The 142,642-nt window shown below is 35.1% G+C and overlaps 14 protein-coding genes, 1 non-coding gene and 2 pseudogenes across 19 annotated transcripts; 12 read left to right on the top strand and 5 right to left on the bottom strand.

Moving 5' to 3' along the window:
- The first annotated feature begins 6,339 nt into the window (after window positions 1-6,339).
- Window positions 6,340-11,782, top strand: LOC110672525 (E3 ubiquitin-protein ligase RGLG2). 4 transcript variants are annotated; one of them, XM_058139494.1, is made up of 13 exons: window positions 6,343-6,534; window positions 6,662-6,807; window positions 7,585-7,829; window positions 8,692-8,776; window positions 8,855-8,995; window positions 9,077-9,190; window positions 9,290-9,387; window positions 10,082-10,161; window positions 10,240-10,345; window positions 10,439-10,566; window positions 10,692-10,899; window positions 11,081-11,137; window positions 11,219-11,782. In XM_058139494.1, the coding sequence occupies exons 3-13, from the start codon at window positions 7,608-7,610 to the stop codon at window positions 11,297-11,299; spliced, it is 1,320 nt and encodes a 439-aa protein (XP_057995477.1). In that variant the 5' UTR covers window positions 6,343-6,534; window positions 6,662-6,807; window positions 7,585-7,607; the 3' UTR covers window positions 11,300-11,782. The 4 variants fall into 4 exon arrangements, with proteins under 4 accessions (XP_057995475.1, XP_057995477.1, XP_021691016.1 ...); XM_021835324.2 differs by lacking the exon at window positions 6,662-6,807; XM_058139492.1 differs by lacking the exon at window positions 6,662-6,807 and having other exon boundaries at window positions 6,340-6,534; window positions 9,077-9,387.
- An 18,088-nt stretch (window positions 11,783-29,870) lies between these two features.
- On the top strand, window positions 29,871-33,989 carry LOC110672496 (probable galactinol--sucrose galactosyltransferase 2). The gene is made up of 14 exons (XM_021835286.2): window positions 29,871-30,324; window positions 30,491-30,753; window positions 30,833-30,923; window positions 31,007-31,055; window positions 31,138-31,229; window positions 31,312-31,419; window positions 31,514-31,633; window positions 31,745-32,155; window positions 32,251-32,392; window positions 32,683-32,750; window positions 32,879-33,013; window positions 33,110-33,336; window positions 33,435-33,523; window positions 33,612-33,989. The coding sequence occupies exons 1-14, from the start codon at window positions 30,146-30,148 to the stop codon at window positions 33,894-33,896; spliced, it is 2,259 nt and encodes a 752-aa protein (XP_021690978.2). The 5' UTR covers window positions 29,871-30,145; the 3' UTR covers window positions 33,897-33,989.
- An 899-nt stretch (window positions 33,990-34,888) lies between these two features.
- On the top strand, window positions 34,889-37,600 carry LOC110672501 (28 kDa ribonucleoprotein, chloroplastic). Its single transcript, XM_058139549.1, has 4 exons — window positions 34,889-35,607; window positions 35,711-35,812; window positions 36,736-37,017; window positions 37,282-37,600. The coding sequence occupies exons 1-4, from the start codon at window positions 35,053-35,055 to the stop codon at window positions 37,345-37,347; spliced, it is 1,005 nt and encodes a 334-aa protein (XP_057995532.1). The 5' UTR covers window positions 34,889-35,052; the 3' UTR covers window positions 37,348-37,600.
- Window positions 37,601-37,663: 63 nt separating this feature from the next.
- On the bottom strand, window positions 37,664-39,527 carry LOC110672502 (protein-L-isoaspartate O-methyltransferase 1-like; annotated as a pseudogene).
- Window positions 39,528-73,661: 34,134 nt separating this feature from the next.
- On the top strand, window positions 73,662-75,939 carry LOC110672531 (leucine-rich repeat receptor-like serine/threonine/tyrosine-protein kinase SOBIR1). The gene has a single exon (XM_021835334.2). The coding sequence runs from the start codon at window positions 73,735-73,737 to the stop codon at window positions 75,637-75,639; it is 1,905 nt and encodes a 634-aa protein (XP_021691026.2). The 5' UTR covers window positions 73,662-73,734; the 3' UTR covers window positions 75,640-75,939.
- A 2,027-nt stretch (window positions 75,940-77,966) lies between these two features.
- On the top strand, window positions 77,967-78,038 carry TRNAT-UGU (transfer RNA threonine (anticodon UGU)). Its single transcript has one exon. It is a non-coding gene; the product is annotated as a tRNA-Thr (tRNA).
- Window positions 78,039-78,100: 62 nt separating this feature from the next.
- LOC110672516 (uncharacterized) lies at window positions 78,101-78,753 on the top strand. Its single transcript, XM_021835313.2, has one exon. It carries the CDS (start codon window positions 78,165-78,167, stop codon window positions 78,576-78,578), a length of 414 nt encoding a protein of 137 aa, XP_021691005.1. The 5' UTR covers window positions 78,101-78,164; the 3' UTR covers window positions 78,579-78,753.
- Window positions 78,754-83,948: 5,195 nt separating this feature from the next.
- Window positions 83,949-85,226, bottom strand: LOC110672513 (protein JINGUBANG-like). Its single transcript, XM_021835311.2, has one exon. The coding sequence runs from the start codon at window positions 85,184-85,186 to the stop codon at window positions 84,110-84,112; it is 1,077 nt and encodes a 358-aa protein (XP_021691003.2). The 5' UTR covers window positions 85,187-85,226; the 3' UTR covers window positions 83,949-84,109.
- Window positions 85,227-88,348: 3,122 nt separating this feature from the next.
- LOC110672514 (uncharacterized) lies at window positions 88,349-91,922 on the top strand. The gene is made up of 5 exons (XM_021835312.2): window positions 88,349-88,903; window positions 90,244-90,280; window positions 90,368-90,604; window positions 90,711-90,758; window positions 91,208-91,922. Exons 1-5 carry the CDS (start codon window positions 88,602-88,604, stop codon window positions 91,697-91,699), a joined length of 1,116 nt encoding a protein of 371 aa, XP_021691004.2. The 5' UTR covers window positions 88,349-88,601; the 3' UTR covers window positions 91,700-91,922.
- Window positions 91,923-92,321: 399 nt separating this feature from the next.
- On the top strand, window positions 92,322-95,965 carry LOC110672512 (autophagy-related protein 16). Of its 2 annotated transcripts, none has more exons than XM_021835309.2 (5): window positions 92,322-92,656; window positions 92,885-93,011; window positions 93,432-93,613; window positions 93,705-93,900; window positions 94,533-95,965. In XM_021835309.2, coding segments are annotated over exons 1-5 (1,530 nt in total). In that variant the 5' UTR covers window positions 92,322-92,654; the 3' UTR covers window positions 95,556-95,965. The 2 variants fall into 2 exon arrangements, with proteins under 2 accessions (XP_021691001.2, XP_057995564.1); XM_058139581.1 differs by having other exon boundaries at window positions 92,351-92,510; window positions 93,268-93,613.
- A 357-nt stretch (window positions 95,966-96,322) lies between these two features.
- LOC110672517 (uncharacterized) lies at window positions 96,323-98,035 on the top strand. Its single transcript, XM_021835314.2, has 2 exons — window positions 96,323-96,502; window positions 97,763-98,035. Exons 1-2 carry the CDS (start codon window positions 96,398-96,400, stop codon window positions 97,847-97,849), a joined length of 192 nt encoding a protein of 63 aa, XP_021691006.2. The 5' UTR covers window positions 96,323-96,397; the 3' UTR covers window positions 97,850-98,035.
- Window positions 98,036-99,955: 1,920 nt separating this feature from the next.
- Window positions 99,956-102,076, top strand: LOC110672526 (vignain). Its single transcript, XM_021835328.2, has 4 exons — window positions 99,956-100,621; window positions 100,979-101,214; window positions 101,357-101,497; window positions 101,660-102,076. Exons 1-4 carry the CDS (start codon window positions 100,021-100,023, stop codon window positions 101,921-101,923), a joined length of 1,242 nt encoding a protein of 413 aa, XP_021691020.2. The 5' UTR covers window positions 99,956-100,020; the 3' UTR covers window positions 101,924-102,076.
- Window positions 102,077-102,151: 75 nt separating this feature from the next.
- On the bottom strand, window positions 102,152-103,371 carry LOC110672527 (peptide methionine sulfoxide reductase). The gene is made up of 2 exons (XM_021835329.2): window positions 102,792-103,371; window positions 102,152-102,609 (listed from the first exon to the last, which is right to left on the bottom strand). The coding sequence occupies exons 1-2, from the start codon at window positions 103,107-103,109 to the stop codon at window positions 102,355-102,357; spliced, it is 573 nt and encodes a 190-aa protein (XP_021691021.2). The 5' UTR covers window positions 103,110-103,371; the 3' UTR covers window positions 102,152-102,354.
- A 2,356-nt stretch (window positions 103,372-105,727) lies between these two features.
- LOC110672528 (BTB/POZ and TAZ domain-containing protein 1) lies at window positions 105,728-108,831 on the bottom strand. The gene is given in 6 exon segments (XM_021835330.2): window positions 105,728-106,024; window positions 106,027-106,141; window positions 107,357-107,673; window positions 107,777-108,080; window positions 108,367-108,500; window positions 108,601-108,831. Coding segments are annotated over 6 exon segments (1,119 nt in total). The 5' UTR covers window positions 108,805-108,831; the 3' UTR covers window positions 105,728-105,979.
- Window positions 108,832-112,681: 3,850 nt separating this feature from the next.
- On the bottom strand, window positions 112,682-114,724 carry LOC110672529 (probable pectate lyase 5). Its single transcript, XM_021835331.2, has 4 exons — window positions 114,455-114,724; window positions 113,574-114,314; window positions 113,342-113,480; window positions 112,682-113,247 (listed from the first exon to the last, which is right to left on the bottom strand). The coding sequence occupies exons 1-4, from the start codon at window positions 114,556-114,558 to the stop codon at window positions 113,026-113,028; spliced, it is 1,206 nt and encodes a 401-aa protein (XP_021691023.2). The 5' UTR covers window positions 114,559-114,724; the 3' UTR covers window positions 112,682-113,025.
- Window positions 114,725-127,523: 12,799 nt separating this feature from the next.
- On the top strand, window positions 127,524-135,701 carry LOC110642623 (probable Ufm1-specific protease; annotated as a pseudogene).
- Window positions 135,702-135,875: 174 nt separating this feature from the next.
- Window positions 135,876-142,321, top strand: LOC110672505 (MA3 DOMAIN-CONTAINING TRANSLATION REGULATORY FACTOR 1). Its single transcript, XM_021835299.2, has 4 exons — window positions 135,876-136,149; window positions 136,575-136,853; window positions 139,683-139,777; window positions 140,079-142,321. Exons 2-4 carry the CDS (start codon window positions 136,613-136,615, stop codon window positions 141,894-141,896), a joined length of 2,154 nt encoding a protein of 717 aa, XP_021690991.2. The 5' UTR covers window positions 135,876-136,149; window positions 136,575-136,612; the 3' UTR covers window positions 141,897-142,321.
- The last annotated feature ends 321 nt before the right edge of the window (window positions 142,322-142,642 follow it).

Below are 142,642 nucleotides of genomic sequence, written 5' to 3'. Positions count from 1 at the left end.
CAAGAACACACCAAAGTTGCAATGGCAACCCCTAAATTGGCTTCTTAAGCCTTGTCAATCAATTTTGAGATGGGGTTTATGCTTTGTGAAGGTTGCATGAATGTATTGAAAGTTAGAAACACTTTATAATAATTTTAATTCAAGACGAAATCAAAGTTTTTCCTTTGAATCAATTGAGAAATTGAAGAGGAGAGAGAGACACCATGTTGTCATCCAACTTGAGAGAAAAGAGAGAGGGGTGATTTTTTCTTTATTACTTTTCTTTATATACTTGAGTCACACCCTCATTAACTCTCTTGCCACATGTCATCACAAGATCCCATCTTGTTATTGTTTGATTTAATCATATAAAGCCAAGTGTCAAGCTTCATTTAAATCATAACATGTGGTCTTCCATCATAAGAAGACAAGTGGCAAGATCATATGGTACCATGTGTCACCATCTCATGGTGCCACATGTAACCATGTGAAAAGACTAATTTCCTCTTACTTTTTTTTAATTTGAGTTCTCAACCCAAAATTATAATTTATCCTCTTTAAATCAATTTATATCAAATATAAATAAATAAATTAATTAATCTTTATTAATTAATTTCTCATAATTAAATTCATATTTAATCAAATAAAATATAAATTTAATTTATACTACACATCCAATAACCTATATTTGATTTCAAGTCATGCTAGAGACTTTGCAATCTTATTGCAAATCAAACCTCTTTAATTAATTAATTAAATTCTTCAATTAATCAATTAAATCACATTTAAAATGGTGATTAGCTTGCATAGAGGTGTGACTTATTAGGCTCATTACTTATTGGCAATGAGAAATGATATTAACTCTTAATATCATTAGAACTCTTTCTTATAGTAAATGATTTCTCTAAATCATTTCAGGCATCTCATAGACCATGGTTGACACCTAGCATAGTATGCCATTGTCACCTAATTAGTAATAAGGAATACCTTAAATGAACATTTAATTATATATTACCATGCACTAGAATATCTCCGTTACAAAATCTCTATTCGAGCTGGAGTCATGGTTAATGTCAAACTCCATTTGCTATAAACATTATGTTATCTTTTAATTCTAGTTATTGATTAATTAGATTTTCTTGTCAGAAACTCTTTTGTGACTAAATCTGTCTGTCCTGGCCAAGAACTTGAAACATCAAGAACAATTAAATGAACATAGGATTTTATCCCTATTTACTTAGGGTAACGGATTCCATTTTGATCAATACCTATTTCCATATATAACTAGTAGAAGCCAACACATGCCCATATACCCATACACAGTGTAAGTATGAAAGCAGTATCAAACTCAAACCACCTATATACTAGATAACTGTGTTATCTCAGGTCTAAAGATTATATGCACTGATATGATATATGACAATGCATTGATAAGAGTAAACTCCATGTGCTTGTCATATGAGTCACTGGTTTGGCCTACTTATCGTGTATAAGTGCTTTTCATGTTTGTTATGTGGTATGAGACTCACCATTCTAACTTATTAATATCTTATATTAATACTTTGGGAACAAATATGATTACAATCTTTCTGGATAAGTCATGTCCTTTGTGAAGTATTATCAATTGTGAACCGGTTTATGATACTTTGTGCTAGAAATACTGTCACTCATTTTTTTAACAACTTAAGAATAGAATTTCTAATAAAATATTAATAGACCTTTTCAATTACACATAAATAGTTTATGTAAACAAAAAAGTGAAAATACATTTTTATTATTAAAATTGTATACAAAATATATATAAAATAATATGCTCTATGGCATACTACTAACAATCTCCCACTAGCACTAGAGCCATTCATTACAATATCTCAGACCCATCTTATCAAAATGTCAGTCTAACTGAGCTTGTGACATAAGAGTAAACTCCATGTGCTTGTCATATGCGTCACTGGTTCGGCCTATTTATCGTGTATGAATGCTTATCATGTTTTATTATGTGGCATGAGACTCACCATTTTAACTTATTAATATCTCATATTAATACATTGGAAACAAATATGATTACAATCTTTCTGGATAAGTCATGTCCTTTGTGAAGTATCCTCGATTGTGAACCAGTTTATGATACTTTGTGCTAGAAATACTCACTCATATTCTTAACAACTTAATAATAGAATTTCTAACAAAATATCAACGGACCTTTTCAATTACACATAAATAGTTTATGTAAACAGAAAAGTGAAAATGTCTTTTTATTAATAAAATTATATACAAGATACAAATAAAAATGATATGCTTTATGGCATACAACTAACAAAAATTGTTTACAATAGTTAAAACTATGGAACAAAAATTTTTATAATGGTAAAAATTTAAGGACGAAATTATTTATCGCTAATGGAAAAAATTGAAAGAGATAGATAAAGAAATAAAAATATATGATAAAATCTAAAATTATGAACTAACTAATATATTTTTTAAAATATAAATACTAAATTATTAATTTTATTATTTATTTATTTCAAGAAAAATAACTTGTTTATAAAAAGGAAAACTTAAAAAAAATTATTTTTTCTCATTAACAGCACTTTAATAATGATAAGTTTTCTACAATTTAATTTGATATAAAAAGATATACAATGTCTATAAATCAATAAATGTATATAATTTATGTTTATTGTCAAGTTAAACCATCATTCATTCATAAAGAGATGATAAAAAAAGTCAAATGTTATAAACAATATTAAAATTTTACGTATTTTTATAATTATAATTATTTTTTTTATTTTAATATAATTTGAAAGTTTACTATTTATTATGATCCGATTAAAATTAGGGATTTAAGCGCATTGATGTGAAAAAAAATCACTTTTTAATATGTTTGTTAATGACGTAATAAGTAATATATAGAGGTGTGCAAACGATCGGTTCAGTTCCGAACCTAATCGAACCAATAAAATCGAAAATCAAAAATAAAAAACTTTAAAAATCGAACCAAACTGATTAATAAGAGAAAATCGAACCGAATCAAACCGATAAATATCGGTTTGGTTCGGTTCGATTTTAAACCTATCAAACCAAAATTTATAAAATTTCATATTTTTAACATTAAATATAAATAATAAAAAACATAAAAACAAAAAAAAATTAGAAATCAAAACTCAAAAATCTTAAGGTTCGATTCGATTTTCTTTGATTTTGATTTGGTTTGATTTCAATTCGATTTAATTCAGTTTGATTTTCTTTGATTTCCTATATATATTAATAATTTCTGATCGGTTCGTTTTTTTTATTTTTTTGGAAATAACCGAACCGAATCGATTAATCGAAATTATCAAAATTATAAACCAAACCGAACCTATTGAATTTTAAAACTGAACCGATTGAACTGAATTGAATCGATTCGTTTCGATTTTTCGGTTTAAACCGAAAACTGCTCTTCCCTAGTAATATAGTAGAAACTTTTATATTTTTACTGACATAGTAAAAATATTATTATTTTACATATCGTTGTCGCTGATGTGATATAACTTTAATAATTAAAAAAATTTAAAATTTTTCAATTTTTATTAATTATAGGTAATTTTATAAATTTATTTCATTTATAATTAATTGACTAATTTTAATTTAATTTAGTCAAAAATTAATATTTTATTATCTAATAAATTTATATAAAAAATAAATATTTATGCTACTTAATATAATAAAAAAAAAATTTTCCTCTCTCTCCCCTCTTGTATTATTTATTTATTTAAAAATTAAAAATTCATGTAAAAAAATATCAATAATAATAATATTTATCATTTTGGCAGCAATAATAATAATATTTATCATTTTGGCAGCAATAATAATAATAATAATAATAATAATAATTTTATTCTATTATGAGAGCAAGTTTACAACACATCTTTAAAATTTAATATAAATAGTATTTAAATTAATAATAAAAACTTAAAAATTGATTAAAAAAATTGCATAAAAAGAATCATATAACTAATCATTGACATTAGGTAAAAATAACTCAATAAGCTAGTATATTCTCAACATACTTTCGGCTTATGATATTTATATTATATTAACTGATTGGAGTTAATTAATATTAGAGTTGAAAATTTAAATTTAAAATTTTAATAAATATTAGGTTATTGTTAGCATTCAATAGGGATAAAATATTATATTATCCATTCATGGTAAAACATTACAAGAAAAAAAACAAAGGTAGGCCAAATATAAAGGGACAAACAGCTACGTAGTTAGGCAAAAATGATTTCACGGAAGTTACTTTCCCTTAATTGGAAAAATGTTTTCGTTTTAAAAAAATTTTATTATACTCTTAAATAATAGAAATTGCGAAAGATATTTCTGAAAGACAATTTTCTGCAAAATAAATATAAGCTAAAATAATAATTTTTTTCCAAACAAATTCGTAAAAAGAATGAACAAGTGGGTCTACGCCGTACGGGCGTCAGTAAACGAAGAAAAGCCTACGCTTTCCACAAGAGAAAGTTCCGAGAACCAGCCAAGGTCATTTCCACTTTCACTTGCTACCCAACAAACATCTCTATCTCACTCCGCTAATGGACTTCTCCGCCCACTGATTCCACGCTTATGTATCACTCAGCATAGAAGAAATGTTAATGAAATTCGGCTCTTGCTAAGGTAGGTATGGTTATTTTCTTGGCGCTAATAAATTGCTGCGGAGGATTTGATTTATTCTTCTTAACTTGTAATTTAACTCTCTACAAGAAAATTCAATCAAAAGTAATAACACAGGGCTTTATCAAGCCTACAATATTAATTATAATATCTATTCAGGACCTACAAAAAATTTAATATAGATCTAACATTTTAAATTCCAGCTCAAGTTTTTAATTTCTCTGTAGTCTAATTAATTATTTTTAATACTTTAAACATTATAAAAATATTCTTAGAGTTCCTCTATGTCGTAATTATATTAATTAAAGTCATTTTACTTAATTTTATTAAGTTAGGAATATTTTACGAATTTAACTTGTTAGTTTAAATCCGGACACAAACTACACAACTTGAGTTAGGAACTACCTTTACAAATTTTGCCACTTGAAACGCATCCGGAACGTCTGAAAACACTTGAAAAGATTGCAAATACTATAAATTCATAAATCATTAATAATTATATTTAATTTATGTACATCTAGATTGTTCGATGATCGCCTTTTTCAAATGATGTCCGATAGAGTGAGCTTGGTCTCATCTTAAAGGTTTCGTTGCTCTGAATTCATTGGTGGTCTCTGATTGTCGATCTGACAGTCGGATTGGCAGAAATCAGCTCCAAAATTTTTGCTTCTCTCTCCTAGATTCGCTGAATTACGATGACAATAGAGAGCGGGGTTGGTTGGATCTGGTAGCCTAGAGGAAAAGGAGTTGAACGTCAGTGATTTGGCTCTGATTCGATGTCGAAATCGCCAGAAAAATAGTGAAAAACTTTTTGCCCTCCTCTTGCGTGTTTCACCAAAAAAATGCGCTAATCGCCACTGCTCACTGCCCGATGAGCCTACGCCGATATTGCTGATGATCACCGAAGCTTCATCGGCAGTCACCAGCAGCTGGTCTGGCCGTAGGGACAGTGAACGGAGAGAGAGAGGGAGAGATGCGGGGGGGAAGAGAGAGAGATGCTTGAGAGGGGAAGGGGGGGGGGGGAGTTGCTACTGCATTTTTTCAAAATTCATTTTTTTTTTCTAGGGTATTACACGTGGCATAATTTTAATAATTAAAAATTATAGCTAATTTTATAAGTTTTAGTTATAGTCAATTGACTAATTTTAATATAATTTGATCAAAAATTAATATTTTATTACCTAATAAAATTATTAAAAATGAATATTTATGTTACTTAATATAATAAAAATATTATCAAAATACTTTTAGTTTATGGCACTTATAACTGGTTGGAGTTAGGTCTCTGTTATTAATTTAAGTTTTTAGTATGGTGATAGATACTCAATTCTATAATTAGTATTAGAGCTGAGAATTTAAATTTAAATTCCTAATAGGTATTAGGTGATTGTTAGCGTTAAAAAGAGATAAAACATTGTATATTATCCATTCAAAGTAAAACATTACATATTAAAAGATAAGAAAAAAAAAAGTTAGGTCAAATGTAAAGGGGCAAACAGCTACGTAGTTAGGCAAAAATGATCTCACCCTTAATTGGAAAAATGTTTTCGCTATAAAAATTTTTTTGTTCTCTTAAATAATAGAAATGGCGAAAGATATCTCTGAAAGATAATTTTCTGCAAAATAAATATAAGCTAAAGTAATAATTTTTTCCAAACAAATACGTAAAAAGAATGAACAAGTGGGTCTACGCCGTAATTGTGTCAGTAAACGAAGAAAAGCTTACGCTTTCCACAAGAGAAAGTTCCAAGAACCAGCCAAGGTCATATCCACTTTCACTTGCTACCCAACAAACATCTCCATCTCACTCCGCTAGTGGACTTCTCCGCCCACTGATTCCGCTTTATCTATCACTCTGCATCGAAGAAAAGTTAATGAAACTCGGCTCTTGCTAAGGTACGTATGGTTAATTTCTTGGCCCTAATAAATGCTGCAGAGGATTTGATTTATTCTTCTTAACTTGCAGTCTAAAAATGTAGTTTTTCAAGTATATGGAGTGAGTTCTGATGTGGAATTTGTACAGTTACAGGTCTTTTAGCTGGAAAAGTGAGAAATGTCCCCCCTTGAGCTGCGAATTTTTTCAGTTTAATTGTTGCCATTTTCCAGAACAACAGGAAAATGAAAAAAAAAAAAGTTTATAAATATCTGATGTCAGGCTTTTTTTTTAAGGTCAGAATTTTTTTAAAGTTTATTCATTGCCTGCCGACGCAAATATGAAATTACAGGGAGCTAACTTTAATTTCATCGAATATCCTAATCCTTCTGAAATTCTCTAACTTCGGGGGAGATTTTGAAATGACATTTGAAGTTATATGTTATGACATCTGATAACTATGAAAAATTGACAAAAAATGGCAAAATGTCGATTGACAACACGTAGAGTATTTTGGGTAGCCGATCCGACTTGGGACAGATTTGGATTAAAAAAAAAAAACAAAAATCTGAATAGAGTTTGTGATGGGTTGGGACGTTGAAAAAACATTTCGGGTTGGGTTTTGTGATTTTCGTGGGTTTGCTTATTTTCAACCCCGTATTCTTCAATTGTGTCCATTTCTTGTATGTAAATTCGTTGTTAATTCATGCACTCATGAAGTCATATTTGAATTGTGTTATTCATGTACTTTCTTAGAACTTCCCAAAGCCTATGGTATCGCCCATATTTTCTTTCTAACACCAATTTTTTTTTTCTTTCCCAAAGTAAAATAAATAAATAAATAAAACTTAAAAATTAAAAATTAAAAACTAAAATTTCAGTTGCTTCTTCAATAAATCAGTACTTCATTAGGCTTTACCATCCTATCTGCATTCAAGTTGTTAATTTGAGGGGGCACTGTGTGGTTAAGATTGTAGTTCACATGGTTGGCTTGGGTTATCATGGTGTTGATTGTACTTCCATTTGCTTCTGTTTGATGTACTGAATTGTTTCATATTCAATGGTTATGGCAGAGCATCTTTAGATTGTGGAATTGATGGGTGGAATACTTTCAAAACGAGCAAGTTCACGTCAGGCGTCAAGTTCACATTCATGGAGCTATCCACAGTCATCATATGTGCAACCAAATCAAGAATTTATACCATGCCAACAGTATACATATGCACCTCCAAGTTATGGTGGTCGAGCCCCAGATTCTGGGAGGAGGTTGGATAGAAAGTACTCAAAGATAGATGATAATTACAATAGTCTGGAGCAGGTGAATTGTTGATGCCAAAGAAGTTGCCATAGGAAAATTTAGTTTGTGTTTTGATCAATGAGCACTCTTATCAGGAGTCAGGGATTTTATGGGCTAGTTAAAAATGAGAATGGACTGTACTTTTGAGAAACCAGCCGAAATTTGAGATCAAATATAGAACCAAAATAGATAAACCTAGCTTGAAGCTAGGGTTCTTTTGAATAATGACCAGGTGTTTTTCGGTATCACACCAAAGAAAAGGATGCATCATACATACGCTTAAGTAGGGTTTCTCACCCTGCGTGAGTCTATGGTTAGGTTATTTGAGGGTTTTATATGAAAGGGTTACGCCAAACTGCTTAGTAGATAACTGAAGTACTTTAGAGTTGAGTACACTTAGGAACTAACTTCCTTCCCATTAGAAAGGCTGCTGAATCAGCAGCTTAGTAATTCTCTAAGAACAAAACAAACCTTATCCAACGAAATTCTACCTTCAGTTAGTCAAGCTTTTAATCAAACTTTCCTTTAAAATTAAGTCAACATTCCATTTGTCTTCTTGCTTCTACATTAGATTTAGATATTGATTGTTATTTCTCTGTACATCAAATGGTATAGTTGCAGAGGACCAGAATGGAGCCAATTTTGTTGAAAAGTGCTTTAGGATTTGATTCAATTGGAAGAAACATTTTGTTGTTTTGGATTTTGAAGCTTTTGTGACGTTTTTATGCTTTCTAAATGGAGGAGAAACTCTAGTTGAGCCATAAATGTTACAGTTTTCTTGAAAATAATCAAATATGTAGGTGATAATGTGGAAAATTAACAGGGATCACTTCCTTTTTTACCATAAACAAAGCTTTGTCTTATATTCAATTTTTCATCACAGGTTACTAATGCCCTGGCACAGTCAGGTTTGGAGTCTTCAAATCTCATTGTGGGTATTGATTTCACAAAGAGCAATGAGTGGACAGGTTTGGCCTTATCTGGATGTATATTTGTTGTTCACTCCAGGAATATACTTAAGCTTTCTTAACCTGCTTCAATATTAGGTGCAAGGTCATTTAACCGAAGAAGCCTGCATCATATTGGAGATGATCAGAATCCTTATGAACAAGCAATATCTATCATAGGAAAAACATTGTCTTCTTTTGATGAGGATAACTTAATTCCCTGTTTTGGATTTGGAGATGGTATTTCTCTGAACAGGTGCTGTATTGCCATTTTAAAATTTTATTTTTGACTGCATATTAATGTGATATATAAATTGGCAGCCTCAACACATGATCAAGAAGTTTTCAGTTTTTATCCGGATGAGAGCTTTTGTAATGGATTTGAGGAAGTGTTAAGACGATATAGAGAATTGGTTCCTCATCTACGACTTGCAGGTTCCAATTTGAATCAATCTTTCTTTTTCTTGTTTGTTTTTTTTTTTTCCTCAGTTGTTCTTCTCCTAATTGATTTTTCACCCCCATCTTTCTTTCCAGGGCCAACATCATTTGCTCCTATCATTGAAATGGCCATTACTATTGTTGAGCAAAGTGGTGGACAATACCATGTTTTGGTGATAATAGCTGATGGGCAGGTAATTTTTCTGCTCTATATACAATCAACTAATGTGATTTTGCCTTCTAGCGGTCCAAATAGTTGGACGGTTTTTGAATGATGAAAGCATGATAACTTTAGACAATTTTAAAATCTTTTGAAGTTTTTTGTTTCAATTTCATTGCATTTTCAAATTGTAGAAAAGCAATCAGTTTAGTTCTAGTGGCTATTAAAGCTAGATAGAAACACTGAATTCAGAATTTTGCCTAAATACATCACTTTGCTGAACTTGAATTTTCCTGCAAAATGCAATTTTTAACGCAAGTTGTGTTTGAAATTATGTTGTGATGCAGTAATCTTGCTACTGATCAAACATACTGAAGTAAATTAAATAAATGAAAATGTGGTTGAAATAACAATCCAGAGTTTCTTGGCCAGTTGAGTTCTGGATGTCTGATTATTTGTTGACTTGCGCAGATAGTGCTGCTGCTGGTCTGACAAAAAATCCTATGAACATATTAGTAACTCAACAGAGTTTTCATGATTGAAGAAATATTGGTATTTCAAGCAAAATTAGAAAGAAAATTGAGATCTCTCATAATTACTTGCTTGGATAGCTGGAACTACTACAAAGACTACTGATAATTTGTTCTAAACTCCATTATTTATTGCAAAATATTGGTACAACAATGGAAAATTACTGTCATAGTTTAAGCAATCGTGGGTTGTCATAGGTGACTAGAAGTGTTGATACTCAGTATGGCCAACTAAGCCCACAGGAAAAGAGAACTGTTGAAGCAATTGTTAAAGCAAGGTAAAATGTTTTATGCTTGTTTCAAAAAGCAATATTTTCTCTGCTAAAACAATTTTCGATGTGTTTGTCAATTTGCAGTGAGTACCCTCTGTCAATTATATTAGTTGGGGTTGGAGATGGACCATGGGATATGATGAAGGAATTTGATGACAACATCCCTGCTCGTGCATTTGACAATTTCCAGGCAAGTGGGTTTTATCTTTTCATTTACTTGGGACTAGCATGGTTCGATATCTTGTTTTAGGTTGATGCTAAGTTCAGAAATGTACCTTTGTAGTTCGTGAATTTTACGGAAATAATGTCAAAGAACATGGACCGTTCTAGAAAAGAAGCAGAGTTTGCCCTTGCAGCCTTGATGGAGATACCTTCTCAGTATAAAGCAACAATAGAGCTCAATCTATTGGGGTAATGATTTAACTTCCTGATATGGATCACAAGGTTTTACCATTTGCTGACAGATACTGTTAAAAATATTGATCACGAGGTTTCTCCCTGTCTTTTTTACTTCTTATTTTGTCTTTTTTCCCCAGTTCTACTAGAGGGAAGGCTATAGATAGGGTTTCCCTTCCCCCTCCTCAGTATGGTGCAGCTTCATTCAGCAACTCGAAACCTTCACAATCTAGCAGTTTTCACTCAAAACCTTCACGATCAAGCAGTTTTCATTCAAATGCACCATCTTCTGGTAGATATGATGCAGCCAGTACAGCACCTCCTGCAAACTCTGCTTCTGATAGTCATGTACTTCACAGCTTTCTACTTCTTGCTGCTGAATTACATATTTTTCTTTTTGTTCCTAACTTTTTTTTCTTCACTGGTTATAGTCCTAATGTAGTTAATTTGTCTTGAGAGAAGAGTAAACTATAGTAATCTCTGGTCAGCATAACGAATTTTGTAATTTTCTTTGATATGCCTTCAACAGCTTTGTCCTATTTGCCTTGCCAATGCAAAGGATATGGCCTTTGGTTGCGGACATCAGGTAATGTAGTCATACACAATTGTTCATTCTCTCAGCATGAATGTAGGAATTATGCCTATATTAAACATTATTCAATTGCAGACATGCTGTGAATGTGGACAAGACCTCCAGTTATGCCCTATCTGCCGAAGCATCATTCACACCAGGATAAAGCTCTATTAAAATGTGTGCGCATTCATCGTAGAAATAAAGAGCATCAATCAGATGCACCACACTGGCTTAGTGTTGAATTAAAGACGGCAAATCTTTGATCTTTTCAGACAGAAGGGTCTAATAAAGTCATATGATTGCCTTTATCCTAGAAATAATGAGCATCAATCAGTGGTGCCGCACTGGCTTGTTCCTGGATCAAAGGTAACAAGTCTTTGATCTCTCCAGATGGAAGGGTACTCACCCAGATCTTGTTGTATAAAGTGATTATCATCACACATTATTAAATATGGAATATATGGAAGGACAGGGTATGCTACTGGTACTGGCTTCCATCAATGGCGCAATACTGGCGTTAACAGTAGATTCAGCGTTTGTTGCTGTTCAGTGTTTGCATTTGCTCGGTCAATTTTCTGTGAATGTATGTCTATATATATGGTTTCTTGCTTGTAACTGTTCTACATGCTTGTTAATGCACGTGTCTTGCGTGGACTAGTTGCTTATTGTGTTCTTGAAACTGCAGATAACTCGGGTCACACGTTAGAGCAAAATGATTGAGAATGTTCTCGAGTAAAATTTGTCTAGCAATAGGATTAATTGGGTTATATTGTGATCATTAGAAGTAATGCATATTTTACATGTGGATTGGGAAATTGAATTCCATGGAAGAAAAAGGAATCAAGTATGGAGAAAGCAGAGCCGCTCGCATTATGATTGGAAGAGATATTTAGTCGATGTTGTCAACATTACCACCATTAACAATCGTACCAAACAATTCCAGCTCTTAAGTACAATATGCTAGTTTTTAGTACACTTGTCGCTTCCATTAAAAAGCGAAAAAGAAAGAAATTGCAAGACCAACTCCGTGAACATAAAGAAAAGCAAATCCACCATATTTTTTTCATAAGCCCATTTCTACTTAATTTCTTTCATGCACCCCCCTCTGATATCATGGCAGCTGCCAGATTTTCATATCACAAACTGAGGCGTGGAGGATTCTTGGAAGATGAGGACGCTCATGAGGAAGAGAGAGCTTTTAGAAGGATAAGAAACTTTTCCAGGCTCGGGGTCAGGGGTTTCAGCATTAACAGGAGGCGTGTGAAGCTTCGAATCCCAGGGCTGAGGAGGTTCTTGAGGAAAAGATCAAGGTTTATATCAAGGGTTAAAGTATCTTGGGATAAAGCTTTGGAGAGGCTGAAGAGTGGCCAAGCTCACATGCACGATCTTTTTAGAGGAAATTTTCTTGTCATGCAGGTCTGTCCTACTCCTTTCAAATGTGGTGATCAGAGACCTTACCCTCATAGCTTGCCTGCTTCAAGATGTACTCTGGGAAGATTTGCTTGATCTAAACTTATGTCTTGCAGTAGTTCCATTGTTATGCCTGGGAGCATAATCAAGAAGCTAAGCCAAGGAAAAAGAAGCTAGAAAGAAGCTAGAGATGTTGATTAGTTGCATTAGTTAGTTTGCTTCTCAATATCAGTTACTCATATAGCTGATAAATAAGAGAATTGAATTGTAATTGAGGTAATCAAGATTAATGAATTCTCACTCTCTCCCTATCTCTCTCTCTCTCTCTCTCTCTCTCTCTCTCTCTCTCTCTCTCTCCTTCTACTTTTTCCTTTTCTCCTTCTTCCCTTTATTTTTTTTTCTCCCCCAAGGGCTGAGCATGGTAAAGACCCTGGAGGGCCATATAATATATTATAATATTATATAATTATTTTTAATATATTCTTACTTATTTTTTTGAAATATATATTCTTACTGATTGGCCCTCTAAAATAAGTAAAAGAAAATATTATTATTGTGACTTAGTAGCCTGTGTTTAAATTTTTATTTTTAATATTTCTATTATTACATAATATGTGGAAATAATATAAAAATTACAATTGAAATGAATGCACTCTATTTGATTATAAAATTAAAATTTTCTAAGAGATTAGTAATATTTTGATTTTTTTATTAATTAATTTAAACTTTATTCATTAGAAAATTTGTAAATTCTTTATTGTAATAGAATTATATGTACAATAAAATTTTGCATATCACTATAATTATATTATATTTCTTATTTAGCTCCTTTAAACATAATATTTTAGCTTTATATATTATGTATTGAGCTCATAATAACTAAGTTTTTTTATTAAATAAATGTTTTTTTTTTTTTTTTAAATGAAAGGAGGTTGAAAAGTACCATAGTTGAACCTTAACTCAGTTATTACACGCAAGAAGTTTGCCTGCTAACAGAAAAAGCATAAGGATGCCTTGTTGGATATGAACATGTACTTGTATTAATTATGGTTAGCTACAAGTGGAGCTACGTGAACTAGAGGAGGTCATGGCTTCCAACAACTTGCTTAGGAAGAAGTTTTTGGAAGTAAGAAATAATTTTTTAAAATATTATATTTATTTGGAAAGATTTTTTTTTTTTAAAGAAAATAAAGTTTTTGTAAGTTTACATTTAAAATTCTTATTTTTTTAATTTATTAATGTCACGACCCAACCTATGGGCCGGACCGGCACTAGGACCTGGGCCAGCCTAAAGCCCCCGAGGCCCGTAGTAAGCCTAACTGTTCATTTACCCAATTCTAAGGCCCATTTGGGCCCAATTTCAAGAAAACAAGCGATGAGTCCGGCCATAAAAATGGACTTTCCAACGGGGAGTTTTCGACTCACCCGACCTGTAAACACAATAAATTCTCAAATGGGGAGCTCAGCTCACCCTCCACATACTCATCAACATAATAACAAATAGGAGCTCAGCTCCCTTATACAATCCATCAAAACAGACATAGAATATTAAGTTTACAGGTCCAACATGATAATAATATTACAGACCAAATTCAAATAATTACTGCTAACACATGCGGAAATTCTAGAAGTAAATAAAATTACACAAATATTGATAAACAACCTGCGAAGTAGAAAAGCAGGTTAACCCAGAATAAAATATCCTCCTGTGGCCTGTAAAAATTTTTGAACAGGAGTGGCGTTCGACTCGAGAGTAAAATATCAATTTTAACCATAATCTCTATAACTATCTAAAACTAATGCACCCTGTAGAGTGAAATGCAACATCAACATCATTTTCATATCATAACATCAAAAAGGTAATTTGGAGCACTCACGCACCCTGTAGCATCAATCATAACATATGGGAGCTGATCCCCTATACAGCTCTCTTAAATCCAACCTGGTGCCAGCGAATTACTCAAGCTCGGACTTCCACTTAATAACCAAATCGAGGTCCCAATTACTCAAGCCGTGACTACCCCTCGAAGGATCGGGTCCCGGCCAATTACTCAAGCGTGACTACCCGTCCTATCCATAGTCCACACCACATAACACGCACGCGCCGCATACGCTGCTGCTCCAAATTACCGCAACAACATCCATGGCACATCAACAGTTATGAATGCAACATAAATCGTGCCTAGAGTTTAACTACATAAATATATGCATATAAGTGATGCATGGGCATGCTTGAACATATAATAATATCGAAATTACGATTAAAATTAATATTCTACTCACAGACTTGACGATGGTCACCGTATGGGCGGAGGAAGAAAGGCATCGCTCACGACAATTTTATTACAATCATTTAATAAATTTGACTCAATACAAACAAAGAAAAAGACCAATACGTCCTAAGTCGTGCGCAAAATCCGTGAGTCTCCCTATACCTAGGACCTACCCAACTTTGCAAAATGGCTCAAAACACACTTCTATATTCACAATCCATATATCCACAGTTCAATCATATCACACAGCCCCTCCTGGGCCCATCAAATCAGTCATCCATCACAATACGCAAAATTTCAATTTAGTCCTTGTTATTGATCATTTTTGCAAAAACTGCCCAAACAAGCTCTAAAAATTATAAAACTTTGCCCCGCGGTCCTTAGCAATATTACTAAGCTATTGCAAAAAGAATCGTAATTTTCTAAGCTACCACGAATATTTTATGGAATTTTAATCCTATTTAAGCACTAGAAAATTACGAAAAAGCAAGGTTTGGGTTTACCTTTGCCGATTCCGACTTCGGGGATGCACTCGGGACGTCTGACAATGGGGGGCTAGCCAAAACCTCGGTTCAATTCGGAGACTTTTTGATGCAGTGCATGCGGCGAATTTTGCGAACCGGTCAAGCGTAATTTCCGCGAATCGAGGATACCTACACGAAGCCCATAACACGGGGGTTAGTACATAAATTTTTCAGAATTTTCTAAGCTCATTTAATGCTCGGAAAAACACTGCGAAGTTCCGTGGGACCCATCGAAAAACGGTGTCGAAAAAATTCGAAATTTATGTCGTTGCGAAGCTCTCGACGAATGGAGCGTGCTGGTAGCCTCGGTTTTCTCGTGGGATTTACGGTTTTCGAGAAATCTAGCCCAAAAGTCGAAATGGGCTAAAATCTTCCCGAGCAAAAATCGGACAAACCGCTCGATGGATTTCGGCGTTCTCGGTGTCTACGGAAAGCTCTCACCGAGTAGATGATTTTAGACACAAGACTCGGTCCAATTGGTGGCCGAATCGGCCGAATTTGGCCGGGGAAGCTGAATCGACACGCGCGCAGGGGGGGCATTTCGCGCGCATTTTCGCCGTTTAGCGCGGCTCTGGCCGGGAGAGGGTTTGGCGGCGCCGATCGGGTGAGTGGGCGGTGGTGGCCGTGGTGAGGGTGGGGAGGAGAGAGAAAACGCAAGGAAGAGAGAAGGAGGAAGGAACGCGCGCGGGAGGAAGAAAAAGAGAAGAAGACCGGTCCGATTCGATCGGTCCGATCCGGTCCGGTTCTATTCGGCCGGTTCGATTCGAAATACAAAATTTTGAATTTTTACTCTGCCTCGGGACCGAAAACGAGGTCCAAAAATTCCGAAAAAATTCCATAAAACTCAGAAAAATACGTAGACTCCAAATATATTTTTAGTTTTGCCACGTGGTCTTTAAATTAATTTTTAAAAATCATCAAAGTTTATATTTTCGAAAAATCGAACCCGATTTTTAAAATCCGAAAAATCTCAAAAAAATTTCTAAAATTTAAATAAAATTAAAATACCAAAAATGCTCATAAATTTAAAATTTTGGGGTGTTACATTCTTCCCCCTTTACAGAAAATTCGTCCTCGAATTTTTTACACAAGGTAGAATAAAGCACATGATTATACATTGAACAGATAAGGGTACTTGCTACGCATGTCCCGTTCTGACTCCCAGGTGCACTCTTCTACTGACTGACTCCTCCACAAAACCTTAACCATAAGGATCTGTTTTGATCTCAGCTGTCTCACTTGGTAGTCCACTATGGTTACAGGCTGCTCCTCAAATGTCAAGTTCTCTTTTAGCTCTATCACATCCGGCTGCAGTACATGAGAAGGATCGGGAATGTATCTCCTGAGCATGGAGATGTGAAATACGGGATGAACGTGAGAGAGGTTGGGTGGTAGCTCCAACCGGTGAGCTCTTTGCTCCAACTCTATCGGAACCTCAAAAGGTCCGATATACCGAGGTGCCAACTTGCCCTTCTTTCCAAATCTCATGACTCCCTTCATTGGAGAAACCTTCAGAATACATAGTCGCCCTTGCAAACTCCACATCCCTCCCGTGCAGTGCATAACTCTTACGTCTCTTGAAAGCTATCCTCGATCGTTCCACGATTAAAGGAACTACCTCAAGTGTCTTGCACTAGGTCTACATCATGCACCTTCGCTTCCCCATTTCTGTCCAACAGAGAGACCTACACTTTCTTCCATATAATGCCTCATAGGGTGCCATCCCTATCTTTGGAGTGGTAACTGTTGTTGTAGGCAAACTCCACCAAAGCTAGCTGCTCATCCCATTGACCTTCAAAATCTAAGACACTCATGCGAAGCATGTCTTCCAGTGTTTGGATTGTCCTTTCGGACTGTCCGTCTGTCTGAGGGTGGAAAGGCATCTTGAAGTTCAATCGTGTGCCAAGTGCCTCCTGCAACTTTCTCCAAAACCAGAAGTGAATCGGGGCCTCTGTCGGATATTATGGGCGGAACTCCATGCAATCGACTATTTCTCGAATGTAGAGCGGGCATCTTGTGCCCGCAGTATGTAGTCTTCTGAGTAAGAAGTGAGCTGATTTGGTCAAGCGGTCTACAATTACCCATATCGAATCATATCCTCGCGTGGTACGAGGCAACCCAGTCACAAAATCCATAGTGATCATTTCCACTTCCATTGCAGGATAGGGAGCTCTTGCGGCTTCACGATGGTCTCGGTGTTCAAACTTCACCTTCGACAAGTCAAGCACTTGGACACAAAGTCTGCTATGTCTCTCTTCATGCCATTCCACCAATAGCTATCTTTCACATCATGGTACATCTTGGTGGAACCTGGGTGGACACTGTACAGTGTGTAGTGTGCCTCTCGCATGATTTCATTCCTGAGGTTGTCTACATCGGGCACACATATCCTAGAACCTTGTACTAGGGCACCATCAATGGCAAATCCAAACTCACCACATGCACCTTGCTGTACTCTTTCTATGATCTTCATCAATTGTTGGTCTCTGTGCTGGGAAACTCTAACTCTGTCCCTCAAGTCCGCCTCAGAAAAGTGAGCCAACAAAACCCCCTCATCAGAAAGATAAAGGATTAAACCTTGATCCATCAACTCAAGTACCTCTGAATCAATGGTCTCTTCTCTCTTTGAAATGTGCGCCAAGCGCGGAAGATTTTTACGCTCAAGGCATCTGCCACAACATTGGCCTTTCCAGGGTGGTACTGGATGGTGCAATCATAGTCTTTCAGAAGCTCCATCCATCTCCTCTGTCTCAAGTTCAAGTCCCTCTGTTGGAAGATGTACTTCAAGCTCTTGTGGTCGGTGTATATCTCGCACACTTCACCATACAGATAGTGTCTCCAGATTTTTAGTGCAAAGATTACAGCCGCCATTTCCAAATCATGGGTGGGGTAGTTCTGCTCATGCCTCTTCAGCTGTCTTGAAGCATAAGCCACTACCTTTCCATTCTGCATCAAGACACACCCTAGGCCAACTCTGGAGGCGTCACAATACACGGTGTATCCTTCACCACTCACAGGTAGTGTCAACACGAGGCGTGGTTAGACACTCCTTAAGCTCGGAAACTCACCTCACAGTCATCTGTCCAAATGAATGGAACATTCTTCCTGGTCAACTTAGTTAGGGGAGCCGCTATCCTGGAGAAATCTTGTACAAAATGCCTATAGTAGCCAGCTAAACCCAGAAAACTTCGCACCTCAGTGACTGTTGTAGGCCTAAGCCAATCAGTTACAGCTTCAATTTTCTTGGGATCCACTTGAATGCCGTCACTAGAAACCACGTGTCCCAAGAATGAGATGCTTTCTAGCCAAAATTCACATTTTGAAAATTTGGCATATAGCTGGTGCTCCCTCAACGTCTGCAACACCATCCTCAAGTGCCACACGTGTTCTTCCTCGGTCCGAGAGTATACCAGAATGTCATCTATGAATACGATGACAAAACGGTCCAAAAATGGCTTGAACACCCTGTTCATCAAGTCCATGAAGGCTGCTGGTGCATTAGTGAGTCCAAAAGACATCACCAAGAACTCATAATGACCATATCTTGTCCTGAAAGCCGTTTTGGACACGTCCTCATTCCTGATTCTCAACTGATGGTAGCCTGATCGTAGGTCTATCTTGGAAAAGAATCTAGCTCCTTGGAGCTGATCAAACAGATCATCGATCCGAGGAAGTGGATACTTGTTCTCCACTGTCACCTTGTTCAGCTGTCTGTAGTTAATGCACAACCTCAATGACCCATCCTTCTTTCTTACAAATAGCACAGGAGCGCCCCAGGGTGAAGTGCTCGGGCGTATGAAACCCTTGTCCAAAAGCTCCTGTAGTTGCTCCTTTAACTCTTTCAATTCTGCTGGTGCCATCCTGTAAGGTGGCATGGATATGGGGTTTGTACCCGGAACAACATCAATACAAAACTCTATTTCCCTTCCTGGTGGCAACCACAGAAGCTCCTGCAGGAAGACATCCATAAATTCTCTGACAACAGGAACATTTCCCATGCTGACACCTTCTACAGATGTATCTCTCACCAATGCCAAATACCCTTGGCATCCACGCCTCAACATTTTTCTGGCACTAATTGCTGACACCAAGTTATATGGAGCTACGCTCCTGTCACCATCAAAGCTAAACTCTTCCACACCAGGTATGTGGAAATACACCTTTTTGTTCCTGCAGTCTAAAGTGGCATAGTGAGTTGCCAACCAATCCATCCCCAAAATTACATCAAAGTCCATTACTGGTAGAGGAACCAAGTCTGCTGGGAGGATCTTTCCATCCACTACTACTGGGCTACCCGGAAAAACCATATCTACATCTATGTTGTCACTAAGTGGGGTAGCTACTGATAAAGGGCACTCTAAAGTTGTAGGGTTTCTACCCAACCTCATGGCAAACACAGGGGAGACAAATGAGTGCGTAGCACCCGGATCTATCAAAACACGAGCCTCATAAGAACCGGAAGAATACACCAGCCACAACTGCATTTGAAGCTTGAGCATCCTGGTGGGTCAGGGTGAAAACTCGAGCTTGACCCCTACCCTGAGTGGCAGAACCCTGATACTGACTTCTACCTCCTGATCTGCCTCCAAATCCACGTCCCCCTTGTCCTCGGCCCTGTTGGCCACTGAACTGACTGCCTGCCATGTTGGAAGCACCCGGATACAATTGTCGAGGAACATTCGCAACAGAAACTTGTGACCCCATCTGTGGCTCACTGAACATGGGGCATTCTCTAGCAAAGTGACCTGGTTGGCCACACCGGAAGCATACTCCTGATCCCATCAAACAAGGTCCTGAATGTCCTCTTCCACACTATGCACAAGGTGCCAAGGAGGATCCTGAACTAGACCAGGCTGCTGTACCCAGGCGTGACCCGCTTTGGATCCGTGCCCGCTCAATCCTCGTGGTCTGTGTCTAAAACCACTTCTCTTGCTCCTACCCTTTCCTCTGTAATTACTCTGGCCACCACTATCCGGAGTACCCATTTGGGGAACACCTGAAGAACCCTCTGCTCTGTTTTTCTTTGCTCTTCCGCTGTCATCAACAGCATAGCTAATCTCAATCTGTCTGGCTCGATCAACCACCACATCAAAAGACTGATCAGACATCATGGCCAGGTTCGCATACCTCCTGTCAAGCCCCTTTAGGAATCTTTTCACCTTCATAGTCTCTGTAGATACTGCTGTAGGGGCATATCTGCTCAATTCCAGAAATTCTGTAGCATATTCATCTACAGACCTGCCATTCTGTCTTAAGGCCTCAAAGGCCCACTGTTTCTGATCTCTGAAGCTTTCTGGCACAAACCGATTAATGAACAGTTCCACAAACTGAGCCCATGTCAAACCCTCCATCCGGGGTAACACGTAGTCATTCATCCATTGTCTAGGCATAGGCCCCATGACATGCTGCATACACTCTATCAGTCTTCTATCAGTCAACTGTAATTACATTCTGCTGTCTCGCCGAGAATCCAAAAACCGATATGCATCGTCTGACACATCATAAGTACCAGGCACCAACTTCTTAAAATTTATGATCTGTTTGTAAGGTTCCCCTCTTGGTGCGGTGGACTGCTGCTGCTGTGGAGGGTGGACCATATACTGCGCCATCATGTCGATGGTTCTCTGCAGACCAGCTAGAGTAGCTGCCATGGGGTCCATGGGACCCTGTGCCATGAAAGACTGTTCCTGAACTGTGGGTAGCTGCTCTTCTACTTGAGCAGCTCTAGGCCTCCTACCCCGCCTCGTCGGGGTAGGCGCCTCATCCTGTGCCGACACCTCGTCAGGCACATCTGGTTCTGGTGTAGTGACAGCTCTCCTGCTTCTACGCATTTTCCTGAAATTCAGCAGCATTAGCCCACAAAATTCAAAACTGCACATTGCACAGCTCTATAGACTCATATTTACACACAATATATGAAGCAGAAACTAGAACCAAAGACGACAATGCAAGACGAATATGGACCCTATTTTTCCGCATGTGACTCCTATTAGACTTTTCCCAACACTTTAGACAACATTCCCTAAGAATCTGGAGCCTAAGCTCTGATACCACATCTGTCACGACCCAACCTATGGGCCGGACCTGCACTAGGACCTGGGCCAGCCTAAAGCCCCCGAGGCCCGTAGTAAGCCTAACTGTTCATTTACCCAATTCTAAGGCCCATTTGGGCCCAATTTCAAGAAAACAAACGGACAGAGTCCGGCCATAAAAATGGACTTTCCAACGGGGAGTTTTCGACTCACCCGACCTGTAAACACAATAAATTCTCAAATGGGGAGCTCAGCTCACCCTCCACATACTCATCAACATAATAACAAATGGGAGCTCAGCTCCCTCATACAATCCATCAAAACAGACATAGAATATTAAGTTTACAGGTCCAACATGATAATAATATTACAGACCAAATTCAAATAATTACTGCTAACACATGCGGAAATTCTAGAAGTAAATAAAATTACACAAATATTGATAAACAACCTGCGAAGTAGAAAAGCAGGTTAACCCAGAATAAAATATCCTCCTGTGGCCTGTAAAAATTTTTGAACAGGAGTGAGCGTTCGACTCAGAGAGTAAAATATCAATTTTAACCATAATCTCTATAACTATCTAAAACTAATGCACCCTGTAGAGTGAAATGCAACATCAACATCATTTTCATATCATAACATCAAAAAGGTAATTTGGAGCACTCACGCACCCTGTAGCATCAATCATAACATATGGGGCCGATCCCTATCGACTCTCTTAAATCCAACCCGTGCCGTAATTACTCAAGCTCGGACTTCCACTTAATAACCAAATCGAGGGTCCCAGCGAATTACTCAAGCCGTGACTACCCCTCGAAGGATCGGGTCCCAGCGAATTACTCAAGCCGTGACTACCCCGTTCTATCCATAGTCCACACCACAAAACACGCACGCCAACGCACGCACACTACTCCAAATTACCGCAACAACATCCATGGCACATCAACAGTTATGAATGCAACATAAATCGTGCCTAGAGTTTAACTACATAAATATATGCATATAAGTGATGCATGGGCATGCTTGAACATATAATAATATCGAAATTACGATTAAAATTAATATTCTACTCACAGACTTGGACGATGGTCACCGAGGCGGTGGCGGAGGAAGAAGGCTGTCCCGGCTTACCTGACAATTTTATTACAATCATTTAATAAATTTGACTCAATACAAACAAAGAAAAAGACCAATACGTCCTAAGTCGTGCCGAAAATCCGGCATAGTCTCCCCTATACCTAGGACTTACCCAACCTGCAAAATGGCTCAAAACACACTTCTATATTCACAATCCATATATCCACAGTTCAATCATATCACACAGCCCTCCCGCCCATCAAATCAGTCATCCATCACAATACGCAAAATTTTAATTTAGTCCTTGTTATTGATCATTTTTGCAAAAACTGTCCAAACAAGCTCTAAAAATTATAAAACTTTGCCCGGCGGTCCTTAGCAATATTACTAAGCTATTGCAAAAAGAATCGTAATTTTCTAAGCTACCACGAATATTTTATGGAATTTTAATCCTATTTAAGCACTAGAAAATTACGAAAAAGCAAGGTTCGGGTTTACCTTTGCCAATTCCGATTTCTGGGGCCTTTCGACGTCGACAATGGGGTTAGCCAAAACCTCGGTTCAATTCGAGACTTTTACGTAGCAGTGCATGCAGTCGAATTTTGCGCACCGGTCAATCGCCGAATTTCCGCGAATCGAGGATACCTACACGAAGCCCATAACACGGGGGTTAGTACATAAATTTTTCAGAATTTTCTAAGCTCATTTAATGCTCGGAAAAACACTGCGAAGTTCCGTGGGACCCATCGAAAAACGGTGTCGAAAAAATTCGAAATTTATGTCGTTGCGAAGCTCTCGACGAATGGAGCGTGCTGGTAGCCTCGGTTTTCTCGTGGGATTCACGGTTTTCGAGAAATCTAGCCCAAAAGTCAAAATGGGCTAAAATCTTCCTGAGCAAAAATCGGACAAACCGCTCGATGGATTTCGGCGTTCTTGGTGTCTACAGAAAGCTCTCGCCGAGTAGATGATTTTAGACACAAGACCCGGTCCAATTGGTGGCCGGATCGGCCGGATTTGGCCGGGGAAGCTGAATCGACGCGCGCGCAGGGGGGGCGTTTCGCGCGCGTTTTTCCGGCCGTTTGGGCGGCCGGGAGGGTCAGGAGGCTGGCGCGGTCTTGTCGGGGGCTAAGCGGTGGTGGCCGTGGTGGGGGTGGGGAGGAGAGAGAAAACGCGAGGAAGAGAGAAGGAGGAAGGAACGCGCGCGGGAGGAAGAAAAAGAGAAGAAGACCGGTCTGATTCGACCGGTCCGATCCGATCCGGTTCAAATCGGCCGGTTCGATTCGAAATACAAAATTTTGAATTTTTACTCTGTCTCGGGACCGAAAACGAGGTCCAAAAATTTCGAAAATATTTCATAAAACTCAGAAAAATACGTAGACTCCAAATATATTTTTAGTTTTGCCACGTGGTCTTTAAATTAATTTTTAAAAATCATGAAAGTTTATATTTTCGGAAAATCGAACCCGATTTTTAAAATCCGAAAAATCTCAAAAAAATTCCTAAAATTTAAATAAAATTAAAATACCAAAAATGCTCATAAATTTAAAATTTTGGGGTGTTACAATTAATTTAATAGATAAAGAAAATTTTATAATTTATCTTACTTTACTTTACGAAATTTTCATACCTTCCATTCAAACATGCTCTAAGTTTTATGCATTCCCATAATTAAATTTTTTAATTGAAAATTTTTGAAAATTATATTAAAATTATTAATATTTATATGATATAAAATTTATTTATTAATAATTGTAAATTCAGTTAGTAAATATAAATATAAATTAAATTAAATTAATAACTTAGTGAATTTATTGTTACTTTTTTAAGTGTAATCATTTAGAATGAATATATATATATATATATATATATATATATAATAAATTATTTTATAATTTTGTTTGATTTCTCTAAATATTTTCTATCAAGTTTCGCCATTGATTCGCTTTATTTGTTTAGTTAAATAAAAAAAAATTAAAACCACGATGGAAATACATTATGGAAATTAATCCATACCAATGTGAGATTAATCATTAAATGGATTTTTACTTTTAGTCAAACTAGCTATAATGCCACTAAAAAAAATATTTAATTATTAGCAAACTTTTTAATTTTAATATGAATAATACATTTTTAAATTAATTACGAAATAAATATAAATAAAAAAAAAAATAAAATAAAAATCCACCGTAGCATCGTTATTAAAATAAATAAATTTTATATATTTTTATTTTAAATATATGATATATATAATGGATCGAGTGTATATTGAAATTTCTTTATATTAAAATGTCTCGCACGGCATTAATTGCCTGTTATAAATGCGTTAATAATTGATGGGCTTGCAAAACTAGAAAATTCTTGCACAGTGTATGGTCCATGCTTGATATATTTTCTTCTAAATGTATTGCTGGGAGCTTTAACACAAGTTTGAGAGAGCATTTAATGCAGAGTCTTAATTGATTAATTGATAATTTTTAATATTTTAAGAAAACAATACTATTAAATTTTATTTTTCTAAAAAAATTACTATTAATTTTCTTTTTCTATTGCTGATGTTGTTTATATTTATAAATTTTAAAAAAAAAAGCAAATTTAACTGAAATATTCCCGTAAAAAATTGATTATAAATAAAATGGATTGATAAAAAAAAAAAAGGATAAGACCTCCTAACCCTTTCCTTCCTACACCTGAACCTGCTTATTCCCCTTTTGGACCTTTTAACTATTTATATGAACCACCTCCAACTTATCACCCAAATGGGGATGGATATAATTAATTTACTTTTAGGAGAGCATTCGGTCGGTTCAATTTTAAACCGAATCGAACTCTAAAAATTAAAAAATTAAAAAATTAAATCACCTAAAAAAGTAAATCGAACCAAACTGATTATTTAAAAATAATCGAATTGAACCAAATTAAAAAATAATAGTTCGATTCGGTTCGATTTCTTTTTGTTGCATTAAATAAAAAATATTTTAGGTTAATTTTTATTCTTTGAGTTAGGCTTGAATGGATAATTGGACTAGATAAGGGCTTTAAGACTTATACATTTTAGACTGAAAAATTACTTAGGCCATTTTACTATTCAGTTTAATCAGTTTTATTAAATAAAAAATCGAACCGAATAGAAAACAGAATATACTAAGAGTTTCAAACCGAACCATACCAATATAACTAAAAAACTAAACCAATAAAATCAAAATGATTCAATTTAATTTTTTAATTTACACCAAAAACTGAGCAGGCCTATTTGTTTTAACATGGCGCAATTTATGGTCATATATTTGCGAAGAAACCGTATTCCTGAACGTTGTTGACAATTAAGCGGACTGCGGAAGCTGTGGCTGTCACTGCAAATAGTGAAGAGACGATGACGTTGAACCAATGCCACAACGTCTTTATTCTACCTGTCTTTCTCTTCACCTGTTGTTTCCATTAATTAATTACAAATTAATTAAAGCAAACTTACATACATGTATACAACCTAATGAAGTTATTAATTAACTAAAGCATTATTGTCTATTCTTGTGGGGCTGTACTTAATAAACTAAAATTTATTACAGCACCATGTCTATATAAGAAAGCAATGGATACCTACCATCTTTAACTGATACATTGAGAAGGAGGATAAAATGTCTATTGTTTTAGGCATTTCTTATAATGTAAAGAGTATATTTCACATGGTTAGTAAATCTATACAGGAAACATCAAATAATATCTCCATTTATATGAATATATTATTAAAATTTATTTCTTTTTAGATATAAATTATACGTGATTGATTTATATATATTTCAAAATGTCATATAACACAAATAATATTTTAATGTATGTATATGTTGTCAAATTAACATGAAATTAATAATGATGTGGTCTATACTTAATTATTCATATATTAAATCAGATTAGCAATTATTGGCCGACAGGAATACGCTTTTTTATTTTTGTTAGGTGGATGTTTCCCTTGCAAAATTAGTGGTCACCTAATTATTTCTAACTGGGGTCTTAGTAAGGACCTAGCCTCATCATTGTGCCTAATTCATAGTGTGTTGTGAAGGATGAAGCGCCTAAAACCATTGGTGCTGTGAAGGGTGAAGCTCAAATAGGTTAGCATAAAAGTGTAAAAGTAGCTCACAGAGTCAGTCACAGAACCGGGTTTTTTTAGCAAATGAGTGTAATAAAAATAAATATATATCAGAAAAAAAGATAGGTTTCAATTTAATTATAAAACGGAGTGAATTATGTTGAGGTGAAACAAATAAGAGCGGGACATTAATTATAATAGCGTTTTGAGTTTTAGACGCTATTTATAATAGCGTTCAAGTTTTAAAAACAAAAAGAAAGCTGGAGTCTAGCTTTTGTTTTTATTTTTTTTAATATTTTATTTTATATTTTAAATAAAATATAAATATTATTTTAATAAATAATATTATAATAATTAATATTATATATTATAATATTTTTATTATAAAAAATTATTTTTTTAATTTTAAATTAAATTTTAATTAAATAAAAAATTTAAAATATTATTACCATAAAATAATTAAAAAAATTAAATTAAAAATTGAACACTATTAGCTATTATAAATAGCGTTCAGATGTTCATTTAATTTTTTAATTATTTTATTTTATATTTTAAATAAAATATAAATATTATTTTAATAAATAATATTATAATAATTAATATTGTATATTATAATTTTTTATTATAAAAAATTTATTTTTTAATTTAAAATTAAATTAAATTTTAATTAAATTAAAATTTCACATTTTAAATAACATTTAATAACATTTTATATAAATTTTTTTATTTTAACAAATTATTTTTTATAATAAAAATGTTATAATATATAATATTAATTATTATAATATTATTTATTAAAATAATATTCATATTTTATTTAAAATAAAAAATAAAATATTAAAAAAAATAAAAACAAAAGCTAAATGCTATATAAGTAGGTCAAGCTTTCTTTTTATTTTTAAAACTTGGACACTATTATAAATAGTATTCAGAGCTTAAAACATTATTATAATTAACGTCTCGCACTCATTTCTTTCATCTCAACATAATTCATCCACCTCATTTTGATAATTAAATTGAAATTTATCTTTTTCTTATATATATTTATTTTTATTACACTGCTTTGATAAAAAAAAAACTCCACAGAACCAGCTGACCTGATTTCTAATGTGTAAAAGAACTGTCACCCACACTTGTAATTATGAATTTCACGTAAGAAACAAAAATATGGGGAACAAGGAAATTGAATCTGAAGTTATTCTAAACTACAAATCATTCTATTCTATGATATAGGAAATTTTCGTTCAATCTCGCGGCGTATTTGCTTAGGATTACGATTTGCCGTATTTCCAGAAATTGAATTGCAGAGCGTGAATTAGCGTCACAAGAATATTAATTTTTTTTCCCTTAAAAAGTTGGATACAAAGTGTTTGCATGTTGAATGGTTTTGACGTCATTAAATATGTCAAAAAGTTATTCGAACTTTTTTTCATGTGTGAATGAATCACAGAGTTGGGTGTCAAATTTTGTCTCTATTTTGCAGAGAGAGACTTCTCTATCTCTATTTCCATGTCTGTTACCTAAGACTCAAGGCTTTCTCCTCTGCCGCTAGTCAATCATTTCCTACCCCTCCTGGCAGGGGAAGGTCTTTTTCCCACTAACCTGGTCTTGGGTGGCGCCTTCTTCTCCACCTGGTTGGGAATGTAGATATGATTTTGTTTCAACAGTGGTAAGGGCTTGGTCGGGCTACCTGTTGTTGTCTCTTCCTTCTTGCTATGTTTGTATGTTGCAGGTGCTTTGGGAGAAGCAAAAGGCAAGAAACGGTCATTGTTGGCGAGAGGAAGTAACTTTGCTGAGGATGATGTCTCGTTGGGATTCCTCAGGCTTTTTTTTTTTTTTAACTTTTGTGATGTCTTGTTGTTTGCTTGTTCTTGAGGCCTGGGTTGACTGCTTGAAGCTGGAGATGATGGCTGGCTTCGGGTTCTGTTGATCTTCGAATCTGAATAGTTAGGAATCCTCTATTTTGCTTCCTGGAATGGCTTCTTGTCTTTGACGAACTGGTGGGAACGTGCCTCAGCTTGCTGGGCCATGATACCAGGTTGGATTCAAGTATATCTAGGTTTTTTCTCAGAGGTTTGGGCTATATCTTTAGTAGACTAGTGTTGGCCCTTTTTTAAAATATGCATTTGGATCTCGTCTCTATATGGGCCTAAGGCCCTATTTTGCTTATCAATAGTATGGAAAAAAAAATACAAAAATGTTAAAATTTTAATATAAATTAAATGTTGAATGCACGTCTCAAACTTTTAATTATAGCAATATAATGAGAAATAAATGATTCAATGTTATTAGATTCCTTGACTTTATACGTGTTTTATCAAGCCTTATTATTTTTTCTAATAATAAAAATATTAATTATTCACGCGATGAAAAATAAATTATTTATTTTTAAAAAATAAATTATTATAGATAAAAATTAAATGATTTCAAAGAAAAAGTAAATTATTATTATTTTTTTTTAAAAGGAGCATATCAGTTTCAGAAAATGTAAATTATTTGTAAGAAACTAAATTATTGCACTTGAAGATACAAATCTTTTGTATTAAAGAATTGTATGTTATTTATAAGAACTGTAAATGACAATATTTGAAAATGTAAATTATTTGTAAGAAACTAAATTATTGCACTTGAAGATACAAATCTTTTGTACTAAAGAATTGTATGTTATTTATAAGAACTGTAAATGACAATATTTGAAAATGTAAATTTTATGTACTCAAAATAGAAAGCAAATGATAAAACTTTTTTTTTTTTGTATCTCTATAAAAAAAGAATGAAAGAATTTAGATTTTTAAGAAAAGATTTTATTTTATATTAAAATAATAAATTTAATAATTTTTTAAAAAAATAATAAAAAAATAAATAAAAAAAAAATAAAAAAAAAAAAATTTTCCCCTCCCTCCTCTCCTACTTTAAAAAAAAAATAAGATTTTGAGTTATAAGAGAGAGATTACTTACCTTTACTTTTTCCTTTTTATTTTACATATTTTACCTTATTATTTACCCTTATTTTCCACTCTTTCCATCAAGAAAACAGAAACTAGAAATCAACAAATAAAGAGATGAATCAAATTCTAATCTGGAAAGAAAAGATGAATGCAACTCATAACTTGAAGAAAAGAAAGAATAATGGCAATTCCAAAATATGATTTGGTCTTCATTGACAAATTGATGAAAGCCAAGTCAAAACAACGAAAATGATGAATATAACCCAACTCAGTGACACGTCAATTAGATCAACTTGGAAGTCCCACAGGTAATTTGTGAGCTTTATTTTCTTGCCATTATTATTATTATTATTATTATTTTTTGCATGTGAGTCTGGATTCTGGAAAGATCCAGCCATATCAAAGAATGATTAACTCATCTCCCCGTCCTTGTCCAGGAAAGAAAATGCTTGCTCATATTCAACTTCCAACTATTTTAGTATTTTACCTTTTTTATTTTATTTAAAAATTGCATATAAATAGCTGACCTGGTTTTGTAAACCTGTCCACGAATAGTCTTTTGATCGTTACCATTAATCTTTTCTCTTGGCGTTGGTTAATTTTGATCTTACAGAATTTAGTGTATTGGTCTTGTCTTGTTTCCAAAAGCATTGCTTACATTGATCGATAAAGATGACTATCACTGCCGCGCCTGGCATCAAGGATGGCTGCCTTATGGTCAGAGACAAGGTGCTGCTTGCCCAAGTTCCGGAAAACGTCGTCATTTCTGCCGCCACCTGCGACTCTGCTTTCGTCGGTGCCACTTCTTCGACTCCCAGTTCTCGTCATGTCTTTAGCCTTGGAGTTCTTGAGTAGGTTTCTGGGTTCTGTTCTGTCCCTAAAAATTTTCATTTAATGTACTTTCTATGTTAGTTTCATTCTGTTCAATTCTAATATATATCCGTTTCTGAAGATACTTGTTACTATTTTCAAGCGTTTTTCTCCAATAATTCATTTGAATCTATTCTGCCACTGCAGGAGATACAGGTTCTTATGCCTTTTTAGAGCCAAAATCTGGTGGATGATACCTCGTGTGGGAAAATCTGGTAGCGAAATCCCCATGGAAACTCAAATGCTGTTGCTGGAAGCAACAGAGAACCCTGCCCTGCATGATGAGCTTTCTTCTGAGACGTCAACTGGCGACACCTTCTATATTCTCTTGTTGCCCGCGTTGGACGGACAATTTCGAACCAGCTTGCAGGGGACTTCTGCAAATGAGCTCCAGTTCTGCATTGAAAGTGGTTAGCTCCACATAAGCCCACCAAAAGACTCTACTTAATGAAATACCATGTATTGATTTTCTTCTGTGTAATTCTTTAGGAGACGCTAATGTTCAGACCTCCCAAGCATTCGAAGCAGTATTTATAAACTCAGGGGACAATCCTTTTGAGCTCATCAAGAATTCTATCAAGTATGTTTGGTCAAGATCAGAAATAGGTTTTATTTAATTAGCAGATGTTGAATGATGCCCTTTATGCATGTTCATTCATGCAGGATATTGGAGAAGCACAAGGGAACATTTGGCCGTATCCAAAACAAGAAGGTAACTTACTAAAAACCTTTAAACTTTAGATGATGACTAACTTTTCATTTCAATCAACTGATTTTATCTGTTTAATTTCTAGATCCCAGCACATTTAGACTGGTTTGGATGGTGTACTTGGGATGCTTTTTATTCTAAAGTTAATCCACAAGGAATCAAAGATGGTCTTCAAAGGTACAATGACATTCATTGAAACCTTCATTCTTGAGGATTATAAGCAATACAGATCTGTGTATCTAATAAGAGTATATAACAGATTCTTGGAAGGCGGTTGTTCACCAAAATTTCTTATTATTGACGATGGATGGCAAGAGACAGTAAATGAGTTTTGCAAAGAAGGTGAAGCACCTATTGAAGGGACACAGTAAGTACTATCTTTTAGCATGATTTTTTTGTTTGTCCTTTGAATTAATCTTGGCTTATCAATCATGTATTCATAACATTTCTAATTTGTATAGGTTTGCAGCTAGATTGGTTGACATCAAAGAAAATAGCAAGTTCAAGAGTTCAGGCTCAGATGATATCTGCACCGATCTCCGCGAGTTTATTGATAAAATCAAAGAAAAATATGGACTAAAGTGAGTTTTCAGTATGGATGTCCAATCTCTCAATTTCATTTCTTTAAAGATTTTTCTGTTGTTAGTACTTAATAGTATAATTAACCATAGAATACGTTTCAATTAATGCAGATTTGTTTATGTGTGGCATGCTTTAGCTGGGTATTGGGGAGGCGTCATGCCATCATCTGAAACAATGAAAAAATACAACCCAAAGCTTGTATATCCGATTCAGTCCCCTGGTAACATAGGGAATCAAAGAGACATTGCCATGGACAGCATGGAAAAGTATGGAGTTGGAATCATTGATCCCTGCAAGATCTTTGACTTTTATAATGATCTCCATAGCTATCTAGTAAGCAGCAATATAGATGGAGTCAAGGTGGATGTTCAGAATTTGATTGAAACTTTAGGTACTGGGTATGGAGGACGTGTTACATTGACTAGAAAGTATCAGGAAGCACTTGAGCAATCTATTGCAAGAAACTTTAAAGGCAATAACCTAATCTGCTGCATGAGTCACAACTCAGACTCAATTTATAGGTTTGCTCACTCTTTTCATTTCTAAGAACATCTTACCAATTAACTGTCAGCACTGGGTTGTAATTCTCAGTTGAGTCAATATTGTTGATTGACAGTTCAAGGAAAAGTGCGGTTGCAAGAGCATCAGAGGATTTCATGCCGAGAGAATCAACATTTCAGACCTTACATATCGCCTCTGTGGCTTTTAACAGCCTTCTTCTTGGGGAGATTGTGGTTCCAGACTGGGACATGTTCCATGTAAGTTATCTTTGCATATTGTTAGTTTTCTTTCCACATGCTCTTTATGTCTTGCTGAACGAGTGTGGTTATGATAGATAAATTTTATGATCCAAAATAAGTACGACCTACAAGTTACAACTAGCTACTACTTGGCACAAAATAGACAGCGTTGCTTATTTTATTACAGCATAGAGAGCCAAACCTGCATACATAAGGAAGTAAATTCTAATCATTCAGGTGATGCTGTTACGTAGTTGAAGTTTAATGCTACAGGAATCTAAGATATATCCTTTCTTGCTATTTCTCAGAGCAAACATAAGACGGCTGAGTTCCATGGTGCTGCAAGAGCAGTGGGTGGATGTGCAGTATATGTAAGGTGAGCTAAAATTACTATTTTTTTTCCTTCTTTATTTTATCTCTTGAAGAAAATTCTAGCCGGTGCTTAATTATTTCTTTTCCAATGTGAGACTTAAGTCTATGGAAATCTTTTTGGTATGCTTATAGTGACAAGCCAGGCAATCATGATTTTAAACTCCTGAAGAAGCTTGTACTGCCTGATGGGTCTATTCTGAGAGCTAGACATGCTGGCCGTCCTACTAGAGATTGTTTATTTGTAGATCCTGTCACGGATGGAAAAAGGTAAACTTGTAATCCCAGATTATTTCCTCTAACTAGAATACCAATAACCTAAATCCAATCTTTTTACTAATTGCTGCAGTCTGACTTTTTCTATAGTTTGTTGAAAATATGGAACTTGAACAAGCTATCTGGGGTCATTGGCATTTTCAATTGCCAAGGAGCAGGAAGTTGGCCTATGAAACAAGCAGCTGAAGAAATGCCGAATGTACCATTCACGCCTTTAACCCTTTCAGGCAATGTGAGGCCTACTGATGTTGAATTTCTCAGAGAGGTTGCAGGTGAAGATTGGAACGAGGAAAGTGCAGTCTATGCCTTTAATTCAGGTTAACTCTGCATTTCCTTGTTTTACATTTAATTAGATGGCTTCTAAATGACACCAACTTATGAAGAAGTACTGTTAAATTATTTAATATTTTTGCAGGATCTCTTTCTGTACTGCCAAAGAATGGAAGTCTTGAAGTGTGCTTAGCCACCCTCGAAGGCGAAATATATACCATCTCCCCAATCAGGGTTAGAAAAAGTGTAGACTTTTCTGTCTCTTCAGAATTTTCTTTGTATCATGTCTTACACAAAACCTTGCCAATCCTATGCATGACAGGTTTTTGGTCAGGATATTCATTTCGCCCCGATTGGATTGCTGGATATGTACAACTCTGGAGGTGCAGTTGAAGCTGTAAACTGCAGGATTACGGATTCTTCAGAATGCAGAATCAAAATAAAAGGGCGAGGATGTGGCAGATTTGGAGCCTACTCGAGCACTAAGCCTAAGCATTGTATGGTGGAGAATAGGGAAGAGGATTTCACATATAGTGCAGTAGATGGATTACTGGCGATTAAGCTACAAGGCAAATGCAATTTGAGAGAGATTGAATTTGTATATTAAGGCCTCTCTTTCATTTGATTTTCTTCCTATGATAGATTTCATGTCTTGTGGGCATAGAGTTAATTTTTGCATAATTGCAGAACATGTAAAATATCGAATGTCCCCAAAGGGTTAATACAATTTTATATTGTGAGTGAGCATAAAAATTTAGTAATACAATTTTTTACACATCGTTCAATGTAGGATTAATTCTCAAAATATCACACTCATACATGATACTAGAGTTCAAAATTAATTGTTGAATTAGAATTGAGCATTCGATTCAAATCGAATCGAATCAAATTAAATTGTCAAAATCAAATTAATTGAATTATCATATTTTAAAAATAAAATTGAATTGAAATGAATGAAAAATCAAATTGAACCATTTTAATTTGGTTTGGATTTATTTGAATCAATCAGTTTTAAGTTTGGATGGTTTTTTTATTTATACTTGATTTTCAAATTATTTATTTAGATTTTGATCCTGATTTGAACTTAATAACCATTAATCAATTAAATTAAAAAATTTATATATGTAAAATACATATAATACATAAATTCTTTATAAAGTTAAAGCAATTTAAAAATTAATAAATTAATTCAATTTGATTCGATTTAATTAATTTTTTTTTAAAAATCAAATCAAATTGAAATAATTAAAATTTTTAAAATTTAAAATTGAATCAAATCGAATTACTTAAAAATTAAATTAAATTATTAAATTAAAATAATTCAATTCAATTTATTTGATTCAAATCGAACAGTACTCCATCTGTTTATGATTAGCAGATAAAAGTTTCAGAGAAAAAATATTAAATTTTATTTTATTTTATAATGTTTAAATTTTCTGGTGATATTGTTCCATTTTCCATTTGAGATTTCAAATTATTTCTATTTGTGAAGGTGTTTAATAATATTAAGAGGAAGTGAGATTATTAATGGGCCCTCAAAGATATCTTCACAAGCCCATTAGCTAAAGCAAATGGTTGCAGGCCATTTGGGACCATTCACCGAGTCTTACAATGTGCAATTCTGTATTCATTCGCTTGATATTATACCCTCTCTGTATGTAACCCTGCTTGTTTCTCTCTCTCTCTCTCTCTCTCTCTCTCTCTTTCTGCAGTCTGCCCCTTATCCTCAGCCCTCCTCTAAACCCCTATCATCCTCCGTAAAAATGTCTGCCACAGCAACTTATACCTTCAAGCCTCTATCAAGGGCAGACTCATGCCTTCTGTCACTCCCTTCCATTTTTACTTCAAAACCTCCCTACCAATGTCTCTCAGTTCCACACAGACCCATTAAGCTCCGCCTTTCATACTCCTCTTACTCCCTATCATCTCTTTCTCTCAAACCCAAAACCCATTTTTGTTCCTTTATTACCTTTGTAGCCCAGACCTCTGATTGGACCCAGCGAGAAGAGGAAGGCGACTCTACAATCACTCTAACAGAATCAGAACAAGAAGAACCGACATGGGAAAATAAAGCAAGTGATGGCGCTGAAGCCCAAGTTTCTGATTGGGAGGCTGACGGAGAAGATGCAGTGGTGGAGGCGGTCGGGAGTGATGGAGAGAGTGTCAAAGAAGGGGGTTTTGAGGAAGCTGACACAGAGGAGGGCTTTGTGGAGCCACCTGAGGATGCGAAGATTTTTGTGGGGAATTTGCCTTATGATGTCGATAGTCAGAAGTTGGCTATGCTATTTGAGCAGGCTGGAACTGTTGAGATTGCTGAGGTAAAAATCTTTCTCTGTATTTCATTTTGGATGTTTGTATCTTTTGAGGTTTTATGGAGGTTTTCATGTCTGTCCCTTTTTTTAAAAAAAATTTTGGTTTTAGGTTATTTACAACAGGGAAACTGATTCAAGTCGTGGATTTGGGTTTGTGACTATGAGTGTCGTAGAGGAAGCAGAGAAGGCTGTGGAGATGTTTCATCGCTACGTAAATTTCTTTCTTTTCTTTCCCTATCCCACTAGCTTTGTGCAATTTAAGCATTTATCTGAACTAGTTATGAAAGAAATGAATATCAGGGAAAGTGAATAGGCAGTGTTTGAGATAATGATGCTTTGATATACTACTTACCATGCAGAAGTTCCCTGCACTCAGCTAGCTCTTCTGTGCCACCGGCTCTTTAACATTAAATATGCATAGATATATGATATTAGAAATATTGGATAATAATCTAGTCATTCCTTATTGCCGTAGTTTTGTCTTACAATATGCCTAGAGGTGTTTTGCTGTATTAATGTAGCTCTGTTGTTCAATTTCATCCTACATTCTGTTGGAACTTATCAGCTGAATGTTGTGGATTGAAAAGTTTTTACTATTATTACCACTTCAATGTCGTCTTTCCTTACTACAACGTTGTGATTTGACTGGAAAGGGATGAGAACTTGTTGATCAAGTAAAATAAGCTGTCTAATTTTGGTTAATATTCTGTGGAAACTAGTTGTTAATAACATCAATAGTAAATGGCTAGTGTTTGGATGAGAATTAGTCATCAACTCGTATCTTTCTCCTCTTGCAAAAAAATGTTTTCCGTGTTGGCTGATTCTATATATATCTGTTTGGAGGTGGCAAAACATTTTTGCCCGTAATTGGTTGTCATAAGCTTCTCTTTGGCATGCTAATCTAAGTAGCACTATGTTCATGGAATCTTTCATTTAGCTGGCATAGCAGATAGTGCTTCACCCTTCCTCATTTAAAATTGGCAAATACCATAAGAATGTTAGACATAAAATTTCCTTTGTTGATCATGTCACAACGGATGACTCAGATCTTGCATGCTTTGTCATGCATTGTCTCCAGTTTATTTATTTTTTCCTCTAACAAGGTTGCTTTCTGCTATATTTTTATTTGAACAGGATTTAAATGGAAGACTCTTGACCGTCAACAAGGCTGCTCCTCGAGGATCAAGGCCTGAACGCCCCCCTCGTGTGTATGAACCAGCTTTTAGGATCTATGTGGGTAACTTGCCATGGGATTTAGATAATGCTCGCTTGGAGCAAGTTTTTAGTGAACATGGTAAGGTGGTGGATGCTCGAGTAGTTTATGACAGGGAAACTGGCCGTTCACGTGGTTTTGGCTTTGTAACCATGTCCACTGAGATTGAGTTGAATGATGCTATAGCGGCACTTGATGGACAGGTATGTGAAAGTACACTTTTCATGGAACTTGGTCATTCTTTATAATTTTCATACGGAAAGCAATTGATAGCAACATAGATTTATAATTGGCAACTTCTTTTCTCAAGTTACCAACAACCACCAGATTGGTCATATGAACTTGGAATTTAGAAAAGAAATGGATGTGAATTTTTCTATTAATAGTTATTTCATTATTTGTTAGTGCAAAGACTACTAATATCATATGGTTTCTTTTTTATCATTTGTGGTGGTGTGGTTTTGCAGACTCTTGATGGAAGGGCAATCAGAGTAAATGTTGCTGAAGAAAGACCAAGACGCAACTCCTTTTGATGTGATATGGTTTAGATACAAGTTTCTTGGTGGTGTTTTCTGCTCTTTTTCCTCTGTATTTTTTTGAACGGGTGAGTTCTATAGCATCATTTTTTTTTGTTAGCTAGTTGTATGGTTGATTTCCACCGGTTATAAAGGTACCCAAAAATTGCTTCACGTTTTAAAATTTGTTGCTCAAGTTGACAGTACAGTATAAGTTATGAGAGAACTCTTTGTAATTTTCTCTCAAGTAAAATTTATGACGCTGAGACAATGTTTGAGATGGTCCCTTGATGAAACTCTCCTGGAGGTCGAGTTCGTTCTTGTGTACTGCCCCTCATGACCAACAACCCGAGCTGCTTTGTGTGTTTTCACCTGACGCTCGTCTTGGTATTGGCATAGGTGGAAGGAACCTTGACTGCGAATGTTTCGGAAATGAGTTGCGTTGTCCTTGTTGAGCGCATGTTACAACGGTAACATTTGAAACACAATTAATTATATTGGAGCTCATGTTACAACTGAAAAATCAAAAGTAATTCTGTTCCATGAGCGTACGAGATTTTATCAAAGAATTGTTCAGAGAGAAAGATCGAGCTTGAAAGACGCTGATACGCAAAGATCTTGATTAAAACACCATTTTGTTATTTACAAGTCCACCAAAGCAAAGCCCTCCCTCCCATCATGAAGGTACTGAGATCAAAACTTACAACATTAGCAAGGGGCTTTCCTATTCAACCATGCAATAACTTAGAAGGACCAAAATGCGTCTCCTGCATATAGAACTATTTCCCTTTATAGACCTCCGGACGAAAACATCCCAGGCTCAATAACTCCGTAATTGGGCATCTTGACTTGATGAGGGAACATAAAAAACAGGAGTTGAGCTGTGGACGCTAATGGAACCATCCTAGTTCTTGTCGATGACTTTCAAATCCTGGAAATTGTTACCAACTGGTCAATAAGAGCCCGTGGGATTTCTGGTGCAGCTGCACCAACGTTTATGGCATCATAAGGTGCAAACTCTGGCCAACCTTGTCTTCCATCAAACACCATTAACACAGACATCAAAGCTAGTTAATATATTAGAAAAAGATGATTCCTAATCATATACCCTTCAATGCAACTGGATTTTTTTCAACGAGCAAGATAGATTTATCACATAAAACAAAAAACATTGAAGGCATTGATAATAAATGGATTAAAATTTCCAACACATATCAGCAGTCATACTATTAGAATTGCTAGCAAGTTAAACCTGGCAAAAAGAACCTTTGAGGTGGGGCAACTATAAGCAAGCATGTGATATAACCGTTTGGTGAAGAAATTGGCATTTCCACCCTATTTTGTTAAGTTACACAAAGGGGGAAAAATGGTCCTGTGGAAAAGAACCATTTTCAAGTTTCAAGACCATAGCACCAACATGCATTGAGAGAGAACCTTCCTTCAATAACGGAGCTGCCGCACTTTTTTCAATATCCTTGATTGAATAAATAACCAGCTCTGGAATATGTTCCACACTAACAGCACGACCTTGTGGTCCAACGATCATGCCAAAGCATGCTGTCAAATACCCAGTACCTAATAAAAGGGCAACACTTTTGTTAGAAGTAAAGATAGATTAAGAGAATACTGTGGCATAACCTAGAAAAATCACAGGAAGTCAATAACAATAAATGGCGCTATATTCCCAGTGATGATTAACCAAGCTGCAATCAAGATTTTGAGTAAATTAACCTCCCCTCTACACTGGTCAGGAAACAGAATCTCTCCCTCTCAACTTCCGTACCACCAAAATAACCAAAGGAGGGAGAGAGAGAGAGAGAGAGATTCGATCATCATCATCCTAAAGGTTCAAAAGCTAAGCAAATATAACCATCAACTCGTTCAATGATTAATTTTACAGGAACTTGATGGATAGTAAGGAAAAAAACCTGAGCCAACATCTAAAGCACGCATGCCAGGTTTTAAATGCTCCTCCAACCACTGAAGGCATGTTGCATGCATATGACGAGCAGAAATAGTGGCATTGTACCTATATCCATGGGGCTGTCAACATAAGCTGCAGTTCCATCTGGTACAAATAAAGCCCTATCAATAGTTGCCATAACTTCGGCCACCTTTTTTGAGCTGATCACTCCATAATGCTGCAAATGCTCTACCATGGATTTATTCTTATTGATGCCACTTCCAGCTCAGAATTGCTGTAAATCGTCAAAGGAACAACTTCAATTCAAAGATTGCAAAAAAAAAAAGAACAATAAAGCTCAGTCCAACTACAATAGAATGAAGAAACATAATATAATGCAATAAAATTTAACCAAAAAATAAAAAAGGGAAAATGAAACACTAAGTGTGAGAAAACGAGAAAATGAACTGAATAAAGTTTTTCTTGTATTGATCAACTGCAATAAGAAGGGTATTTATACAAGTAATATTTATGCCAGCTAGCAAAGTTAAATAAACTAACTAATCTCTACAGCCCCCCCTCAAGTTGGATCTGGTGGAAGGATGTCCACTAGAGACAACTTGGAAATTAAACGAGAATGAGCAGGAGTACACAAAGGCTTAGTAAACACATCAGCCAGCTGAGTGACTAAAGAAACATAAGATGGAATCACAAAGCCCTTTTGTAATTGATCTCAGACAATATGGCAATCTATCTCCAAATGGTTGGTGCGCTCATGGAAGACTGGATTACTAGCAATGTGTAATGCTGCCTTATTGTCACAGTAGAGAGGGATGGGAAGCGTAACAGAAACTTGAAGATCACGAAGCACATAAGTGATCCACAAGAGCTCACACACAATAGCAGCCATGGCGCAATACTCCACCTCAGCAGATGATTTGGAAACGGTGGCCTACTTCTTAGTTTTCCAAGAAATAAGAGCACCCCCAAAGAATACACAATAGCCAGTTAATGACTTTCTACTAAATGTGCAAGAAGCCCAATCCGCATCACAAAAAGCGGACAATTGAAGATCATTAAAGACAGGAAAAAATAAACCTTTAGAGGGACAAGACTTTAGGTATTTGACAACATGAAGAGCTGCTATCCAATGAGGCATTCGAGGAGCAGACATAAACTTACTAAGGTGTTGAACCGCATAGCTGATATCTAGCCTGGTAAGATTAACATACAATAGGCGTCCCACCAATCTTCTATACTGATTCGGATCAGGCAAAAGATCCCCTGTGTCAGGAGAAAGATGCAAGGCAGTAGGCAAAGGACTAGTAACAGCTTTGGCATTAGACAAACCGGTGTCTTGAATTAGATCCAAAATAATTTTTTTTTTACTGACAATAGTGCCTGTATCTGAACGCGCCACTTCAAGACCAAGGAAATACTTAAGGGGACCAAGATCTTTAATTATGAACTTCTCATGAAGTGCCTTTTTGACAGAAGTAATAGCAGTTATGGAAGTGCCTGTAACTATCACATCATCAACATATATGAGTAAAGCCAAAAATTCTTCATCCACAAATCTTGTAAATAAACAATGATCATGTTGAGATTGAATAAATCCCAATGAATGAAGAAAAGCTATAAATTTAATGTTCCAATGCCGAGATGCTTGCTTGAGACCATAAAGGGACCGCTTGAGTAAGCAAACCTGACCAGGTAAGGCTTTATCATAGCCTGGAGGTGGTGACATATACACCTCTTCATCCAAGAAACCATGCAAAAATGCATTATTAATGTCAAGTTGAAAAATAGGCCAACACTTAGCAGTAGCAAGAGCTATAAAAATTCTGAAAGTACCCATTTTTGCAATTGGAGAAAATCTGTCCTTATAATCAACACCCTCAATTTGATTATACCCCTTAGCTACTAACCTGGCTTTCAGTCTGTCCACTTCACCAGAGGGCTTAAATTTAACCTTGTACACCCACTTTGATCCAATTGGTTTTTTTTCCTTTAGGAAGCTTAGTCAACACCCAAGTCTCATTTTTTTCAAGGGCTTGCAATTCTTGTTGCATAGCTTCTACCCACCTAGCATCAGTAGATGCTTGAAAATATGTGGTTGGTTTAAATACATTTGACACATTATGTACAAAGGATTTATAAGCTGGGTTAAAAGCAATGGGTGAAAAAAATATACCTGAGGTGGACTGATCTGATGTAGCAGTAGAAAAGGAGTGTGTCACTGCCATATGCACAAAATCATTTAGCCAAAAAGGTTCTAGTGGATTTCCTTTGAGGAAGAAAAGGTATGACAGGTGGAGAAACAACAAGGGAAGAAGGATGTGAAGAAGAAGGAATAGTGGTAGAAAGAGACACATCAGGAGAATTAGAAGTGTTATCTGCATGAGGTGCAAAGTCCTGAGATGGCAAGGAAGACTCTAATATAAGAATAGGAAGAGAAAGAGAATCGATAGAAGAAAAAAAACTCAAAAGGAAAAACATTCTCATAGAACAAAACATCTCTACTGACAAAAAAGGAATTCGCTTCTAAATCATACAACTTATAAGCTTTATTGGTCAAAGAATAACCCATGAACAAAGCTTTGATGGATCTTTGGGAAAACTTACTCTTAGAGGGTGACAAATTTGTTGCAAAATACAAGCAACCAAAGGTTCTCAAGGAATCATATGCTGGTGGCTTATGGTGTATGATTTCATAAGGTGTTTTACCTCTTAACTTCTTGACAAGAAGTCTATTAACAATGTATGTGGCAATTAAGATCCACTCTGACCAAAACTCATCAGGAATATAGGCTTGAAGTTTCATAGCTCTAGCTATATCCAACAAATGCCTATCTTATGTTTTACAACTCCATTTTGTTGAGGAGTGTATGGACAAGTAAGTTGATGGTCAATCCCTTTAAGAGCAAAAAATTCTTTAAACTGAGTATTGACAAACTCTTCCCCATTATCAGTCCTAATGACTTTAACATATGTATTATATTGAGTTTCAACATATTGGACAAACTGTTTGAGAGTGCTAAAGGTTTGACTTTTGGAATGTAACATGTAGGTCCAAGTTGCTTTGCTATGATCATCCACAATAGTTAGGAAATAATTGGCCCCTGTTACTAATGTAGTTCTATATGGTCCCCAAACATCAATATGCAACAAATCAAAAAGATGTTTTGCATAAGAAAGACTATCTAGAAAAGGCATGCGATGGTGCTTAGCTAGTGGACAAATCAAGCAGTCATGTTTAGAGAAAGGATAACCAGTAATTTGTTTGATTTTATTGATAGAAGTATGCCCTAATCTGGCATGTAACAGAGAGTAATCACTTTGAGAAAATTGACAAGAATGAGATTGAACATGATTGCCATTATTCAAAGGAATCATAGTATTGACAAGGGAAATACTAGACAAACATTGTTTTATTATAGAAGATAAAAAACTAGATGAATCCAAAGTATAAAGGCCTTGTGTCACTCTCCCCACAACTACTACCTTATCAGTCCTCAGGTCCTGAAAAATACAACAGGAATCGGTAAATAAAATTGTCATTTTTATCATGGAGAGTAATTTTGGAACAGATAACAAATTATAATGAAAGTTGGGAACAAACAAAGTATCATATAAAGTAAGAGAGGACGAAACACAAACAATTCCAAACTTGTTAACTTGACATGAATTGCCATTAGGTAATTGAACTAAAATTGGGGAATCAAGGAAGGTAAAGGTTGTAAAAAATGTGTGATGTGGTGTCATATGATCAGTGGCACCTGTGTCAATGATCCAAACACAATTCACATATTTACTTGCATTACATCTACTAGAATAGCTAGAGTTACCAGTAAAGTGAGTATCATGATGCCCTGAATAATTCCCTGTGTATTGATTCACATGCTGCTGAGAAACAACTGAAGCAACTATCGGAGCTTTGCCCTTCATCATTCTTTGAACTTCCTGCTGCAATTACCAAGCATGGCACTTATCTCTCCAACCTTATCAGAGTTATCAGGCATTACCAAAACTTGTCTGTCAATAGGAGTCATAGCTACATAAGCAGCAGCATGTTTAGCAGATGGGTTATAGGGATACTTTGACTGCTAAAAATTACTAGCAGAAATGCCTATATGCTTTTTGTTTTTGTACCAATCAGGGTACCCAATTAGTTTGAAACATGTGCCTCGATCATGTCCATCTTGTTGACAGTAGTCACAATGACCCTTCCTCCTGTCATTTCTTCTCAGATCTTTCTTAAAAACTTGTGATTGTGCTTATAAAGCCACAGATTCAATTGGCGCAATGTAAGAACTCATAACTTGTTTATGTGTCTCTACTTTCAACATCGTAGAATATGCTTTGTTGATTGAAGGTAAAGTATCCGATAGTAAAATCTAGTTTCTAGCTTGATCAAAATCATCATTCAAACCCATCAAAAATTGCATTAACTTCCCTCTATTATCAATCTCGACAATTTCTTTAGAAGCACCACATGTACATGCTAGAAGTGGCTCTACACTAGCTAATTCATCCCAAAGCTTCTTCAATTTTGTGAAATAGACAGAAACTGACATATTCTCTTGTACCATAGAACTAATTTTCTTCTGAATCTGAAAGATGAGAGGACTATTTCTCTATCTATATCTTTCCCCAATTTCATCCCACAACTCTTTGGCAGATGTTGTGTATATAAAGGCCTCAACCAACTCCTTGGATAAGGAATTCAATATCCAAGAAGTCACCATAAAATCACACTTCCTCCAAATCTCGTACTCATTCGTATTTTCATCAAGAACCCTAACTGTAACACCCTCACTTAGCAATTCTGTATGTTCTACTGTTTCGATGATCGGTGTCTGTCCGGACAGCTAAAACATCTGAAAAAATATTTAGACTAGAGTGAAAAGTCATAAATAACTCAAATAATAATAAGAAAAATGTAGAAAAAATTTTAGAAATAAAATACAACCAATTTAAATGAGCCAGTGCCCTAGCGATGGGTAACCTAGTGGGAAGTTACGATTTTCGCAGCTAGGAGCCCTAAACCCGGGAAAAAAATTTATAAAATAATTTTTGGAACTCCAGAGAAGAGTCATTGAGGTTTCGATGGCATTAGAATGTCAAGAAAATACTTAGAAAAATTTTTAAATCGGTACAGACAATTTTAGTATTTTAAGCAAAACGAAGGGTATTTTGGTCATTTCACCTTCAGAGACGATTTTTGACCAACTTGTCCAGTCGAGTAAGTGAAATTTATGACATGAAATATGAATTAATATTGGTAAGAAACTAATTAAAAATGAGTAAAAGAAATGAGAAAAGAAAATTGAAATATTACATCAATAATGACATCATAATGCATAAAAGAAAATTTTCAACAATTATAAATTCCAACCAATGGGAGTTTGACAAGTATTTTAAGAGTGATAAAAACTAAATAAAATGGGATAAAAATTAAAAAGAAACCAGCCTTTCATCTTCAAATTTCCGCAACCTCACTTTCTCCATCCACCATTGATAGAGCTCTCTTCTCTCTCTTGCCAAACTTCAATTTTTCCACCATAAAACCCTAGACTCTCTTCATTAAAACTCTTCCTTGCACCTTGAATGACATCTAGACAGCAAAAAAAAGAGAAGAAAAGGAAGATTTAGAAATTTGGAAGAGTGATCAATTGAGGTTAGTGTCCAACCACTTTCTTTTTCCTTTAATTCATGTTTATGGGGTTGAGTTAAATTGATAATTGTAAGAAATTTGGAAGGAAAACCCCTTGTATGCCTCACCCTAATTTCAGCAGCCATGGTGTTTTTAGGGTTGTGATGATTTTCTTTGATTTAAATAAGTGTATAAGCTGCCCTTGACATGAATTTAACCCTTAAAACATTAAATTGTGAGTTTAGTGCAAGAATTAGAAAATAGAAAATTTAGGGTTAGGGTTTGGGCACCAAAAATTGGATTTTGTTTATGTATTAATGAAAAGAAGTTGTAATGGTCAATTAGTGACCATTTGGTCATGTTTGAGTAGGGAATTGAGTGAATGGTGCCAAGGGAATTTAGGTTGGGTGTGCTTAGGGGTGTGCAGTTTTCGGTTTTAACCGAAAAACCGAACCGATTAATTCAATCGGTTAAAATTTAAATTTGTCGGTTCGTTCGGTTTATAATTTTGATAATTTCGGTTCAATCGATTCGTTCGTTATTTTCATAAAAAAAAAAAAAAACCGAACAAATTATTAATATATATAAAATAAAAAAATCGAATCGAACCGAATCGAACCAAACCAAAAAAAAAAAAAAAACGAACCTAAAGATTTTTTTTTTGATTTCCAATTTTTTTGTTTTTATGTTTTTATTATTTAGATTTAATGTTAAAAATATGAAATTTTATAAATTTCGGTTTGATCGGTTTAAAACCGAACCGAACCGAAATTTATCGGTTCGATTCGGTTCGATTTTCTCTTATCAATCGGTTCGGTTCGGTTTTTAAAATTTTCAATTTTCTGTTTTCGGTTTTTTCGGTTCGGTTCGGAACCGAACCGACCGTTTGCACACCCCTAGGTGTGCTGCCTTGAGTTCCTGCAAGTCTAAATGTGAGTTCAGCATGTTTGGGCAGCTATAACTTGAGTTGTGTAGGTTCAATTGGTGCAAGGCCAATTGGACATGAAATTAGACACATAATGGCATAATTTTGATGAAGGAACCCTGTCTAGAAAACAAACTTAGGATGCCCTAAAAATTGACCAAATCCGGGTAACACACATCCTGCCTGGGCTAAATGACCAAATGAACAGTATTCATTCATTTGGTCATAACTCAGTGTAAAAAGGTCCAATTAACCTAAAATTTATGTCAATTAAAGCTTAGACAATTTAGAATAACTTTTATGTTGAACACAAACTCTAATTTTGGACTTAACCAAATAAAATTGTTGGCCAAAGTTGAACTACCAAATCTGGCAGAATGGTATTCTGCCCAGAATTTTTGGGTACATACCAATCCGGCCAGCCTTGCTCAAAGTGGTATATCTTGAGCTAGAAAACTCCAAATAGAGTGATTCAAAAATGGAATTAAAGAAGACACATAAAGGAACAACTTTCATGAAGACAATATTGCCAAATTCTTACTAAAAAATTGACCAATAGAACAATAAACCAAGTATTTGAAATCTGAAAATTTTAAATAACCAACCTAAGCTTTGAAATGTAATTGGCAACCAATACTGACAACTTTAGAATGCAAAAAGTGGTATGTTGGTAATATTAGAACCAATATACTTATTGTCTATAAAAAAAGTCAACAATTTAGTTGACTGATAAAATGAATAGTAGCCATAAAATTTCAATTTCAAAGAATTACATAAATTAAAAGTGTTAAATGCCCTAGTAGGTCTAGTGTGATTGGTTTGGATAGGTTGGCATGCCAATAGGGTTCTGATAGCAGTACTGCGTATAGCTTCACGCCATTCTATGATATGATAGCGTATGGCTATACTGCTGATGATGTTACACTTAGCTTTATGCCTTATTACTTTTATGGCTTATTAGCCATTCTGTCTACACACCGGGAGACACATTGTGACCGATGGTGTGACGGCCCGAGGTACCTGGTACCAGTGCTAGTTTACCCGTTTATCCAGTCCGGTCAATTTGTATAGGTTACTTGGGCATGAAAAAGTATTAATAAAATTAAATTAAGATTAAAGGCAACAACTTGATGAAATATTAAGTTAAGAAACAAGAATGATTCCAATAAAAATAAATATTCTTAACAGTCAGAAAATGAAGATAAATAAATATATGAGGCTTAAAATTATTATGAGATCGATTAATAACATGCTAGGAAGAGTTAATATCATAAGATTTAATTAGCCTTAAACAAAACAAAAATTTAGAAATTATTTATTATTCTTATAAGCACAATAACTAAGAAATTATTATTTTTATTTACATTTTATATTTTCTTGTATTATTGGCACCACTAAGCTTTATGCTTAGCGTGTCGCTTTTACAATGCGTAGGTACTGAAGATTTGGATAGAGAGCCCAGTAGACCACAGACTGGGTAAGGCCATTCACAGTTCTGCATAGTGTTCGTGTCACCTCACAGGCTACAGTGCATTGGTAGGACACTAGATCCCATTTTGATATTTTATATTGTTTGTACTGTTTATAATCAAACTTTTATTTTCTCATGTATAAATTGAAACTCATGTAATAAATTTTAGTATTAATGCAAATATTTATAATTTGTGTTTATAAATGAAATTTTAGTATTTATTGATGATTTGTACATGATTATCATGTGAAATGAATGAATGTCAAATAGAAGAAGTTGTGAGAATATTGAGATTATGTTAATACAAATGAAGTTTGAGAATGATTGGAGATGTATTGGAAGTGTTTTTGTCACACCTTACCCCTCTGTAAGGTATAACATGATCCCGTAGAATACCTAATGAACTACCGAACTTCACCTACCGATAACTTATTACGTACCCTACAAGGGATTTTAAAACAATTTTCTTATTTTTGATAAGTGGTGAGCATTTTTCAATAGGTATTTAAAACATATGATTAAAAGTAAATCTAGTTAATATTTTTAATCCATTTTGTTTTTACGCAAATTTTATAAAAATTTTGACAGAGTTCCCTTTGTATTTTGAGAAACTAGTTCTTCAAATACCTAAAATAAAAACACTTCCAATAATTTTCTAACCACTGCTTCAAATTCATACTCAATCTCAACCAATTTCTCAAGTTCAAAATTCAATAATCCTCAAAATACTAACAATACATTTCATTCAAATTAAATAAAATAGTTCCATTCATATTTCATTAGAAATAAAACAATTTAGATACAACATTACAAAATTTACATTAAGAGAATTTCAAACTACAATATATATTACAACTTTATACAAATTTTATACAAACTGCTCAAGACACATTTTTACATGTCCATACATTTATGTGCAATATATACATCAAAAGAAATATTTACAATTAGGGTATAAATTATACCCGAAGACTTTAAGCTGATAGCTCCTCACACCTCAGCAGCTCAGTCTGCTGCTCCTCTAGTCTCTGTATCTGTGACAGCAATAGAAGCTATCGCTGAGTACTAGGACTCAGTGGTGCACAAATTAATAATTTAAAACTTAATACAATTTATGCTTGTCAATTCATAACTAATAGAATTTTAAAATTTCCAAATTCTTCAAAATCCATGACCTTCAGAAATCAACATTTTCATTCATGCAAATTATTCATTCGAATAACATTTTGATCAAATAGTAACTATCTATTTACATTTCCTTTAATTTCCGAGACAATGCAAAAATTTTTGAATCATTGACAAATTATTTATTTCAATCACAATTTATCAAATCATGCATAATTTAAAGGGCGTTGCCAACAATACACACAGTCGAACCCATGACCCAAAATTCGAATAAATGTCGTGTTGTACACCACGACATTTCACATACTCCCAATAACCGAGGCTAAAAGGGAGAAACAAAGACTAGCTAGTATATATGAGTACTCATTCACATCATTCCCCAACTGGCAAGCCAGAGAGGAAGAAACTCGTCCCATCAAGTGGAGGAGTTATCTCACTAGACAAGCTAATGAGAATTCACAACATATTTTGTCATGTCAATTGTGGTTTCAAATCATATTCAAAACAATTTCTATTTACAAAGCATTTACAAATCAACATTTTTAATCATCATAAATTCATGCTCAAGGTTGGCAACACATCAAACTTAAAATTTACAATTCTCAAAACAATGCAATAATTCCTTAAATGCATAAGAAAATTTGTATTCAAATTATACAATTTCATTCAATAAGTTAAAATTCTCAACACAACAAAAATCATAAATCATACAATAAATTTATTTCAAATCAATTTGGAATTGAAAAATAACAAAAGAGTTAGTTGTGCACAAACCTCAAGCGAGTCGCCTGTTGTCCTTGACTCGACTCCTCGGGTTCTGTCCTGGTATTCTTTTCCACTGAAACACACAATTTTATAGTGTTTCAGTATCATAATTTAACATAAATCTAAAAATAAATTTAACTTCACTTTTACCTAGCTCTAACGTGCTAATTTCGACGTTCTTGAAATTTTTGTGTTTCGGGTTACTATTCACTGCACTATTCAAGTCAAATAGTTGACTTTCTAAGGCTTAATAGGTATGGGAACTCCAACTTCACCCACATACCACATTTTGGTCATTAAACTTGTTAGTTTTGGTCATTTTCTCTAAGCTTAAGTCATTTTGGCAAAATTGCCAATTTTCGGTTTTGGTGCTCCGAAGTTACACTGTTCCATTGGTCAATCTACTGTTGGAATTTGGCAAAACTTCCTTCATAGAAAATGTTCCTTATTGTCTTAAGTGTATTCTCATTTTTGAATCACCCCAATCAGAGTTTTGTAACTCAAGTTATAGCCAAAATACATTTACTGTTCACGTGCAATGTTCATACTGGTATTTTGGTTCTGGCAGATTTTTTGTCCAATTTTGTTCAGTAATTTGATTAAGTTAAGTTCATAATTTGGTCTAACTTTCTTCATATGAAATGTTCTACTATGTCTTAGGTTTCCATCGGTTCAAGAATCACCTAAATCCGAGTTTCCTAGAGAGAGTTATAGCCCTTCAAACATTACTGCTCAAATGGAATTCTGCAGAATCGCAGGTACAGTAACTCAACTTTGCTCAATAATTTGAATGGGTTAATGGCATAATTTGGGGTGGTGTTCTTCATGAAAGTTTTAGATCTATGTCCTATCTAATTGCTGGTAAAATTTCAGGTCAATTGTTTCACTAAGTTTTGGTCAGTTTTTGGGCATGGTTCCTTAATGAAAATTGTGCCCTTTTATGTCTATTTTCATCCCCAATTGGTGGTATATCAATTGGACTTGTAAAATTTCCATTTTGGTCCTTCAAAGTAGGTTTGGTCATGCTGCCAGCAGCATGACCAATTGACCTATGAATTTGTCTTCCATTCTAACAATTCCCATACATTTCCCTTGGTCATTATTGACCATTTTTCACTTCACAATAGGTCAAAATCATCATTTATGTATTTCTCCAAAATTTGCCTCAAAACCCTAGGCATCCAAACCCTATCTCACTAAATTATTTCATTTAACCAATTCAATGCCTATATACATGCTTACACCTTTAAGTCCATCAAATTCATGCACACACATCAAACCCTAGCTAGCCTAAATTCAGCTTTGATCCCTCACAATTATTTTTGTTTCATTTTAAGTTACTTTCTAAGTTAATTAAACTAAGAACATAGAAATTTAGTAAAAGAATTCAAATTTATATACTAACCTTTGTTTGATTTTCCAATCACTAATTTTCTTCTCTTTTTTCTTCTTTCTTGCTTTCAATCTCCTCTTCTAGTAGCCCAACCAAAGCTTAATCACAATTTAGTAGAATTTTTGGGGAGTTTATGGGGTTGATTCAAGCTTTGAAAGCTTGAATTTCATGGCTATGGAGGAAACTAAGGAGAAAAGAGAGAGAGAGAGGAGAGATGCACGTTTTTGAAGAAGAAGAATGATTTTTTTTTCTTTTCTTTTATGTTTTTATCCTTATGGAAGACAACAATTAATCCATTTAATTAATTTATTAATTATGAGATTTATGGCATCATGCATGATGTCATGCATGATGTCATTTCCCTACACCTTTTTCATTTTCCTTCTTTTTTCTTTTTTTTTTTTCTATTAGTTCTTTAATTTAATTTTCGATTCCGAAATTTTCTTTTCTCCGATTTTATTTGACATTTATGTCAGTAGTCACCAATCGGGGTCAATTGACCAAATTTCCCCTCGCCGGTTCATCCCGGTTTGCAAATAATCCAATATTTCTTTCGGCTCCATGACCTAATTATTTGACTGGCTTAATAGTTCTTTTTCGTGATTTTCTCTTTTCCACTGTGTTCATAAGGGCCCTAAGGACCGCAGCGTCACTTTTTACGGTTCGAAATTTGAGTTTAAAACGACTTCGCAGTCGTTCCCGAGGAGGTCACTCATCACTGTGACTCTCGGCTCGTTTAACCTCTTATGTTCTGTTTTTCTTATTTATAGTTAACTAATTACACATTACTAATTGTTTGTGTTTATGGCTTCTCAAGTTGTCTTAAGTGTGGTTCTAATCCCCTTAATTGTCCGGACCGACACCGGTCACCGGAACAGTGAAATCTACCAGGCTATGCAAACGGGGGTGTTACAGTTTTTCATAGGTTCTGAAGAACTGTTTTATCCAGTTTTAGTCGGTACTCCACCGGATTTTCTATAAAATTTTCGGAACCCCAAATAAATTTATAATTTCAATAAATGACTTAAATGAGTTAAATTTCACAAATTGCACTTCATATCCATGAAGAAATAAATTAAGAAAGGATAAAAATGATTGGAATAAAATATGGTGTTCCGGTACACTGTGTGTAACACCCCCATTTGCATAGCCTGATAGATTTCACTGTTCCGGTGACCGGTGTCGGTCCGGACAATTAAGGGGATTAGAACTACACTTAAGACAATTAGATAAGGCACAAATACAAATAATTAGTAATGTTCAATTAGTTAAGTATAAATAAGAAAAACAGAACAGAAGAAGTTAAACGAGCCGAGAATCACAGCGATGGGTAACATTCTCGGGAATGACTGCGAAGTCGTTTTAAACTCAAATTTCGAACCGTAAAAAGTGACGCTGCGGTCCTTAGAACCCTTATGAACACAATGGAAAAGAGAAAATCATGAAAAAAAACTGTTAAGCCAGTCAAATAATTAGGTCAGGGAGCCGAAAGAAATATGGAATTAATTGCAAATCGAGATGAACCGGCGAGGGACAATTTGGTCAATTAACCCCGAGAGCTAACTCCTGACTTAACTGTCAAATAAAATCGAAGAAAAGAAAATTTCAGAGTCGAGAATTAAATTAAAGAAGTAATAGAAAAATAAATAGAAAAAAAAGAAAATGGAAAAGTCAAAAGGTGATGACATCATGCATGACCTCATGCATGATGCCATAAAAAAAAAAACTTAAAATATTTATTTAATTGGGATTTTTGAGTCTTCCATAAGGATAAATAAAAGAAAAGAAAAGAAAAAAAAATCAAAAGTCCTTCTTCTTCTCAAAGGACGTCTCCCATTTCTCTCTCCCTCTCCATTGTTAAAACTCCACAGAAGCTTATTCTCAAGCTTCATACACCACAATTTAACCATAAATTTCCCTAAAGTCCTTAAGTAAATCTTACCCCTAGACCTAAATAAACACTTTGGGAGCAAGAAGGAAAAGAAAACTTGGAGAATTGAAGAATTAGGAAATCTACAAATTGAGGTAAGTGCAATTTCAAGTTTAGATTTTTATTGAATTCATGAATTTAAGTTTATGTGTGATGAAATTGCATTAGAAATAAAGGAAATCATGCTTAAATAAGGGAAGAGAGAATGAGGCAGCCATGGAACCTTAAGGTTTTGATGGTAATTAGTTAGGTTAAACATGAAATCTTGGTGAGTAGATGTTAGATATGTGAATTGTATAATTAGATTACATGAATTGTGAAGATTGGACAAACTTAGGATTTTGGACATTAGGGTTTGGAGACCAAAAATGTGAGAAACTTGTAAATGGTGTTTTTGACCTAATGTAAAGTGAGAAATGGTCATTTGTGACCTAATTAAATGTGTTAGAAGTGTTGGAATCAAAAGCCAATTCGGATTGGCTATGAAACATGACCAAAAATCAACTTTGAGAGACCAAAAATGAAATTTTACAAGTCCAATTGGTATGGGACCAATTGAGACTGAAAATAGGCACTAAATGACACAATTTTCATTTAGGAAGCATGCCCAAAAAGTGACCAAAACCTAGTGAATAAACTGCCCAAACTTGAAAATCTGCAGTATGAACAGTACACATGAACAGTAATCGTGTTTGGGTCATAACTCGAGCTAGGAAGGTCAAAATGACCTGAAATTTTACCAGTAGTTAGATGAGATATAGACCTAAAACTTTCATGAAGAACACAAACCCAAATTATGCCATTTACCCAATCAAATTATTGAGCAAAGTTGAGTTATTGAATCTGCAAAACTGCAGAATTGCATATGAGCAATAAAGTTTCAATGGCTATAACTCTCTCTAGAAAACTCCGATTTAGGTGATTCTTGAACCGATGGAAACCTAAGGTATAGTAGAACATTTCATATGAAGAAAGTCAGATTAAATTATGGACTTAACTTAATCAAATTGTTGAACGAAGTTGGGATCAATAATCTGCCAGAACAAAACTCTGTAGCATGAACAGTAACCGTAATTTGGGCATAACTTGAGCTAAAAAACTCCAATTGGAGTGATTCAAAAAGGAGAATAAACTTAAGACAATAAGGAACATTTTCTATGAAGAAAGTTTTGTCAAATTCCAACAGTAAACTGACCAATGAAACAGTACAAGTAGGGACACCAAAACTGAAAATTTGGTAATTTTGCCTAAAAGACCTAAGTTTTGAAAAAATGACCAAAACCAACAAGTTTAGTGACCAAAATATGGTATGTGGGTAAAGTTGGAATTCTCATACCTATTAAGCCTTAGAAAGTCAATAATTTGACTTGAATAGTGCAGTGAATAGTAACCCGAAACACAAAATTTCAAGAACGTCGAATTTAGCACGTTAGAGCTAGGTAAAAGTGAAGTTAAATTTATTTTTGGATTTATGCTAAGTTATGGTACTGAAACACTGTGAAATTGTGTGTTTCAGTGGAAAGGAATACCGGGACAGAACCCGAGGAGTCAAATCAAGGCCAACAGGCGACTCGTTTGAGGTTTGTGCACAACGTATACTTTTTGTAATCATCTTTTGCATACTGTTTTGAATAATGTGAAATATTGGATTATGGCATTCTTATGATGTTTTAATTTAAATTGTTGAAAGTTATTATGTATATTGAAATGACAATGTTTAGCAATTTGTTAAGATAAGTTTTGAAACCACAGTGTCATGACCAGATATTTGAACACCTCACTAGCACGACTAGTGGGGGTAATTAGTTTCGAATTTTGATTCCTTCTCTGGAGAAGTGTTGAGGTGTGCCAGTAGAAGAGGATGTGAATGGATATCCATATATTTGAGCTAGCTAGCCTTGTGATGTGATTTCTCTTTAGCCTCTGGCTATTGAGATTCTATTTGTTTCGAATGGCATGATCTAACGGTGGGTTTTATGAAATGTGTTTTGATACTTTGAAATGAACTTGGTTTGCATTTAAAATCTCACAATGCATGATTTGTACTTAATTCTCATGTTCAGCCAAATTTTTGAATAAATGTGATTTAAGTTTTGCATAAAGATTATTTTAGTATGTTGTACACCACTGAGTCCTAGTACTCAGCGATAGCTTCTATTGCTGTCGCAGATACAGAGACTAGAGGAGCAACAGACTGAGCTGCTGAGGTGTGAGGAGCTATCAGCTTAAAGTCTTTGGGTATAATTTATACCCTAACTGTAAATATTTCTTTTGATGTATATATTGCACATAAATATATGGACATGTAAAAATGGGTCTTGAGCAGTTTGTATAAAAATTGTATAAAGTTGTAATATATATTGTAGTTTAAAATTCTTTTAATGTAATTTTGTAATGATGTATCTAAATTGTTTTGTTTCTAATTAAATATGAATGGAACTATTTTACTTAATTTGAATGAAATGGATTGCTAGTATTTTGATGATCATTGGATAGTGGATTTGAAATTTGAAAGTTGATAAATGTGTTGAGAAATTGATTGAGATTGAGTATGAAACTGAAGCAGTTGTTGAGAAAAATTTTTAGAAGTGCTTTTTACAGGTATTTGAAGAACTGGTTTCTCAAAATACAAACAGAACTCTGTCAAAATTTTTATAAAATTTGCGAAAAAATAAAATGGGCCAAAATTTCCAACTAGCTTTCCACTTAATTACATGTTTTAAATACTTATTAGAAACGCTCACCACTTATCAAAAATAAGAAAATTGTTTTAAAATCCCTTGTAGGGTACTTAATGAGTTATCGGTAGGTGAAGTTCGGTAGTTCATTAGGTATTCTACGGGATCATGTTATGCCTTACAGAGGGGTAAGGTGTGACGCTGTGTGACATATCTTGCTTGGCTACACTGTAGACGGGTAAGGGGTGTCACATTTAGTGGTATCAGAGCACGGTTTAAGCGTTTCTGGGTCTAGATAGAGTCCATACCATGCATTACATTTGTAAGAGTCGAGGTGACACTAATGCAGATCTGTTTGTCTTTCTTATTTGATTAGGATATGGACCCCACGTCACAGAGAGCAGTAGATGAGGAAGTGGAGAGTCGTGCTCCACCTGCAGCTGAGACTGGAGGCCAGGGAGAACCTGCTCCACCAGCACTAGCAGTGCCTGGATAGCCTCCGCCGGCTATGTTTCAGCAAATGGCTGAATTCTTTAGACAGATGGCTGAGGTTATGCCACCACCACCACCTCCACAGCAGAAATCCCATCTGGAAAAACTAAGAAAATTTGAAGCTATGGATTCATGGGTAAGAAAGAAGATGACTCGGTGGCTGCTGAGAATTGGCTAGATTGCACCATAAGGGTATTGAAGCAACTGCATTGCACCCCGGAGCAGAACTTGGAGGGTGCTGTGTCCCTACTTTAAGATGATGCCTATCAGTGGTGGGACACTATATCAAGTGAAGTCCAGCCAGGACTGGTAACTTGAGATTTCTTCCTCGCTGAATTTAAGAAGAAGTATGTGGGAAGTGTGTACCTAGAAGACAGAAGAAGAGAGTTTATTAGTCTGAGGCAGAGGCAACTATCAGTAGCGGAGTATGAGAAGGAGTTTGTCAGACTAAGCCGCTACGGAAGGGAGATAGTCCCCACTGAAGCAGAAAGATGTAGAAGGTTTGAAGAAGGGCTCAATGATAACATTAAGATAATGATTACTGCCTTGGACATTATGGACTTCACAAAATTAGTTGAAGCCGCACTGAAAGTGGAAAGGGTCAGAGTAAGTGAACAGAATAGGAAAGATAGGCAGCATAAGAGGGAATGTGGACCAGGGCAATCAAGTATACCAACTGATAGTAAGAAGCTTAAGGGTTTTGGTTCACAAGATCAGACATAGGGCCAGAGAGGCCAGACTGGGATATCTATAGCTAGCTCCCCAGGCACAGTAAGAAGGGGATCAACCCCAGTGCCTGAATGTATGCACTGTGGTAGGAGACATAGAGGGGAGTGTCGACTGTTAACTGGAGCGTGTTTCAAGTGTGGGGCTACGGATCATTTCATAAGAGATTGCCCTCAGAGGAGTAGTTCAATATCTCCAGTACAAGTTGATAGACCTGCCCCTATAGATCAAAGGGGTAAAAGATCGGGTAGAGCAAAGATGGCTGACATTTCACAGAAGATTATTTCTGAGACAGTAGAAAGGCCCGAAGTCAGGGTGGCACCACGAGTATATGCTATGGAAGCTTAGGAGGAGCCGAACCCAAACATTGATGAGGTGATAAAAGGAAGTGAAGAAGCAAGGAGGTAGCAACTCCACGATTACTTAAGTCAGGTAAATTTCGAGGACGAAATTTAAATTAGAGGGGAAGAGTTGTAACACTCTCACTGTAGCAATTTCGTATATTCTACTGTTCTAGTGATCAGTGTTGGTTCGGACAGCTAGAACGTCTGGAAAAATATTTAGACTAGAGTGAAAAGTCATAAATAACTCAAATAATAATAAGAAAAATGTAGAAAAAATTTTAGAAATAAAATACAACCAAGTTAAATGAGTCGGTGTCCTAGCGATGGGTAACCTAGTGGGAAGTTACGGTCTTCGCAATTAGGAGCCCTAAACCCGGGAGAAAATTCATAAAATAATTTTTGGGACTCCAGAGAAGAGTCATTGAGGTTTCGATGGCATTAGAATGCCAAGAAAATGCTTAGAAAAATTTTTAAATCGGTACAGACAATTTTAGTATGTTAAGCAAAACGAAGGGCATTTTGGTCATTTCGCCTTCAGAGACGATTTTTGACCAACTTGTCCAGTCGAGTAAGTGAAATTTATGACATGAAATATGAATTAATATTGGTGAGAAAATAATTAAAAATGAGTAAAAGAAATGAGAAAAGAAAATTGAAATATTACATCAATAATGACATCATAATGCATAAAAGAAAATTTTCAACAATTATAAATTCCAACCAATGGGAGTTTGACAAGTATTTTAAGAGGATAAAAACTAAATAAAATGGGATAAAAATTAAAAAGAAACCAGCCTTTCATCTTCAAATTTCCGCAGCCTCACTTTCTCCATCCACCATTGATAGAGCTCTCTTCTCTCTCTTGCCAAACTTCAATTTTTCCACCATAAAACCCTAGACTCCCTTCACTAAAACTCTTCCTTGCACCTTGAATGACCTCTAGACAGCAAAAAGAAGAGAAGAAAAGGAAGATTTAGAAATTTAGAATAGTGATCAATTGAGGTTAGTGTCCAACCACTTTCTTTTTCATTTAATTCATGTTTATGGGGTTGAGTTAAATTGATAATTGTAAGAAATTTGGAAGGAAAACCCCTTGTATGCCTCATCCTAATTTCGACAGTCATGGTCTTTTTAGGGTTGTGATTATTTTCTTTGATTTAAATAAGTGTATAAGCTGCCCTTGACATGAATTTAACCCTTAAAACATTAAATTGTGAGTTTAGTGCAAGAATTGGAAAATAGAAAATTTAGGGCTGGGGTTTGGGCACCAAAAATTGGATTTTGTTTATGTATTGATGAAAAGAAGTAGTAGTGTTCAATTAGTGACCATTTGGTCATGTTTGAGTAGGGAATTGAGTGAATGGTGCCAAGGGAATTTAGGTTGGGTGTGCTGCCTTGAGTGCCCTGCAAGTCTGTATGTGAGTCTAGCATGTTTGGGCAGCTATAACTTGAGTTGTGTAGGTTCAATTGGTGCTAGGCCAATTGGACATGAAATTAAACACATAATAGCACAAATTTGATGAAGGAATCCTGTCTAAAAAATAAACTTAGGATGCCCTAAAAATTGACTAAATCCAGGTAACACACATCCTGCCTAGGCTAAATGACCAAATGAACAGTATTCATTCATTTGGTCATAACTCAGTGTAGAAAGGTCTAATTAACCTGAAATTTATGTCAATTAAAGCTTAGACAATTTAGAACAACTTTTATGTTGAACACAAACTCTAATTCTGGACTTAACCAAATGAAATTGTTGGCCAAAGTTGGACTACCAAATCTGGCAGAATGATATTCTGCCCAGAATTTCTGGGTAGATACCAATCCGGCCAGACTTGTTCAAAGTGGCATATCTTGAGTTAGAAAACTCCAAATGGAGTAATTCAAAAAAGGAATTAAAGAAGACACATAAAGGAACAACTTTCATGAAGACAATATTGCCAAATTCTTACTAAAAAATTGACCAATGGAACAGTAAACTAAGTATTTGAAATCTGAAAATTTTAAATAACCAACCCTAAGCTTTGAAATGTAATTGGCAACCAATACCAACAACTTTAGAATGCAAAATGTGGTATGTTGGTAATATTAGAACCAATATACCTATTGTCTATAAAAAAGTCAATAATTTAGTTGACTAATGAAATGAATAGTAGCCATAAAATTTCAATTTTAAAGAATTACATAAATTAAAAGTGTTAAATGCCCTAGTAGGCCTAGTGTGATTGGTTTGGATAGGTTGGCATGCCAATAGGGTTCTAATAGCAGTACTGTGTATGGCTTCATGCCATTCTGTGATATGATAGCGTATGGCTATACTGATGATAATGTTACACTTGGCTTTATGCCTTATTACTTTTATGGCTTATTAGCCATTCTGTCTGCACACCGGGAGATACATTGTGACCGATGGTGTGACGACCCAAGGTACCCGGTACCCAGTGCTAGTTTACCCGTTTATCCAGTCTGGTCAATTTGTATAGGTTACTTGGGCATAGAAAAGCATTAATAAAATTAAATTAAGATTAAAGGCAATAACTTGATGAAATATTAAGTTAAGAAACAAGAATGATTCCAATAAAAATAAATATTCTTAAGGGTTAGAAAATGAAGATAAATAAATATATGAGACTTAAAATCATTATGAGATCGATTAATAACATGCTAGGAAGAGTTAATATCATAAGATTTAATTAGCCTTAAACAAAACAAAAATTTAGAAATTATTTAATATTCTTATAAGCACAATAACTAAGAAATTATTATTTTTATTTGCATATAATATTTTCTTACATTATTGGCACCACTAAGCTTTATGCTTAGCGCGTCGCTTTTGCAACGCGTAGGTACTGAAGATTTGGACAGAGAGCCCAGTAGACTACAGACTGGGTAAGGCCGTTCACAGTTCTGTATAGTGTTCGTGTTACCTCACAAGCTACAGTGCATTTGTAGGACATTAGGTCCCATTTTGATATTTTATATTGTTTGTATTGTTTATAATCAAACTTTTATTTTCTCATGTACAAATTGAAACTCATGTAATAAATTTTAGTATTAATGCAAATATTTGTAATTTGTGTTTATAAATGAAATTTTATTATTTGTTGATGATTTGAACATGATTATCATGTGAAATGAATGAATGTCATTAGAAGAAGTTGTGAGCATATTGAAATTATGTTAATACAAATGGAGTTTAAGAATGATTGGAAATGTATTGGAAGTATTTTTCACAGGTTCTGAAGAATTGTTTTATCCATTTTTAGTCGGTACTCCACCGGATTTTCTATAAAATTTTCGGAACCCCAAACGAATTTATAATTTCAATAAATGAGTTAAATTTCACAGATTGCACTTCATATCCATGAAGAAATAAATTAAGGAAGGATAAAAATGATTGGAATAAAATATGGTGTTTCGATACACTGTGTAGCATATTTTGCTCGGCTACACTATAGACGGATAAGGGGTGTCACACTAACACTTCCATCTATAAATCCCAATTTCTGTTTAGCACCTATAGCAATTCTCATTGCCCTATTCCTGGGTTATCTGAATTCTGCAGACTCATAGAATCAGAACCAGTACTTTGAATCACCAATCCATTTCATTCTAGAGTTGCATTTATCGGATTTCTTGATCACAAAAGTTTACTTCTCTGGAAGTTCAAAGAAAAAAAAAGAAAAAAAATAGAAATAACCGTCACATATCTGGGAGTTCTCCATATCTATTTTTCCGCTCTGATACCATGTGAGAAAACGAAAAAATGAACTGAATAAAGTTTTTCTTATATTGATCGACTGCACTAAGAAGGGTATTTATATAAGTAATATACATGCCAGTTGGTAGAGTTAAATAAACTAACTAATCTCTACACTAAGCACTCTACTGTTGAAACACTATTTACTACAAGCAATACTACATTGAAGGATCTATAACCATAAGACAAATCTTCTACAAGGAAAGATCACAGAAATGCATTGAGCTGTGTCTGAAAACATGGAATTGAAATCTTCAAGGTAGGCATGTCCTCCTGCATGACCTCCACAGTACAGGCAACTACGGGTTGAGTTTAATTATTTATTTATATAAGCTGACTTACGTAAAATAAATTATAAAAACCTCTCCTAATAGGATTCCATGGATTGAGTAGATCAGCTACAATCCCTATATGTACCCGCTACTTTAAAATTCCGTATCTTTACCTCCGAAAACTTCCTACGAAACAAATTGTTGTATACTCGACTAACGTTGTTAAGTAGAGATCTTTAGATGAGCGGTTAAATTTCCCATAGGCATCAATATCCCAATATTATTCCCTTGCCTATGTATTAGGATTCAAATTATGAGAAATTCCACAACTAAGACATCATAATAACTCGAGTTCCTATTTAATACTCAAAAAACAGTTTACTGAAGTGAACAGAAAGTAAAGAAACAAAAGAGTACTAGATTCACTTGCTTTGCATCTGGTTTCTCAGCAACAAAGATGATGATGATAACAGATTCAAACAACATATGAAATCAAAATACAAATACGACATCGGTTCCCTAAAGGTAGAGAAAGCCACAGAGAGAGAGAGAGAGAAAGAGAGTGAGGGTATGTGGTTACCTCCATGTGGAAGAAGAGAGAGGTACCCGTTAGGAAACAGTTGAGTTTTTTAGGGAGATGGAAAGAAGAGAGTGTGGAAAATTGAGTGTTGAAATTCCGACTGCTGCTGCCAAGAAAAATAAGAAGACGGTAATGAAGAACATGACGATGAGAATGGAGGGAGTAGGCTAAGAGGTGCTTAACAGGAGCAACACAGTTGCGGCACGGCAAGCATACGCTATTACCGAGGATAGAGGCATAGGCGGTAGGCACAGGCATTTTCTTTCTCTAAGCTTTGGCTTCTCGTTTATTCTATCAGTTTCCTTCTTTCTCGCCGCTTCCCCACGGTTGCATGGAATAATTTTCCATGCCGACACATAATTTATTATGGGCTCCGTTGGACTCTTAATGGACCTAACTGTCAATCAGTTCATTGTTGACTTGACGGCCTACGCCCAAACAAACCAGCAACAGGACTAGAAGAATGAATCAACCGAAACCCTGTTTGACTAACGTGTATTAAATTTTATTATCTAAAATTTTCATAATTAAACTCAACTCAACTCAACTCAACTAAGCCTTTATCCAAAAAATTTGGGGTCGGCTATATGGATTCGCTTTCTCCATTCTGAACGATTTTGGGTTAAATCCTCAGAAATGTGTAATGCTTCTAGGTCATGTTGTACTACTCTCCTCCAAGTCAATTTAGGTCTACCCCTTTTTTTCTTTCTATCCTCTAACCTAATGTGCTCTACTTGTCTAACTGGAGCCTCCGTATGTCTACGCTTCATGATGTCCCAAAATATGTCCAAGAGGGGGGTGAATTGGACTTTAAAATCAATTTTCGGTTCTTGCTCAAAACTTTTGAAAATTGCAGTTAGGTTCAACTAAATTGACTAATGTGAAAAATGAACAATATAGCTCTATTGACAAGTTGACTCAAGGTTAAGCTATATGCAATCAGTATACTGATATAACAGACTATATTAGCATTCAGTAAATATATCAGTAATCTGGATAGATTTTTAACACGAGAACTGAGTAGAATACGGATATACTAAGCGGCAGATTTAAACAACAAGCAGATTATATCAGATATCAGCAGATTTAGTAGTAAACTGTTTTTCTCAGATAGCAGCAAGATTAACAGCAAACAATATCAACTTTCATATCAGCAAAAGCATATCAATCATAAAGTTAAATTGCATAAATGTAAAGAGCAAGGGTTGAGAAAATAAACACTGAAATTTTTATAGTGGTTCGGCTTCAACTAGCCTACATCCACTCTCTCAAAGATCCCACTTTGAGTCTTCTCTCCACTATTCTTCTCTTTTGAAGGCAAGAGACAAAGCCCTTTACAAATCTTCTCACCAAAGCTTTTACAAGTAGCTTCACACTTCTACCAAGTGTTATCCCAAACACTTTTCACAACCAAGCTTCAATAGGTGCTTGAATGACCTCTCACAAATGATAATAATGTGTTTAAAACTCACTCTCACTCAATACAACAGAATCTATAAAGAAGAGTTGAGTAAATAAGCCAATGATGAGCAATAAAACACTTTGAGCACTTTGAATGAAAGCTTTTATGATTTTGAACAGTAGAGGGACTTTCATTTAGTGCAAAATGGCCAAAGGAAGGTGTATTTATAGCTTTGGAATGTTTTTTACCGTTGCAGAACTCATTTGAACGTTACAGATACGAATTTCAAGAAAATAGCCTTTATTTTGTCGTTTTCTGCGATGTTGTGCAGAGTTGAGACAGTTAGCATAATAGCAAACTAGTTAGCATACTAAAATCAGTAGCAAACCAGTTAGCATACCAGGAAAACTTTTCTGCATAACTTTCAAAACTATAAAACTTTACACCAAATCATAGTCAAACACTTTTTAGGCCAATAATGATGTTTAAATGAAAAATCTTTTGACGGATTGAAAATAAGTATCATTGACTTTTACTCCTCAATTCTTTTCACAAGAAATCCTAAAAAATAAAATTGACTTCTATACTATATGTACCTTCAATTCTGATTTTCAATGTAGCCTTGGAAGGTAACATTTTCTTCTTTGATCTCCTTTGATTCGTCCTGTGTTATCCTTAGAATGTCATATTTTATTCAAAAGCACGAATCCATCATGAAATCCTTTTGTCCTTTTTCTTTGAGATACACAACACTTAAAAACAATGTTAGTTTGATTCTAGTTGAGTTTTGGTATCATCAAAATCTATGCTCCTTTGAGCTTATGGGGTCAACACTTCACATGACCAAACCACCTCAATCTCCCTTCTCTCAACTTATCTTCAATTGGCACCACTCCTACCTTTTCTCTAATACTCTCATTACGGACTTTATCTAGTCTAGTATGGCCACTCATCCACCTTAACATTCTCATCTCTGCAACTCTTATCTTAGATGCATACGACTCTTTCAGTGCCCAACACTCACTACCATATAACATAGCAGGTCGTATGGCTTTACGGTAAAATTTTCCTTTCAATTTATTGGGAATCTTACAATCACATAAAACTCCCGTGGCACGTCTCCACTTCAACCATCCGGCTTTAATCCTATAACTAACATCCTCCTCACATCCCCCATCTACTTGAAGAACTGAGCCTAGATATTTAAAGTGATTACTTTGGGGCAGTATCACTCCATTCAAACTAACTCCTTCCCTATCACCAGTTTGGCCTTCACTGAACTTGCAATGCATGTATTCTGTCTTTGTTCTACTTAACTTAAAACCCTTTAACTCTAGAGTACTTCTCCAAAGTTCTAGCTTTCTATTGACTCCTTCTCGTGTCTCATCTATCAGAACAATATCATCCGCAAACATCATGCACCAAGGAATACTCTCTTGTATATGTTTCGTCAGTTCATCTAAAACTAATGTAAAAAGGTAAAGGCTTATGGCTGATCCTTGGTGTAATTCAATTGAGATTGAAAAATCTCTTGTGTCCCCTCCCACTGTGCGCACAATAGTAGTTGCTCCTTCATACATATCTTTCAATACTTGTATGTACCTAATAGATACCCTCTTTTGTTCTAACACATTCCATAAGACCTCTCTTGGAACACTATCATAAGCCTTCTCCAAATCAATAAAAACCATATGTAGATCTTTCTTCGCATCTCTATATTTCTCCATCAAGCTTCTAATGAGAAAGATCGCTTCCATAGTTGAACGACCGGACATAAAACCAAATTGATTGAGAGAGATAGAAGTATCATGACATAGTCGATGCTCCACAACTCTCTCCCACAACTTCATAGTATGGCTCATGAGTTTAATTCCCCTATAGTTTGAGCAACTCTGTATGTCTTCCTTATTTTTAAAAATAGGTACTAAAATACTCTTCCTCCATTCATCAGGCATTTTCTTTGAGTTTAGAATCTTATTAAATAATTTAGTTAACCATGCTACTCCCATATCTCCCAAATACTTTCACACTTCAATTGGTATTTCATTGGGTCCATAGGCTTTACCCACTTTCATTCTCTTAAGTGCTTCCTTTACTTCTAAAGATCTAATCCTTCTAGTATAATTCACATTCTTTTCTATTGTTCTATAATCTATATTCACGCTATTACCATTTTGACTATTATTAAAGATATCATTAAAATAATTTCTCCATCTTTCTTTAATGTCCTCATCTTTCACCAACACTTTTCCTTCTTTATCCTTAATGCACCTAACTTGATTGAGATCTTGACATTTCCTTTCTCTGCTCCTTGCTAATTTATAAATATCTTTCTCCCCTTCTTTAGTTCCAAGTTTCTCATATAACTTTTCAAAGGCCTGTGCTCTTGCTTGACTAACTGCCTTTTTTGCCTCTTTCTTTGCTATCTTGTACTGTTCATATGCCTCATTATTATCATATTTAGGTAATTTTTTATACCATTCCCTTTTTCTCTTCACTGCCTTTGTACTTCCTTATTCCACCACCATCTCTCTTTTGAGGGTGGTCCATGTCCTTTAGACTCTCCAAGTACTTTTCTAGCTACTTCTCTAATCTTTGATGCCATCTGTATCCATATATCATTGGCCTCCATATCCAGCTTCCATACTTCGGACTCGAGAAGCTCATTTTTGAACTTCACTTGCTTTACTCCTTTGAACTCCCACCACTTTGTTCGAGCTACAATATTTCTTCTGACCCTACTTGAATTGTTCCTAAACTTGACATCCAAGACTACCAACCGATGTTGACTTGTTAAAGCCTCTCCTGGAATGACCTTGCAATCCTTGCATAGAGCTCTATTTGTCTTCCTAGTTAAGAGGAAGTCGATTTGGCTTCTATGTTGTCCACTTTTGAAAGTCACTAAATGTGACTCTCTTTTTATAAAATAGGTATTTGCTAGTATTAGGTCGTATGCCATAGCAAAATCCAGGATGCTTTTTCCCTCCTCATTTCGACTGCCAAAACCAAAACCTCCATGAACATTCTCATAACCTTGTCTATCTCTTCCTACATGCCCATTCAAATCTCCACCAATGAAAACATTCTCTTCATTCGGTATGCTTTGCATTAAATCATCCATATCTTCCCAAAACCTTTGTTTACTCTCACTGTCTAGTCCTATTTGTGGGGCATAAGCACTAACTATATTTATTGTTTCTCCTTCTAGTACTAGCTTTACTAGTATAATTCTATCTCCTACTCTTTTCACAGCTATTACTGCGTCTTTCAATGTCCTGTCTATGATTATGCCCACTCCGTTCTTATTTATCTCCTTTCCGGTAAACTACAGTTTGTACCCTGAATTACCCACTTCCTTACTTTTCTCTCCTACCCATTTAGTCTCTTGAATGCAAGCAATATTCACCCTTCTCCTTTCCAAGGTATCCACAAGCTCCATTAATTTTCCTGTAAGTGATCCAACATTCCAAGTACCAACCCTGATCCTCCTCCTATCCTGCTCCTTCCTAATTGGTCTCCTTCTATGATATCTTCTATTGTTTTCTATGTCTATCTTGTGTTCTGTTCCATTATTTATTCTACTATCTGTCCTATGGATTAACTTCTTTACCCACACCCGTCCATGATGTGGGAACCCTTGCTCACTTAACACCACACCCGGGCGCCGGCATGGCACGTCACTTTCGGTGAACGCCCTACACCCTTGCATATTTCTCACTACACCCGGGCTCCGATGTAGCGCGTCGTTAGTAGAGGACGCCCCAACGTTTATATCATTTGAATCCATATTATAGGGTGTGACGAAATTTTTACGCTAGTTGTCACCTACCGCAACCCTCCTCCTTTATCCGGGCTTGGGACCGGCTAAGCGCAAAATATTTAGGCGGAATTAAAATTTTCATAATTAAAATATGTTAAATTTAATTTGAAATATTTTATAATTAATATATTTAATAACGTACTCTCAATAATATCAAATACACCCTGAATTGAATTCAATTGTGTTATTCAACTCCATATATTGCGGCCGGTTGATTTTTCATTTGCTTGTATTATATATAAAAATAAATTCAATCCATGCTTCGGCGGCCACAGATGATTGGCCTACAGAGTCGTTGTAAAAAAAAAATTTGTGGTAGCTCATACATTCAACAGGTGTCTCTTCTTGCATACATTCCTAGATAATTTGACCAAATAATGGAACACAATAAAAAAAAAAATCAGATATTACAACTTAGACCAACAGCAGTCATTAATATTTCTCACGTCAACTATTATCATCTTCAAATTCTAAATCGCAATCTTTGCTTACATAAGCCATTTTTAATTAATCCATCTCCAACTAAATTACCTGACTACAACTCTAATTATTATATTAAAGTTGAATGTTGAAGCCTTGTAAGTGGCTTGGAATGTATAGGACAAGTGCTTGAGGCTTTGATAGTAAAAGGCCAACTGGTCTCTGGATTACAAGGACCAGTTGGGGTTTAAATTAAAATTTGAATATTGAAACTCTGAGCCGAAGGTAGCCAATTAATCCTTTAGAATGAAGGGTTAATGTTAATGAATACTATATAAACAACTCGTAAATAAAAGTTTCCTTGGACCTTGGAGTATGTATAACAATGGATAGGGTACTTGAAAATTTTATTTTATTTAAATTTGAATTTAATTAATATTAGTTTCAAACTCGATTAAAATTTATTTTTAATTATTCAAATTTATTACAAATTCGATTTTTATTACCTGAAAAATATTCGAATCTATTTAATTTTATATATTTTAATTTATTAATAATTTATATTTTAAAAATTAATAATTTCATAAAATATTTCAATTTTATTCTATGTAAAATAAAACATATAAAAATTTATAAATATTATTATAAAAAATATACATTTTATATTTAATTAAATATTTATATAGACGGATTCAAGTAAAGAATAACCAACACGTAAAATCTGAATCTGACTTGAATTCATTCTCAATCTAATTATATGCTACTCAAATCTGTCTTATTAAATAGAAAGTAGTCTCCCGTTTGGATGAGGTGAAGGAAGATTAAGTAATAAAAGGGTAAGATAGGGTAAGGAAAGGAAAAGGTAAAGAGAGTTACAATAAAAAAAAATCTCATGTTTGAGAAGAAGTGAATTAATAGAAAGGTAAGGAGATGTAATGTATATTCTTTATGTTTGGAAAGAGGTGAAGGAAGGGTAAATTTAAGGGGTGTAAAAATGAAAATATTCATAATTATCCTCTCTTCCCCCTTACGCCTCAATTTGGGGTGTAAACAAAAATGGAGATTTTAGGGGTAAGGGAGGGTAAAGTTTACCATTACTTACCCTTACCTCCATTAATTCACTTACTTTTCAAATAGAGATAAAATAATTACTTACCCCTCCTTACATTTATTTACCTCTCTCTTACTCTCATCCAAGTAGACCCAAAGGTTTTTAAAGAGGAAAATTTATTTCTCCTCCACATTTCTCGCGAGAGCTTTTCCTCAGTTCTTGTTTGGGTTCTCGCGGCCAACCTCTGCCCAAAATGGGCAAGGGTCAGCTTTCGTTGATATTTGTTCTTCAAGAAAGGGATTTTTGAACCTACTGTGTTTTATTTTTCTTCTTTATTCTATTTGTGCCATGCTTCTATGCTCGTCCTTGCTTTGTTTGGATTTGATTTGCAGGTTTTTTGGGAAGTTCAAATCTTTGGTTCATCTGTTGTCTATGTACGGAAAAGAGGGTGTCAATTACTTGTGTTGGTGGTAGGGGTGGCCACGGTTCAGGAACCGCCGGTTACGGTTCCTGAACCGCCGGTTCAGATTCAATAAAATCATGAACCTGAACCAAACCGTCATGGGACGGTTTGGAAGACGGTTCTTAAACCGCCGGTTCCGGTTCGAGCCCCGGTTTAAAACGGTTTAGAGGACGGTTCGAAAAATAACAATTCAAGACGGTTTGAAAGCGGTTTAGGGGGGGTTTAAGAGCAACTTAAAGGAAAAAAATTAGAGGAAAATTTTATTAATTTAGAATTTAAGTTATATTTGTAAAAATATTTTAATTTTTCTTAGAAATCTTTCAATCAAAATAAAATAAGAAAAATAAGAATAAAAATAACTTATTTTTAAGAAAAATTTAATAAGCAAAGACTTGAACTTATTAAAAAACTAGAGATAAAATTAATTTAAAAAAAATTAGAAAAAGGTGCATGAACTTAATTTTGCCTATGTATCACTTTAGGATTTAGAGAAATCAAAATTTTCAGTTATAAGTTGAGAGAAGGGAGATTGAGGTGATTTGGTCATGTGAAGCATAGACATAGGAAAGCTCCAATTAGACAAGTAGAGAATATTGGGTTGAGGATAGAATGAAAATAATAGGTAGACCTAAACTGAGTTGGAGGAGAATAGTATAACATGACCTAGAAGCATTACACATTTTCAAGGATTTAACCCAAAATCGTTTAGAGTGGAGAAAAAGAATCCATATAGTCGACCCCAATAAATTTTTGGGATAAAAGCTTAGTTGAGTTGAGTATTATTTGCCATTTTTTAAAAAATTATATGATAATTGATAATTAAAAAAAATATAAAAGAAAAAAAATCAAAATAGAGGGTATTGAAAATTTTATTGAAGCTATAAAATAATAACAGAGTAATTGAGATTGTATTAAAAATTTCAGTGAGTATAAAAGTAATAAAGTAGGAGAATTGTAAAAGTACTGAGAATTAAAAGAAGTGTAAAAAATAATTATTTAGAAAATTTGAGAAAATTTGAAAGAGTATTAAGAATTAAAGAGAATGTAGAGAATAATTGTGTAGATAATTAATAATATATATATATAAATGAATTAGGAGTAGAGTGAAGTATTTATTAAATTTTTTTGTATTTAAATCGCCGGTTTGGTCCGGTTCGGAATCATCGGTTCAATCCGGTTCGGAACCGCCGGTTCACGGTTTCTAAAAATTATGAACCTGAACCAAACCGTAGAAGGACGGTTTCGGTCCGGTTTGAAGCCGGTTCCGATTTTGACCGGTTTCGGTTCGGTTTTGACCGAACCGGTTCCGGTTCGGTTCCGGTTCGAAACCGAACCGTGGCCACCCCTAGTTGGTGGTATCTCGCTAGGTCCAAGAGTATGGCTGTCCCGAGAGGCACAAATGAGTCTCCAAAGAGCCATACCACCTCCTCCCTCTGCTCTTAATATGTCAATCTGCCGCTTCCCCCTCAATAGTTATGTTGTTCTTCTTTTGGGACATGTCTAATCTTTAGTTTCATTGTGGTGAGCCTTTTCTTGGAACAATGATTTGTTCGTTTAGCTTGCTATGTGGATCTTTATCTAGGGATAGTAACGGGTAGGATGCCCGCAAAATCACTATCTCTGAATCGGAACCCGATTAATATTATTAAAACTTGAAATTGCCCCAAACGCGATTAAAATTTATTTTTAACTACCCAAACCCGTCCGAGGCTTGATTATTATTACTGAAAAAAAAAAAATTGAACCCTTTTAATTTTATATATTTTAATTAATATTTTGCATAAAAAATTATTTTATTAATAATTTATATTTTAAAATTTTAATAATTTCATAAAATATTTAAATTCCATTTTATATAAAATAAAAGTGTAACACCCTAGGCAAATCCCACATCGACAAAACACGGGAGAGATGCTGGGTTTATAAGTTGGTAGTTCGTAACCCCTAGTGACGCGTTTTAAAACCGTGAGGGCTTCGGCCTAGAGCGGACAATATCACTAGTGGGCCAGGCCATTACATTTGTGGTATCAGAGTCGCTCCGCGTGCAACCTTGAACGGTGGTGAGGAAAATCTCAGCGAGGACGCTGAGTCCCATAAGGGGGGTGGATTGTAACACCCTAGGCAAATCCCACATCGGCAAAACACGAGAGAGATGCTGGGTTTATAAGTTGATGGTTCGTAACCCCTAGTAACGCATTTTAAAACCGTAAGGGCTTCAGCCCAGAGCGTACAATATCACTAGTGGGCCGGGCCATTAGCGGAGCGGCTTTGATACCACAAATGTAATGGCCCGGCCCACTAGTGATATTGTCCGCTCTGGGCCGAAGCCCTCACGGTTTTAAAAACGCGTCAATAAGGCTTACAAACCACTAACTTATATACCCAGTATCTCTCCCGTGTTTTGTCGATGTGGGATTTGCCTAGGGTGTTACAATCCACCCCCCTTATGGGACTCAGCGTCCTCGCTGAGGTTTGCCCCATCATCGTTCAAGGTTGCACGCGGAGTGGCTCTGATACCACAAATGTAATGGCCCGGCCCACTAGTGATATTGTCCGCTTTAGGCCGAAGCCCGCACGGTTTTAAAATGCGTCACTAGGGGTTACGAGCCACCAAGTTATAAACCCAGCATCTCTCCCGTGTTTTGTCGATGTGGGATTTGCCTAGGGTGTTACAAAAAGACATAAAAATTTATAAATATTATTATAAAAATATATATTTTATATTTAATTAAATATAAGATTTAGATAACGAATACCCAACATATAAAATATGAATTTGATCCGAACTCATCACGAACATTATTTTTTAAACTCAAATCTGCTCTAAATCTAATTATATAATATCTAAATTTATTCTATTATGATTTAATTAAATTAAATACCCATGAAAATTCGATCGTTGCTATCCCTATCTTTTATCAATGGTGGTGGTGTGCTCTCTTAAGTTGGTGAATCTTCAAATAGGTTGAATCCTAGCTAGGGTATTTTGATAGGCTGTGGGCTTTTTTAGCTTGGACTTGAGTTAAACTTAGATGGGGCTCAATTTTTTTAAACCATGGTTGTATACGTTGGCTTTGGATCCTTGACTGGATTATGTAGTTTGTAATGGCCTAGTCTTTTAATTTCTATTTATGATTTTTACCTTTTTAACAAATAAAAAAATAATATTATTAAGATTTAATTAAATCGAATACCAACAAAATCGACCGATTGCAATCCCACATTAAAGCTCCATGGGTCTCCAATCTCAGACAAGTTGCCTATACTTATTCATTAACTGACAATATATATCTGCATTTCGTTTTAGTGGAGACCCAATTATGATAGTTACGTAATAATACAATTAATGCCGTCTAGTAAGCTACCAGGGTGAACCATTAATACAATTAATGATTTGATTTTTATTAAATTTAATTATTAAAAATTTTTTAAAAGTTGTTTTATTTTAAATGAGTTTAATATGAAAATAAATCAAATTAAATTGATTGATTTCAATTAATTCGAATTTGATTTTAATTAATTTATTTTTAATTTCAATTTTCCACAAAACCATGGGATATTGGCGTGAGAAATAAGCTTATCAGAAATGGCATACGTGTTAAATTATGGTACAAGTCCAAGTAAACGCTCCAGTCATTGGGGTTTCGCTTTCTGGAATGGAAAGGCTAAAGCATTTTGCAAGGAGAAGACTCACATCGAGCCCGTTGGAGACGGGTTGATCCGGCACTCAAAATCAACCCAATTGACCAATAAATAAATAATTGTTTTATTATAGCTTCGTTTCAAATAAATCATTTACAATAAAAAAATTAATTAAATTTATATAAAATTACATTTAATTTTTATTTTTTTGAAAATTAATTTTTTTTATTTAAAAAATTTAAATTTTTTTATTTTAAATATAATAATTAAATAAAAAATTAATTAAATTAAACTCTGAACTAAACAAAGGGTATTGATTTAAGGGTAGTCATATTATATAATTTTGCTGCACCATTCTTCAAGTTATATTAAAACATGCTTGCTCAAAGTCAAAAGCCGTCCTTTTTATTTAATGAGGTAGTCGTGAAACATATGTTTCTCTATCTGCTCTTAATAAAATATTGGCTGCGATTAGCAAAATATAAACTAATATTTTAATAAACCGGTATTAAGAAATAAATAATTAAAAGTGATGAGGCAAATGATATATATGAAAAGGGGAAGGAAAGACTTGGAGTTGGGAATGTCTGAACGTGAATGTCTAAAGAGGTTAATAGCCGATGATCAACCATTTGATCCAACGTCTGAAAGTAGACTGAAGACTTTTCACACTCGCTGTTGACTTGACTGGCTCAAAACTGATATCCTTATTGATGTTGACTTGAGACTTGGGGAAGTTTCTCTCCCAGTTCCGATTAACTTAGCCCCGCCGTGTGGGTTACGTTCACAGATAGTCCTGATGAAAACTGCAACACAAGACAATCATGGAAGTTTATTTTACTTTGTTTGAGAAATTAAAGGAATGGGGTGGAAATTAAATAGCTTCATTTTTCTTCCTCACTCTCTCTTATTGACTCATTCCAAACGTAGTGTTTAAAGTTTAAATAAATTTATTATTTTATTTTAAAAATTATCTTATATATGAAAATATTATATATATTGAAAATACAATAATAAAGAAAATATCCACATTGTTATTCTATTTAGAATTGGATAAATAAAAATCATATCTTTATATATTATTATTATCACTCTGTTTGAATATTTGAATAATATGAGAAAAGAAATATAAGTTAAAAGTAAAAAATTGGATATGATATACATTAAAATTATAATATTTAAATATAAAAAATAGATTAATTTTAAAAATTATAATATATTATAATTCAATCCAGTTATGGAAATTCAGGATAAGAAAAGGATATCTTTATCCTCGCTTACATAATATTAAAATGGAGACGAGATTGGAGAAAATTAATCTTATGGAAGATAAATCGAGTTGGATTGGAACAACTGCTATCCTTATGCGTGCGAAAATGAACTTATTTTAAAGGGCTATATTAAAAAATAAAACAAAATAAAGAGATTTACAAATCAAGTTTAGTGGAATCCTGGGTCTACTGTCCCATATTTTCCACACGGTTTATGCTTATAAAAAACCATGACCAGTGTGACAAATATAAAACTGTGGTACAAACTCCAATGTTGTAAAAAAAAAAACTCCCAGGCCAGCTCCCCCCATCAGAAATGGCTTTCACTCCTCCTAAACCCTCTCTGTCCCTCCTTACTTTCCTCTCCCTCCTCCTCTTCACTTATGCAAGAGTGAATCTCGATCACTCAGACCTCAAAGCCTTCTCCATCATCCACAATGAATTGGGCATCAATGGTCAACGCAGCCCCTCCACCACCCCTTGCAACAATCCAGGTGTCTTCTGCGAGAGGAGGCTCTCTAACAACAACACCTATGTACTCAAAATCACTAGACTCATCTTTAAGTCCCAACGCCTCACTGGGTTCTTGTCTCCTGCGGTTGGCCACCTCTCGGAGCTCAAAGAACTCTCTCTTCCAAACAATCAACTAGTTGATCAACTCCCTCCCCAGATTGTTGACTGCAAGAAACTGGAAATTCTTGACCTTGGAAACAATCAGTTTTGCGGTGAGGTTCCCTTTGAATTATCGAAACTTTTACGTCTGCGAATTCTTGATCTCTCCAACAATAAATTCTCTGGCAATTTGAGTTTCTTGAAGCAATTCCCCAACTTGGAACGTCTCTCTCTTGCAAACAATCTCTTTACGGGGATAGTTCCTAAATCTATACGTTCATTTCGTAATCTCCAATTCTTCGACTTCTCTGGGAATAGCTTTCTTGAGGGACCTGTGCCGCTGATGAGCAAAGCTGGATCCACGGAGTCTCAATACCCAAAACGTTACATATTAGAGGAGAATAATAATATAACCAAAGGACACAGAAATATTTCTTCTGCAGCAGGGCCAACTGCAGCTTCTGCTCAAGCTCCTAGCCCATCGTCAACAGAAGGTAAACATCACAAGGGCAAAAATGGCAGAAGGAAGCTAAGTGGTTGGATCCTAGGATTTCTCGCCGGAGCAGTTGCCGGAAGTATATCCGGGTTTGTGTTTTCGGTGATGTTCAAGCTAGCATTGGCAGCGATAAGAGGTGGAGGAAGAGACTCAGGGCCAGCAATCTTTAGTCCTCACGTGATAAAGAAAGCAGAGCATTTGGCTTTCTTGGAGAAAGAAGACGGGCTTGCTAATTTAGAAGTCATTGGTAGAGGTGGGTGTGGAGAAGTGTACAAAGCTGAGTTGCCTGGAAGTAATGGAAAAATGATTGCAATAAAGAAGATCATCCAACCTCCAAGGGACGCTACAGAACTAACTGAAGAAGACAGTAAGCTTTTGAACAAGAAAATGAGGCAAATTCGATCAGAGATAAACACAGTGGGTCAAATTCGACACAGGAACCTTCTTCCTCTTCTGGCACATGTGTCTCGGCCCGATTGCCATTACCTTGTGTATGAATTCATGAAGAATGGTAGTTTGCAAGACGTTTTGAATCAGGTTTCAGATGGCACTAGAGAATTGGATTGGCTTGCCAGGCATAAAATTGCGTTAGGAGTAGCATCAGGGCTTGAATACCTTCACATGAATCATAGTCCACGCATTATTCACAGAGATTTAAAGCCAGCAAACATCCTTCTTGATGATGACATGGAAGCTCGAATTGCAGATTTTGGACTTGCGAAGGCAATGCCAGATGCGAATACACATATCACAACTTCCAATGTTGCAGGAACCGTGGGATACATAGCACCAGAATATCATCAAACACTCAAGTTTACAGACAGGTGTGACATCTACAGCTTTGGCGTGCTGCTTGGGGTTCTGGTGATAGGAAAGCTTCCATCTGATGAGTTCTTCCAAACCACCCGCGAAATGAGTCTGGTCAAGTGGATGAGGAATGTCATGACATCCGAAAGTCCAATGCAAGCAATAGATCCGAAGCTGATGGGAAAAGGGTACGAGGAGCAAATGCTGCTGGTCCTGAAAATTGCTTGCTTTTGCACTCTGGATGACCCAAAACAAAGGCCTAACAGCAAGGATATAAGGTGTATGCTGTCTCAAATCAAGCACTAGTCAAGCATGCAAGAAGTTCGATAAGCCTTTAGGAATAATGAAGCATGTAAAAAAAAATGCTTACTTTCAAACTTTGATTTTGTGTATTTAGCAATCTATGCAAGTTCTAGCAAGGAAATGTGTTGTAATATGTTGTTTTGCATTATAGCAATTTGTATAATTACAGAATTTGAGCGTATTCATATAGAAAGCGCCTATTAAAAAATGTATTCAGATCCTCATAAGCTTGAGAAATTGTTAAATTTTGTATACTCAACTCAATTAAGCTTTATCCTAAAAATCTGAGGTCGGTTATATGGATTCGCTTTCTCCACTCTAAACGATTTTGGGTTAAATTTCTTCCACTTTGTTTCTGAGATACTACGCTAGTGGGGAGTTGGAACAGGAAGGCTGCTGCAGCCATACTACCAACCTATTTTCAATTCTTCTGGAAGGAAAAGTAGAGGATAGACATGAAAATACCCTTTTGACAATAATGATGAGTGTTCGTCTGATATGAATCCATAATTAAAGACAAGTAGACAACCAATTAACTTTCCCATTATCGGAGATATAAAGAGAAAGTGCTGCAGGGAGTGGTCTGAAATCCTGTAACAAAATCAGTCAATGCATAACCATTGTATCTTTAAGATTTTGGGAAATTTTACTAGATACTAGGAGAGTTTATCTGTTTAATTTGAGCCTTGTTACTTATGCAAATAGCCCTTAGTATGGCATTCAATTGATTATAACGAAGTTGAAACAAAAGAAAAATGAGAGGCACAATAAATGCAAGACTGGAAGTTAGCAGCAAGCTTGGAGTGAAGATAATTGAAAATGTATCTGTTACCAACTTGATTTGAAGGGACGAAATTGAGTGAGTGAGTCGAGATAAGAGTTCGTAACGAATGAAATGAGCTTCTTGGAACCAACCATTACTAAAAGATTAAAACTAATAATTAAATAACTAGCACTTCACTCTTATAAACATTTTAAATTCATTCCTTCCTTGCAATCTTTTGACGTGGACTCTTAACAGAAGTGCTTTGTACCATTTCAGTGGAAAAGTAAAAGAGATTCCTCCAAAATAACCAATAAAATTCCGAATTGCTCTCCACTTTTAAATCTTTTTCCCCTTGTCTTTTATACAAGACTTTTTCAGCCTTCTGTCATTGTCCAAAATGTGAAGAAAATTCCGAGATTGAACATTAAACATGAATTCAGATCACACGGCTGCTGATAGTCTGTATCTTGTTTGTTCACTTGATTATTTGACAAAAATGGAGGCAAACTCACCCACCGCTGGATTTTAGAGAAAATTGAGCACGCATCAGTTAAAGCTCCATAGCCAGCATGATTGTTCACCAACACATATAGAAGACACGAACACTTTACTTACACAAGCAGATGATAAAATTGATCCGAGGATTACATCCATGCACAAAAATGTATTGTTAAGGAGTTACTAATAGTAGAGAGATATTAGTGGTTTTTTGACATGGCATCTGAGCTCTCATGTACAGGCTCAAATTGTGGTCACCCATATTTATTAATTAAATATTTAAAGTAGGTTAGTACTTGTCCAGGCTTTAAGATAGAGAGATATAGAATTATTCTTAAAATCCTCATCTGCAACTAATTGTGCCAATCAGAATTTGGAAAGTTTGGATTCCAGCGTAAGGGAAAAGAAAAAGAAATCAAAACCATGTTTCTATGTGAAAAATTCATAACTGCGGGAAAATCCCCTCCAAGTGAGTCGCTTCGATCTTACTAACTCCTCCTGCTTCAGCAATTGCACATCCTCTGTATCATTCCAAGTGTTTCATCAGGATGTTTTATAAATAGAAATTGAAGCATAGCTTCCATTGATCACAGAAAGGATAATTTGCAGATATTTGTCCAGAGATTCATCAGTAATCAATAGTTCAATACAATGAGTGTGAGTTGTAAGAAGCTGCAACATTAAGCCTTACTTGCATTGTACACCTGCCTACAGCATTGCAAAATATCTACATTTTTAGGCATTCTGGACAGTTACATACATGAATTCTTCAGTCCACCTTGTGAACATGGAAATATTAGGACCCCTTTCCATAAAGAGCGAAGACTAATCCAAAGAATTAGTCCAACTTAAGAACTTTGTATTGTGTATCTGTATGGATTCCCGTTGAAGAAACTGATTAAGCAAGAGATGGTCCAAAGTTATATCAGAATGCAAATTGCACTCTTGAACATACCCACAAGTGACAATTCGATTCCGATTTTGCAAGTAGAACAATGTATGAGCAATTACTAATCCAGGGCTCTTGTACTTTCAATAATTATTCTAGTTTAAGTAAATATAAGAAGCCCCTATAGCTCAGTGGTAGAGCGTCAGTCTTGTAAACTGAAGGTCCGTAGTTCGATCCTGCGTGGGGGCATTTTGCTTTTACTTTTTCTTCTTAATCATTACCATCTTAAACGACACCGTTAAGTTCAAATCTCTCTCTGAGTTAGGTCTCATAAAAATCACTTGTTTCAGCTTTCATGGTGAACGCGAACCTCCAATGGGCAGCCTAATCAATAAGCTAGCCAAAAAAACGACGCCATCTCTGAGAATCATAGCAACAGCCATCAAAACTCCGCTGCTATTCAATCCCGTCCTTCACTCGGCCAAACCAGATTTCATAAACAACTCAATTCCTCCCTGCGACTCCCCTGCCATAGAGAACAACCCAATACTTCAAAGCCCTACTAAACCCCTGCAGTTTTATTACCCCAATTTCCCATTTGGGTATTGCTTAAACCCCTTTTCCATGACTGGGTCTGATCAATTGAAAGCTATTGGGGCTGATTCTACTGGAAACGATGCTGATGATGCGAGGATCATGTGGGCTGATAGTGTGAAGAAGAAGAGGAAGAAGAAGATGAATAAACACAAGTACAAGAAGCTCAGGAAGCGTCTCCGACGAAAGGCATAATAGGCATCTTGGTAAAAATTCCATGTCTTGCTGGTTCATTGCCCTTGTTCCTTTCTATAGTTTTTGAATCAGAATATGAATATTCGCTTGGAGTACTAATTTTTTAAGTAACTTTTGAGATAGAGCATCATACATTCAGATTATCAAACGAATCAAAATGGAATTATTTCTTGCTGATTGTGGTGGAAATTACTGGAATTTTGTTCTTTTAGTTACCAAATTGTTCGTCACCTGACCAGAAGGTAGCTCTTTTCCCTTTTCATTCCATCTCTAAATGCTCACAACTAGATGCACACTTAGCCAATTTTCACTGTGATACCACATGTGTAGTTTCCCACAATTAACAGTGGCAAAGCTATAAATTTGATGTAGGGTGGAAAAAGCTCTCGCACTTTCTTAAGCTTAGCGTAGGAAGAAAGTTTCTATAAGACTAAAGTAAATAGACTAAAATATGTCATTCGTGATGGAGAGTTATTATTGCAGTTGGATGGAATTAAGAAGCGTAGGAATTTTCCATTTTATCATTTAGATTTTTTTTCTTAACAGAATTATATTGCTTAGATTCACCTCTCATTAAACTGGGGGAAAAAAAGTTCTATAAAGAAAAAAGGGAAAAAAATTCAACACAAAATATTTCTGACAAGATGCTAGAGAATATTACAAGGGATTAACACATCTGTTTTGATGTGGAGTTAGCTCTATATGACCAGATGGAAAATGGCTAGTTGAGATGGGAGAGATTGACTTTTGCAACAAATATCAATCACTCTGTCTGCTACTTTGCCTTGTTGAATGTGTCGGGAGGATGAGGGTAAGAACAAGGAAAATATAGCTTAGAATCAAATGTTCCTAGATTGAGAGGATCTTGATAAGTGTTTTCAAGGCAAAAGGCGATAGGGTACCCTATAGCCCTAGGTGAGAGGCGAGGCAAGGACTTTGAAGTAAGGCGCCACAACCTAATAAGTAACAAGACAATACAAGTAGATAAAAAAGAGCATGATTTTTAATTGTAGCTAAATTTCACAACCTACATATGCTCACCAAATTAACAAATTGACAACAAAATAATAATACCCATATAAATTAGCAACACCCATACAGCAGAATTCAAGAAGAGAGAAGGAGGAGGAGAGAAAAAGAAGAACAAAAAAGTAAAAAGAGAAAAATGTGCAAAATGACTCTGCTGTGTTGAGACAAGAACAGATTAGAGGAGAAGAGGAGAAGAAAGACAGGAAAGAAGGAGAGAGAGAGAGAGAGAGAGAGAGAGAGAGAGAGAGAGAGACCTGATAGTTGAGAGAGAGGAGCTACTGTGAATGTTTCTCTTTTGCATGAGGTCTGTGAGTGTTTCTTGTGAAATAGGCTGATAGGGTTTTAATTTTATTTAGGGTTAAAAACAATTAAAAAGGAAAGGAGAAAAAAAAAATGACGTTTCTTCCCAGAGGTGTTGCCTCAGCACCTTAGAGCCTCTCGCTTGTGTCGTTGGGGTGCTCGCCTTCTCAATGCTAAGCTAGGCGGTGCTAGGCGAGGCGCTAGAGCGTCGCTTCACCTCTCTTGGTGCCTTGCCTCGTTGCCTCACTCGCCTTTAATAACACTGATTTTGATATCCTGGTTTTCTGTAGCTGGCTACAATACTTAAATTGAGGCTTTGTTATGCTGGGGCCTCTTAAAGAAAAGCCTTTTTTAGGCATCTGAGCATTAATTTTAACTAGATCAATAAACTAGTCAGAGGAAAATATGTATTAGTCTGATTCTTGGTGATCAATAGAATGGTTGAATATGAATAGATGACAAGCTGTTTGCAGTTTGAAGCATAGGAAGAATCAGCAACACAAAGCTTTGAGCTCTTTGGTGAAGGATTATATACATGATGGCTTTCTCGCATCTCTCAGTTTCTTTGATATCGTTCATGGTTGCTGAAGTAGACTATGTATATTCTTCAAATAGAATTTTGCTTCGAATGGCTTTGAGAATTGAAATATAAAGTATGCAATATTTTTCAAGGCTCAATGAGTACTTCGTAGTGATTTTTATGGAAATTGTCAAGTTTAGATAAAATTTATTGGTTCTGCTAAATTGTTATTTCTATTTCGTTATCTTTGGATGAGTCTATGATTTTTAGCATAATTGCTATTGAGAATATGATGTGCATGCCATGGAACCTTTCAAGCTGACAAAAATGTTTCCCCTTTTTTTCAGTTTTTCAAAAATCTGATTTTAGGAATATATAGAAGTTCTGCTGTATCCATGTTTTTTTACATGTTACTATATATCTCCAATAAATAGCCTTTGAACGTGCTAGATGTTGTAGTTTCTGAAGGTGGCAAAAGTGAATGGAAATTTGATTTCTGCTTCCATAGATTGGACTTTGAAGTCAAAATAGTTTACCATATACCTTTGCCAGAAAAACTAGTTTAGTTGCGATCTTCTTATGTTGATCTGATCATACCTTATTTGTCATTGCCGTGTAATATCGGAACTTGGTGAGTTCTATTTCTTGCTATTGGGAAATGATGCTTTTGCAATGATGATGAAGATAAAATGTTTCTCAAACTTTCAAACAACATGCACTAGAAACAGCGGATATCAAAGAAATATTTGAATTGTCACTGAAAAAGAAATGTGATAGACATGAAGATGTACGGTGTAATTGGCAGGATAAGTAGGGGTGTCCATTATTCAGTTATAACTAAAAAACCGAACCGACCAAATTTGGCACGATAAGTAGGAATGTGATTATCAGTTCGCTTAGTAATTCTTGAAATTTTCAATCATCAATTCAATTATATTTGAAATAGTAATTGAAATATTAGAATTTTTTCAATTAATAAATTTTATTGTTGTTGACTCAAAATTCTAGTGGGCTTTCGAGTGACTTTTTTTTAATTTAAGTGGGTGAAATATTTTTTAATAGAATGGATGAATATTTCCTATAAATGGTAGAATTATTATGTTAATGTTATTCATAAATTGAGTGAAATTCCTTATTAGATTAGGATTGGGGGAATTAACATTATAGATAGGAGAATGGTTATTTCGCTTTACCCATTGAGACAGGCTTTTGCTCATGGAGAGTGGTTTCGTCTATTGAAGAGTATGGCTTTCAGCTCGTGAAGTGGGGCTGTCGCCCATTATAGAGAGTGGCTTTGCCAATTGCTGAGGATTTGGCTCTGCCCATTAAGGGGCTATTGCCTATTGTAATCCCATTAAGAGAGAGAGGCTTGGGCCTAAGATAGAGAAATGTCATAAAATTCAAGAGGAAGAAATTTTTATCCATTGATAAGAAGGCTTTTGCTTTTGCTCATGTAGTTGAAAATACTCTTTGTGGTGTAGGGTGTAGTATTTAAAGTAGTAAATATATTGGGTTATGTTTAGAGGAGACAAAGAGGAGTAACTAATATATTTATGTAGTGTGGATTCTCTTGAGTGTAATTGGTTGATGAGTAATATAGTTTAAACTTATAATTTATGATTATTTTTATTAATAGTGGAAGATTGCATGGCCGTGGATGTAGCTCTATGTTAAAAGGGTGAACCACGTAAATATTGGTGTTTTGTGTGTTTGCTTTCTTTGTAATTTACGCATTTCCGTGCTGCACAACAATTATTAATATATATTATTTGTAATTATTCGTATTAAAATATTTAATGATATTTTTATTTTTAATAATAATTTATACATTGATATCAAATAATATATATAAATTATATTTTTTCTATTAATTCAGTTAAACTGAGTAACCGAACCAAGTATATTCAATTATCTTTTAAATTTACTATTTTAGATGTGCTAGAAAATTTGGTTTATTTTGGTTCAATTAACTAAATGCTCAACTCAAATGATGAGGAACTAGACTACCAGAATAAGTTGGGAATTTCATTCGTGGCAAAGGTGAATGGTTATGTGGATGAGCAAAAAGTACCCAGACAGAGGTAATTTAAGTCAATTCCATACACAAGAGGATTTGGTATGCTGTTTTGGTGTAGCTACTTTAACTACTTTAGGTAAGCCTTTGTTAGATTGATTTTTGAGTGCTTCTGTCCTTCCCAAAATTTAGATTTCTAAGTCTAGAAGGGAAGATTTCATATGTGGAACACAATGGTGGATTAATTTGTGCATTAAAATTGCTGTCAAGGGTTCTGATGTAAAAGAAGTCACCAATAGACTGAAGGAAATAAATGTGCTGATTGATTGGCCTTAAATTTGGAAATTTGGAGCACTCGTTTTACTTTGTGTTGTAGCAGGATCCTCTCTCCCTATTACTGATTTTTGGACTAATTTATTTCCACTCTACCATGCTTGTTAACTTCCTTGATGATTTGCGTTGCTTTATGTTGACTGTTGAGGAAACTTGCATCTGTTGCCACTAGTTAGTCTTGCATTTGGATACATCTCTTCATGTGAAAATGAGAGCACCTGAATGACTATACCTGGTGACCAATTTGAACAATTCTTAGTTGCTTGAAAACTTTAAGGTGATGTTACTGGAAAGCAGTTCACTCCTCATGAGTTTACTACTGGAACAGAATACATGGGTGTGGTATTCTAAGACGTATGCAAGTAGACAGCATCTGTCTTAAATCATTAATTTCTTCAAATACTTTGCCTATTCTTATGTTTGTTACTTGTGAACTGCATTAATGATTATACACTGAAATACTTATGATCTAATTGGAACTAATGCTTAATCATAAATCATTAGGACTGGAATACTTCAATTTTAATTTTGGTGGCATTACATGAACCAACTAGTAAAGGATTGATTTCCATTGATGAAAAAGAAAAAAAAAAAAAAAACTCTAAAATATGAGAGAAAAGCAATGAAAATTTGATGGGGTACTCAGCAAGCGATGTCTTTTTTTGAGAGGAACAAAATTTGATGTGAGAAGAAAGCAAGAAAGAGAATAACGTCTCAAAAGAGAAAAGCAACCAACAATTTCTCTCTCTCTCTCTCTCTCTCTCTCTCTCTCTCTCTAAATACAAAATGAAAACATACATTCAGTAATGGGTCTCAAAAAGCATGCGATCGACCATCACTATGAATATCCAAATACTTATTATTATAAATAGTATTCTCTTGCAGCAAGAAAAAAGAATGTTTGCCTTTGGGGTGGCTTCAGTTTCGATCATTTTGGCACTATACATTCTGTTTGTGGGTATGTAACGAAATGCAACCTTTCACTTAGCATATAATTTGGGAGAAATTTTATAATAAAATCATACAATAATTGCACATGGCTTGAATCTCATTGTTGTATATATATCAGTTTCATCATCGAATAAAAATTCTCCAAATTATATCTACATAATAAAGAATCAAGATTAATGAATTTTCATATAAAAAGGTACTTAAAATTAATTGAGACGTAATCAAGGAAATAACCTTTTCTCTTTTTAATTTGCTGCTCGCTAACAATTAATTATGATAAGATATACAGCTACCCATGTAAAGACTAATTAACTAATTACTAACTAATCATTCTGAAAAAAAAAAAACTAATTACTAACTAATCTATATCTGCAGATACCCTATTTAGGTTTCAGCAGAGACCTTCCATACTTTTATCTCCCCATCAAGACTTCCACTACAAATCGACAAAGACGAACCACCATTATTATACGCACCTCCTCCTGCAACTGCCACAAGCGATTTCACTGGCCTTTCATGCCCCTCCAAAACTACCATACAACTATACCCTTCCATTTTCCCTTTTTGCCAAATCCTCACCGTCCGATCTGATGACCCACTCACTAGCCAATGCTCTCCAGTCATCAAGCATAATATTGCCCCTGCATGACCCCACAATGCCTCCGCAAACACCATCTGATGTTCATTTTCATCAACTTCCTTCCTCTCCCACACCATGATTGAACGGTCACAGCCACCGGAGAACAGTACTGACCCATCACCGTTTAGTGCAAGTGCATTTATCGTTGATTTATGCTTCTCCAAAGTATAAACCAAACTGTGCTTTCTCTCCTTGCCAACCTTCTTCCAAACCCTAATTAACCCATCAGCAGAACCTGTGTAAACAGTCCCATTATCAGACACAACCACTGTATTAACAGCATCTTGATGGGCTAAAACAGACTCTAAACACCTATTATTTTCCACATTCCATATCTTAAAACTCTTATCCCAAGAAACTGAGTATATTAACATTCCATGCACAGCTAACCCAGAAACTGTATCCCAGTGTTCGATCCAAAGCCGCTTCTTGTGACGCCTAACGTTAACGTAGTTTCTGGGCAACAAAAAATGGCGAAACCGGTCTTTAACGGTAGGGAGCGTGCACAAAAGGTGATGTTCTTTGCAAGGAGAAATTTGCCAGACTCTGATCTTGCAGTCCTGATGAGCTGTGAAGACTTTATTGTTGTGGAATGCTATAGATTTGATGAAACCGGAAGATGGATCATTTGCAGCAAATTTATCGATGTGGGTATAGTTGGACAAATCAAAGACATTGATTTCATTGATCGAGGCTGCGTAAAGTAAGGTGTTGTGAATTGACAGGCAGCTGATGTGTGGCTTTGGGGTTTTGAGAGTAATGATGCAGATGCAGCTGTGTTTTGAAAACTGGAGAGAATCATTGAGCATATGGGAATCCATACTTGAGCTTGGAAGACTAGTAGCATATGCTATAAATAATGGAACAATAGAGGAGATCATGTGGCAACTGGCAAGCCTGGAGACCTATAGTATTTGTAGGTATCTACAGACTTGACACTTGGCAAGAACTGGAAATATGATATGATATGGTTGGTCGGAGATGTGGGCCCTAAAATCAACTGAAAATGTAACTCCAATTCCAAGTATCTCTCCACTCAACTTCCCACTTACCTGGTTTCCCAGCAACATGTTGTGAACTTTGTGATCACCCCATAGATAATGAATTATATCTGCCTCTAATTAATAATCATGGATAATGAATAATCTAGTTAATAAGTTACCTCTAATTATAAGATTTTCATTTCATTTACATTATTCTCTGATCTGTTAAACATAATTTCTTCTTTCTTGTCTGAAATGGAGCTTACATTTTCTGAGCAACCATTCAAAATAATTAGCAGAATATTTTTTTAAACCATTGTGGGGTGCACAATTACTTAATTAGTGGGCTTGAATGAAAATAAAGGTATTGTTTAGAAACATAGAATCCTATTTATGCTTGCTAATCACAAAATAAACCAGCCTAAATGACAACCGTCGAGCGAAAAGGATACCAATGTCTTGGGTTAATAAACTTATTTAATTATACTATATATCAATTCAATTACTATTAATTTAATTTAATCAACACTTTTTATGCTACGTGAATTCATGTGCTATATTAATGGAATCAAATCATCATACTGAGTTTTAATTAATTAATTAGTTCTTTAATATGTATGATATTGACACCACACCCATTTTGAAGATGAATTTTTGAGATTTGTTCAAAAGTATTCATATTTTAGTGGTTGGATGGTAGCATGAGCTAATATTTATGGTTTTTAAATGATTTTGAGTTTATTAAATGATTACAAATCATGTGATCAACCACTTAAATGACACAATATTATATATTATGTTTTGAATTTATTGACAAGTGTTGGGTGGAAATATTACAAGCCTTTTTTAGTTGCCTAAACACATGGTTACATTATTTTTTTTTCTTTTTCTCTAACATGTCAGCCCAAGTGAAATGGCTTAAGTTTGTTGGGTTTGACAAATAAGGGCTTGGAAGCTCAAATAAGCTCTTTAAATGCTAAAGGCTTTAAGCCCATAAATCCACACTTTATAATACCATTGAGATAGACGCATCAATGTACAAACATAAACTAGAAAATGAAAGGACGAGCAAGGTTTATCAACCTTTGAAATATCAGTATGTGATAGAGAAAAAACAAGGGTTAAAAATAGAGGCAAGAGGGAGTAAAGAGCCAATGGGCAGCGAGTGGTGACCCATACACCTACCACGTCCACGAAACATGTGAGTAGTCTCTGTTTCTCGAAGCTATTGTCTTGCCCATCACCAACATACTACTCACATTCTTATGGTGGAGGTTGAAATTGGCTAGCGCCAAGAAGACCTCTGGTGCTCTGCTCTTGACTTTTTCACATTTCACAATCATCCCTTCCTGGGATTCTACATTTCCTTCACTTTCCTAAAAGAGCAATTTCTCTTTTACTCCATAATCCTTATATCTCCCCACATGGGTCCATATCCTCTTACACACTAGCTAGCCTCTCAATTTTCATATAAATTACTATCCATAATAATTTTCGTGAATTTTCCTGTTGTACCGCTAACTGATTTACATATCATTATTGGATATAAATATTTTTGCTTATTTATAATTAAAGTTATTCAAATTAATACAAATAAGAATCAATTTAATGGTTAATGATTTAACTTTTGATGCATCTCATCTCGAGTTTAAATTTTACCGATCATTATTTTTACAACTTCTTGTGGGTAAGCGATATGTAAACTCTACTGTGAATCCCTGTTAATTTGCAAGCTTTCCCTGGTTTTAGAATAAATACTCTACTTCTAAACTTTTTTATATATAAAAAAAAATTATTCTTATTAATTTTATATATATCTCAATTAATTTAATTATGCAAACTTTGAATTTAAGAAAAGTGCATGCAACAAGAAGAAAAATATTTTTCATGGTGCAAAACGCATATCAAAGTTGATTGAAAGGGATCCTAAGCCAATCTTTACCACTTCTCCAATCTTTTTTTTCTTCTCCTTTTCACACTCTTTTGGTATTACAATTAAGTCCAAAATCTTCAATCCAATCTTATAAAGCAAGATAATTAGATGAGTCAATTATTTTGTCTACATTTAATAATAAAAATATTAATATTTTGAAAGCCCTAAATAAAAAAAAAATCCAGCTAAAATATGAGTAGCCAGCAATAGCAAAGCAATCAAGTGTACTTGTTTCACAGGAACCCATCATGTTCATTATCATAGGGTCCTATGCTTTTAAATCTATACATTAACTGGAAACTGTTTGATTTATTTTCAGACCAGTGGTTGCATTAATCACTTTCATATCTCATTAAAGATCCCGTAGTTGTTTTTCAATTACTGTATGCATCTCGCCTTTTGGACAAAGCTCTGCCTGTCTTATTCGCCAGAAACGCACAGAAATTGTCCCCATCGATTGTCCAACGGTGCTGATATGTGGTGGTACAATTGGGGTGTGCTTTCAGCGGATAAATGCACAAAACGCTGAGCGGAGTTGCTCGTTTTCGTCGGGAAATAATACAGACACGTGTGACAAAATGGGACAACCTGGACGCCTTGTGCCGGTCCACAGAAAAAGGAGGCTTTTGCAATGATGTCCTCTCAAGTTTTATTTATTTCATGTGTTGCCATAATTAATAAGTAATTAAGCAAATAAGTTTTGTCTTTTATGAAAAAATAATTGTTCAAGCCTAACTCCTAGTCCTAATCCCATTTCACGTTAATTAAGGAGGGAAATGACGTTTCAGTCAAAATTTTCTTCTTCAATGGGCCAACCATGCATTATTGCTATGTTTAGAGGCATAATGGAAGGCAGAGGAACAGTTGGGCAACAAATAAAAATATAGAAACATATGAGGCTAGATGTGCAAACTAAATAGAGAATATCAGGACAGAAGTTTAACACGTGAGAGAGCGGGGTGATGAACTTACGCATGAGACAAGCTGTAATCATATCATTGCCCTCTAAACGGGCAAGAGAAAATTCCACCCACTAAATTAATCATCTCTCTTTCTTAGCCTATTGTTATTGCTATTACTGACCAGTTCTGACCTTCCCTGCTCTCTCTCTCTCTCTCTCTCTCTCTCTCTGCGTCTGCGCTAGCTAAAGAACTACATGCTCTCTGCCAAAAGGAAAAGAAAAGAGAAAGGAAAGGAATGTTCTTCTTCTTCTTCTTTTATTAAGTGGCTGTTTCTTTTGAACGAAGAAACAAGTGTGCATATAGATAGAAAGATATATACGGGAAGAGAGATAACAGGGAGACCAAAAAGTATAACGGAATGGGTGGGGTGACTTCTTCCATGGCAGCAAAATTCGCTTTTTTCCCGCCGAACCCTCCTTCCTACAAGCTAATTACTGATGATGCCACTGGCCTTTTGCTTCTGGATCACTTCCCTCACCGCGAGAATGTCGACGTCTTGCGCCTTCCTACCCGACGGGGCACCGATATCGTTGCCGTGTACGTTAGGTACCCCATGGCCACCTCTACTCTGCTCTATTCTCATGGAAATGCTGCTGATATTGGCCAGATGTATGAGCTCTTCATCGAATTGAGCATCCACTTGCGTGTAAATCTCATGGGGTAACTTCACTTTAACTTAACCTTGTCTCCAATGTCGAAATTTTTGTTGATTATTGTATATGCAGTGGGTTTATTATCAAAATTTAGGTGAATGTGTGATCCTTCGTCGAGATATTAGGGAATTTGGCTTGTTTTTTTTGTAGAATAATAGGAGAATTAGATGTTGGGAAAGAGTTGTGTTGCAGATGATGGATAACTTTGTTAGAAAATCTAGTTTTTGGGTAGGTTTTGAATGATCCTTTTTTCTCCCCTTCTATCAAGCATTGCTGTTACGTAAAAGGTGATGGAGTTAGCTTGAGATCAAGTGGTTAATTGTTGTGGGCCTAATTTGGTTGTTCTTGCTGATAGATTACCTGAATTAGGGAAGTGAAGATTTCTTTCAGTAGATCTATTCCGTTCCATCATATTTTCTTTTGATGTTATTCTTTTTTTTTTTTTTTTTGTAAGTGGATTGTCTATGATTCTTTTGCAACAACAAGCCTTAATCCTAAAATGGATCCTTTTATTAAGAAATAATGCTTTGATTTTTGGGGAATGGAATATCTTATGGATTTTGGTATCTGCAACTAAGTATATCTGACTAATTAAGTGATTCAGCAGCATGTTGGGGAAAAGGGATAATTGGGGTAACTTTTCTGCTTAGGCAAGAACAGGAAGATGGTGTTGCTTATTTGGTGAGTTACGTAGTTTTTGTTTGGGTTTCTGTTTAATGGGAAATAAAAATAATACAATTGGGAGATAGATTGTATCTTTTTTTTTTCTTTGTTAAAATATTTTTGTCATTGAGGATGAATCGACTGTTTCTCCTTTTTCCATTAAGATATCATGGAAACTCACAATGCCATAGCTGCTAATTTAACTATATTTTATGTTGATTTCTTAAACCATATAATAGAAGAATTAAGGATATGTCTTGATCTGGAAGTTCAGACCTTCCTAGTAAGTCTCTTACTTGCACCATGCAAATAACATGTTCTATTGTATGATGTTATGATATGCAACAAGTAGCTGGACAAGAAATTGTGGAAGTTGTGGTTGAGTTTGGAAATTTTTGCTGCAAAGAAAATGTTTGATGGATGGAACAAAGCAGGCCTGGAAATTTCATCGAAGTAGTCCACTGCCCTCTAATGATCCTTGGAAGTTGGAAGAATAGCTTTTTTGTTTAGTTAATTGATTATTGTCCATGTGCCTAACATAACACCGGAAGATTTCCTAGATCTTAGCATCAGTCAAGAACTTGGTCTTTTCTAAAGTGCATGCATTAGTTTATGCTGTCATCCATCAGTTTAAGTATTGGTATAGGATAAGTACTCAAATGCCTTTTTCCCCAATTTTTGCAGGTATGACTACTCTGGCTATGGACAATCATCAGGCAAGGTAAGTAATATAAATCTTCTTCCGTTTGATATGGGACTGAAATTACTGGTAGCTTCTCTAAAGCTTCATGTGTACGCCATTCTGCAGCCCACTGAGCACAATACTTATGCTGATATTGAAGCTGCTTATAAGTGTCTTGAAGAGAGCTATGGTACCAAGCAGGAGAATGTCATCCTTTATGGTCAATCTGTTGGTAGTGGGCCTACTTTGGATCTTGCTGCACGTTTACCTCGGCTAAGAGCTGTTGTCCTGCACAGTCCTATACTATCAGGGTTAAGAGTCATGTATCCTGTGAAGCGCACATTCTGGTTTGATATCTACAAGGTTAATTTTTTTTTTCTTCTTATTGTATAATTATTTATAATATAAAAGCATAGATAGCACTTTATGTCTCTAAACTGAATTTTGTTTTTACTTGGCTGTTATCCAGAACGTAGACAAGATTCCATTGGTGAAGTGTCCTGTGCTGGTTATCCATGTAAGTATGCTGTTGGTTGTTTCAATTATATAATGTGGAATATCTTAGTGCCCTTGGGTGATCTTGAGTGCATTATCATATGTATATAATTTGTACCTATCAGTAGAAAACACATAGATCCAAAGAAAAAGACCATTAACATAGTTTTACAGCATAAGACACAAGAAAATTAGCAACCTTCACTTTGGAGCAGAATCAACATTGATCCACCATACTTTGAAATTGTCATGATGCTTTGAAAAAAATTAAAATAAAAACCTTTAAGAGCCGAAATTGTAACTGTTGGGGTGGGTTTGGATTTAAGTGGTCCCTTTGTAGCCTTCTGTAAGACCTGTTGACTCTTTTCTTTGGTGTTCTTGTTCCCATGATGTGATCAATTTAGGTTGTGAGCCTGCTTAGAGTCTTTGTATTAAAGTATTAATTGTTCTGCTTTGCCTGCTTTCTTACAGGGAACATCTGATGAAGTAGTTGATTGTTCTCATGGCAAGCAGCTCTGGGAATTGTGCCAGGAGAAATATGAACCACTATGGCTGAAAGGAGGAAATCACTGTAATTTAGAGCTGTATCCAGAATATCTAAGGCATCTGAAGAAGTTCATATCAACAGTTGAGAAATCACCCTTGCGAAGAAATGCTGGTAGGAGAAGTACAGATGGAATTGAACAGCCTAGACGGAGTACTGATTGTTTTGATGCACCGAGGAAGAGTACAGATCGGAGGGAGAAACCAAGAAAAAGCACCGATAGAACTGAAAAACTGAAGTTTCATGAATACAAATTTACCAATATTGACAAGCTAGAAAAGTTAAGGATCCCCTTTGACCAAATGGAGAGGTCACGGAGAAGTGTGGAATACCATGAGAAGTCTCGGAAGAGCATTGACCTACAGCTAGAAAAGGCACGGAAAAGTGTTGATTGGCTGGATAGGATTCGTGCTGGATAAGAATGCCAAATCCTTTGTAAAATTTGTGCACTAGATTGATTTTAGAGGGGACAGGGAAAGTGGGAAAAAAAGGGGAATTATTTGGTATTTAACTTGTGATTTCAGTGTGTGTGGCTTGCTCATTGAAATTGCATAATAACTGTGTAATGGGATTGTAGATGTTTGATATATTGGGTGGGATTTGTTATCCTTAGTTAATGGAAGAATTCTAACCTCTTTATTATGCATTGTTCAAAAGGAAATGAAGCTCACAGGTTATAATTCCTCCATCTTCTTACAACGTTATAGCATGTTTAACACAGAATTCACACGCTACATGCATCAAGCCATCAACCGACATTGGTGTAGTTTGTCTTCTGGATTTTAAGTAGCTTTTATTGGTCCAGTAATAGCAAAGCTGAATAATTAAAGTAGGGATTTCTGGATTGGGTTGGTCAGTTTGAAGTCGGCATCAAACTGATGGATGGGAATTGTCCTGCAAGGCAATTGAAAGTTTCACTTGCGGACGCAAATGCAATAGTGTAGGTTTGTTAATGGCATGCTTGTTTTTCTTAACATTTGAAGCTTCCTTTATTTAATCAATAATGTTTTCTTTGATAGAGACCGACTTAAAAATAAAAACCTTTAAAAATTTAAAATTATCAAAATTTGTGATACAATTAATTATTAAATTATTAATCTAATTGCATTTCAAATATGGGATTTGGGTCCAACAATCATTGCTTAGAGATGAAAAAGAAGTAGCGAGTGAAGTCTGGCCCAACCCACACCACCTTCCTCGATCCATAGACCATTGTTTGCACTCTCCACGGTAAGCGAGCGTAAATACTTCTGTTCTTATGTTTTCCAAAATCCAAGCAACAGCTTCTCGGACCTTTTCTGAACATTGTTTTCTTTCGCCTTCTTCTAACCCTAATTCAAAACTGGCCTAAGATTCAGTCATATTCAATCAAATATGTAAGTAAATTTGGGTCCTTTACTTTCCCTTCTGATTTCTATTTATTGCTATTCGGTTTCTTTTTGTCTGTTTGCCTTCTGACCGATGAATTGTTTACTTCAATTAAGCCTAGCATCTGTGTTAGTCTTTGTTGAGTGTTGATTTCCTTTTGTTTATGAATTTTCCTTCGTTTTCTTAGCTGCCAAACAATCTGAGGCGGTGATGGTTTAATCTCGTGAATGTTTCAGGTCTCAGGAGGAGCTTGCGAGGGAAGCCATAAAGCACGCGCTTAAGGCGTTAAGGAAGCGCCATTTACTTGAAGAAGTCGCTCATGCTCCTGCTTATATTGCTCTTTCCAGACCGATTATCTTTCAGGTCCGCGCCCCCACCCGCCCCCCCCTCTCTCTCTCTCTCTCTCTCACACACACAATTGATTTTATCAAATTGTGTTTTAGGAAAAGGAAAATGCTTTAACTGCATATACGGCAATATAATTGCGGGTTATTATTATCCAGCATGGCTAAACTCTCCATAAATTAGACTTTGATGACCAGAAGTCCTCGTCTATTGGAGTTGGTGGGGATATATGTTTGCTTATAATTTTACAAGCTTTGAAATTGTGCATTTTCAGGTCTCTAGTAGCAGTTGTGTTCCCCTCCTTGTGCATTGCCTGAGCATCAATTTCAATTTTTTAAGGGCTTTGATCGACTATCATTGTACTAGTTATTATGATAACTTATGTTGCCTTGTGATTAGTTTATAATGGTATATCTTTTGTTGCTTGTATCATGGAAGGGATCAGAATGGAAGGAGAAAGCAGAAAATCTTGAATTGGAACTTCAGCAATGTTACAAAGCTCAGTCTCGGTTATCCGAGCAACTTGTGGTGGAGGTAGCAGAGTCCCGAGCATCAAAAGCTGCACTGGAAGAGAAAGAGGCAGCATTCACTGATTTGCAAAAGGAGTTGGCTCAAACAAGGTTACCTTTTTGTCTATATTTTAGCCTTGTAGGGAGATGCTTATGAGGTTTATGGTGTCATGAAATATTGAAACATAATTTTGTGATGCAGGGATGAATGCTCTCAATTAAAGGTAGATTTGGAAGAAAAAATTAAGGCGTTAGAATTGGTTGTGAGTGAGAATCACTCACTTCGGAAGCAATTGGAAGAGATGATTGTCAAGGCTAAGAATGCAGAAGCGGAAAATAAGATATTAGTTGATCGCTGGATGCTGCAAAAGATGCAAGATGCGGAACGTCTTAATGAGGTACTTCATATTATTAGTATAATTGAAATGAAAGTGTGGAAGAGATTTAATTGGTCTGCTAACGTTCTAAGTCTTTTAGTCCTAAATTTATCTATCTTTTTTTTGGTGTAAAACTTCATAGAGAAAATACTTCTCAAGCTAATATGATGGACTAGCAATTCTATGAAATACAGTAGGTTCTTGAAAGGCCTTGTTGAAAGGTTATTTTAATGTCTTCCCTTCATAGATCCATTGGTCATTAAAAAGATTTTGGATGGAGATAGCCTCATATTTTTTCAATGTAATTTTGTTTCAAATGCAGGGAAGGTTGTTAGACTTTGTACCTTTTCGTCTGTCATCTTAGGTGCATATAAAATACCAGAGTACTGTACATTAGTTTGATTCCTATCATAGGGTGTTATATATTTGGTGTTGTAACATAATTGTCTCGCTTACTCTGTCATAAGTTAAGCACTGCAGACTGATCTTACCGTTGCCTGAAAAGCATTATTGAGCTGTATGACTCTGAAGTTCACATACATTGTTTTAAGTTCTTAATCTTTCTTTTTGATGGGCATATCTATAAATTAGTTTTTTTTTCCCCTGCCTTATGGGATGGACGTGGCTAATTAATGATTCCATAATTAACTTAGGCGAATGCACTATATGAAGAAATGGTTGATCGGCTCAAGGCAAGTGGTTTAGAGAAACTTGCTCAGCAGCAAGTGGATGGTGTGGTCCGGCAAAGTGAAGATGGTGCTGAGTGTTTTGTGGAATCAACCATTCCTGCTGCATGCAAGCGCAAAATTACAGCTCATGAGGGTGGCTGTGCTTCTATAATGTTTGAGTATAACTCAAGCAAATTAATTAGTGGTGGACAGGATCGATCAATCAAAATGTGGGATACAAATACTGGATCTTTAAGTCGTACACTTTATGGTTGCCTTGGCTCTGTTCTTGATCTTTCGTTGACCCATGATAATAGATCTGTCATTGCAGCCAGTAGCTCCAACAACTTGTATGTGTGGGATGCCAACTCAGGACGTGTCCGTCACACTCTCACAGGCCACATTGACAAAGTGTGTGCTGTGGATGTCAGCAAAATTTCTAGTCGACATGTTGTCAGTGCTGCTTATGATCGTACTATAAAAGTGTGGGATTTGCAAAAAGGTTACTGCACCAGCACAATTGTTTTCCACAGCAACTGCAATGCTCTTTGTTTTAGCACGGATGGAATGACCATTTGTTCAGGCCATGTTGATGGGAATCTTCGTTTGTGGGATATTCATACAGGAAAGCTACTCAGTGAAGTCGCTGCACATTCACTTGCTATTACTTCTATATGTCTGTCTAAAAATGGAAATGTTGTTTTGACAAGTGGGAGGGATAACTTGCACAACTTATTTGATATGAGGTCTTTGGAAGTTTGCGGTACATTAAGAGCGACTGGAAACAGAGTGGCGTCTAATTGGAGTCGCTCTTGCATGAGTCCTGATGACAACTATGTTGCTGCTGGATCAGCTGATGGATCTGTGTACATTTGGTCAATATCTAAAGCTGATATTGTAAGCACTCTGAAAGAGCACACTTCTTCTGTCCTCTGTTGTTCGTGGAGTGGACTTGGAAAACCATTAGCCACTGCTGACAAGAACGGAATTATGTATACCTGGGCATGATGATTTATTTGTGCGCTTGTGAATATGACAAATTGTTTATCCAAAACCTGGCTACGTTTCTCTGCAAAATTTTATTGCCTGGTTTCCAAACAAGTTGGTGAAATGCTGGGAGTCATGAGATGATAAAAGTTGCTTGATCCCACGGCCGCCCAGCATGATTCTTGACGGAGGGGTGTGCCTGCCTAGGAAAGTTTACCGTTTTCATAGAAATACTACAGTACATGGGAAGCTATGAACAGATTGATTACTTGTAAGTATTGGAAGAGAATGACAAATTAAATTCGTTGGATGCGACTTTTGTGTCATATTGTTTAACCATATCTCCCTTAAAACTGAATTCATTGTTTTGTGCACTATGAAGTGGTCCATGTAGATCATTATGATTGAAATGTACGATTTAATTTGCTGTATTTGATATCTAAATGTTTGATACCAATCATTATTTTCTTTCTAGTATCTGAAAAATAAGGTTTTTCTTTTTTAAAAGAAATATTTTGGAATTCAGGAAATTTGTAGGAAGTTTTCTACTGTAAAAAATTTATTATTAAGATAATCTTTATTTTAAATTAAAATTGAGGTAAATCTTTGGTGTTTTTTTTTTTTAAACTTGTTGAACATTGATAAAGAAAATTTTAAATCAAAGACACCGAAAATTGTTGGAGGACTGCCTGAGTTCAAAATTGGGCCTCCATTGACCCATTCTTTGAATTTGAGTTTGGCCCAACTTTCGGTCTGCATCGGACAGAAGCTACCCAACGTTGCCCGTCGAATCCGGTTCGCTTATCGCCATTTGCGATCTCATTCCCAAGCCTGGTCTTAACTGCCTAGAGTGAACTGTGAAGATGGTGAAAGTGGCAACGTATTTTGCGATGACATTTGGAGCCTTTCTATTCTGGCAATCAATGGATAGAGTCCACGTCTGGATTGCTCTTCATCAGGATGAGAAGGTGCTTATCTCTGCAACTTTTTTTTTGAATGCTTTCGTGGGGTTTGCTTGTTGTTTATGGAAATTTTGCAATTATATTCTGGTTAACATTGAATTGGAGCTCCCCAAGTTCATTTAATAAATTTGCGCTTTACCGATTGGTCCAATTCTTCAAGCGATGGTCAAATTTTTTGTATGATCTCGAAATGATAGGAAAAGGCCTAGTGTTCTCGAACGACTTTGGTTTATGTGATTGTCCAGCGAAATGAAATGCTCTGTTACAATGCTGTTTAAATTTGATATGGGATTATATCCCCTGAATTCGATAGTTTTGAAAATGGAGGTCAGTTATTGTCCAGGTGGGTTACAGAAAGCATAATTGCTTGAGGATTGCGGATGACAGATCAAAATTAAATCTTACAGTTGTTCTCTTGACCTATTACAGAATGCGAGGTGCTAGATTTTGGAATTGACAAAAACAAGGGTTTTTTTTTTTCTCTTAAATTTAGTTGTATAATTATAAGCATGCTATAGCTTTTTGTTGAATCTCTTAAGTACGCTATAGGCTTTTTGTTGAATCTCTTAAAATTATATTACTGCCATTATTGAAAAAAGTTTAAAGTTGTCTGAATTCCGATGATTGTACCAAAATTCACCCATAAGTTGTGAGTTTAAGCCATATTCATAAAAATAAATAAGCAAAAGAAAACAAAAAAGATTTCTTGGGGTTTGAGAAATTACTTGTCGTCATTGTAGTTAGCATTTATGAGTAGAAAAATAATGAATGTTTCTTGTTATAGGAGGTATGAATTAAAAAGGTCTGCATTCTATTCTGGTGTGATAATGGATGTGCTAGACCCATATTTGCTTCTGACTGCAGAATTTCTCACTTCAAAACTGTTTTGAGTCCATTTCATTTTATTGTGCAGTAATACCTGTAGCTTCACTGCTGGTTTTGAATTCTGATGTACAATTTCAGTTAGTTTCTAATCTTCCATACAATTTATGCTGTGAATATGCCCAAATCAATTTCAAATTTCAAAATATTAGTTTTATATATCAGGGTTTTTTTTCTTAACTGAATATATCATATTATATGTGGCAAAAAAGGAATTGTTGAACATCCATGCTCGTTGAATTCAGCATCTGTCATTGATCTTCTTCATGATACTCTCACACTTGTTCTTGGTTGCCACTATCCAGCAATTTTCCATTGAATTTCATGTCTTTTTTTGTGTATAATATTTTGTTGTTTATTGGCCTTGTGCTGTCATCCTTTTAGAAAGAAAGACTTGAAAAGGAGATGGAGATCAGGAGGGTCAGAGAAGAACTATTGCAGCAAGCTAAACAGAAGGATCCTTCAGCATGAACTACTTATTTGATCAAATTTATATTTCCCTTGTTTCCCTCAAGTGCGGGTCGCTCTTTGAGCTTCTGTTTACAAAGCACTGAAACTGAAAATAATTAATTTGGCAAATTAATTTGCTTGTATCAAGAACAGTTTTATTCCTTCTTGTTGCTGATTTATCAAAAATAATTGATGATTGTTCTACCATGTTTGTTCAACTTTTAGTCATGATTAGAATAACCGACACAGTTACCTGGTAAGTGATCTCAAGGAAATATAATTGAGAAACCCTTTTAGAGAACAAGGAAATGTAGTCTTTTACAAAAGATTGATTTATTTGTCTTCTAGACGTGTTCAGAATCTATGTTGCATCTCATTAGCCTGCCTGCTGGATATAACTGTAGCTTTTTTAATTTTATAAAACGGTTTATTTCTACATTTAGATCATGGTCGATAATATTAGCTATTTTAGTAGTTGTTAATTGTTTAATAATTATTAGTTATTTTACTAGTTGTTAAATATTAACTATTAGTATTTAGCCATTTATATAGTGATTTAAAGCAGAAGTGTATGGTAAAAATAGATGTTAGATTAGTTATTAAATGTAAAAATAGTGATATCATTTTGTTAACCCTAATCAACCTCTAAAAATTAAAAAAGGTAATTTTCGTGAAATATTTTCTCAACGTATAAATATTATTATAAATACTATGTCATCAAATAATATAAATAAGGAATGTAATGTTTGATACTAAGCATTACTTTAAAAATTATTGTCAAATAAGATTTTAAAGGGGTGAATGTGGCACATTTTTCAATCAGCTTCTAGAGATTGTTTCCAGCGCGCAAGGTTTTTTATTTTTTAATACATTAAGAAAGCCTCTGTAACTATTATTAGCAATCTAAGCAAGTTTGGCAATAGAACAATAATGCTAGAAGCAGTTTCTTGCGAGGTTTCAAGTTCTCCTACTGCCTGGTCCAATCAAAGTTTGCCATGTTGACAGAATCTTTTTTTTTTTTGGTCAATTTTTTGAGAGAAGACGGAATTTGAGGTCATGAATGAAACAGGGGACACTTGGGATTTCAAGCACGTTAAGTGAGCCTATCCATCCATTTCGTGGTAGCTCGTGGCCGTCATGTAGCTTACAAGTTAATGGTTAAATATTATTTTCCCTTGAAGAAGAGCTTATCAGCTCTTGAAATCTTGTTGAAACATAGCCGTGGAAGTGACAAGTTGCCAATGCAGTACGCTACATTATTCCTAGAAGCAATAACTTCACTACCTAGTCAAATAATTAAGACCCAAACCATTGCATTTCTTCGACAATGAGAAACTCAGTAAATGAATGGGAAAATTTTCTAATTTCTAATTGCTTGTCAAGTAATGGAGCAAGTGCACAGGGGCCTTTTAACTTAAAGCTACCTTTCTATAGAATTGGATTTTTGCCTTTCATGCATTAACCCAGCCCCGCTTTAACGAACCAACTAACTAGGAATGACTTATTCACTTACCCTTTAATAAAAAAGAAAAAAGGTAAAGAAATTTAGATTGGTAAGCAAGCAAGCAGGCACTATTGGTCCTTCAGCGAAGAAAATGAACATTTCACTCGAAGCTTTTTCCAGTTTCTTACTTTCTTTCACCTTCAATTATGGGAAAGTTGGCGTCTATAGTGCCATTTCGTACTTGGTCTTGATCTGATCTGAAAACAGAAGTACTTGGCAATTTCCTTCATTCCTCCTGTCATATATATCCATTACAAAGATTTTGGATGTGGGTTTTAGTTAAAGCTGAGCGAAGACAGTTACAAGCTGCTTTACTTCCCACTTGCTAAAATATCGTGGCTTAAAGAGTCTATGCTATGGACGTAACCATTCTCATCACCTCTTTTTTCCTTCTCTCTTTCAACTAGATGACGTGATGGCGTGTTATTCATGTAAAAGGTCATCCCTTGTAGGCTTGTTTTTCCAAATATGTCTACGAGTTTTCTCTGTTATTCGCGAAACACTTCAAAGAACTGCCTCTATCCTTTCCTTTAATTTGCTGCAACTGAACCAAACTTACGTGTGTGTGTGTGTGTGTGTGTACTTGCTTGCATAGATAAATATCAACCTTACAGCTTATTCTCCATTAATATTCTCGAACCCAATCTCCATATTTAAATCCTCTTCCATTAATTATATCACATTGTTGATGCCCATAAGGAAACTGTTTCTTAATTTATTGCTCTTTGTTTGTTCTAGTTTCATATCTTCTTCTATTATTGCTCTTCTTTCATTTCTCTATATAAAGCAGTGGCTGAGGTTCTTTATTTCCCATCAAGAGTTGAGTTTTTTTCCTAGCAAAATGGCAATGAAGAGGCTTCTACTTCTTGCTCTCTCATTGGCTTTGGTTGTAGGAATTGCAGAGAGTTTTGAATTCCATGAAAATGATTTGGCATCTGAAGAAAGTTTGTGGGATTTGTACGAGAGGTGGAGGAGCCACCACACTGTTTCTAGGAGTCTTCATGAGAAACACAAGCGTTTCAGTGTGTTCAAATACAATGTCATGACTGTTCACAATACTAACAAGCAGGATAAGCCTTACAAGTTGAAGCTGAACAAGTTTGCAGACATGACCAGCCATGAATTTAGGAGCACTTATGCTGGCTCAAAGGTTAAACATCATCGGATGTTTCGAGGAGCGCCACAGGGAAATGGGAGCTTCATGCATGAGAAGGTAGAAAGAGTCCCGCCGTCCGTTGATTGGAGAAAGAAAGGTGCTGTCACTGGTGTTAAGGACCAAGGCCAATGTGGTAAGGCTAATGTTTTGAATTATGGTTTTTTTCCACAAGCTATAGTTATCTTTCACGCAAACATGGATTTAGCGATTTATAAAAGGGGATTGCTTGTCATTAATTGATGAAAAAGAAAAGTTTTACCCTTTCTGGACGTGGAAGATGGAACTACTAAAAAGGTAGTCCTTTGTTTTATTTTTTATGTTATCCATAAGTGAAGAATATACACAACAGGTTGTTAAAAGGGAATATACGTTCCTGTCATTGACACAATTGCCAAAAGGAGTGGAATGTTAATTCTTGTTATCTTTAATGATCATAGTGCCTGTTTTGATTGCTTGCAGTTTAATTCTTGTCATTTTCGATTTGCTATAGGTAGTTGCTGGGCATTTTCAACCATCGCAGCAGTTGAGGGTATTAATCAAATTAAGACTAATAAGCTAGTGTCTTTGTCCGAGCAAGAGTTGGTGGATTGTGACACTGATGAGAACCAAGGATGTAATGGAGGGCTAATGGATTATGCATTTGAGTTCATTAAGAATCAAGGAGGAATAACAACTGAGGCTAATTACCCTTACCAAGCTGAGGATGGAACTTGTGATGTTTCAAAGGTTGATACCTATTTTCCATTTACTTTGTACTAAATTTAGTTGAGGGAATAATTTTTTTTTTTTTTTAATTGAAAGTTGAGGAGATAAATTGCTGCTGTTATAAAATTAATCCACTGCTTAATTACAATTGCAATCCTGCCAGGAGAATTCACCTGCAGTCTCTATTGATGGGTATGAGAAGGTGCCTGGAAATAACGAGGATGCATTACTCAAAGCAGTGGCAAACCAGCCTGTCTCTGTGGCCATAGATGCTGGAGGTTCAGATTTCCAGTTCTACTCAGAGGTAAACTTCATGATTCTTTTAAAAACAATATTTTACAAGTTGATTAACTCACTTCAGAAAAAGCCCAATTAAACAAGCACCATTAGCTAGAATAATCAATTGATTGATGGTCTCAGTACAGCTTGCTTGATCCTCCCTTAATTTGGTTTTGTATGTACGCAGGGGGTGTTCACTGGAAGTTGCGGAACAGAGCTAGATCATGGAGTTGCAATCGTGGGCTATGGGACCACGGTTGATGGAACTAAGCACTGGATTGTGAAGAATTCCTGGGGACCAGAATGGGGAGAGAAGGGTTACATAAGGATGCAGCGTGGCACCTCAGAGAAAGAGGGACTCTGTGGTATAGCGATGGAGGCCTCGTATCCCATCAAGAACACCTCAAAAAATCCTACAGGAGTTACATCTTCTCCCAAGGATGAACTCTAAACTATATGCTGCCATGGACTTCTACTAACAGTTCAGCCTCAAGTTTCTTTGATTGAATAATTTTAGTGACACAAAGATTCACTGATGATGTATCAATTGAACACTGTTTCCCGTTTAGTAACGAATAAATCTTTCAATATCATTTCTACTGCATGTGATTACCAAGTGTCCACAAAACTCCATTGCAATTGACCTCCTGCCAAGCAGAACATCCAAGTTCTCAAGAAATTTTCAAATGCCACGGCTCACAAGTATTAATAAATGAACAGAAGAGGAAACAGAGAAAGGAAACGCAGAAAAAATAGGGCAGCTTATTATCACTAAGATGCCATGAGAAACATCAGATGCATAGACAAATATTACAGAAAAATGCTGCCAATTTTCAACAAGTACGAAGCCACAATTTCACACTTGGCATACTTTTACAGCTTTTAACCATAACATCTTATGGGGTCAGTGCAACCCTTCTCAGCAGACTGCTTGGCTCCCTTACGTCCTCCCTTTTCCAGATACCGCTGGTGGTACTCCTCAGCTCTGTAAAATCTTTTTGCTGGCAGAATTTCAGTGACAATCTTCTTGTCCTTCAATTCCAACTGCTTAGCTTCCTTTGATTCTTGGGCTAGAAGAGCTTGCGTCTCGTTGTAGTAGTATATTCCCGACCTATACTGGGCACCCACATCACCACCCTGATCAAAGGATCAAGAAAAAAGCTTAGCATCTTAGGAGGCTCTAATTATATATTTCAATTCCAAAGATTTCCATACGTCATATCATAAATTTGGCGTATTCAGCTACAATTAAAGCTGTAGAAACTGGAAACAAATACTGAACTCAACCAACAGCACCACCGGAGTGAAGGAAACCATACCTGGCGATTGAGGCTTGTGGGATCGTGGCGAGCCCAGAAAAGAGCGAGGAGGTTGGTATATGGGCAAACTTCAGGGTCAAATTGGACGCGCACGACCTCGACGTGGTTAGTAGCGCCGGTGCAAACGAGTTTGTAATTAGGATCGTGGACGTGACCTTGAGAGTATCCGACCTCCGTCTTCACCACCCCAACCACTCGCTGAAACGCCAGCTCCACTCCCCAGAAACACCCTGCTCCGAACTGAGCAAACTCGTGACTAGGATTATCGGGTTGATCTAGATCGGGATCCAGGGCAGGATTGGCTGCGTTGTTAGCCATTCTCTTCAGCCCCTTGGAGTTTGACCCTGCTCAGGAATCAGTACCAATTATACACACCTATTTGAATGTACGACGACCACGATGATGGTGATTTTTTTTAATATGATTTTTTTCCATATTTAATTATGGGACCAAATTAATTGCAACTGGGATTGGAAAGAATGAATCTGGTCGACCTCCTTTGGCTGATCATCATAAAACTCATTGCATCCACAATTTGCTAATTTGTTTGGTTAGACACAATTTTCACTGAATATTTTAGATATTTTTTAGTCAATTTGTAGTAATTGATTTATAATCTTGGCAAGGAACTAGTCAAGGGGTAAGCTTCGCCTCTTTTATGAAATTAATTAAATTTTATTAATCAGGAAAAAGGAGAGAGAGAGAGAGAGAGAATGGTGTGTTCTACAGATTCTTGAAAGTGAGATTGAGATAAATGAGACTCAGACTAATTTGGACTGAAAGTCCAAAACTAATTGGATTAGTGGCCCAATAACATGAGAGCTATTGTTTACCATACACGAAAAGAAAACCCTCCTTGTAGCCATGGGCCTTCTTGTTTTCAGTTTCTGTTCTACTGTTTAGGCAAGAATCAAAGTCCTTTTGTCTCTAAAAAGAGTAGTTTTATGTTTTTTTTTTTTTTTTTAATTCCAAGAAAAACAATTGAAATTAATATGATTTTCTCTCTAATAATCAAGGGGTTGAAAGATAATGAAAAGGATTACCTTCGTTTTTACTCAATTGGAAATTAAAAATATCTCTGGTGTATTGAGATTTGAGACATCCAATGGTGTGCTTGTCAATTAAAATGGGGATATTTTCATTTTCATGGGTCCAGTAGCTGCAACGTTTTCCATGTCGATAGAGACTAGATAATTATCGAATATCAAGTTGTATGCAGTAGAGAAAATATCAAGTTGCTTTTTTTTTTTAAAATAAATATGGCATCCACCAACTTGCTTGCCAAAATCCTAACCTCTTGCTTTGTAACCAATGCAAAGACTTAATATTTTTTCTTGATCATTGATTTGCAAGATTTCTTTTGACCTTAAAACACTCTACTTCTTTCCGGGTAAAGGCCTTAAATCGTGTTCAACATAACAATTAATGATAATGAGGTGCAAGTATTAGGTGTTTATCAAATGCAAGTTACAGCAAAAGAGAAACCTTAATTCATGATGTCGCATGGCCCTTTCTCTGTCTTTAAGAACTGCAAAAAGGTTTATTGTAATGGGAATAATAATGATGGATCTGAATTAAGGAGGAGCAGGCCCATGAAAGGATTCCTTGTAGCATTTGCATGATTGCTGTCACTTTGTTTAAAAACAAAGTTGGCATCTTTGCTTCATTTACTAATCAGAAAGGACACCTTAAAGAGTTTCTTAGAAAACACAAGCTCAGAGACAACGAGTTCGTTGCAACTTGCAGGGGGCTAAAGTCATGATGAAAGGACTCCATCGGTTCTTAAGGTTCAATCTTTAGGGCCTCAACCAACATGGGATAGCTAGTCAACATTCCCTTTAAATTTAATCACTAGTCAGTGATATTTGATTATGTCTGCCACCATTGATGGATGGTATCTTCTGGTGGTGCTTTGGAATTGCATTGGAGAACATATCTATGGCGTCCTTTTCTATTGTGAAATTCAGAATATAAATGATTTACAAGGAAAAAAAGTGATTTGTAGAATCGGAAGATAATATATGGACCTAATTCTAAATGATGTCAATTCTCTTGATGGATGTAAAGCAGTAAGTTTGAAAGATTCGATATTTGCCAGAAAGGAAATATAAATATAAATTTATTGGATTATCAAATGAAAATAGAGATAAACTCACGTCCAGTAATGAATCATGATTGATGGAATAAGATATTTTTGGATGGAAGCATTCATGCTTGGTTTTGAGAAGATATCGTCCACAAAATATGAAGATATTTTATTGTCAAAGCCGAGTGACAAAAATGTTGACAATGGAAAGTGAAATATATAAAATAGATACATGCACATTATGATTTGAAAAATTACTCAATGCAGCTTCAGGTTCAGTTAAATTAATAATCATCGTGCATTAATTCAAGTAGAAGAGATTTATTTAAATCTTATTTATAAACTAAGTTACATTTATAAGTGATTTAATATTGAAATAAAATATATTCTAACATCATATAAACAAAATAAATTTAATTTAATTTTACCTTAAAAATTAATTTAAACAGAAGAGAGTTATTCAAACATTACACCTTTCATCTCAAATTAATGTGAGAGGATATTAAGTGGTTGTTGGTAGTCAAAGTTCGCATTCATTTGGAGAGCTCGTCTGCTTTCAGTCTCTCGCAGGTTATTGTCTCTACTTCAATTCAGTCCCCTCTCGGTCTGGAGCGTTCCTTTCACACTGGTGGATAATACTGGCTCTGCCAACATCTATCTTTTTTACGTGAAAAATTAGATGGAACGTCTCTGTGACACTCAATATCAAAACAAGTTTTATTTGATTCATGATATAAAATTATTCTTTTTATATTAACATTTTTAATATATATATATATATAAAGAATGACTATAGAATAACAATTTCATCCCAGAAAATCAAATAATAAAACTTATATAGTTGAAGAAATGAAGGGCAAATTATGATCAGCTACTTTGCATTTAAAAAGAAAATTGTATTACTACCTTTTCCTTTATATACAGAATACTTCACTCAACTTCATTATCTAATAGACACTTTCTTCTACTTCTTCACAGACTCTGAATAAAACCAAACGGAGTGCAAAGGACTAACCCAAATGCTATATCCACAAAAAGAACACATATTATAATGAATCTCGCTGCACCATGCCGCTTCTTGTTGAATTATAATCTGAAGGTCCTAATCCCATGGTCCTGTATTGTCTCCCTCAGTTGCTCTTCTCTTTTCCGCTTGAGCAGTTTGAGAGAAGACATAACTCTGGCTGACACTACCTTCTTTACCAATAACCTCCATGGTGCATCATCTCCCTTTTTCTCTTGTTGCATTTTTAATTTGAATTGCCTGTAACATGCACAAAACATCAAGGATAAGTACATGGACCCTTCACTTTACTGCACCAGAAGAGACATATCATCTGCACTTTCAGGTTTTTTTTTTTTAATTTTATTTTTTCATTATTCTTAACGGACCAATTAATAATCTTTAATTTGTTGGTGTATTACAAACTTTCCACTGCTTGACAATCAAATTACAAAGAAGACATGATTTTTTTTTCAAAGGTATACAAATGCACCCAGGTGATTCAGTAACAGGACACACTCCTTGGTAAAACATATTAACCCATATAAATCACTTATACACGCTATCCACAACCAATGTGAAATCCGGAAGTACTAGCCCTCTACATAACGGACCACGTGAGCACGACTCATGAATGGGGGGGGGTTAAGCCCACACGCACACCGGCTCAACCTCTCGAAAGCTTTGGTCTTTTTTTTTTTTTTAAAGGTATACATACACATACCTAAATGATTCAATGACAGGACACACACGTTGGTATAATCATGACAATTTTATTAAGGTATGTTAACTTATATAAATCACCTACACACGTTATCCACAATCAATGTGAGGATCTCGAAGGATCAAGAAGACATTATTGGACTAAATGAAATCAAGATAAAAGATCTACTGAAAATGGCCACTTCCTTTGTCAGTTGGCATGATGTCCTCATCTCACTCAGGAGTTGATAAATCAGTATTGTTTGTTTTTGGATGGAATTGATGGGCATGCTTGTTTGTTTTGAAGATTTTTTTTTTTACAGAGTCTAGAATAAGAAGATATGGGAACAATCCCACAGGGTCAAGAATTTCAGCTGGGAAAATTGATATTAGATTAAACAATTAATGGAGACAAGCCAACCACTACTTGTGAACTTCATCAGGAGGCAAAACAAATTAGCATTGGTAAATAATAAAGACATCCACAAGCCGACCATACATACCTACTAAAGCACGAATACTGTATATGCTCATGTATCACATGGTAATTACTAAATACTGTATGGGTTGCGGAAGAAAAACAGAAGAAAAACAGTCTTAGAGGAGCAAAAGTTTTAGCTGGCATGTGCTCCATGTCTACCACAACAAATTGAGCAATCCGACTAGGAAACAAAGACAAATAAAAGTGCCTTCAAATTTTTAGATCATCGACAGACGAACCCTTTAACAAGGACTATCACATGTAACAAAATAGAAAAGGATCTAGTTAATTACCTGCAGAGAGGAACTTTGCAAGACTCGAGCTGGTCACACATGGAAGAGTGAAGCCTTAGTAGCTGCCACATCCGCTTACAACGGAAGCACCCTCCATTAACCCGATTCCTACAGGCGGCGAAGTGCTTGATCAAAAGCTGGATACCTTGACACGTGGAGAACTTGCTGCACGGGCCTCTTTTCTTGGTGGGCTGCATGTCATACGGCCCGACGCTCATGCACCCTTCGGTGCATATGTGCTCTAAGCAGTCCATTGCTACACTCAGCTCCATGTACAAGCTCTGCTCCTCCCTATGCCGCCTTGTTCTCTTTTTCCTCTGTTGATGTTTTGATAACCATCGTTAATAACAATATAGAACTTAATTTGAAGTACCCATTTAAACAGATGATTAAATTTCTATAATTTGAATATGAACATACCGATTCAGCTTCATCGATGAATTGGAGAATCTCGAGCTCCAGCCATGGGTCATGATTTTGCATGAACTTCCAGCCTTCAGTCTTTTCTACAGCCTTGAAATGGCCAGAGACAAACTTCATGCATTTGAGGTAAAGATCAGGCGCATCGCAGAGCCTTGCCAATTGAAGCACGTCCACCACATTCTCAATAGTCAATAGTTCACCCACAGCCTTGGCGCATCTCTGCTTCAGATTGGGGACCAGGTAAACGTGGGATAATGCCAGTAGATGGATCCCATACTTCTCCAGCTCCTCCTCACCGCACCTGCGCCAGGGTCATTTCCGTCATTTGAGGATTCTTCCTTCCACTTTGGAGGAATCGGAATCGGAATCGGAATCGAGATCACCTAGTTTGCGTAACCGACTAAAAAACAGCTTGGAATATAATTCAAAGTTAAGGTACTAATAAATAATTTCCTTTTTCTTTATGTTGAATCTAATCGCCAATCAGCAGTCAAATTAAATTTCGAACTTTTTCATCCGTCCGATCAGTTAAGATGATCTAATATACGGCCGAGATCAACATATTAGCAAATACGCAAATAACTAACCTGAAGGAATATATGAACCCAACGAACGCCGCAACGGCGTCGCAAGGAACGCCAAGGATAGGAATAATTCTCTCGGAGCTGCTATGTTTGCGTGGCCTCTCAATGATATTCTCCAGTACTGATGATACGGAGGCCTATATCATCGCAATTCGAAAAGGAAAAAAAAAAGGTTCAATTAGTTAAATATATCGCAAATCGATGCGAAATATTAAAGAAAATGAGAAAAATAAGTACCAGGACACTACTGTGAGCCGGAATGCGTATTCCGCCGGATGTGATAATTTGAACGTCGGGTTTTGGTAATTCACGAGAATTTTGATTGGCGATTTGATAATGAGCGTACAGATCGCCGGAGAAGTTGGTGGTGGCGATGGTTTCGTTATGAGCTTCCTCCATAGGTGGATGAGAAAACGGAGTCAGTGGAATCTTTTGTGCCATATTGCAATAACAATGGAGCTGGTTGTCCCCCGGCTTTATAGAGAAGTAGTGCCACTGTGCCAGCGAATTAAAAATGTAGGAAAATATAATACATGACGAAGATAAACCACGCGCTTTTCTCGGTGCGTGCTGTACACTCATCCAGTTCAAAAGACTAAAAATTTTATTCTTTATTGTAATGTGATTGCTTCATCATCTATTTCAAGTAATTATTTATATTATTTTAGATTGGTTACTAAACCTTGTGAAATTAGTCTGTCTTGTAATTTAAATTTCTATTATAATTTTAATTCTTTCATATTTATCCATTAAATTATAAATTTGTTAATAAGTAAAATATTTGGCAATGTAACAATTGACCAAATAAAATAAAGAGAAATTGTTCAGTGTATTTGTTGTATATTTATTTTCTCTTTATATATATATATATGAATTTTATTTTTTAAAATTAAAGAAAATTTGATTTTTTCTATCTAAAGAAGTACTATCTTTTAGTGCTTCAAATATATGTAATAATTTTTTTAAAATAAAATATTAAAATTTAAAAATTAAAATAAGATATTGTTTAAAAGGAAATTTATAATTTTATTTATGAGTTTTGCCTTATATTACACTTTAGTCTATAAATTTTAAAAAGTTAATTATTTAGTTCATAAATTTTTTCTTTATTTTTAATATAAATGATAATTAGTCTTATAACTTTAATATTTACAATAACTCTATTAATTGATAGAATGATTAAATTATTTTATATGTTAAAATTATAGCGTGTGATATAATGTAAAATTTAGAAATTAAATAATTAATTTTAAAAATTAAAAAATTAAAATATAATATAGTATAAAATTTAACAATTAAATAATCAATACTTTAAAACTTTAAAATATTAATAATAAAAGTACAAATTATGAAAAATTTTATAACTTCTATATTTAAAAAATATTTTATATTTTAAGATAAAACATTTAAAAATAAATTTAAATGATCCAACATATCATAAGAAAATATTTTGCTCCCACTAAGTCAAAATCTTATTACTATATAATATAATACCTTAGTGAAACACGAAACTCGTTTAAAATAAGTGTTTAATATTTATACGTAAACGGAAATTTTCTTTTTCTTAATTATCATACGAATAAAATTTCTTATAAAATATTTAAAATTACTAATTTCAAAGCATGTGTTTGTGATTTTTACTTTATTAATTAATTATAATTATATATTAATTTAAATAATATTATTAAAATTAATTTCTCTTTATTTAAATTTTTATATTTTTTATATAATAATAATAACTTTTATAATACGTATTTTGTATTATAAACGGCTTTTGGAGATCAGAAAAGTCGTACCTCTGTCCGACGTGTAGCCCGTTCTCATCCATGCCAGCTAAAGTTTCGTCCACTTTTATAATAAATAATGACACGTAATCTAGTACTTTCGAACGTGGCATTGTTATCTCCATAGAGGTATGCACACGTGGCCCCACTTGCATCAAACAAAGCCAAATGGCTGGGGTCATTGAATCAGTGGTGGACCGACACTGTTTTTAAGGATGTAATAAAGCCCTCTTTGGAGTCTTCTGATTTTCCAATTTTCCTATATGGGACTCCAACCAGATGCAACAATAGCAAGCCAGACCATGAATATAAATAAAACCCAGTCAGAGATTGCTATTAGGCTGCAAGTTATTATCTCTAATCACTTCTCTTTGTATCTTGGGCCTGAACCCAAAATAGTTGACGCTCGCACCCAAGAAAACCGTGCGTATCTGTTGCGTGGGTTATTTGTCAAAACAAAATAAAAAGAAGCCTCATTTGGGTATTAATAATGGTGTCTACCTGCCATACTCGTGAGTGGGCCTAGCAATTATATAGTAGGCTTAGGCATGTAAATGAACTCTTTGAGGCCCAATGCAGCAGCAACTTTTTGAGTAATTGTACTAGTGCGAGTCCATATTCATGCGCAAATCAACCGTACTGGGCTTGTTTGTCTCCTGTCAATGTCATGCATCTTCTCATCCGCTCCGCTTTCGAGTTGTGATTTTTCTTTCTTGATCTGAATATATAATATTTCTCAACCTTCAATATGATGAGATTAGCTTTTAGCTTAATTCTATCTTCACCACTTGTACAAATATGAAATTTCTTGATCCAATATTGTCTTACTAATGTCCAACATTGCTATTAGATGTAATATTGTATCGGTAGGAAGGTAATACATTCTGAACTTTCTTCTCCAGGGAAACTGCTAAAGCCTGGAGACAGCTTTGAATATGAAGCATTTCCCCATTACTAAAGAATTTAAAAGAAGTAGAATTCAATCTTAGGCAGCCTCTGATAATATAAAGCCTGGTCATATGTCCAAATCTCAGCCATGTGGCGCACGTGATGAAGCTTCTGCTTTTTTAGATGATGGCTCATCTTCTGTTGGTCCTAGTCCCACTCAAATTAGGTCAGTTTCCACTAATTGTATGCCACATGGTTTGGTCCATTACTCAAGCAGAGAAAATCTCTGAATTGACTCTACCACTTGGCAACGGCTTATCACTAAACTTTAAACTCCCTCGCATTAACCAATTTAATTAGCATAACCTTCACAACCAAAACTATCCCTGTTCACACACAGAGCCAATGTGAAAGATGTCATTTGCATCCTCTGCAATGGTATCAAATAGTCTTGTTAGTTACTCCTCAACTACTGTGTGGCCAAAAGCATGGAGGGTATCCAACATTTGTCAGACAGATTGTTACCTATGTCTAAATAAGACCCAAGCAGGTTTTTAATGGTTTTATGCTCTTGTCTGCAGAACATATGCATCGACTGAACAGGAATCAGGAATGTGAACACGTTTGTGGTGATAATTAAAGATCTTGTGTGTGTACTCCATGGCCACTTGAGCAACAAGAACCAGAATGTTAAGGGCCCATTGAGTGGACCCAAAGAAGTCCTATCTGATCTTCTCTAGTCTCTACCATGCAGATTCAGACAAGGACATTTGCCCGGATCATGCTCAAATGGATCAGTGGGTGCTAATGCTCAATGGGTCAGGTGAGGTTGAAGTTGAACTCCAGATGTTGTCTTCCAGAATATGTGCCCACCCGGTTAGTGGCTTATCTCTGAAGTGGAAAGATGAGAAATTCTCCTAACTAGCTTAAAACTGGCGCATAGGGGCCAATTACATAGCACAATATACATATAACTAGAGGTAGGGAACTGAATACAGCCACATGAGTGGATACTTCATTATAGCCCACTTGAGAATTGAGATATGCATGTGCGGGTGCTAGAAGCCATAAATATAGACGAAGATTGAGTGCAACTTTGTCAAGGACGAAATTGAAACTAGGGTTAGTCCGACGAGAGACCAATCCATAAAAAGAAGTTAAAAACTGGCTTGCATGTGCTGCTTAATCCTTTTGTCCTCACGCCATAAATCTATATCTACTACCGCTGTGCAAATTTTTATTTTAAGGCCATTTCATTAGATCTGAAATGCATCGGTGAATGGGTATGATGAAGTGGTAAACAAATGAACTGAGTGTAAAAACTAAAAGGATTTTCCTTTTTGCTGTTTGATATTGAAAATAAATGGGTAGACCTTTTTGTTTTCTTGCATGAGATTCCAGTATAGGAATGAACTTTGTTTATGTGTAGCTTTCTGTTTCGAACTTTTAAATTTGGAGCCAGTTGAGCTTTAATAATTTTGGTGCTTGCTTTCATTAATCACTTGCATTAATCTACTACATATGGTTGAGACTCGAAACTTTTCTCTTCTGTCTTCACTTGTAATTGGTATTTCCCTTGGTTTGTCATTATTCATTGAAGTTATGGCATCTTGATTGTGGGTGAAAGAGAAACAGAGAGAACAGAGTAAAAGACAGAAACATGAATATACATTCATATATTACTATACAATCAACACTTCTGCACTTCTTTTCTCTAAACCCATCTAGATTCTCAAACAGAATCCTGAATGGCTCTAAGAGTGAGAGGCCAAGGTTGTAATCATCACAGTTGGGTACAAAAGAAGGGATAAAAATGAATAAAAAATAAAAATTTGGAAGGAAGAGGACGGCCCATGAAACGAAACTTAAACACTGAGAGTGAGAGGTTAATTTGTCTTCATCACCTTCCACATTTTCTTAACTTCCATTGTTCTACTCACCTTCTAACTAACAATGGTCCAACATAATAATTAATCAATGGACATCACAATCAGCAACGAGCCCCTTTCTTGCAATTAAGGGCACCTGCTCCCACCGTTATGGTACCGACAAGTGAAGAAGGTCTAGCACTCAAGCTTGATGCTTTACCATAGCTTGAAGAGGCTCCTGCTCCTGAAGCTGTGAAAAATGCACCATTCACCATCAGGTCTCCCTCTGACCTCCAATTCCAGCTCCTCCATTCACTTTCTGCTGCATCCTCATATTTTGTCACCTGAACGATACAATAACTTTCTTGATTTTTATGTTGGATATTGGAATTCTCAAAAGGGTAGGGGTTAGTTAATTCAGTTTAGAGCAATCCCTACCTCTTTGCTGAATCTATTGTCAGGTGCAACAAATCTGTTGCCTTGGCTATTGATGGTTGGGGCTGCGCTGCCTCCAATGGCATACATTTCCCAATGGGTGTAATCATTGTTGACCACATGGAAATACCCATGTCTACACCTGCAATTTGAAAATTAAATGTTAATTATTATGCTGTAGGCCCACAGAAGATTCTGCAAATTAGTAAATTTACCATTACTGTTCTTTATTTACCTTGGCATCCTCTGGACAAGCCCTTCACCAAAGTGATTGAAGGCTATAGTGACCTGCATGTTCTTGTCTTGAGTGTAGGCATTGCTGTGACCCAGTAACATTACTTTATCATGGTGGGTCATGAAATTGTTTGAAATTGTGATGGCTGTGGACCCATGAATTGCATCAACCAGTCCATCGTTACAATTTGACAATGAGTTATGGTCCACCCATATGTGGCTACCGCCAAATATGGATACTCCATCACCGTCTGATATAGTCCTCCACCCATAGTGTCGTGGGGAGTCCCTTACATAAGCATTTCCTCCTTGCTTGCAGTCATGTATGTGCAATCCATGAATAATAATGTTACTCACAAATTGTATAGTAATGCACGGACCACCAGCAATGTGGACGCTAGCACCTCTACCATCAATGGTCTTAAACGAGTTCATGATCAGCTCTTCCTTCAATTTTATCGTCATGTCACGAGCAAAAATGATCCACAATGGCTCATCTTGAATCACGGCATACCTGAGAGTCCCTAGCTTAGGTTTCACAGGATCATGGTCACTGGAATCTGTGACGACGTAAATTTTTCCATCTCTTCCCCCGATGGCATTCTTACCGAACCCAATGGCACAGTCCGCCAGGCGCTGGCGATTCTTCTCCCAGTTGGGGTCGCACCTCCAGCAATCATCAATGGGGTTACCGGTTCCACAAGAAAGATAGCCCAAGTTCCTCCTGGAAGCATTGATGGCCCTGCATGCGCAAAAAAGAAAAAACAAATAAAATGCAACACATTTTAAACACTAAGATATAAAAAACCACCTAGAATGCACATGTTGGAACTAGAGTGAGTAGCAGTAAGGTGTTGTAATGCTTAAGCCAGGGTTAGTTACCTGTGTACTTGGTGTACTACAAGCTCTGGGTCCTTAACTGAGGAAGAGGAAATGAGGGAAGGGATGGTGAGAAGAGAGAAGAGGAAGAGAATAGGGAGAGCCATTGGTGCGTCCTATATGCTCTAGTGTGAAAGAGGGGAATGCGTGAGAAATTGCAGGGAGAGGGCAAGTGTATATAAAGAGGGGGACCTAGGTGTGCTTCGTGATTTCTTGATATACATTCCCCTGGTAGTTTTCGCCGTTAAGCCTTTGAAATTGGCAAAGATTAGAGGATTAAATGTGAGATAGATAAATACAGTAAAATATTAAAGCAACAAATAATAATAATAATAATGAAAACTTTATTATTCACGGTGCACTCAGTGCCTAGCGTACCAAGAATTACAGCTAGATTATATAATGTAGAGACCGACAATGAAATTGACAACGTCAATGTTGAAGCCACCTATTTTATTTATTTATTTATTTTTCTATTTGTAAATTGTCACGTAATTTGTCTATGTTTAATGCGTAAATAGTACCTCTTGCATCTTATTAAGACAAGTAAATTAAAGCTGACCCCTTCTACTACCACGAGCAGAATAAGCTATTTGATTCTATGGGCCCCTACACTCTTGCCTGTCTTACTTGCCAACATGAGATTTTTTTACATCCATGCCATTAAATAATGTAAAGTTTAAGGCAAATAATGTAAAGTTTGTTAAAAGCTTCAATAAGTGCATGATGAACTTGCATGATTGTTTTGAATTTTAAAGATTGAGTAGCTTAATTACATTACTTCCTGATTGATTAAATAATTTTTTTCTTATAAAAATTTAATTTTAATACATAAAATTAAATTTAAAATATTATAAATTTAATTGATGATGAGTTGGACCAAAAATCCTCGTCACACCAAAACACGCATTTGCCCTCCAAAAACACCCGTCGGCCGTATGCCTTTTTTCATTTCTTTTTGATTTTCATTTTTTCGTGGCCGCGATGTCCGGCGAAATTTCAAAGAACTAAAGAAGGATGACATGGCACAAAGGCGACCTCTTTTGGTGCCACTTTTGTACGACAACGACACGTGGGCCTCGAGAGAGACAGGCCGGAGGATCAGGATCCATTGATCTGCTGACTTGGGGCTTTTTATGGCTGAAAGCTCCGTCTCCACATGGAGGGATTTTGATTCGCTCTCTCGTATGATTCTGTTGGGATGAATTTGGACCGTCGATCATGGATTTGAAGGAAGAGATAAGCCGTTGATCTTCGATTAGCAACAACTTTTTCGAAAGAAAATTAAGAACTGGACAAAAGTTTTATAAAATTTATAACCACTTTATAATTTTTTTAAATAATAATTATATATTTATACATTTTTTTTTCCTACATTTATTTGTATTTTTTTTTTCTTAGTAATCGGCGAGTGAAAGCTACCTGGCAACTTCTCTCATCCATCCAACACGTGGTATCCAAATTCTCTGCCACGTGGAATTATCTCTCGCCCGATGGATTTTCTCTTTTGCACGTGCAGGATATTGCTTTTTCTCCCCCTCATGTCAAGAGTCAGACCTCAACCCATGCAGAATTTTGAGAAAATGAGATTAGCCGTGAAGACACTTACTACGGCTACCGACATTTTAATTTGCTATTAGCTATATTATTATAGAAAGCTTCAAACTAAACCATCACTCAGTTACTATATACAGCCAAACAATGTGACAATACAACCAGACTCTGGTGGCTTGCTGGTAAACCTTTAATATTATTGAAGCATTTAATCTCGATTTGAACTTGAACTTTATATTAACAAATAATAAAAATTAAACTATGTATTTTTTAATAAATATTTTTTATATTTTTATTATTAACATAAATTCAAATAATAATATCTGGAAAAAATGTATAGATTATCTAAATGAGAGCATGGGTCTGATCGACTACGAATATTCCGTGAAGCCATTATAATTGAATCCCTTGTCAAGCTCTCTCAAAATCATCCAAACCACCCATATGATTATGAAACAAATACCACACATGATATGAGACATAAGGATGAAGATTGTCTATGTGGAGGGGTGGAGACAGTGGCCCAACATCAACCAATCAGCGAAATACATCAAGTTTACCAAAATATAATTATTGGGTGGATAAGCTCCACGTTAACATCTTGCAGACACAAAGCTATACCATCAACCCATTTCAGATCACTGATCCGTGTCGTTAATCTTGATTTGAGTTCACACCCATCATAGCCAAAGTTGCATGGGAACATTTGGATATCACTTAAGCTACAAGACAGCATAAAAAAACATAGTTAAGGATAACACAGATGCTAATTACAGTCAGTGCTTGGATAATTGTGTATTACACAACACCTATTACACAGCACCTGCCTGTCATCATGGTTTTATACACCATGCGTAGATTTAATTTGGTATGATGGAAAATTGGGATTTTGGACAATGGTTGTGAAGGAGGCAATGGGGATGTGATGATTTGGTTTCATGTGGCTGGGTATTAAATTTCAATCCAGGTAACTTTTTTTTTATGTTCTAGACCTTAATCATTTTCACACTTGATAGGGCAAAAATGATAGCATATTTCACTTTAATCAATAAAATATATGTAGAGTGAGTTAAGTCAAACCTCTGCCATAGTTATGATCTTTTTTGCTGGTCGTACTCGTAGGTGTCGTCGCCTCGCAAGATTGAAGATTCACATTTTTATTGGGCCTAACGAGCTGTCTACGGAACTCTCTAATATGCCTTCAATCAAGGCTCATGAGAAGCCCAATTCAAGCCCTTCAACTCTCTTGGACATCAAACTTAATCCATCCATCAATAGTATAGTATGTTTGCAAATGAATGGTGACATAGTTTGCCCAACTCATATGCTTTTGGCCCTTTTCTCATCCCATTGCCTTGTGTTGTCTCTATTATTTTTGCACCATATGCATGGTTTCAATCCCAAAATGAACTTTTCTCATTCCATAGGTAGAGTGCTTGATTGATGCTGTAAACTTTGGCCTTCCATTCAACATCCTCTGCTTTCTGGAAAGCCTTGCTTGCGAAGAGGCTACCAGTCTTCCCAAAAATTTTGGTTTTTCAAAAGTCATCTTAGAAGGAGATTCATCGATTATTGTTGATGCTTGCAAAGGTCAACCTGCACCTCTTTCCACCCAGGACATAATTCTAGACGTGCTAGATTGTTCTTAGTTGCTCCAAAAGGTTTGCTTTTCAGTGGTGCGACATCATTGCAACCAAGCAGCTCACTCTTTGGTTGCAAAGTTTATCTATGAAAATTCTTTCATATGCAATATTTATTCACAGATGAACTTTGTTTTTCATTCCATTCCATTCCATGCCACCTTGATGGCATTTCAACAATCAAATTGATATCTTCGATGAAAAAAAAAAAAAAAGGCACTTTTGTAAAACTTCTTTACCATATTAATATTTTATATATATATATTTATGCTTCTATCATCCACTTTTTTATATATCCTTTTTTAAAAGTTATTTTATCTATAATTATCTATTATTTTGAGAAAATCACAAGTATTAATTATTTTTTACAATTTTTTATATATTTCCACTAAATACTAATTATTGTATAATTTTATAAAATTCATCTTAACACTTGTTATTTACTCTCTTAATTAGATGAGATAAAGGGTAGTTAAGTTAAATTAATAAATATTTTATTATAATTTATGTAATTTAATTACTTTAAAAAAGTGGAAAGTGAAAGTATTTGATTAGAATTTAAATTTGAAATATCATAATCAGGGAAAAACAAATTTAATATCATTAAATTATAATTTATTAATATTTAATGTATTAATTTAATTCTGCATTAATTATAAAAATTATTTTCATAATTTCATTTTTTTAAAAATAATAATATATAAATTAAATATTTACATATAAATTTATGCATTTTATATATACACATTAATTAATTATGTATAAATTTTAATATAAATATTTAATCTAATTATTATTAAACTCATTCTTATATAAATTTAAATTTACTATTCTAAAGAATATATACTTCTTAAAGTTTATTTTATGTATATATGTAATATATAAATATAATTATTTATATATTATTAATTTTACATTGAATCATAAATATTATATAGAAATATGTAATATTATATAAAAATAGTGTAATATTAAAAAAAAATTATTATCAATATAAATTAATAATAAATAATTATATTTAATGAATTTTAATAATTACAATTAAAAACCCGTTAACTATATATAATAGCACAAGATGAACTGCAGTAATTGAAAAGGAAAACTTTCTTTGTCAACGTCCATGCATGATCCGTATCTCCCTGGGTCTGCTGCTGCAGCCGTACCCATTTCATAATAGTAGCCACGTAGCAATGCAGGATTAGTTGCAATCGGCGCCTCTCAGGATCGTTTTAGCAGAGAATCGGCGTGCTCTAATGCTAATGCTGACTGAGGGAGTGTTTGATTTATCTGTTAAATGTAGTTGATAGTTGATAGATATCTAAATAAGTAAATTGTGGTGTTTGATAAGTTTATTATATTAAGTTTTTGGTAAATTATATTTATTTTATTATTTAAATAAACATAAAATTATAAATTTATTACATAATATTATTTATTTTATTATTAAATTAAATATATAATTATTAAATTAATATATTATATTATTTAAATAAATATATAATTATTAATCTTTTATATTATATCATTTATTTTATTATTGAAATAAAAATAATTATTTTTAAGATAATTAAATAATTTTAAAATATAGATAAAATAATAAAATAATTATTATTATTAATAGAAAATTTTATAATTAATTTTAAGTTTTGGATATAAATAAATATTTTATATTTTATGTTATTAATAAAAATATTTTAACAAAGTTGAAATGCGTTAATTAAAATATTAAAATTATAAATAAAAATAAAAATATTAATAATATTAATTTTCAAGTCTATTTTTACATCAACCGATGTGATCTGGTTTTATTTTTTATTTTGACCATATTATCCTTTTTTATTTAACTTGAAAATTAATATTATTAATATTTTTATTTTTTTATTTGTAATTTTAATATTTTAATTAATTTATTTCAACTTTGTTAAAATATTTTTTATTAATAACATAAAATATAAAATATTTATTTATATCCAAAAACTTAAAATTAATTATAAATTTTTCTATTAACAATAAAAATTATTTTATTATTTTTAAAATTATTTAATTATCTTAAAAAATAATTATTTTCTTATTTCAATAATAAAATAAATGATATAATATAAAAGATTAATAATTATATATTTATTTAAATAATATAATATATTAATTTAATAATTATATATTTAATTTAATAATAAAATAAATAATATAATGTAATAAATTTATAATTTTATATTTATTTAAATAATAAAATAAATTATATGATATATACCCTTATTAGTCATTTCACATATTAACAGCAACAGCTAAATATAATTTTACCAAACACTTAATATAAAGCAGCTATCATCGGCTATCAGCTATCAGCTAACAAGAATGTTATCATTAATTATCGATTGTATTCAACAGTTAATCCAAACAGGCCCTGAATCCCCATTCTTCCCGCTGATCACAATTGCTTCCACGTGTATGTACTGTATCACATATTACTGCTCTATAAAGTATAACATAATTTTATAATATACCTATCCATAACTCATTAAATATATTATAAGAAATTTTAAATTAATTTTTATTCATCTTGAAGCACAGGGTAATTATAAATAATTAATAAAAAACTTTTAATTAAGGTTTATATCATAAGATAAATTTTCAATTTATTTGAAATTTTAAAAATTTTATAAAAATTTCGAAATAGTGTTGGCTAGAAATTGAGAGAACAATTCTTCAAAATCTGTTAAAAATACTCCTAATATGTATAAAATTCACAACTCTATTTAAATCAATACAATCCAACTCGGTCAACACAATTGCAATACATTTTCAATAAACCTCATTCACATATAAAAATCTCAATTTATAGAAAAGAAAACAAAAATAATATTAATACAAATTTTACTGTACAAATGCTTAGTAAGTTTTACAGATATATATGAATAAAAATTTTACATCAAAATAAATTTATAAGGGTATAAAATATTATACCCGTACAATATCAAAAAATGTATCTTCACTGCAGTCAAAAGCAGCTCATTCTACTGCTTTATCTACCTCTTTACCTGCGACAGCATAAGAAAGTTATCGCTGAGTATTACACTCAGTAGTACATAATTAAAATTTAAAAAAACTCATTTATAAATGACATCATTTATATATATCAAAACATAAGAAATCAGAATTTTCAAAATTTCAAGTCAATAAGATTCATATATTTCAAAACATGTTTGACAAATCACAAAGTAAGAGTATTGCCAATAACACATAGTCTAGACCATAACACAAAATTTCATGATCAATATCATTTTTTACATCACGACAAAGCAAATCATCTCACTAATCATTATTAATGAGGGAAGGACTAGCTAGCTAATGAGTACTCATATAGTCTTACCTCACTAACCGTTATTAATGGAAGACATAAGTAATTTTTAATTATCAAACCCCCAATAGCTGTTATTACTGGGGAGTTCCGAACGGGACTGTCATGCTAAATGTGGTTTAAAAACAATTTCATAAAATTTTTATTCAAATAATTGCATTTTAATTCACACAACAAATTTCATTCAATGAAATTTTCCTTATAAGGTTGGCAACACATAATTTATAAATTTCAAATAAAAATCATAATTGCATCCAAATAGTTTATAATCACAATTTATTAAATTCATTTACAAAATTAAAATCAATTGAGAAGCTTAGTTGTTTACAAACCTCTTTCGCTTGCTTTAATTCAATCCCCTCTACTTCTTTCCTTGGAAGGCTCTTTTTCCATTGAAACACAAAATTAAAGTGTTTCAATACCTATCCAAATTATTTCTAATAATAATTTCAATGATTGAACTTTGCATTTTCAATTTACTTATATAGTTCCATAAGTTGAGTTATTTGTATTTTTGTTGTCACACCCTACTCCCCTGTAAGATGTAACATGATCCTGTAGTACACCTAATGAATTACCGTACTTCGCCTACCGATAACCCATTATATATACTACAAGGAATTTTAAAACAATTATCGTGAAATTTAAATCATCGATTAAAATCTAGTGTTATAAAATTTTTTTCAAAATTTCGGTAAAGTGCCGGCTGTATTTTGAGAAAACCGTTCTTCAATCCTGCAAAAAGAAAATGCTCCCAATATGTTTTCTCAAATACAACTCCAATAACTTCATTTCAATTCACAATTCAATTCTCAATAAACAATCCATTCATTTTCAAACTAATCTCATCATAAAGAAACATTTCATTGATTACAAAACTCAAAATTTATATTACAAGACTATTCAAGTAAATGAAATCTCAAATTTACATTTACAATAATTTACATTTAATTACATGCTAAAATATTTTACAAAAATTTTTATACAACTGTTCAAATAATTTACATACATATTATTACATACATACATCAAAACCCGTGTACATGGTTATACCTGGAGCTGATCTGAATGTCTCTTCAAAGAAGTTTACTCAATTGCTCTATGCTCTTTTCACCTGCGACAGCATACAAAGCTATCACTGAATGGTGAACTCAGTGGTGCACAACTATAATTTAAAATATAGTACAATATACCTTAACAAAAATTACAGCAAATAATTTGGAAATCTGGATATTCATCAAATTCCAAAACTCAAAATATTCATTGCCAATAATATGAATCATTTGTATAAAATGACTTTGATCACGAAGTTCAATTTATCAAATCATAACTAACCATTTAAGGTAATTCCACAAAATCAATTATACATAAGTCATAATTGAAATCACAATTCTTTACTATTCAAAAACATTATGTATCTCAAAAACCATTATGTATCTCAAAAACTATTATGTATCTCAAAAACCATGCAAGACTAATCCGAAAGGGTCATATTCGGAGTGATTCTAACTCCCTATGGTCGGAGAGGTCGAATCGAATTCTAACTCTCTATAGTCGGGAAAGTCGAATCATCATACACAGTACACATCACAATAATGAATCTTCCGAAAGGGCCATAACAAATAAGAACTTAGATCTAACCTCTGATAAGAGGAGAATCTAAGTCTGTGCACGTACCATGGTAATCAAAATACAACTAACTCTATTGTCTTCTTAACAAATGAGAGAGACAGGTAATAACCTAGTCAAGCATCTATAGTGAGATATAAAACAATATCACAATCCATTTAGTAAGCATAAATCATAATACAATTCGATTCAAAGTCAATTCCAATATCCAATAATTTTTATGCTCATCACAATTAAAATCATAAATTTGCATTTTTCCATGCAAATTACCCATCACAATTCAAAACATATTCTATCACAATTTTTCAAAACATAATTTATTCAATTCACAACAATGCTTAATACTTGTGGAAATACCATTTCACAAAGCTAAATTCATACATGCTATAACAATTTCAATAATCATTGAATTAAATCCAATGCTTGTTAAACATAATACATAAGAAAAATATATCATTTAATCATATGAAATATTCAGAACAAAATCAGTTAAAAACTAGTTGTTCACAAACCTCTGATAACTGTCTCTTGACTTTGACTCAGTGAACTCAGTGTTTCCTTCCCCTTCCCTGAGTCTTTGCTAACTGAAACACACAATTTGAAGTGTTTCAATACTTATTTAAACTGTCTCTAACGATAATCCTTAATAATTAACTTATTGAATTCTATTATTTCCTTAGTCCACCTAAGATGTTGACCCTCGATGCATTCTAGGTGAATTAGGTTTTAATGTTATCAATATGTCACATTTGTAGCCTTTTAGGGTTGGTATATGTTACCTAATTCATTTCCATGTATATTGCGTTTTATTGAAATTTGCCCGATCCCGGTATACTAATTTGACCTAGCCGGACGACCTAGTTCCCTCTTGTTTCAGGTTTCGATCAAAACTACAAACTTGTAGATCTATGTCTTATTGCATGCGAGGCAAAATTTCAGGTCATTCTGAGTTATGTAGACCAAGTTATGGTCATTTTACTATTGCTGATCAGAATGTACCAAAATTGGTCACTTTAGGTTATTTTAGGTCATTTTAGGTTCGGCCAGTTTTTGGACCCGAATTTATGCAAGCTATTTGACTTGCTTTTGGTCATTTCTGGGCTTTGGTGTCTTCATAAGACTTGTAGATATATGTCTTAACTACTCATGATAAAAATTTCAGGTCAATTGGACCTATTTTGAGTGAGTTATGGCCAAAGCACTAACTGCTGCCCAAATAGTCAATTTTCAAGCCTTAAATGCACTAATCCGGATTTGGTCATTTTTCAAGTTACCTTCCAAGTATAATTTTGGTAAGCTTCCTTCATGAAAGTTGGCACTTTTTGTGCCTAGTTTCACCTCCAATTGGTCTCATACTAATTCAAGCCACACACTTAAAGTTTTAGGCCAAAATACACACTGCCATATTGCAATACTCTTCATCACATACCAAATACACTTTTAACACTTACCAAGTTACACATTCATGCCATTTCTGTTTTGTACCATAACATAAACACATTTCACAACACATTTTTTGTCATTTTGGCAGCTTGTAATTACACTCAATATGCACCTTATAGTATAGAATTTACCAAGTCCAATTTACACACAATTCAATCACATAACCTAGCTCATTTACATGTCCAAACTCAAACTCTTGTACACATATACAAGCTGCCACAAAAAGTACCATAATTCAACCATACAATTCCATAAACCAAACCATGAAATAACATTTTTTTGATATACACTTCAAGTTGCCGATTCATACATCCCTCTCAATCAACTTCCAAGCTTCCAAAATCAAATATACATTCACATATACTTAGTATACATCACCCAATTTATTCCTACACATATAAACACTTCACCAACACTTTAATCTACCATTTACATACAAGGATAAATTGTTCTTAAGGAGTTTCCATGGCTGCCAAAAATATACATCTCCCTTTAAACATCAAACTCCAAAATTCTTTCCACAATTCATCTACCCATAACATCCACACAAACTTTAATGAAGTAAGCATCAAAAATACCTACTTACCACTTTGGAAACTCTTCAAAACTTCACCAAAACTTGATCTTCTTACTGCCTATCTACTGCCCAAGGTGTATGGACAACTTTTAGTGAAGGGAAGTGCAAGGAAAGAGGCTTGGATCAAGCTTGCATGAAGCTCCAAGGTGGACGGCAATGGAGTTCTTCCTTGGGAGCAATTTCTGCTGATTCTTTGAGAGTTGAGGAAGAAGATGAAATCTGTCCAAAATGAAGCTTTAGTGGTCCACTTAGGTGAGTTAGTGGAGCACTATGTTAAAATTAAATGTTAGTTTAATCTAAAGTTTCATTTTCCCACATTTAACTCCCAATTTTTGCTATTTACATTAGGTACCACCAATTTAATTTTTCATGACATTTTCCAAGTGTAATATCATGCATTTTTAATGGACATTTAGGTCAAAAGACAACTCGGGGTGTCAAATGACTACAATGCCCCTGTTCAGATTGCATTCCCGATTTTTCAGTAACACCGGATTTTGTCGTTTTCTCGATTTCTCACTTTTCTTTGTACTAATTAATTAATTTTTCTTTGATATTTCTAATGGTATTTATACTTCAATAGACATTTATTTAAGTCCTAAAAATATTTTTCAGGGTTTCCCGCGGTCCAGGGCTAGTTAACGGTCCACGCCGCAACTTTCTGGTGCGGTCACCCATCGCTAGGGTTCTTGACTCTTTTAACTTGGTTACATTTCATTGCTATTATTTTTTCTTTGTTTTTCTTGTATTTTCTTTTCTTGTATTTTCTTTTCTTGTATTTCATTATTTTATGTCTCCTCATCAATATTTAAGTGTAGTTCTAGGCATCCTAGCTGTCCGGATAATACTGGTCACTGGAACAATACAACGCACTACCGAACATTAGGGTGTTACATTTGTCATGGTAGTTACTATTTATTTGACTAGTTATGTAAAATATTGACTTTCTATATTTAATAGATATACCAATTCTAAACTCATGGTCATACCACATTTTGAGTTTTATATTTGTTGGAATTAGTTGTTAAATTCAATTCAAAGTTTCCTAAGAGAAATTATAAATTTTCAGTTTTTATCTCTAAGATTTACTATTTCATTGGATCAATCTACAGTGAAAATTTGACTAAACTTTCTTCATCAAAGTTGTTCCTTAATGTCTTAGCTTTAATTACTCTTTTGAATCACTCCATTTAAAATTTTGTAGCTCAAGTTATGGTACTTTTACCATAACTGGCCAGATTGCTCAAATTCCAAAATTTTGGGCAACTTTTTAGTTCTGGCAGTTTTGATGACTTAATTTTGATTAGTAATTTGAATGTGTTATGGTCAGAATTTAGGTTTCTATTCTTCATGAAAATTGTTCTACTATGTCTAAATTTTTCATTGTCACAAAAATCAAGTCATTTAGACCTTTATACACAAAGTTATGACCGTTTGAACATGTACTGTTCATTTGGTTAATTTTGTCCAATAACAATTCAGTAATCCCGAATTCAAGCAGACTTTAAGTTAATTTGGGGTCAGTTTTAGGACAAGGTTTTTACATGAAAAATGTTGCATTATGGCCCTATTATCATCTCTAATTAGCCTCATATCAATTGGAGAACAGAATTCAACTTATAACCTCTCAAATGAGCAAAGATCAATCTGTTCATAATTTAACCTTACCACATTTACACTCACTTCAATTCCATTAATCAAATTGCACTTATAAGTACTCTAATTGACCAAATTAAGCATTACAAGTACCAATTGGTCAACAATTGTCAAAATCCCCAATTTCTCCCAAGAACCCTAATCACCAAGAACTCTAATTTTTCAATTGCTTATTTCATACAAATTCAAGCATACCAATTACATTAACTTACTCACCTAAGCTTGCATATACCTTTAATTCAATCAAATTATATCAAACGCTAATCACCCTTAAGCTGGTCGAATTTCATGGCTTCTCATTTATGCAATATTTTCATGTTTCTTTATATTATTTCATCAATTTTCAACTTAAATTCATGCATTTACACTTAGTTAAGTAGAGAGATAACTCACCTTAGTGATGCTCTTATCAATCTTCACTTCCTTTCAATTTTCTCTCAATTTCTTGATTCAATTCTTCTGTTCTAAGGTCAATTAAGAGTTTTCTATATGTTTTTATCAGGGTTTATGAAGTGAAATCAAGCTTTGGAAGCTTGAAATTACTTGGCTATGGTGAAAGTATGAGAGAGAACAAGAGAGAGAGAGAGAGGGTGGCAATAACAAGAAGATGAAGACCACAAATTTTCTTTTTAATTTGCAATTATCTCCTTTTATGCTTATCCTAAAATTAATTTAATTAAATTAAAATTTTTTATTGTGTCATGCTTGTGTAATGATGATGTCATAATTCACTTTATTTACATTTTCTTTTATTTTCCTTTTTTCCTTTCTTCCATTCACATATTCACTTTTAATCAATTTTTCATAATTTTAATTTCCTACATTTTAATGAATATTTAGATCAAAAGTTACCTCTAAAGGTAAATTGACTATATTATCCTTTATCTGTTTGATCAAATTTTCTAATGACATTGAGTTACTTCATAAAATCTGTCTCAATTGTTTGAATTTGTTTTTTATTCTTTTTAATGTTTTTCACATTATCACTAATTTCGCAATTATCTCTAGGCCTGAGATGTTATAGTATCCTACACGAAATTAGAATAATAACTGAACTCATAATCACTACCCTATATGATTACCTATCATCAAAATCTTAGCTCATTTAACTTATTATACTTTATTTTCTTATTTGTATTTCACCTTTATATAATTTTTAATAATTTTTATTTAGGACATTTAAAGAAGACGCAGGTATAGTTTTATATATTTTGACTTTCAAGACAGACACTAATTGCCAAATGTATAGTCTACTTATTAATATGGGGGTGTTACTCGCTACCTGGGAACTTCTTCCTCCCCAGATTAAACTAAGAATCAGGTATCTTTCCGCTTGGTTCCCGAGAAAACAAGTGAATTATTTAATTATGAACTTTCTTATTTTACTATTTTATTTCATATTTGGTTTTTTCTGTTATGTAATGGAGCGGATACTGAATCTTTTTTCTTTTTTTTAATTGAGCAGAAATATTCGAGCGCTATTGTCGAATGGATTTCATGTGATCGGAGCATTAATTGCTGGGAGCTCTGATATAGAAAAAACTGCTCAAGAGGCTATCGATGCTGCTTTTCAATTGAGAAAACTTCTCCCTGACGGAAGAGAATCGGGGAATCAAGAAATCATAGGAGCAGTTGCGGATTTGGATACCGGCCACGTTCAATTTCTTTTTTTTTCTTTTTTTTTGTCTCAAGGAATGGAAATTCAACGAGCATTGTATCTCCTGCTTCTGTTGTTTATGAAGATCATCCCGAAGGGTATGATTGGGAGAGAGGTTGTCTGATTCGGTGTCAGCTTCGGATTAAATTGCCATTTTGTATTCCTATAGGTAATCCACCTGGTGAGCCTTAATTACATTGGTGGCGTATCTTCTTATAGTCTCTTTTTCTTAATTTAACTCAAGGGCTGTGATTTACATATAGGCTATGGTTGGGTGTTGGTACTTTTCATGCTGCCTTAATATTGACTCTAGGAGATGTTAAGTTGATAAATGCTTCCTAAGTTTGATGATATTACTTTCAAGGTTTGGGTTGGCATTTTGGCGATGACTTACCTTGTATGTGTGGTTAGTTTAGCATATATAACTGCTTTTGGTATTTAAGCTGTATTGAGCTTCAAATAATCAATATATAACCATACATTAAAGAAAGTCATACCCAGGGTCATCCCAAGTCCATATCCAAGCAACTTCCTTATCCAAGTACCTGTTACCATTGCCTTTCATCTATTAATTCCAAAGATGCACAAAATGTACTTTCTAACAAAAGCAATTATATTTATTTTCAGCATATAGGTAGGAAATTTTTTGTTTTTTCAGCTATGTTCATACCACTTTAATCCACCTGGATTTTTGCATCCAATAACCGCCATCTATGAACCCAGTTATAGGGAGACAGAATTGAAACAAGGTGAGCACTAGACAGTGAAAAACACTGGCCTCTCTGTGCCTGTGCCCAGGTATATGAGTACTCATATAGAGCATGTGCTCGTTATGATGGAGAAAATAATATTTTGGCTGTTTAAAGAAAGTCATTCTTGAAGGTTGCAAATTTCGGATCCATCAACTAACACAGATTCTTCTGTTTGTTACCCTCTTTAAGTAGCACACTGCACATCTAAAATCTTAAACGCCCAAATAATTGACATCATCAGTGAGGCAGTTGGATATGCTATTTTCTTTATAATCTCTCTCTCTCTCTCTCTCTCTCTCTCTCTCTCTCTCTCTCCGATAAGCAAAAAATTTTATTGAATTAGGAGAATATAACATAGTGCGTTACCACCCACAAAACTTATATGAGATGTGGCATGATAAAATGGAGAAAACTGTCACCATGAAACAAAGCAACACAAAAAGGTAACCCAGCTACACCTAGGCAATCCAACGACACAAGGACTTGCAGCTATCCTAATATAAACTTCAAAAAAGATCACAGGATTTGCTTCCAAACCGAGCCTACCCATTTCAATTGAAGATGCCTGACACCTTGGTAGCATAACACTCAGCTTGAACTTTCATCCAAGAAGAATCTTTCAGCTCTCAAGCTTATCACTTCTTTTTGCTTCTAGCTCCTACTAGAAGTGTGTCGCCAACTTATGTAGCATTTAATGTGAAACTTCTGTAATGTCAGCATATCTTTGAAGCAAGTATTTCTTGTTGCTTGTTGATGGAGAAAGGGGCATTTGTTTGGTAGATGGAGCTTTAGAGAGGAACCAGGGCAGAAATCTATTTTGTAGTTTGGTCTCTTAAAGAATTCACTAGAACTTATTCTCTGCAGTCGAAGTCAGGAGATCCTTTCACTTGAGGCTGGGGCTACCTTTTTTGATTGTCCTCTTCTATGAGTTGCTAATGCACTGGAATTCTCTACAAGGAAGCATAGTTCAGGAAGCAACTCAAGACGAAAAGGAGATTGTATAGTTTCAAACAGGAAACAATATGTTTAGTTTCAAGCAGGAAACAATATGTTTAGTCAGCAGCAGGCACCTATTTCAGTATTTTGTTGTGCTTCCACTCCTATTTCTCACACTTTCTTGTGGACTAACTTTGCACATTTTTTTTGGGAATACCAGTCCTTTCTCTGCTAGAAGATGTGCATATTGGGATCCCAAGTAGTGGTGGTTAGTGGATAGTGGTTGCTGTTATTTATCTGTTTATTCTTTTTGCCTTAATATCATTTTCATTAAAATCCCGATCTTCATGCAGTCTCAGGAGGAATTGCCTCTCTGATTCATGGTTCTTTTGAATACCATCATTATCTTCAGGATGTCTTTAATGACTCGGTAATGAAGCTTAGATCAAGAATTATTCAATATCTGGTCTAATCATTGACAGCTGATTCATTTAATGTTCAATAAATTATCTCTGTTTACAAATTGTGCAATGTTGTAAGGGGTATATCTATGAATTTGTGTTATGCAGTGCATTTTGAACTTATACTAGTTCAGTTGTGTAATAAAATTACAACTTATTTTTATCTGAGTTTGGGATCTCCATGTTTTATATACTGTAAAGTGTAAACCGAATCTAAATGGCCTCCAATTAGGCTATAATTATTCATTTCCTAGAAATATAGGCACCTAAATTAGATATCTAGCAATAAAAACTTGGTTGTGCCAAATGATTATTCTTTCTTTGTGATATCTGGTGTGCTATTTGTGGAGGGAGATCTTCTTAAGGCTCATTATATTGCATACATCTTACTTCTGTGTTAGATATCTCTTTTCTGGTCTGTCTTGGTAGACCTGCATTTTATGGCTGAGATTGGCTCTTAAGTATCGATATATCTGTGGTCTTTTTACCATATTTGATCTTGTTTATACCTTTATCGCATGATTATTTTCTTATGCTTTCTGATCTTTGGTCTGAAGGCTACTTGTCCTCATTAGATTCACATTGATTCTTCTAACCATAAGCAGATATGCTGCATTTTATTGATATTTGAGAGCACAGTTGTGTTGAAGATCATAATATTGCAATTGAAATTGCTGTTGTGTATACTTGCAGTTCTAATTTGGCAAGTCCTTTATTTATGACTTGTTAGGGCTGGGGTTGTGCTTAACGATCTCTACAAAGTATCATTTCATGGTTCCGACTCGAGCACTATCTTCCATAGAAGTTCCTTCTCATAGTTATAAAAAGTTCACCACTGGCCACTGGTAATGTAACAGAGTTTTCAATATTGCTGTTACAATGTGCTATCTAAGAGTACTGTTTTTCCATTGAATCGTTTATCTAAGAGAGAGAGAGAGAGAGAGAGAGAGAGCAGGGGAGGGACTATCATCATATAATTGAAGTCCTTACTTTTGGTACCAATGTCATTCAATTAACCAAGAACTGTCAATAGGGAAATACAGCAATCGCTAGTGGAAATTGGTGATAAAAATCCTTGTTTTATTTGCTCATGTGAATGGATTGGTGCCATTGACTTGAGCTTTGTTTTGGATAAACTTCTGGGTGTAAGTGTACCATTTAGTTTCATTTTATTCTTTTGTGATGAATATTGAGAATTTCTAGTTCACAATGTATGTACTGTTCTAAATATGCTTAGAGCTTAGAATATGAAGGAAATGGCAAATTTCAGTGAATGGAATTGACAGGTAACTTGCAAAATCGTAAATGTTAGGTCAAAAGCTGAGCTTCCTGAAAAATGTAGAGAGCTGGCGTTACACTTTGAGAATCAAAGAACACCTATTATGATAAGTAAGTAAGATATAAATAATTTTTACTCAAATTATCTTCCGTTAAATGCTTCTTCTCTAAAAGACATGGAGGGTAACTTGCAAAAATTTGGGATCTGTTGAGCTTGCTACAGCATGCCTTAGATTATGTGCGGTGTTCTAGTGAGGAGGAGAAGGCTAATAGTAACCGAATAACCATATCACTTTTGGGAGTTGATTACAATGAAGGCAGTAGAGACTGGCATGTAACACCCCTAATTTTTAAATTTATTATTTTATGGGTAAATATTAAATTTTTTTTATTTAAATTTTGGGAAAATATTTAAAATTTTTTGAATTTTACAAATCGGATTCGATTTTCTGAAAATGTGAAACTTTGATGATTTTTAAAAATTAATTTAAAGACTATATGGTAAAACTAAAAATATATTTAGATTCTATGATTTTTTTTGAGTTTTCTGAAATTTTTTCGGAATTTTTGGGCCTCGTTTTTTGTCTCAAGGCAGAGTAAAAATTCAATTTCGGGTATCCTGAATCGAACCGATCGAATCGAACCGGATTGGGTCGAACCGACAAAATCGAATCGGTCCTTTTCCTTTTTCTTTCCTTCTCCCTCACGCGTCCCAACTCCCTCTCTTCCCTTCCCTTTTTCTCTCTCCTCTCTCCTCTCTCCTCCCCACTGCCGGCCTCCGCCACCGAGCCCTTCCCCTCACGTCGGCGACCACCCTAGTACCCTTCCCCTTGCCAGCCGCTGCCTGGAATCACCGGAAAACGAGCCCCAAAACTCCCTTTGCGCAACGCGCAACTTCAACTTTCCGGACTGATTTCGGCCGATCCAGCTACCGATTGGACCGGGTCTTGTCTCAAAACCAATCTACACCTCGAGAGCTTTCCATAGACACCAAGAACACTAAAATCCATTGAGCGGTTTGTCCAATTTTTGTCCGGGAAGTTTTAGCCCATTTTGACTTTTGGGCTAGATTTCTCGTAAACCTTGAACCCTACGAAAAATCCGAGAGTATCGGAGTGCTCCCCTCGGCGAGAGCTTCACGACAATATCCATTTCGAATTTTTCCAACACATTTTTCGGTGGGTTCCACAAAACTTCGCAGTATTTTTTCGAGCCCTAAATGAGCTTAATAAATTTCATAAAAATTATGTACTAACCCCCAAATTGTGGGCTTCGCGTAGGTACTTTCAATTAGCGAAAATTCAACAGTTGCTCGAGTCTGCAATTTCGGGCCAGGCAAGCAGGCTACAGAAAAAGTTTCAGAATTGAGTCGAAATTATAGGCTACCCTATCGTTTTCAGACGTTCCGAACGCGTCACCAAGGTCGGAATTGGCATAGGTAAACCCGAACCTTACTTTTTCTTAATTATCTAGTGCTTGATTACGATTAAAAATCTATAAAATATTCGTGGTAGGTTAAAAAATTATAATTCCTTTTGCATTAGCTTAATAATATTGCTAAGGACCGTGGGGTAAAATTTTAGCATTTTTAGAGCTCATTTGGGTAAATTTTGCAAAAGGGTTAATTGTAAGGACTATATTGTAATTTTTCAAATTGTGCCTGCTGACTGTTTGGATGGGCCCAAGAGGGACCATGTGATGTGATTGAGTTGTGGATGTGTGACTTGTGGATATAAAAGTGTATTTTAAACTCTTTTACAGGTTGGGTAGGTCTTATGTATAGGGGAGACTCTGCCGGATTTTCGGCACGACTTAGAACGTCTTTGGTTCTTTTTAAACTTGTATTGAGTCAAATATATTAAATAATTTTAATGAAATTGTCAGGTGAGTCAGGACAGCCTTCCTCTTCAGCTCAGCCACCGCAGTGAACTCGGTTCAAGTCTGTGAGTAAAATATTAATTTTAATTATAATTTCAATATTATTATATGTTCAGATATGTCCATGTATCACTTATAAATATGTATCTATGTAGTTAAACATTAAGCATATTTTATATTATATTCTTAATTAATGAAGTGCCATGAATGTTGTTTATGATAATTTGGAGCAGTGTGCGTGCGTTGGTGTGGGTGTGGTACGTGATATTGGATATAGATAGGACGGGTAGATGCGGCTTGAGAGACACTCGTTGGGATCCGGTCATTTATGAATAAGTCGGGGTAAGCACGGCTCGAGATGATCTCGCTGGCCCCCGCATTTGGTTTATCAAGCGAAAGTCCGGCTTGAGAGATACTCGCTGAAAGAGGTTGGATTAAGAGAGCTGTATAAGGGATCAACTCCCATATATGTACTGTTTGAACATTATTGGGTGTGTGAGTGCTCCAAATTGCCTTTTTGTTGTTATGATGTAATATGTATGAAAATTTCGATGGTATTGCATTCCACTTCTTAGGATGCGTTAGCTCTAGGTAGCTATAGAAATTATAGTTAAATTTGGTTGTTTACTCTCTGAGTCGAACGCTTACTCCTGTTCACCTTATTTTTACAGGCTACAGGAAGATTAATTGTTGTGACTAACCTGTTCCTTTTCTTCTCAGGTCAATTAGTAATATCTAATGTATTTTGTACAATTTAACTAAAATTTTAGACTCCGTATATGTTAGGAGTATTTTAATCAATTTGAAACTGTAATATAATATTATGTTGAATTTGTAAGAACATTAAATACATGTATGTATGAGTGTGATTGGATTGGATTGGATCGGATCAAGGAGCTAAGCTCCCATTTGATTTATGACATTATGAGTATGTGGAGGGTGAGCTAAGCTCTCTAAATTGTTATATATTGTGTTTACAGGTCGGGCGAGTCAAAAACTCTCCGTTGTATGGTCCAGATTATGGTCGAATTTTGTCCGGTTGAATTCTTGAAATTGAGCTTAAAATGAGCTTTAGTATTGAGTTAAGGAATAGTTAGACTTACTACGGGACTCGGGAGCTTTAGGCTGGCCCAGGTCCTAGTGCCGGTCCGGCCCATAGATTGGGTCGTGACAGTGCATTTCTAATACTTGATCCTCGTTATACCGGAAATGATGAGCACAAGAAAATTATAAATGGTGGTTGGGGTGTGGATGGGAAAAAGCTGGTTGATAGCAAGGGAAAGAATTTCTTCTTGCATGAGAAGTTCTATAATCTTCTGCTGTCACAGAGGCCTAACATGGTCTAATAATGTCAACTTGGCATCCTCAACTCTTTCATACATAAAGGGAAGCTTTATAGCAATTTGCATGCTATGAACAGTTTCAAATTTAGCAGTTGGACTGTGGCCAATTTTCAAATCTTACTTGAAATAGAGTTTTGAGATTTCTGTTGGGAATGGGGTGAAGTGCTTGAGATCAGCATTAATTCTGTTGCTGATCACACATTTCATTTATCACGGTGTGACAGAAGACACTATAATTCGCTAGATTTGATCAATCTGTTGCAGGTTGAAATTCTCATTTTTATTTTATCTTTCATGAGCCCTGGGGAAGCAGACATTACAAGTGTAATATTTTCTAGTCGATGGAGGAACATGTGAGCGTCTGTTTCTTGCCTCGACTTCGATTCGATGGCGCAAAAGCATTGGAGAAAACAGAAGGCAATAAAACAGTACGGGACAAGGAAAGGTCAAAGTTTATCTGTTGGGTGAGTCGAGCTGTGAGACTGCATAATGGCCCAACTTTGTAAAAAAATTCAGGATTGCTTTTCGCTTGAACTACAATTGCAAACATGCTGTTGATGGATGGCTTCAGTTCTCCATCTCTAAGAGTTTTCAGTTCAAAGGCTTGAATTGGACTTCTCATCTTACTTGGGATTAAACTTTTCAGAGTTTCATACTTTTCCAGCCGAACTTCCAGGCCAAAGCACTCAGTTTCTCCATTGTCCAAGATCTTTCAGCTTGGGAATCAACAATGCTATGTTTGAGGGTTTTAAGTTGCTGAGTCTCTCCATTGGAAAAGTGAGTTTAAAAATTCTAATATTATAAATAATATAAAGTTTTAAGAATATTTTTATTCCATTATCAAACCCGTAATTTTATTATACTTTAATTAAAAAAAATAAATTCGGTCATTAAATTACAAGTCAGGTGAACCATTTCTTTTAATCTGGTTTATTGCGGGAAATTAAAAAGGATTTACTCTCCATAACATGGTGATATTTCCTTCCCTTTCATTCTTCTTGGTCTACTAAAATAGCAAAAAAGGAGAGGATACTTTGGTAATTTGATTCTCCGGAAAAAGAACCTAAAACCCTAAACCGGTTGCCACTCTGCTGCCGCGTGGAAGCAGAAGACAGGCAACACCCAGTAGACTCATAATCGCCTTGCCACGTGGACACCCAAAGTGAGGATATACCCGAAAACCCCTTGACGTGTACCTGCAACTGTAGCCTCCCTATAAATAGTTCCTCCCCTCTCCTTTTCGTTCTCATCCATTTCTCTGCCTTTTGCTAACAATTCTATATTCCTCCTTAACGGATACAGACGTTTACTTGCGGACCCATAAAACAATACCTGAATTCAGGATCCACGATTGTCTAGTTTCAGATTCAATCTACTTCCTTCTTCCTTTTACCATTTCGGTTCGGATCGGGCTCCCCGTTTTGGGAGATCCGATTGCTTCTCTTGTCTTGGCTCGAGATCCGAGCCAAGCACAGAACTGTCGGATTCGGATTTTTCGATTGAATCCTCCACAAGTGTGCTCTTGTTCTCCTGCAGGTTTTCTTTCTCTCTTGTGTATTATGTTTCTTGTAGTAGTGGTTTATTTGGTTGCTGAGGGAAAGGAAAAGGAAAATATAGTTTTGAATCTGAGGTATTCACATTGAAAGTTTATGAAATGAAGTAATTTTACATGGGCAGTTTATTATCATAGAGTGGCTTTTACGCTTATAAGATGAGGTTATCTTTGAAAACTACTAGTTACAGCTTTAAAGTTTGCATCTTTTATAGATAGCCCATTAATGGTTAACCATTCATTAATTCTGCTTCTACTGGGAGCTATACCTGACTTGTTCTTGCTTCTTGTTTTAGTTGAACGTAAACTTAATGTTCGTGCTGGCACTATTCTACCTTGCTAATTAATTTATGTAGACCCTTGAATGACCAGATGATTCTGACAATTTAATTTAATTTTCTTTTTCTAGTTTGGATTTAGTGACTTTATAGAATTGGCAAAGTGTAAATGGCCTCTAGTGAGGGATTTCTGACGGATGAGCAGAGGGAGATGTTGAAAATAGCAAGTCTAAATTTGGAGAATTTGTCATCATCCCCGAAGAATTTGTCATCCTCTCCAAAATCTCCATCAATGTTTCTTTCTGAGCATCAGTTAAAAGTTCCTGCTGCTGGCAAGGCACCAACTGCTGGGATTGCAGTGAGGCATGTGCGAAGGTCGCACTCAGGCAAGTTTGTACGTGTGAAGAAGGGTAAGTGTATCTGGATCATATTCAGATTTCAGCATCTTTTTTGCACTATATCAATGAACTTGGTGATTTGAGCAATCTTATTGTTTTACGCTTCACTAATTTGCAACATTCTAAATTTAATGCGCATGTAAAATGTTTGAAAAACATATTAGTTAAAAAATTGCCCTAATAGCTTTCGACCTTCCAAAAGCATCTGGTTACAAGATCAAATACAGTAGAAGGGCTATGTAGTATGATATATATGAACTTTATGTGGTTGGAAGTCGCCTAGCATGATGGTCTAGTTGTTTGAGTTAAATTATTCACTATAATGTTTTGTGATGTGCTTATAATAAATTCAACATAGGTCTAAGTTCATTAACTTCAAGCTTTACTGTAAGAAAGGTTATTAATAATAATGTTTAGTGATGAGCATGGCATTAACTAATTTTATTCCCAATGAATACTCCACTATAATTTAGCTATTTGTATGTTGCCATGAAGTTCCTTCTATATGCATTTGAGAAGATATTTTATCTTTGCATCCATTATAATATTAGTGACAACATCTTTGGTTTGTAATCTAGGAAGCTTCTATATATGTTATGGTTGGATAATGATTCCGACTTATGATTAAATAGAAATACTTTTATTTTCAATATGGCCATCATGTTTTTAAATAACGGCCCTTATTTACAGGTTTTTAGATGGATTGTTACCGGTTACGCTGTTATTTAAAGGCATATTTTGATTTGCACGGGTAACGGCCGTTACTACTGTTAAGTAACGGTAACTACCATTACCCTAATAATACTTTTTAATTTGAACTATTTTTTAGAATTAATTTTATCAAAATACATTATTAATTACAACATAACATCTAATTTTATGTATTTATACTTATTGTATAATTGTGTCTCTTAATTTTATTTGTATCTATCAATATCTACTCATTTCATAAACTTTACAAATTTTTCAAAAAAATTTACGTAACACCGGGCCATTAATGTTACATTACAGCCGTTACAGGCTTGTTTCCGTTATTTATGACCGCGACTATGATTTAAAACCGTGATGGCCATAGATTTTTTAGGCATCATAGTGTCCATCATATTCAAGCAAAAAATCGAGTGAAATGTCTTGCTGCCTAGTTTGGTACTGAATTAGTGGCTTTTAAGTGATAGTGATCTTCGTAGAGCAATGGTTATTTCTGCACATTTTAGTTTTATCTGTATGTGAATTCAGGTCATACAAAGTTCATTGACCAGTGGTTTTGATAATTTAATTATGTTTGCTAATTTATATTTTTGAATGAATAATCTGTGGATTTTGGCTTGTTGGAAAGTCCACTAGCGTGCTCATTCCATGGATAGGAACAGCTTGGCTTTCATTTGGCATTTGGATGACTGAAAAATGGCCTGATGCTTGTTTTTGCCATGAGTTTGCTGCATTATATTGTGCTTGACTGTAAAGCACTCATAAGTATCTATGATAGTTAAACTAATATCCTGTAAGTATGGCCAATGAAGGAATTTACAATCATTCTTGTTTTAATAGTATGTTTTATTGCGTCAGCAAGTTTTTATCATAATGAAGGAACAGAATCTTTACTATAACTAAAGCTAGCAGCACAATGCTCATATGTGGACATCTGCTGATTACTTATGTATGAATCTCCAGGTTTTCCCAGCTGTTTGTGTTTTCTTTAATGATTTCCTCTGAAGTGAAGTAAGGAGAACTTTCTTCGAAATCCTATGATATTTGAATGTTATAAAGATAGGATCACAACAGCTGTGATGCGGGCTTATAAATGTTAGATCGTGATTATCTGTGAAGAATTGATTTTTGGTGATGCTTGTTTTGTGCATTTATCCATCTTCCCCTTCTGACAAAATTCTTTTATGCTATATTTTATTACTCTTGCACAATTATTTTGAATGAAGTGGGAAAAAAAATCTGGAATTGCTTAACTGGTGTCGATGACCTTTGTAATTGTGTTTGCCTGGAATTTTTTTTTCCCTTTATTCTTATGGCCTTCTTCCTCTGGTGATGAATTGTGGTTTCTGTGATATTTTGTTATCTTTCAAATTCATTTTAATCATGAAAATTCTATTAATAAATTTTCATATGTTATGACTGATTTTGGTGGTTATCCTTTTGTTCTTACAATTCCTGATAAAAATATTCCTTCCATTACATCTTTATTTATCACAATCAATTCAGTAAAAAAAAGAGATACAACCAAAAACACTGACCAGGAACTTTGCAAGCTTTTGGGTAAATCTTTGTTATTTCAGTCTTAGAAATAATCATCCATGTCTATTGAGTGGTGTGAGAACTCTGGAGGGATTTAGGTTCACTGCCTTATTCAGATGCTATGACTTAGATGCTCAATGACGGATCTAATGTATTTAGGATGGCTACATTGTATATTTCTGGGCATTCAAATGAAAAGACTGATTTCCTTCATGGATTAAAGAAAAAAAAATCAGCTTACTAACAGAAGGCATATGGGGAAAATGACATTTTTTAGAAATAAATAATACCACAATAGATATTGAGGCTTCTTGAAGTTATTGAAAGCGGTCTGCGTTCATTGTTCCTATTAACTGATTCATTGTTCCTATTAACTGATCCTGGTGCCATATGGTTTTGCAACATTTTGTGGTTGGTAAATTCTTCTCTGTTTCTTCCAGTTGTGCATTGCACATTGGTGATTGGCGTGCTGATTTCATTTCCTTGTTCATGCTTGGTGTAGTTGAACTTATGTAAGTAGGAATGCATTTGAAATTTGAGTTACAATTAGTTACACGCTCATTAATTTTTGTCCTCTTCAATCAATGGTGGTAGATGGTGGTGGTGGTAAGGGCACATGGGGAAAACTGCTTGATACTGATGGTGAATCCCATATTGATCGGAATGATCCTAACTACGACAGTGGAGAGGTAATTGTTATTTTTGCAATCTAATTGTCCTTTTTGTTCATGATTTTATATGGGTATTATGGATGATAAGTGTCTCAAGATGACAATATTTTTCATGTGATGATTGGGTTGACACGGTAATGACAGACATTAAAAACCATTAACAAAACCTAGTAGTTTTGTGTTGTGTTCATTTCTTCTCCAAAATGGCCACCCCTCTTGGTCACTCCCTCTTTGCCTTTTTACTTCACTTGTAAATAGTTTTTGTCTATTATTTTACCATCAAATTATATATGGCTCTCTTCTGTCTTGTTTTGAACAGGAGCCATACCAGCTTGTTGGAGCAACTATCTCAGATCCTTTAGATGAGTACAAGAAGGCTGTTATTTCCATAATAGAGGAGTACTTCAGTACTGGTGATGTGGAAGTGGCAGCATCTGATCTCAGAGAACTTGGCTCAAGCCAATATCATCCTTATTTTATCAAGCGGCTCGTTTCCATGGCCATGGACCGGCATGATAAAGAGAAGGAAATGGCTTCTGTTCTGCTATCTTCTCTGTATGCCGCTGTAATCAGCCCATTGCAGATTAGGGATGGGTTTGTCATCCTTCTTGAGTCTGCTGATGATCTAGCTGTAGACATATTAGATGCAGTTGACATCCTTGCTTTGTTCATAGCTCGTGCTGTGGTAGATGATATCCTTCCTCCAGCATTCCTCACTAGGGCAAAGAAGACCCTTCCAGAGTCCTCAAAGGGATTTCGGGTTCTCCAAATTGCTGAGAAGAGCTATCTCTCAGCCCCACACCACGCAGAACTTGTGGAGAGGAGGTGGGGTGGTAGCACTCACGTCACTGTTGAGGAAGTAAAGAAAAAGATTGCTGATCTGTTGAGAGAATATGTGGAGAATGGGGATGCTTTTGAGGCATGTAGGTGCATAAGGGAATTGGGGGTTTCGTTTTTTCATCATGAGGTTGTCAAGAGGGCCTTAATTCTTGGCATGGAGACTCGGACTGCCGAACCACTTATACTAAAGCTGTTAAAGGAGGCTTCCGAGGAAGGCTTGATAAGTTCCAGTCAAATGTTGAAGGGTTTTACTAGGCTAACTGAGAGCCTTGATGACCTTGCTCTTGACATTCCATCTGCAAAAAGCTTGTTCCAATTCCTTGTTCCCAAGGCTATTGCTGAGGGATGGCTAGATGCTTCCTTCTTGAAGACCTCTAGTAAAGATGGGCAGGGACCAGCTGAAGACAAAAAGTTGAGAAGATATAAGGAGGAGGTTGTGACAATAATTCATGAGTATTTTCTCTCAGATGACATTCCTGAACTAGTCCGAAGTCTTGAAGATCTTGGCATGCCTGAGTTTAACCCAATTTTCCTGAAAAAACTCATCACCCTGGCTATGGATAGGAAGAATAGGGAGAAAGAAATGGCGTCCGTTTTGCTTTCAGCTCTTCACATTGAGATTTTTTCAACTGAAGATATTGTTAATGGTTTTGTCATGCTTGTGGAATCTGCAGAAGATACAGCACTTGACATTTTGGATGCTTCGAATGAACTTGCTCTCTTTCTGGCAAGGGCTGTGATTGATGATGTCTTGGCTCCACTTAATCTAGAGGAGATAAGCAGCAAATTGCCTCCAAATTGCAGCGGGAGTGAGACTGTGCACATGGCTCGATCACTTATTGCTGCACGTCATGCAGGTGAGAGGATCCTTAGGTGTTGGGGAGGTGGGACTGGGTGGGCTGTGGAGGATGCAAAGGACAAGATACAGAAGCTATTAGAGGAGTATGAAAGTGGGGGAGATGTCAGTGAGGCTTGCCAATGCATCCGTGATCTTGGGATGCCCTTTTTTAATCATGAGGTGGTGAAGAAGTCGTTGGTCATGGCTATGGAGAAGAAGAATGATAGGATGCTTGATCTGCTACAGGAGTGTTTCAATGAAGGGTTGATTACTATCAATCAGATGACCAAAGGCTTCACCCGCATAAAGGACGGGCTTGATGATCTAGCTCTTGACATTCCAAATGCAAAGGAGAAATTCAGTTTCTATTTGGAGTATGCCTGTAAGAAGGGTTGGCTCCAAGCATTTTTTGGGTCATCTGTGGCAGATACATTCTCAACCCTGGTTGCAGCAACTTGAGATGAACATATATTTCCGTTAGTTTCTCTCATCTGTTGTTGCCCAGTCCCTCCGTTTACCGCTTAATCGTCCCTGTGCTTCTAAGGTGGATAGATAGATATGGGACGTATGAATTCCGTCTGATGTTCCTTTTCTCTTTTTTTTGATCAGTGGTCATCTGGTGAAGATTGTTGTGATCCCAACCAATGTACAAAGTTGTTTCGTTCTTAGTAACATAACTTTAGGAGTAAGCTGCGTCGAGAAGTATGCTGCAGGGGAGGATATGTCATGCTGCTGCTGTTATCACATGCAATAGCAATATGATGTTTAGGAGGATATTAGTTTCTCTTTCCCCATCACGAGTCCTCAATGGTTTTATCTTTTATTTTTATTTTGCTATGGTCCTTCATTATCCTATTTATTAAGTTGCGATTGGTATTTATTTATTTATTTATTTCATTTCTCTTTTTATTAGATAATACATTAGAAGTCAAAGTACACTTGATTTTTTAGCATACATCTTATTTTGGTTAAAAAAAAAAGCTTTTAAGTGAATAATCTTTTATATTATCAATTGACAACCAAATCATTGAGTTATGGTTCTGAAATGGTTCTGAAGTCTTATTGTTGCAAGACCTTAATTCTAAAATGGGTCCCAAAACATGGGCTTAGTGACAGTATTTTTGCGAATTGGATTGAACCTCTCTTTGTGCTTATAATTCCGTACCCACGGGCTCGAGAATTGTGATTGTGACCCTCGAGGATTA

This window comes from Hevea brasiliensis, chromosome 17 (assembly GCF_030052815.1).
Source record: "Hevea brasiliensis isolate MT/VB/25A 57/8 chromosome 17, ASM3005281v1, whole genome shotgun sequence".
Classification (NCBI taxonomy): domain Eukaryota; kingdom Viridiplantae; phylum Streptophyta; class Magnoliopsida; order Malpighiales; family Euphorbiaceae; genus Hevea; species Hevea brasiliensis.
Note: the sequence above shows the minus strand (reverse complement) of the source record. Positions and strands in the feature narration are given on the sequence as shown.

What these genes read in the sequence shown, in the direction of transcription:
- LOC110672525 (XM_058139492.1), top strand. Translation starts at nt 7,608, where the DNA reads ATGGGTGGAATACTTTCAAAACGAGCAAGTTCACGTCAGGCGTCAAGT. An exon ending in GTGCATTTGACAATTTCCAG is followed by an intron (nt 10,346 to 10,438) that starts GCAAGTGGGTTT and finishes GTACCTTTGTAG; the next exon opens with TTCGTGAATTTTACGGAAAT. An exon ending in ATAGAGCTCAATCTATTGGG is followed by an intron (nt 10,567 to 10,691) that starts GTAATGATTTAA and finishes TTTTTTCCCCAG; the next exon opens with TTCTACTAGAGGGAAGGCTA.
- LOC110672496 (XM_021835286.2), top strand. Translation starts at nt 30,146, where the DNA reads ATGACTATCACTGCCGCGCCTGGCATCAAGGATGGCTGCCTTATGGTC. An exon ending in AAAGAAAAATATGGACTAAA is followed by an intron (nt 31,634 to 31,744) that starts GTGAGTTTTCAG and finishes CAATTAATGCAG; the next exon opens with ATTTGTTTATGTGTGGCATG. An exon ending in CCTGTCACGGATGGAAAAAG is followed by an intron (nt 33,014 to 33,109) that starts GTAAACTTGTAA and finishes CTTTTTCTATAG; the next exon opens with TTTGTTGAAAATATGGAACT.
- LOC110672501 (XM_058139549.1), top strand. Translation starts at nt 35,053, where the DNA reads ATGTCTGCCACAGCAACTTATACCTTCAAGCCTCTATCAAGGGCAGAC. An exon ending in TGGAGATGTTTCATCGCTAC is followed by an intron (nt 35,813 to 36,735) that starts GTAAATTTCTTT and finishes TTATTTGAACAG; the next exon opens with GATTTAAATGGAAGACTCTT. An exon ending in TAGCGGCACTTGATGGACAG is followed by an intron (nt 37,018 to 37,281) that starts GTATGTGAAAGT and finishes GTGGTTTTGCAG; the next exon opens with ACTCTTGATGGAAGGGCAAT.
- LOC110672531 (XM_021835334.2), top strand. Translation starts at nt 73,735, where the DNA reads ATGGCTTTCACTCCTCCTAAACCCTCTCTGTCCCTCCTTACTTTCCTC.
- LOC110672516 (XM_021835313.2), top strand. Translation starts at nt 78,165, where the DNA reads ATGGGCAGCCTAATCAATAAGCTAGCCAAAAAAACGACGCCATCTCTG.
- LOC110672513 (XM_021835311.2), bottom strand. Translation starts at nt 85,186, where the DNA reads ATGGATTCCCATATGCTCAATGATTCTCTCCAGTTTTCAAAACACAGC.
- LOC110672514 (XM_021835312.2), top strand. Translation starts at nt 88,602, where the DNA reads ATGGGTGGGGTGACTTCTTCCATGGCAGCAAAATTCGCTTTTTTCCCG. An exon ending in TCTGGTTTGATATCTACAAG is followed by an intron (nt 90,605 to 90,710) that starts GTTAATTTTTTT and finishes GCTGTTATCCAG; the next exon opens with AACGTAGACAAGATTCCATT. An exon ending in GTCCTGTGCTGGTTATCCAT is followed by an intron (nt 90,759 to 91,207) that starts GTAAGTATGCTG and finishes GCTTTCTTACAG; the next exon opens with GGAACATCTGATGAAGTAGT.
- LOC110672512 (XM_021835309.2), top strand. An exon ending in AAGGAGTTGGCTCAAACAAG is followed by an intron (nt 93,614 to 93,704) that starts GTTACCTTTTTG and finishes TTTGTGATGCAG; the next exon opens with GGATGAATGCTCTCAATTAA. An exon ending in ATGCGGAACGTCTTAATGAG is followed by an intron (nt 93,901 to 94,532) that starts GTACTTCATATT and finishes TAATTAACTTAG; the next exon opens with GCGAATGCACTATATGAAGA.
- LOC110672517 (XM_021835314.2), top strand. Translation starts at nt 96,398, where the DNA reads ATGGTGAAAGTGGCAACGTATTTTGCGATGACATTTGGAGCCTTTCTA. An exon ending in CTCTTCATCAGGATGAGAAG is followed by an intron (nt 96,503 to 97,762) that starts GTGCTTATCTCT and finishes TCATCCTTTTAG; the next exon opens with AAAGAAAGACTTGAAAAGGA.
- LOC110672526 (XM_021835328.2), top strand. Translation starts at nt 100,021, where the DNA reads ATGCCCATAAGGAAACTGTTTCTTAATTTATTGCTCTTTGTTTGTTCT. An exon ending in TAAGGACCAAGGCCAATGTG is followed by an intron (nt 100,622 to 100,978) that starts GTAAGGCTAATG and finishes GATTTGCTATAG; the next exon opens with GTAGTTGCTGGGCATTTTCA. An exon ending in ATTTCCAGTTCTACTCAGAG is followed by an intron (nt 101,498 to 101,659) that starts GTAAACTTCATG and finishes GTATGTACGCAG; the next exon opens with GGGGTGTTCACTGGAAGTTG.
- LOC110672527 (XM_021835329.2), bottom strand. Translation starts at nt 103,109, where the DNA reads ATGGCTAACAACGCAGCCAATCCTGCCCTGGATCCCGATCTAGATCAA. An exon ending in CCACAAGCCTCAATCGCCAG is followed by an intron (nt 102,610 to 102,791) that starts GTATGGTTTCCT and finishes TCCTTTGATCAG; the next exon opens with GGTGGTGATGTGGGTGCCCA.
- LOC110672529 (XM_021835331.2), bottom strand. Translation starts at nt 114,558, where the DNA reads ATGGCTCTCCCTATTCTCTTCCTCTTCTCTCTTCTCACCATCCCTTCC. An exon ending in GTAGTACACCAAGTACACAG is followed by an intron (nt 114,315 to 114,454) that starts GTAACTAACCCT and finishes TTGCGCATGCAG; the next exon opens with GGCCATCAATGCTTCCAGGA. An exon ending in CTTGTCCAGAGGATGCCAAG is followed by an intron (nt 113,481 to 113,573) that starts GTAAATAAAGAA and finishes TTCAAATTGCAG; the next exon opens with GTGTAGACATGGGTATTTCC.
- LOC110672505 (XM_021835299.2), top strand. Translation starts at nt 136,613, where the DNA reads ATGGCCTCTAGTGAGGGATTTCTGACGGATGAGCAGAGGGAGATGTTG. An exon ending in GTTTGTACGTGTGAAGAAGG is followed by an intron (nt 136,854 to 139,682) that starts GTAAGTGTATCT and finishes CAATGGTGGTAG; the next exon opens with ATGGTGGTGGTGGTAAGGGC. An exon ending in CTAACTACGACAGTGGAGAG is followed by an intron (nt 139,778 to 140,078) that starts GTAATTGTTATT and finishes TGTTTTGAACAG; the next exon opens with GAGCCATACCAGCTTGTTGG.